Source organism: Dipteris shenzhenensis, chromosome 15, assembly GCF_047967505.1.
Source record: "Dipteris shenzhenensis isolate YYH24624 ecotype China chromosome 15, Dip_SZ_1.0, whole genome shotgun sequence".
Lineage (NCBI taxonomy): Eukaryota > Viridiplantae > Streptophyta > Polypodiopsida > Gleicheniales > Dipteridaceae > Dipteris > Dipteris shenzhenensis.
Genome location: NC_141610.1, coordinates 15,036,333 through 15,179,844, shown reverse-complemented (window position 1 = coordinate 15,179,844; position 143,512 = coordinate 15,036,333). Strand labels below are relative to the sequence as shown.

Here is a 143,512-nt window from a genome sequence, read left to right as displayed (position 1 = left end):
ACAAAAAAATGTGGGTAGAACTAGGACTGTTCATGCATCCCAGTTACTATGTTATGTTTATGTAATGGATCATGGAGTTAAAGAAAGCAATGGAAAAGGTGGTCAAAAGGTGTCTAAGGATCATGTTGCTCGGGTAGTTGAGAACATCAATTTCTTCACTTATCAAAGTGTCTCTTGATTCCATGATTATCAACACACCATTCCACATACGTGCTAAGCTATGTTAAATCTATTCCCTATTCTTACCATAAGAGAAGAAAATATAAAGCTCTTTAACTGTACAAGCTATGGGGGTGAGAAACTTCATACCTTTGGCTATGAATATTGTAGCGATCTTCAAGCATCTTGGTGGAGTTCTAAGGTTGGCAATGGTAATGCAAGTGGTAGAAAGTATGTCGATAATAGTTGCATGGCTTTAAGTGAGATGCCTCAATTAGCCACTCCATAGATTGGAGTTTGGTAGTGGAGATCGATGGGGGTATCTTCCACTCTCGATGTGATAGCTTCATTAGAAATTGAGATATAGACAAGTACTAAGGTTTCTTTGACATCTCAATAGCTTTCTTGTGGCAAAGAGTCAGTTAGTCTAGTTTAATGTTGAGCTTTGGTACAAAGGAATTGCAAAGAAGTGTCTCACTTTGAGTAGCATTTCGAGTTTCTTGTGAAAATAAGTTATTATAATTGCTTAGGAATGAGGTTTCACCCCTTATTGCATTTGATTTGATTGTCAATAAACTCAATTTGATGGAACCATGGTAGAATTGCATATTGAAGGTGCTGGGGTAGGAGCGTTTAGTGAAAAAAGTTTGATCATGCTACAAGAGAGGCAAAGAGACATAAAGAAGATTGGTGCCATGGGGTATGGTTTTATGATGAATGATAGAAGGGATCTATGTGCAGATCGAATGTAGACACATGAATCTTAAATTTCATGATGGACAAGGTTGTCAAGATAGAGTGTATTGACTATACAAACGGTGGCAAAGGAATCAAGAGGCATGACCTTGAAGGAAAATTTCGGCTGGTGCCACATGTTGGGAGAAAGAAGCTAGATTTTTTCCTTTTAGCTAGGGCAACAAGTTGAGATATTAGTGTTTAATGGGGATGTATAGGGGGTTAGTGGAGACTATGGTTGTGACTGGCACGTTGAACAAGGGGAGTTGATGAAACTAAGAGAAGCAAGTAGAAATTGAGCAGATGACCTATTGTGAACGGCACATGGATATGAAAGTGAGAGGAGTGGCTTGAAGTTGAGTAGATGACATATTAGAGTGCTCTAAGGTTAGAATAGTGAGAAACCATAAAGGTTTGATGTTGGAAACTTAACTACCCACAAAAATATATGGTTTTCCTTTGACCATGCACACCGATGTATTTGGGCCAACACTACATGCAAGTCATGAAGGCATGATAATTTGAATATTAGAGGTGTTAGTTGGGGGGAGGACATAAGTCGGGTAGGGGAATCAGCTCAAGGGTAAGGGGTTAAGCTTGCAAAATTAATAAGGTTGTCCTTTAACCAGTAGATGTAGGGTTAAGAGATAAAGGGGCTATGTTAGGGAGTGATACACATATCAAAGTGGGTGAAATAGGAAGTTTTAAAAGGATGACACCAAAAAGTAAACCTAGTTGAGGGTTAGCTTGGGATATGCTACATGGGGTCGCTTCTCATTAATGTAGGATGGCAAGTGGAGAGGCCATGAGGAGGATAGGCAAGGTAGATTATAGGAAAGCGATAGGTGACTCATTAAAGAAGAAAATTGGAGAGAGAGAAAGAATGAATGAGTTTATTACATGACCCTACAAACTCCTAAACATTACTTTATAGTTAACGGACTACCTATTAATCTTTTTGCATCTTTTATTTTGCCCAAGTCTAAAAATTATTGCATTGTGCAAATAAAAGCATTTATTTAAAATCTATTTGAACTACATAAGGAGGTTGAAGCCTCTTCTCCTTTTACTATCCAAAGTGGCTTGATTTTTCTATGATTTTCCATCTTAAATAAGAAATGGTGTGTGTGTAAAATGAACCATGAAAATCAAGGACATTGCATCCATTCCATCATTCATAGTAATCTACCATTCTACCTTGTCAAACCACATGCTGAAAGTACACAGATATTCTATAACTATAATTATAGTCATGAGGGCATAATTGGTGCTTTTGACTTCGAAACTTTTGCTTCTTTAAGCATATGTCAACCTCGATGGTGGTCTTTGCTCTCTTGTAGACCTTATAATCCATTGCTCTTCTTGGGAATCTACTTGAAATGTTGGTAATTCTTCATCAACCTTCTCTAGGTATGACTAAGTTGTTGGTTTGATTCTCTCTCATGTATTTGATGGCTTTCACTCTAAATCTTCATCTAACACTACATTTTTAGAGACAATTACCTTTCACTTGATGGGTCATACAATTTGTATGCTTTGCTCTCTTCATAATAGCCAACCATGATGTATTTGTCTGACTTTACATCGAACTATCTCCATTGATTATCATGTATGTGCTCATACATTAAGCATCCAAAAATGCATGCCCAATCTATGGCTTGTATCCATTGAATTCATCATAAGCCATTGTACCCCTAATGGTTTCGATTGAAAGATGATTAAATAATTGGCAGTGTTGATTGGTTCTTTCTATATATGAATACTAAATGCTTCTTGTTAAGCATTGCTCTAGCACTATCCAGTAAAGTGTGTGTGTGTGTGTGTGTGTGTGTGTGTGTGTGTGTGTGTGTGTGTGTGTGTGTGTGTGTGTGTGTGTAATGGACCAAGAAAATCAAGCTTTTCTAAATCTCCATTTCTAAATGATAGAACATAGTTTATATGCTAAACGAGACCGAGGAGATTAGTTAGAGAAAATTATTAATGGTTATTAGATTATCATGTTTGTCACTGCACAAGGCATCCATTCCATTATTCATAGAAATGTGTTGTTCTGACTTGTCAAACCACATCCTCAAGTATGCAAGCTCTATTGTAGCTATAATGGTAGTCATAAGGGTAGAATTGGTGCTTTCAACTTGGATAGTTTTGCCTTTTTAAGCATATGTCAATTTCGATAATGGTCTTCGCTATCTTGTAGACCATATGGTCTATTGCTCTTATGTTGGATTTGATGCCAATGCTAGCTATAGTTCATCAACATTCTCTAGATGTGACTGAGTTGTTAGTGTGATTATCTCTCATGTATTTGATGTCTTTCATTTTGATTCTTCATTAAACGCTATATCTTCGGAGATAATGACCTTTTAGTAATGGGATCATATAATTTTTATGCTTTGCTCTCTTCAAAATAGCCAACCATGATGCATTTTTGTGACTTTATATCCGACTTTCTTTGATGATGATCATGTATGTGAGCATATGCTATGCATCCAACTTAATTTTGGTAAGATTTATTTAGCAATGATTAAGACTGGTTAACCAACCCAGTGGGTTGCATTGTAAGCCACATTTCATAAATAAGCATCTTTATATACTACACATATAGTGACAAAGTGTCATATCTTTACTACACATATCTTAATAATATTAAAATCCTCTCATAGGAAGAAGTCACCACATAACAATAAAGGCTACAATTAAAAGAGATAAGGTGCTCATAATCTAAACTACTATCAAAACAGGTTGCACGTTAATCTCGCTTTATAGTTTCTATTCATCCCATATATAAGTGTTCTACATATAACTTTTTCCTATCGGTATCACTCATTCACGCGTAGAGGCACTCTATAGGTATAATTGAGACATTTGAAGGCTCTTATGATAACCTTGTATCTTGAAACTAGCATAAGCAGTAGCATAATGAACAATCAAAATAAGACTTGAATTTGGTGTCCTCCATCAGGCTCGGTGATTAGTCCATCCTCTGATGTACTCTCAAGAAGTGGTCAAAACTAGATCTTGGTAGGGAACGCCATCATATTAGATCCCCTAAAAAGTACTCTTGCTTCATAATATCCTATTGAAGATATATACAAAGTATGGTTGAGTCTGGAACTTGTTAGACATGTCAAAGAATGTGCAAAAGATCAAATTTTTGTCTACATTCACTAAAATTACATTTGAGGCCATAAATCATAATAAGTATAATAATTTAGCTCAAAGCAAGATAAAAATATGCTCTATAGTTATCCTTAGACTCTAGGACTTACAAACACCAAACAAACTCACTCTAATTGAGAAGTATGGCCTTTTTATTCAAAATTTGAGGTCAACCTTAAAATTTTAGGTAGAACTAAAGTAATAGGTATGAGTTCCAATCCATAATAATTCTACTATTTTTTTAGCACAAGCTATTATGGAAAATAATCGAAATCTCAAAATACCTTATCAATGCCTTTGAACAATTCTAGGAAGTGGCTAAGTTAATAGGACTTAAAAATGTCCTAGGACATTATCCTGTCCTTCTGCAAAACTAGTGTTTAGTGGTTGGTTTAGTTCGGGAACTTTTATCAAATTCCTATCCACTGGGTGTACTATTGATAAATAGTGAAATATTCATGTAGTATTCAGTAAAATAATTCGAATATATCTATTTAAGTGGTTTCAAATATAGAGAGGCACCAACTGTTAGGTGTACCAAAGTGGAGCATGTATTACTCTTAGGCATCCAACTTAATTTTGGCAAGATTTATTTAGCAATTAATAAGACTGGTTAACCAACCCAGTGGGTTGCATTGTAAGCTACATTTCATAAATAAGCATCTTTATATACTACACATATAGTGACAAAGTGTCATATCTTTACTACACATATCTTAACAATATTAAAATCCTCTCATAGGAAGAAGTCACCACATAACAATAAAGGCTACAATTAAAAGAGATAAGGTGCTCATAATCTAAAATACTATCAAAACAGGTTGCACGTTAATCTCGCTTTATAGTTTCTATTCATCCCATATATAAGTGTTCTACATATAACTTTTTCCTATCGGTATCACTCATTCACGCGTAGAGGCACTCTATAGGTATAATTGAGACATTTGAAGGCTCTTATGATAACCTTGTATCTTGAAACTAGCATAAGCAGTAGCATAATGAACAATCAACATAAGACTTGAATTTGGTGTCCTCCATCAGAAAAAGGCAAGCACACACCTAGTCGAGGAAATGGATCAAATGGGAGAGTGGTGCAAACCCTAAGTATGTCTACGGCCCTCTCTACATTGATCTTCAATTGGTGAGACGAGGCCCACACCTATCCTATGGTAATCCTCAATGCATGGGTAATCATCTGTCCTCCAGATACTCAGGCTCGGTGATTAGTCCATCCTCTGATGTACTCTCAAGAAGTGGTCAAAACTAGATCTTGGTAGGGAACGCCATCATATTAGATCCCCTAAAAAGTACTCTTGCTTCATAATATCCTATTGAAGATATATACAAAGTATGGTTGAGTCTGGAACTTGTTAGACATGTCAAAGAATGTGCAAAAGATCAAATTTTTGTCTGCATTCACTAAAATTACATTTGAGGCCATAAATCATAATAAGTATAATAATTTAGCTCAAAGCAATATAAAAATATGCTCTATAGTTATCCTTAGACTCTAGTACTTACAAACACCAAACAAACTCACTCTAATTGAGAAGTATGGCCTTTTTATTCAAAATTTGAGGTCAACCTTAAAATTTTAGGTAGAACTAAAGTAATAGGTATGAGTTCCAATCCATAATAATTCTACTATTTTTTTAGCACAAGCTATTATGGAAAATAATCGAAATCTCAAAATACCTTATCAATGCCTTTGAACAATTCTAGGAAGTGGCTAAGTTAATAGGACTTAAAAATGTCCTAGGACATTATCCTGTCCTTCTGCAAAACTAGTGTTTAGTGGTTGGTTTAGTTCGGGAACTTTTATCAAATTCCTATCCACTGGGTGTACTATTGATAAATAGTGAAATATTCATGTAGTATTCAGTAAAATAATTCAAATATATCTATTTAAGTGGTTTCAAATATAGAGAGGCACCAACTGTTAGGTGTACCAAAGTGGAGCATGTATTACTCTTAGGCAGGCATCAAGCTTAAGAAGGAACTAAGTGCTCTGATACCATGTCTGAATGTGAACTAGTATATGCAAATCTAAGCAAATGAAGTAGACAAAGTTGGAGAGAGAGAGAGAGAGAGAGAGAGAGAGAGAGAGAGAGATGTATTAAGATCTTTGGGAGTCCTCACAAGCCTATCAGACAAAGCACAATCAATAGAATAGCTCGTACAAGCTACCATGGACTGAAGCAAAGGGCTTGATAAGGCCCTTGCTAAGTGCCAAGCCAAGCTAACGATCTCAAAAACTCAAAAACACTCTTAGAAACTCTAAAGAGACTCTAGTAGTTAGTATGAAAGCTCTAAGGACACATTTACGAGTCATAGTTATTAGTATCCCTTTAATGAGATGCAAAGATGTCATGTATCTGTTGACTATTGCTGTGGCAGGGGGCTTGGTCTCCAAGATCTCTATATACAATCAGCCATGTCAAGGGTGACACCTTGGGCCGATAGGTTTCCTTAGAGTAGAGCAACGATGGGCTAGGCCTCTATCGTGCATGCTCTTGTCATCTTTTATGGTGCATGCTCCATTGCTATATGTCATCTCGGGGCTGATTCAATGGCATAAAAGTCAGTGATGTGGTGTCTCTGTGCCTGGTCAGTGTCTTGTGGTACTGTCACCTTTTGCAATCTAATCTTGTGTAGCAAGGTCTCTCTGTGTCGCTATATCTTCATAAAAAATGATCCTTATTAAGGAGTAGACACATAAATCATCCAACTAAATAGCAATGAATTCAGTGAGATAATCACAGAAAATTTCTACCATAAACTTCTGGAAGGTTCATGGAGCATTTCTTAACCCAAAGGGCATCACTCAGGGAGCACTCAGGACCCCATTCTATAATAAAGGCAATTCTAAACTGATTCTCTAGAGCTATAGTAATCTGATTATAACCAATGTAACCATCCATAAATGAGTACATCTGATGTCCTACAACTTGATCCAAGATTCCATTAGTGAAAGGTATTGGAAACAAGTAAGGGACAATCTATGCATTTAACTTTCAATAATCCACACATACTCAAAGTTTGCCATTCTTTTTAGCTACAAACACAATGGGAAACAACCAATCACTATGATCAATAGCATAGATAAAGCCAACACACAAAAGTTGATCCAACTTGGCTTTTACCTATTTAGCATAGTTTGGATTCATTCTATACCTTTGTTGTTGAATTGGTTTAGCATCTGGCACCAAGGGTATCCTATGCTGACACAACTCGGGAGAAACTCCTTGTAGATCATTGTAAATTCTAGGCAAAAACATTGTTGTACCTAATTAATAGATCTTTGATGACCGCTAGCTGCTCAAAAGAAAGGTTAGCACTTACCACCACCATTGCAGGTTTGTCTTCTATTCTGAGATTGAGTTCTTGTGTTGGATCTGGTACTAATTGTTCAGTACCAAGTCGCATAATGGTTACTGATATTTTAGCCAGCTCTCATTCCCCTTCAATGTCTTCAGTGAAATGACTTGGGTACAAATCCTTTTGCTTGGCAATCTGCTCGGCCTTTAATTTTTGCTTGATGTCTGCATCCACTTGGAAAATATCAATTTCACCCACAGGCAATATTTGTAATTCCATCAGTCGTGACTCGACATCCTAAGAAAATGGATATGTGACTTCCAAATCCTTAGGCCAACAACTACTCAAAATCTTTAAGGGTTTGTAGGAATGCACACATCTTCGCTGTCTATTTTAATAATCATCCCATTTGAACCCCAATCATGGTGTACTTTTGCACTTTTAAACCAAGGTTGTCTCAATAGTATTGGATAGGCATGTTGCTCCATGGTTATTACAATAAACTCACTATATAATAAATACCACCTATAGAGATAACAACATCATGTAGCATACCTTTTGGGTCAACTAGCCATTGATTTGCCATACATACTCTCGTAAAGGAGATGGTTTAAAGGACTTTAACTTCAACCTTTTAGCAATTTCTTCAGACATAATCTTTACTCCAGAACCACAATCTACTATCACACCTGGTATAGTTTGTTTCTTAACTTTGGTGGTGATCATCAGTACTTCTTCATTGACTACTGGAATGAATGATGTTAAATTACACAGCGTAGTGGAACAAAAACTGAAAAAAGAATAGAGAGTACACAGCAAACTGGAGAGGAACAAACTTTTCCTTCAATACTGATGTAGCACAGATGATGGCTCCATCCACCCGTGCGCTCTCACAGTGGAGCTTAGATGGCGATCTAGATAGATACTAGGTGAAGAGCTACTAGCTGGAAGATCTGATCTAATCTGAACTGATTTGATACAATGGACTGAGAGGTCGCCTCTTTATAGCTATGAGGGTGGTAGTCAGATCAACATAGTCAGTGGAGTCGACCAGTCAACCTAGTCAATGGAGCCGACCAGTCAACCTAGTCAGTGGGACCGACTAATCATCCATGGAATATTCAAAAAATATTCCCTATACTATCGCATCGGGGGCTCCTCCCCCTGAACCCCCACCAGGGGGGCGCTGGCCCCCAGGCCCTAGTAAGAATAAGGGGCTCCCACACAATCAATTTTCTACCATCAACAGTCTCATTGATAGACCTCATCTGACATGCAAGTCAGGATCCATCTAGTGTCCCGAGCTCACACATGGCTTCTCCTCATATGGGGCCCTTACAACTTGAGCATCTTGGACCACTAGTGGTTACCAGGAGGGTGGGGCATTGAGCATATCTAACACCCCCCCTCAATGTCCACCCATAGGTGAACTACCTTCTCAGCCCAATGCCGAGTCTTTGAAGATGACCCTGAAGTTGATCCTTCCCGAGTACCTTGGTGAAGATATCTGCTCCATTTTGCTCTGTTGGACAGTAGACCAATTTCACTATCCCATTCTCGATCAAATCATGCACATAGTGATACTGAATCTTTGTATGTTTTGTGCGCGCATGAAACACTAGATTTTTAGCAATGGCCATGCAACTTTGATTGTCGCACCTTAGCACAGTTGCCTCATCCTCTTGCACTCCCATGTGCCATAAGGTCCTCCTCAGCCACACTGCTTCACATGCAGCAAAACATGCTGCCTTGTACTCAGCCTCGGTAGAAGACAATGCCATTGTTGGTTGTTTCTTACTGATCTAAGAGAAGATACCTGAACCTAAAGAGAAACAATATCTAGAAACTGATTTCCTGGAATCAACATCTCCAGACCAATCTAAGTCACAATGACCAGCCAAGGAAGTGCCTATACCATAGGTGATGCCATAATCAAGAGTGCCCTTCACATACCTGAGCAGCCACATCCCTGCATTCCAATGATTCTCCCAGGGCTTATTGGAGAACTTGCTCAAAACGCCAACAGCAAAACTGATGTCCAGTCTGGTGTTGCATAGATAGATGAGACTGCCGACCAACTTCCTATACCTCCCGGTGGTAAGGCATCCTCCATAGACAACCTCGCATTTACCTCCATAGGTGTAGCTATCTCCTTGCACTCGGGCATACCAAATGCCTTCAAGATCTCCCTTGCATATTTTTGCTGAGAGATGAAGATCTTGCTTGGCTCTTGCCAGATTTCAATCCCCAAACAGTAGCGCATCAAGCCTAAGTCTGTCATCTCAAACTCCGTGCTCAACGCCTTTCTAGTCTGCTGGATCATGTCTTCATAGTCACCTGTAATAAGGAGATCATCCACATATAGAACAATAATAGCAGTTTTTTCGCCTTTCCTGTACACATACAAGAAGTTAGCATCTGAGGCACATCTTTTGAAGTTTAATTTATGAAAGAATTTGCCATGCTCTTGGGGCTTGTTTTAGCTCGTACAGAGCCTTCTTCAGCTTACATACCTTGTTCTCAAAATGGGGGACCTCAAACCCAGGTGGCTGAGCCACGTACACCTCCTCCTTGAGGTCACCATTCAAGAATGTTGATTTAACATCCATTTGATAAACTGGCCACTTTTTATGAGCAGCCATCGATAGTATTGTGCGAATAGTGGTTATTCTGGTAGTCGGAGTGAAAGATTCCTGAAAATCAAACCCTTCAACTTGCAAAAATCCTTGTGCAACCAATCTAGCTTTGTACTTTTCCAAAGTCCCATCGGCCTTGTACTTTACCTTCCAAACCCACTTGGTGCCAATAACCTTTTTGTTAGGTGGTCGATCTACCAGCTCCCAAGTTTCATTCTTCATGATGCTGTCATATTCTACTTGCATATATCATTTTTCCAACCTCAGTTTGCAAGTGCTTCCTCCAAACTCGTAGGCTCCTTTACTTCCACAATAATCTCAGCCATCAAGGCCATATTGACTATGTGAGCATAAGCCCTCCTTTACTCCTCGATTCTATGAGACTGCCTTGGTCCATCTGCATGCTGCTCAACAGACATAGGCATCTAGTTATCATGGTCGTAGAGCTGCCTTACCCATCACAGTAATGGCTTTTCCAGTGGTATAACAACAGGTTGGTGACTTATACCTTCATCATCTGATATTTCCTCCTCCTTTATAGCTCTTGGGACAAGTCCATAGTCAATTACCTCTTTGCCTGATGATAAAGTGGAAGAGCTCTTCTCTGCCTCCACTGCATGTGGTTGCTCCCTGAACACCACATCGCGGCTCGCTATGATCTTCTTTGCCTCTTGGTCATACAACTTATAGGCTTTCTTCTCATCACAATAGCCTAAGAAGATACATTTGGTGGTTTTTAGTTGTAGCTTGTTTCTCTCTTTGTCTGGTACATGCACATAGCATTCACACCCAAATGTTCTGAAGTGGGAGATAGATGGCTTCTTACCGCTGTAAGCCTCATGTGGTGTTTTACCTTTGAGTGCCTTTGTATAGCTGCAATTAAGGATGCAAACCACAGTATTGACAGCCTCAGCCCAAAAGTGGTTTGGCAGTCCAGCACCTTTCAACATACACCTCCCCATCTCCACCGTGGTCCGCATTCGGCATTCAACAACTGAATTTTGCTGAGGCGTATGTGGTGTCATCGTTTGTTGCTTGATCCCTTTTCTCTTGCAAAAATCTCCAAACTCTGTAGAAACAAACTCACCAACACCATCCGATCTAATTTTCTTCACTTTTCTCCCTGTTTCATTTTCAACAAGCTATAGCCATTCTTTAAATTTACCAAAAGCTTGAGCCTTTTCGCGAAGAAAGTACACCCACATCTTCCTACTATAGTCGTTGACAATCAATAAAAAATAGGAAGATCCCCCCAAGGCCTGTGTAGGCATCTTAGTGCACAAGTCAACATGCACCAACTCTAGAGGAGCATTTGCTCTATTCTTGCTTTCTTGTGGGAATGCCTTTCTCTGTTGCTTGCCCGTCATGCAAGCTTCACATGGTTCTTTGATTTCTGTGACTGCAGGTAAGTGAGCAACCATACCTTGCTTTTGCATCTCCTTCAACACTACAAATCCGATGTGGCCAAATCTTTCATGCCAAAGTCGCCTACACTATCCAAAATTTTTGCTCCTGTCTTGTTGAACCTCACCTCATAGTCAAGATCAGTTATGGAAGCAACTAATAGCAAATTTCTCTTGATTTGTGGAACATATAGCACATTAGATAGTTTCTTAACATCTCCATTTACAGAAACAAATGAAACCATACGTGTACCCTCAACAGGGCATTTTGTATTATTACCAACCGTCCCGGTGATGGGTTCCTGTAGAGGCTACATGGAACAATATAGACCCTTCTTGTAGGTCATGTGACGGGAGGCACCACTATCCAACACCCATGAATTAGTGGTTGAAGCTTCTTGAACTGAGGAACACTCTTCCTCAATGGCCAGAAATAGATCCAACCTGCTTCCACTGTGTTAGCTGTCTCTTCCCCCTTATCTGTCTTCTTCAGGATACCATTCTTTTCATCTGCTTTCTTGACCTGGCAATCTGCAATCATATGGCCCTTCTTTTTGCAGTAGAAGCATTCTCCCTGAAACTTCTTCTTGCTGCCCTTCTTCTTTTTGTCACCACTAGTAGAGGACTCACCTTTGGTGGAGGAACCACCTTTGCCTTTCGCAATGGCAGAGAAAGCAGCATCCCCATTGCCACCTCCATCTCGAGCTTTAAGCCTCAATTCCTCCTCCATAAGTAAAGCACAGAACTCCTCAAATGACAATGGTTGGGGTCTCACCTGAGTGTTAAGCGCTATTACCAGTCCATCAAACCTTGGTGGACATATCGGGAGACACCACCGAGCTAGCTCTTTGCTAGTCTTTTGTATCCTAGCACCAGCCATCTAGTCACGCAGATTTTTGATTCAGGTTATGAACACCTCTACTGTCTCTCCTTCATTAAACTTCTCAGCTACAAGCTGATTCTCCAGGTTCTGGATCCTTGTCTGATTCTACGTCTCATACTAAATCTTCAATATGTTCCAAGCCACAGTTGCCTTAGATGTATGCTGAATCAAGGTCAAAACACTATCAATAGTACTTGTAACCAGGGCACACAGAGCATCTGTTTTCCTACATTTCCAACTTGTAGAAGGTCGGCATTAGGAGGTATCATACTCCTCAGATTTGCTGGGTCGGGGGTTCCTTGTGGTTTTGGGTCAGTCCCCAGTACTGTCTCCAGAAGCTCATATGAATCCAGAATAGTAGTAATTTTAAACTTCCATAGAGTGTAGTTCGTACCATCCAGCTTGCCTTCAGTGAAGGCTAGTGGCCGAATCCTCAATGCCTGGATTGTTGGTGCAACAGTAGCTACTGAACTCGAGCTGCTTCCTATTGAGCCGCTTCTTGTTGAGCTGCTTCATGTTACCATCATTTTGTATACTGTTGAAGCCCTCGCCTCTCTTCTATTCTTCAATCCTTAGAGCCGCCTGGGCCCTTATACCATGTTAAATTACATGGCGCAGCAGAACAAAAACTGAACAAAGAATAGAGAGTACACAACAAATTGGAGAGGAACAAACTTTTCCTTCAATACTAATGTAGTACAAATGATGGCTCCATCCACCCGTGCACTCCCTTAGTGGAGCTTAGATGGCAATTTAGACAGATACTAGGTGAAGAGCTACTAGCTGGAAGATCTGATTTGATCTAAACTGATCTAATACAATGGACTGAGGAGGTCGCCTCTTTATAGCTATGAGGGCGGTAGTCGGATCAACATAGTCGGTGGAGTCAACCAATCGACCTAGTCGGTGGAGCCGACCAGCCAACCTAGTCGATAAAACCGACTAGTCGTCCATGGAATATTCAACAAATATTCCCTATACAGTCTCGCCTCGGGGGCTCCTGCCCGTGAACCCCCACCAGGGGGGCCACCGCTAGCCCCCTGGGACCCCCCAGCTGGCCCCCAAGCCCCAGCAAGAATAAGGGGCTCCCACACAATCACCTTTCTACCATCAATAGTCTCATTGATAAACCTCATCTGACATGCAAGTCAGGATCCAATCCAGTGTCCCAGGCTCACTCATGGCTTCCCGTCATATGGGGGCCTTACAACTTGAGCACCTTGGACCACTGGTGGTTACTAGGAGGGTGGGGCATTGAGCATATCTAATAAATGATAGTTATAGTGGCTAAAGAATCCACCTCTTTTGGTTGCTTGGATGATTCTTTAATCTGCTAAAGCGAAGAAGTCCGGACAATGTGGAACTATCCACATCAACTTAGCAAACGTTAGATTGATTTGTATATTCTGGAATATTTCCCATGCTTGCACTAGCTCTACACTAGGTTCTAATGAAGTGCTTGGTTTTGATGCACTTGCCTTAGATTTTGAGGATTCTCCTCGCTTAGTAATGGACGATTGAGAATGTTCTTTAGGCATCTCCACTGCATATGCTTTCCCCTTCAATCCCTTGCAATTTTAGTGGCAAACTCCTTTTGAGCTTTCCAATTAATATGTTTTCCATAGGGACCCATGTCTGTAGAAGTTGCAATTGAACCTTCTGAGTCGGTAACCACTTGGGCATCAACTGCATCTGGTAGCTCAGATGCAACTGCTCGGAATTTCACATCCACTTCTTTCCTTTGCATGTTAGTTTTGAGAATGTTCAACCCAAATTGGACAATCAGAATGTATATGATTTTCTCAACTAAAACATTTGATCTTGGATGGATTTGTTTTCACTTTACCATTCTTACCTTTGTCAATTCTACTCGAGACATGGTGGCTTACCATTCTGTGGCCAAGCATTAGTTTTCACCTATCACTAACACATGGCGATTTTTACCATTGAACCAACATTCCAATTCATCATGCCCAAACTTGGTATAGGTATTACAATACTTGGTTTTGCATTCTTCTTCCAAGTGTCAACCCCTAGAACACTTATTACACCATTTCTAATTATTACATGGCTTTCTTGGAATGCCCTTTAAGGCCTTCCTCAACTCAGTCTTGAGCTTATCCTTCTTTGTTGGTGTCTCCTTGGTGTCGCTAACAGCATATTCCTTCTTTGCTTTTCCCTTTAAGCCTTCACTCTTTTCTAGAGCAATAGCTTGGTCTAGCAACTCTTCATAAGTCTTAGTCAAATTGACTATCTCTGACTTTTGCAGATCTACCTGAGTGCACCTTGTGATCAGCCATGCTTACATAGACTTATCATAGTACTCAACTGGTTGATAAGAGCTCGCATCCTAAGCACAAAGTCTTGGAAGACTCTCCTTTATTCTACTTTAGCTCACTTAACTTTATGCGAATATCTTCTTCATTAATCTCCTATCTAAACCTTCGCAAGAATGCTTCAGACATCGTATACCAGTTAGGGAAATACCCAATTGGAAATTGGTTGGACCACCTTTGAGCATTTTTTATTAGAGTACAAGGAAATAATCCATGTATTCCTCATCTATCATAGCACCATTGATGTGGAAAACTCACATAAAACTCTGCAAATGACTATATGGGTCTTTGTTCATTAGTACCTTTAGAGTTCTAGAATTTTACCTTGATGTTGGTGCTAAACTTGGACTTGTCTGCTCTTTCAGAGGTGGTTCCAGCCTACTTGCTCCATACCTAGGGCAGACAGGTCTTTCGCTCAAAAGAACCGAGTCACTGGCTTGCCAGCTGTCATATCTACATTCATGCATATGAGGTCGCTGTCGACCAACCTGTAATTGGTTCATTACACTATCTTCATGCCTTAAGGGTGCAGATCGTTGTACGTCTGTAGCATAAGTGGATATTTTCTCCATAGTGATGGGGAACTTTGGCACATTGCCTAAGCTATTCCACGTTGACCTCTTTAGGTAATTGGTGTTGTCTTTCTCCATCAGAAGCATTCCACTCTTCCTATCGATTGATTCTTTGGCCATATGATGTTCTTCTTTCATATCTTTCTCTTGACATGATACCTCTAGAACAGTAGTTAGGTATTGTTGGAGCCATTCTTTTTGTTCCCTAGCGTGGTTCTCATGCTCATCTTAGTGTTCGATGGAGGAAATGGCCAACTGCTCAAAATCTAAGATTTTTATGGAAGAATGCTCTAACTCCACCTGCCATGATGGGCCTTCATCTACCAATCTTCTAGGATGCCTTAGCTTAATACCAATGTTTTGTTCTTCTGACTCTGCATAATGATCAACTTCCACCCCTAGGGTAGCGTGATCGAATCTCTCCCCTCCTACTCTCCGCTCATGTTGGACAATTGACACTTCTGCTAGTTTCCTTAGGGCATTGAGCTTCGGTTCAGAGACCGCACCAATTCTCATGGCAGGATGTAGCCAATTCCTTTGTCTCAAGAACTCTTGTGCTTGGCCGCATATCTTCATCTTCTTTTAGAACACATGTTAGCCATTGATTTAAATAGAAAGTATCTGAGTAGTTGTCTGAACACTTCATGAATCCCACATGCCGGTCTTCAAACACACCACCAGACTACGCCACTCATCTGGAGCTACTTGGAGAGATTTCTTGTAATAGACCACACTTCCGAGCAACTGTTTCATTTTGTCACTTGTCTACATGAGCCTTTCAATGATCTCTCAATCCTAGGCTTACTACCTTAGTACTCCAAATCTTCTGGACTAACAACTTGTCAACTCACAACTCAATTGACCCTTCCCAATAGGATCACTAAAATGTTGATGCCTTTGTTCACTCACCCACGACCAACTTTAAGGTGATCGGTGCTCAGTGCTTTCCCAACCCTATGCAGTGCTCGATGAAGATGCTCACTCTTGCAATCCCTAGTGCAGCATGCTCGAGTGATAGAACAAATGCCAACATTAAACACTCGGAGTTCGGGGATAGTTATTGAAGAGAAAACCATATGGTGATGGGAGAAGCGAGCTCACATTATTTAGGAATAATACTGAGAATACAAAACCATAGAATAATAGGCAGGGAAATCAAGTTGTATTGATATAAACTTTGAACAACCAAGCTGCCTCAACTTGCAATGAACACTTGGTAATAGCTTCCTAACCTAGCAAGCTCAGGTGAGAGGGAGAGTGCTCGTAACAATGCCGATCTCTTCTCTTCTCCCCCTGCTATAAAGCCTTTTCCTATAAGCAAACCGCCTTCTAAAAGGTATCATGCTTGGTGCGCCACACTATTGCTTGCCATTGGTTAGGACCGCTCGTAATCACCTGCACCTCAACTATGAGCGGTGCCCAATCAAGAAAGTTCCACCATTCCGAGCGAAGTAGTACTCATCTAGCAACACACTCCTTTGTTGTCCTTGACCTATGCTCCTGTTGGCCTTAACCTGAGGGCCAACATGCACACTTCCTAAATCCGCAGGGCTTAGGCTTTGCCAATAATCTTGTACAAGGTATTCAACATGGAGATAGGTCTCTAGTCTCCCACTTGGAGTCTTCTTTGGCATTTTGGAAACAATTTAATGAGACCTATATTAACATTTGAAGAGAGGGTTCCTCTTCCCACCGAAGCATTAGCCATTTGGACCAGATCACATCCCATGACATCCCAGAATGACAAATAGAACTTAGTTGTTAGCCCTCAGAGCTCGAGGCTTTGTATTTCTTCATTCTCTCTAAAGCCTCTCTATGCTCCACTAGGGAGAAAAGAAGAGCAAGCTGCCTTCTTTGAGAATTAGTAACCCAAGATTGAAGACCAGACAACATATTGGAAACAACATCAAACCATTCAGCATCCTGAATCATATGGGCACCCACAAGACCACTTAGATGGGACTTAAAGATGCTTGCAATGTGCCAAACTTTTGTTTCAAGTTTTCCCCTCTGAGCAAGGATTTTATTGATTGTCTCTCACTGATATTTTATTTTAACCGCTTGAAATAAAAATTTGGAGGGGAAATCCCCTAGCTCCAGCTAGGTATGATGACTAAACATTCTAGCCTAATTGGCATCCTTTAGTTATCTGGCTTGTAGCTCCTACTCAACTTTGGTCAAGAGTGTGGCAACCACCTAGTCATCCGAGAAGTGAGAGACAACCTATCTCAGAGAACCCCTGATAGAGAAAAGGTCCTCTCTCCTCCATTATCCTTATGACCCAATCCTTAGCAACCTGCACCATAGCTCTAATGGCCACATCCCACGAACACACAGGTCCGCATGAAGCGGACTGATGTGTGTCCAAACTTTCATAATATTCTTGTTGAAGGCTTTAGAAGCAATAAATTTGTTGTTAAACTTAAAGGGGACATCTAGTGACCTCCTAGAGAGATAGGAACGTTGAAACTCTACTTTAGAGGGATGTGATAAGAAAGTGAGGTATTAGTCAAATATTGCCCCCTCAAGGGGGCACACATCCACCATCATTCACCTAAAGCATAAAACCTATCTTGTCACCTAGCACATAGTTCTATACCCTTCCTCCTATTCATCTAAGAATACCCATTAAGCCCCTCCAGGTCCAACTCCAAACAATCAGTGAGGCCAAATGATAACCACAGTTCCTCCCATGCTTCATGCTCAGGACCATAATGCAATTTGGAGGGCTGTGAACGATCAGCATCCATCTTAGTGAAGTTCCAATCACCACACAATAGCCAGTTGTCACTAGATAGATGGGACTTAAGATCCAGCCAACATTGAAACCAATCCCCATAAGTATTAGAAGCATATAGGTTCAAAACATTGAAATGAAACCCTTCCACACACACTGCCATAGCTACAAACCCTTCAGTGGTCTAAGTAGTTCTTTAAAGGAATAGGACCTAAACAAAATGGCACAACCCCCTTGTCGTCTAGCAGGATAGTTGCATAAGACATCAAACCCTAGCTTCCTAATGGCCATCCAAAAAGAGCCACCTTCCCCACATTTGAACTCTTGCAAAATAAAGATATCCACCTTGACTTTCGTAAGAACCGCTAAACAACCAATTTGCTTCACCGGGTTGCTTTAAGAAATAATAACCACAGAATGCACACCTCCATAATACTCGACCCACGGCCTTTATTGATTTGCCAATGCTCTATATGCATCTTTGAGGAAATGAAACCTATTCTCCTTACCTTGGTCAACACTACGAGTTGCATCCTTAAGACATTTGGATATTGATTTGGTAGGAGGAGACCTGGAGTTTTGGAGAGCCTCGCCAAGGAGGATCCTTCTCTCAGCTAACTTCTCTTCAAACACCCTTTTCTTATGGTTTGCTTTAGAGAGCTCTTCATCAAATGCTCTAGAGACCCTGTTACCTTAAACACCATCATCCTCGAGCTGCATGCTAGTCTCCGATCCTTCCAAGCCTTTAGAACCACTCTTCTAAGGTCACTAGACAGGTTAGAGATGTGCTGAGCCCAATCTTTGAGCACCTTTGACGTCTCAGGTTTATCAGCCATCGCATCTGCACTAGAAGCTCGAGAGGGGGAGGATCGTCCCAACTTGTACCACCTTAGATTTCCCCTTCCAGCTAACCACTCTCCATGACCCTTCATCATCATTATTCGAGGGGGAGATGACCTTATGAGGACGGAAGAGCTTAGGAGGTTCTTGAGGGGGAGAGTCCTTTTGCATCTCACTTGAACACAACGGGGCTTGCATCGATCAATCGATCTTAACTTCAAGAGGCAACTTAGTCTTTTCACCCATAACCAGACGGGTACTAGCCGGCTTCTTAGGACATTCGCTTGCGAAGTGAGTTGTCTCGCGATAGATGAAGCATGAGTTCGTAAAAGGATCCAAATCTAACCTATTGGGCAATGACCACACCATCCGAGATAACAATCCCCACAAAGTCCGGTACATTGTGCGCTTTGTCCCAAACAATCCATGCTCTCTTGAGGTTAGACAAAGACTTGGTAGGAGGTGGAGCAAGGAGAACTAGATCCAGAGAGGACACAATAAGCTCCACAAAGTCTGTGAGGATGTAGGTAGATTTGACAAATCAATCCATATAGGGCATTCTAGAAACAAAAACTCATCAATGCTGAAAGAGGGACTCCACGGGATGACCAAGGCGGTGCATTTTTACATTTTCTCATCTAATTGATAAACCCCCTCTTGCATGCATACATTTTTCAATCTTAAGGTTTAGACATCCCTCCATAAATATATAATATAAATTACGTTAAGTTGCTATTTTCCCCTCATTTATGTAAATGACATGTAAGCACCCTTGTAAAAAATTTCCCTCCGTGCACTAACATGCTATGTTACATGTTTACGAGTGATCCACCCCAAGGTTGGTTTATTTCTCCAATAGATTTTTGCCATTATTTGGTCACATCATTCAATCTCTTTAGCTTGAGAAGCTACCATAGATCTTAATCCAAATACCAAATTTTGATAGGCACTATGGTAAAAAGCCGTAGTTGTATGGTAAAGTTTTTATGTTGTGATAATATAGGCCTACTCATTTGGCAGAACAAAATGGTATCAAAAACTCCGTTTTGTACAATAGTTTGATGTGACTCATATGTTTTTCCAAGATTATAATATGAAAATTATCCATTACCTATTGGCATCAATCTATGTTTCTTTGGATTGTTATGTATAATATTGATTTCACTTAGTATAGTTAAATTTTATATTATGCATTTTTCAATAGCCTTGGATAGCTTTGGAAGCCCTACATTGCATTTTCTTTGCTTTGAAAAAGCCTTTATGTTTGTTTTTACTCGTCCATAAGTCCATAGCATAAAAACGAATAATTTATTCTAATTACTTAAATTTATGTTATGAGAAACTAACTAATCCTCTCTTCTCGTGCATGTTGTTGATTGTAAGGGAAGGCCGATAACTTGAAAGACTACCATGACAAACATCATACGGCTAGCGTTTATATTTGTCCATATTATCCATGTCATAAAAAGAGAGTTTATGAGCTCATGTTGGCAATGCTTTATTTCATGCATTTATTGGGTTTAGTTCCCAAAAACTATCAATATGTGGCTAGCACGAACTTGATTATAAAAGGACCACCCCTAACAAGAATCAAATATCTTGATCTACCGCATGTGTAGTGTATGGAGTCCATGATTCTATTCGTTCCTTTTGTTCATGGGATAAAAACGCTAAAAGATGGTATATGGGATTGTGTCGGGGAAGCACTTTCCTAGGAGGTAGGTGCAACTTCGGTTCATCCCCCCACGTGGAAGGGGCAAAGAATTGCCACTTCGATGCTACCATGTCATCACCATGCTACCACAGTCACGTCCGGCAACCAATGCACGCCATTACTGCACTGCCACATCATCACTACATCTCGACAGACCACGTTTCTTCTATGGAAGTGGCTCTTATTCGACGGTGAAGATTCATCCTAGATGGACCTAGGACCCGTGCATTGGGGCTTTGAGCATCTAATCCGAGTTTCGAAATGGGAATGAAGCCCCCGGTTTCGTGTTAAATGACTCATCACCGAATCTAGCCCACGCGCCACCAATCTACTACCTCGGATGTCATGCTGAACCATGTGGCAAGTTTTGGACACGTCGATGAGTGTAATTGTGCCACATCATCAGCACACATCACGGCTCCAGCTCACCGGATTCCGGCCACTTTTCCCGCTCGAGCTTGTGCATATATAATGCTCTAACATCCTCATACCAAAACAAAAAAACCATGGCCGGCATGGTGATCGGAGCTTGCTTCTCCGTCCTTTTCCTCCAGGTCTTTGGTTCAGGTGCGTTTTTCTCCTCGTCTCCAAAGACTGAATTAGTTCCCGCAGGCGTTCATTCAATCTACCACGGCACCTGCAGTTGTCACAGGAGAAGTTGAACGAACGTTGGCGATCGTGAAGCCGGATGGAGTCAGAGCAAACCACACGGAAGCCATCAAAACAATCATTCGATCTTCCGGCTTTAAGATCATAGAAGAGAAAACAATAATGCTTGATACGGTAACAGCAGAAGCATTCTATTCTGAGCACTCCGGGAAGATTTATTTTCGAAGTCTCATTCAGTTCATGATCAGGTTTTGCAACAAGTCGTCTTCCTTGCTGCCCTTTGAATTGTAATGTGACAATGGACGTAGAAATAGCATATGCGATATATGGTTTCGAGTATAAGCTTGCTGTGGTTCCAGGGCTGATTGGTATATCATTTACCTCGCTATTCCGTCGATAGGAAGATAATTTGGGGTAAATAACTGCCGCTAGCATGAATGCCGTTTATGTATGGTCTTAACTGAGACAGGAATTTCCACTTTTTATGGAACAGTTTCAACCGTGGGAATTCTGAGGCTCTTCAAGGTGAAGAGACACGTGGTATGAGCACAAATTACTTGAGGTTATGAAAGCAAACGGAAACGACAACTTGGCACATTAGGGTGCATTCCCCCTGCTTTCAACTCAGAACATCGACACTGAGGGAGGCCATTTTCTAAGAAATGGCAATTTGCGAAAGAAAGGAGCCAGGTTTTTGGAGAATGCCTTTCCCTCACATCGAGGGCTTAGAGGAGCCTGCCCCCCTAACGATTGATGCACTTTTTGGTGTAGTTTTTGGTTATTGGTGACCTCTGAGACCTTTTTGTAGGTCACTACCACCTTTTAATCTGCAATTGCAGGGTGTGGTACCACTTTTCTGCGACCTTGGGACCATTATGTCACAAGGAAGATAAGGCGAAATGTGTTTCAGCCAAAAACCAATGACAACTTTCAAGTGGAGCTCATAACCAAGAATATTGTTACAGTTTAACATTACTTTACATTAATACAGACGTGAAAGCGACATTATTACTCTGCTATTTGCCAATGGGGATTGAATTTTCCCTTCATTGGGACAGCGTGAAGCAGTGGGAACTGGAACCGGCTTGTATTGATTCTCACAACCGGAGAGGGACATCATACAAAGCATAGGTGAGAAGTACTCACATGAAAAAGACGTACGGAATGACTCGGCAATGCCATGTAGCAAGCCAAACATTTTTACTGGTCCATTGTAAAGATAAGCTGCCCATGCTGTGGATTTTAAAAACTACCACTGGTTGGTCTAGAAATAACATCAATAAGTATGCTAATCGAGCATTAATTTCTAAGACTCTCCCTTAATGCTCAATTTGATCTCTTGCAGTCTAAGCATGTCCTTGTACTATTCAAACTATTTGCCACCAAATGGCTTTGTGAATTTCAGCTACTTGCTGATTTGTTATGCAAAATATGAGATCTATCTCCTATAATGCAAGTTTCTCTCATAAATTGAAATTGTATTTTGAAGTTAAATGTGCTTCTGGAAAACATGATTTTTGGCCAAACATATACAGCTTCTGTCTTCACGAGTTGTACTGTCATTTTGAGGCATTCCAATCTGTTTCATTAGAAGCCTTAACCGAGTGATTTCACTCCCTGCCTTTACATAGCCTCAATGGAAGGGACTGCACCCGAGCCAAGAGAAGTTGTTGATCCGCTCTCATCCATAAAACTTGTTGGGTGTGGGGAGCAATGGAAGGAAGCCGGAATGCAACAACAAGCTGAAGGAACTGAAGTGTGCTTGCAAATGGTTAATGAGAAAGTACAAGAGATGGCCAATATAATGCCTAAAGTCAACCAAAGTCAAATGTTCCAAGTGTACTAGGTGTCCTAGGACTAATTGTTGTAATTAGCCTACAAGGCCATACCAGGGCTAAGTGTCAACAAGTTCCCCTCCATGGTATGGCTGAAGTATCATGGATACATCTTAGGTATATTGTCACCAGCCTTCGGAATCCCCAAAGGGCGGTAGATACAATTAGTGAGCAATTAACAAAAACTACAGCCACTTAGAAAATTCAGATTTGCAAGAAAGAAAATTTGAACAACAATCCTAGCGCTAGATTGCCTTGGGGTCACACTTGACACCATATTAGTCCCAAAACGTGGCGCCCCCTGCTGTATTTCTTTAATATTATCAGAGAAATCAATTTTACAATAGAGCCATAGCTTGACCAATATCTGATAGATCAATCACTGATAACATAAACCTTGTGCAAAACCATAGCAATCCAGGGTAGGACCTCAGGGCAAGCTCAGACAGATGAACGGCATCAAGAACAACCACTAGCAACTGCCCAGATGAGCTGCGAACTGAAGGACAGTAAACCCTAACTGTCCCTGGGCATCTGGCAAGATCTCTGGTGTAACATGCAACGGTAATCTGATCGTGTAATTCACAGCAAGACCTTCTTTAAACCTTTAGCGAGAAATTAGCGTTATACACCATAGAGAGAGAAAGGAGATGAGGGTAGAGAGAGAGTAGAGTCGACAACTGATCGGGTCCCTGTACCCATTGAGGGCCCCCTCTCCCAATCAGGAGAGAATTTGCTTTATACTTGGAGAATTGAGAAGTACAAAGAACACTCTTCGAGAGAGCACGGAAACGCGCTTTTGAAGAGCTCATTGTGCACACGTATAGCAGACCCAGAGACCTGAGAGGCAACGCCGACCAATACCGAGACCTTGATGCTGTCCACATTGACGATGTAGGACGCTTCTGCAAGGCAAGTGTTAGAAATGACCCAGCAGAGGGTACACGCAGCGGAAATAATGCCCAGGAGCTCACACAGTGTGCAGTGTGGGTGCGGAATCACAAACTTCTTTACTTATGTGCATTCAATAGGTGTGCAAACTCATCAATAGACAATGAACCAAACTAGATAGAGAAACCACCATATAATATATTTCCGTCCACAACTATGGACACAATACAAAAGAGACAGATCCAGAGTCCCACCAATGGTGTGGTCCTCTGATCTTACCACAAAGTCCTTCTCCTATCTGCTGGCTATCTCTAGACTAGAGTCCGCGTGCTCCACCTCGAGCGTAAGTAGACTTTCCGTCTAGGATGATCCTCTCCACCTTGCTGTCTGGGAACCAGCCTAGGTGGGCAGCTTCCTGGCTAAGTCTGCAGCCCCGCTAGCACCTCTCTATCCTCCTGAAAGTAGGTCCAGAGGGTGGCTACCTGCTGCTCCTTTCTGCTCTGGATCTGCTGCTGCAAGTGATGCTGAAATGAGGCTAAATGGCCTCTTTATATAGGCCCCAAGGCCTGCACCAAAAAACCGACCAGTCTGTAAAAACCGACTCAGTCTGTAAAAACCGCCCTTAAAGGGCTCATAAGTCAGGCCTTTTATGGCCCAAACTTCCAGGGCTTTTGGCCCTCCATTCAAGGCAAATATGCAGCCTATAAAAGGCCTGCCACCTGCCCACTGACAGTCACATTCCTTGCTGCAGATCTGAGCCTGCACTCCCTGCCATGTCTGCGCCTCTGCAAACAGTGCGCCTCCATGTCCTAGATCCTCCGCAATCTGTCCCAGACTGTCTTGCTTCTGCTCCGAACTTTCCTGGCCCTCTGTCCTGCCCTTAACAGTTCTAGATGTGCTGCCCTCATGCCAGCCATGATGCTGTCTATGTGGCAGCCCCTTTCTCTCTTTTCCTGTTGGGTACTTCCCTAGGTCTCCCTCCCCCATGCTCTCCTCATATGGGGGCTTACAAATGGGGAGGTGACCTTTCCAACACCCCCTCTCACCGACACATCCCAGCGCAATGCCAACACGTCGATGAAGATGCTCCAGTAACTCCCTGGTCGTAGTCCTCTGGAACCTTTCGGTGTCGAAATCTTTTCCTGGCTTTTCATCCAGTGGCTCCTGCTCCACCAGGTCCGGTTCCGCTTCCGCACACCATCCTGGTACACAGGTCCATCTCTGGTAGCACCTCCTGGTACTACCTCCTTCAGTTGCATTCCCGCCTCTGAACTTGAGCAACCCAGCCGTCACGATCTTCCAGTCGTCCCCCTCATAATGAGTGAACAACCTGGAGTCTTCCAGGCACCATGCTCTGAGGGTCTGTTTCAACCCGTCCTTCCTTTGGCAAGGTCTGCAACCAATGAATATTTCCAGATAACCTGGACCATGAACTCTCGCTGAGTTCTCAAGCAGGTACTCTTCTGGCTTCAGTACTCTTTGTCCACCACCTTCTAGCAATCTGCGTCTGAGATTCGAAGAAGCACCAATACTTGCCCTTCTGCCTTCGAAGAAGGCCAATTCCTTCCAATCTCTTATCACCTGAGACAAATGAAGAGCAGAATCTCCCCACAGCATGCTATAAAGACTCAAATGCAGAATATCAAATACATACCAGACTATTGTACTGCCTGAATGTTCGCTCTGAAAGCAAACCCTGTACCTCAATGAGGCACCTGCCAAGATCCTGTGTAATCCTGTACTGTCCCCTTCTGAAGTCCAGCATCCATCTGACCATGAGACCCCAGGGCTTTCCATGGAATCCACCCTCGTGTCAGTGTCAACAGCTACACACCTGGAAGGTACCAAGCACTCCATACTGTCCTTCACCTTCACAAAGGCATCTGACTCCTCGTCGACCCAACTCTCTATGTCAGACATCCTTACTGTGATTTCGGGATCAACATACCTGACCTCGGTAACACTCGGTGATGTCACCAGGAACAATTCTTCGATTACCACATTAGCTTTGGCCTTTTCCTCTGAATCTGGGTCAGACTCCTGTTTGTTTTTCAGATCCGCCTTTTTCTTTCTGCAGTCCTTTGCAAAATGTCCGGGCGTATCACAATAGAAACACTTCTTCTTGTGCTTCCTCTTCGAAGTTCCCTCGTCATCAGAGTCATCTTTATTGGACTTGCCACTGTTAGGCTTGCCCTTTCCCTTACTTGCGGAATCCTTCACCATCATCGCCTTGTCATCTTTGTCCCCGTTGTAGAGCTTCTCCCGAGCTTCCTCCTGTAGCAGTAAGGGACACAACTCCTCAAATGTCAGAGGTTTGGTCCTCTGTCCTGCTGTCACAGTCGTAACAAAGCTCTTGAAACTCCGAGGCAATCTCCTCAGTACCATCAAGGCCAGATGGCATGAGTCTGTCTTCTGACCAATTGTTGCTAACTGATCCCGCACCACCTTGACCTTCGTCAAATGGCTATGTACTGTATCGCCTTCTTCCATATCAAGATTGTAGAGTTGATGCTGAAGAAACACAATCCGGGAGGTATTATCTGTCTCGTACAGATCCTTCAGGGTGGCCCACGCCTCTACTGACGTCTCGGCCAGCTGGATATGCGGAAGAACAGAGTCCGCCGTAGTCCCTATGATTATTGCTAGGGCATGGGCATCTCTTTCTTCCCAAGCTTCAAGCTCCTCTCTGTCTACTGCCATGAGTACCTTCCCTTTACTGTCCACCATGTCTGCCGGCTTCGACTCCTCTCCCGTGGTCAGCTTCCACAACTTCCGAGCCACTAAATGACTCCGGATCTTCACTTTCCAGATCGGGTAATTAGTCCCGTCCAGGTTCCCAGACTCTCCAAAGTTAGGGATAGTGAAAGAGAGAAAACTGGAGGAGGAGGAAGGGATAGCAGGGGCTGAAGAGGCTGTCGACATCTCTGCTGTATATAGCAAAGTCAACCAAACTCAAATGCAGTAAACCAAAACTCTGAACGCACCTGACTGAACCTGAGTCACCCTCCTTCTCGCAAGGGCACAATCCTCCAGTCGTGGAAGTCGATTCCCTAGAGCTTCTGAATCAGGGTCGTCCTTCAGCAAGGTCCCTGCCTTCAGGCTCCCACACCTGTGAGCCTCCTACTTGAGCTCTGATACCATGTTAGAAATGACCCAGCAGAGGGTACACGCAGTGGAAATAATGCCCAGGAGCTCACACAGTGTGCAGTGTGGGTGTGGAATCACAAACTTCTTTACTTATGTGCATTCAATAGGTGTGCAAACTCATCAATAGACAATGAACCAAACTAGATAGAGAAACCACCATATAATATATTTCCGTCCACAACTATGGACACAATACAAAAGAGACAGATCCAGAGTCCCACCAATGGTGTGGTCCTCTGATCTTACCACAAAGTCCTTCTCCTATCTGCTGGCTATCTCTAGACTAGAGTCCGCGTGCTCCACCTCGAGCGTAAGTAGACTTTCCGTCTAGGATGATCCTCTCCACCTTGCTGTCTGGGAACCAGCCTAGGTGGGCAGCTTCCTGGCTAAGTCTGCAGCCCCGCTAGCACCTCTCTATCCTCCTGAAAGTAGGTCCAGAGGGTGGCTACCTGCTGCTCCTTTCTGCTCTGGATCTGCTGCTGCAAGTGATGCTGAAATGAGGCTAAATGGCCTCTTTATATAGGCCCCAAGGCCTGCACCAAAAAACCGACCAGTCTGTAAAAACCGCCCTTAAAGGGCTCATAAGTCAGGCCTTTTATGGCCCTAACTTCCAGGGCTTTTGGCTCTCCATTCAAGGCAAATATGCAGCCTATAAAATGCCTGCCACCTGCCCACTGACAGTCACATTCCTTGCTGCAGATCTGAGCCTGCACTCCCTGCCATGTCTGCGCCTCTGCAAACAATGCGCCTCCATGTCCTAGATCCTCTGCAATCTGTCCCAGACTGTCTTGCTTCTGCTCCGTACTTTCCTGGCCCTGTGTCCTGCCCTTAACAGTTCTAGATGTGCTGCCCTCATGCCAGCCATGATGCTGTCTATGTGGCAGCCCCTTTCTCTCTTTTCCTGTTGGGTACTGCCCTAGGTCTCCCTCCCCCATGCTCTCCTCATATGGGGGCTTACAAATGGGGAGGTGACCTTTCCAACAGCAAGGGCATAGTTTTTTCCATACGTTACCACGCGCATACGTCATACGAGTACGGAAGTATGATTGGAGTATGGTTCAGCCCTTGGGGCTGAAACATACGTGACCCTAGTTTTACCCAAAAAATTTCAGAAAAATATAGATTGATCATTGATCATTGTACACATTAAATTGACATAGAGGTATTAAACTGAAATTAAAGTCATCACTCATGAGTCATGAGTCGTGAATCGTGATTCATCATTCATGAAAGACTCCAGCCTCCAGAGACCGTAGTCATCTGGATTCTAGATTTTGATACATCATGATTCATACATGATACATAGTGTCCACTGTCAAATGATGGAATCATAGATCATAGATCAATAATCAATACTACACCAAAACATCATGATCAAAGGAAGTAGGTACTAGTAACTACACCAAAACATGAAAGCCAAAACATCATAAAGAAAAGGCTGCCAGTGTGCCATAGCTCGGAAATAAAGCATGCATGACAATTCACAACCAATGAGGCTCAAGCCTCAAGCTGCATCTTCATTCTCATCCTCTTGCTCATCCTCATCCTCATCATCATCTGCATCAATGCTTGCACCCTCCTCATCATCCTCCTCCTCCTCCTCCTCCTCCTCCTCCTCATCACTATCATCCTCATTTGCCTCGCCATGGAACTCCAAAAGACTAGAGCTGCTTGAAGCTGCAGCAACATCCATCGTTCCTGTAAGTGTAACAATAGGGGCTGCAATGTCTTCTCCCTCTGTATCTGCTTTTCTCGCTAGCAGCCTATCATCATCCTTCTCCTTGTTGATCATTTCTAGGGTCACTTCTATCTTCTCAAATCCCCTTTCCTTGATTTTGGAAATGAGACGCAAATTAGTATGGATGTATACTAATTTCTCGGTATTCTTTGGAAGCAGCCTATTCCTTCTTTTAGTATGGATAAGAGAGAATGTGCTCCAATTCCTCTCACAAGGAGAAGCACATGTGCCTTGCGAGAGCACTCGAAGAGCTAACCGTTGCAAATTTGGTGTGTGAGCCCCAAATGTCTCCCACCATTTCACCCCTTGGTGCATCCTTTGCAATCGCACGAGCAAATGTGCCTGACATAGATTTGTAAATATCCAACTTATCACATAAGGTGCCTTGGCTGTCAACATCATACTTGGTGTACCGCTCTATGGCATCCATCCACCCATCGTGCACCTCTTTGTCACTATCTGGATTTTTCTCTCTCCAAATAGGATTGAGAACAAGCGCTGCCGCATGCAATGGAGAATGCATCATATTCCACCTGTCAACACACAAGGCTCTAACATCAGCCAGCTTTGAGGATTCAATCCCATCAATAGTTGCCATCTTCTCGACCATTCGATCAGTGAGTTCATATACAAGTCCCATGGTAGCCCCTTCCCTATCAGCCAGGCGAAGGATCTTCAAAATAGGTGCACAAAGCTTCACAATGAGTCTTGCATCTTGCCAAAATGAAGCACCCAATATAATAGAAGACACCTGTTGTGCTTTCACAGTGCGTGACACCTTCTTCTTGCAATACTCATCACTGACAACCATGCGGCGCAATCCATTGTATACCCTCTCATCCAACAAGTTTGCTAACATGATAAACATGTAAGCAAACCGTGTTTGTGCTGGCTTCACCAATTCCTTCTTGCTGAATTTTCTATACATTGCTAACACGGTGTGTTTCCGGGTAACAAATGTCACAATCATGTTAGCATGTACCAACACTGGCTTCACCGATGCAAGCTTTCCAATGTCCTCAAACAAGAGGGCAAGGCAATGGCATGTGCATCTAGTATAGAAAATGTGAGGCCACTCTTCCTCCACCAATTCTCCTGCCCGCACACAGTTAGATGCATTGTCCATACACACCTGCACCACATTTTCAGCCCCAACATCAAGAATGGCATCTTTCAGTATCCCAAAGATGTACTCCCCTGACTTATACTGCCCACTTGTGTCCACGGGCTTCAAGAAGGCTGAACCAAATATGCATGAGACCATAATATTGATTATAGGCCGGCGTCGAGTGTCAGACCAACCATCACAAGTTATGGTGCAGCCATATTTTTTTCACTTATCCTGAAAGTGTAGCATCTCTTGATCTATGCATACTGCTTCATTAGTTAGCTCCGTTGTGCGCAAAACATTGTAGGATGGAGGCTTGAAGGTAGGCCCAACTTGGCCAATGGCACGAACCATCTCCAAAAAATAAGGGCTCCTTACCTTCCAATGAGGAATATCCTCTGTAAAGAAAAAACGACGGAGAGCAATGTATGCATCCTTCCGTGCTTGTGACTCCCATGCCTTTTCCAAGGTTCCCTTTGACATCTTCAACTTCTTTTGCTTTGGCTCATATGCATTACCAGATGCATTTCCACTTGCAGTACCACTCACTGAGGCATCTCCCAAATCAGCCACATCTTCAACAAGCTGTTTTGCAGCAGTTTTTAGGGCCACCTTTGCCTGCAATCTTCAACAAGTATCTTTCACATTTTCAGGAGGAGCGGTACACTTGTCAACCCCCAAGCCTGTGAGCCCAAGAAAATGTGCCCTTATACGGGTCTGTCCTCCATCCCATGATGAGGGCAATATTTACATTTACAAGTGTATTGGCCCTTCCCCAAAGGCTTTAAGGCCTCTACAAATTCCCATTCTGGTCCTTTTTGTCTTCCCATTTGCAGATCTGCAAGCTGCAAATTTGCAAAAGAGGGCAAATAAGGCATTGGGCAAAGGAACAATTTCCAAAGAGGGCTTGAAGCCCTTGCAGGCTGCCCTGTTAGATGGCATCAACTAAAGAGGGAGCACTTGCTGCAAAACAGGAAAAAAGAGCAGCCATTGCAATTACCTTGATGCTTGGAGCAGGTAGAGTGTAGAGGCAAGCTGCGGGCTGCAGCTGTACGGTGACCACTCACCTCCACAGCAAGTAGAAGAGGGCAAAGGGCTGCCTAAATAGAGGGCAGTAAGGTGCTGAAGAAGAGGGCAAACTGAAGAAGAGTGAAGGGCTGAGGGGACTCGGGAGTCGGGACTAAAGAAGAGGGCAAAGGGCTGCCTAAATAGAGGGCAGCAAGGTGCTGAAGAAGAGGGCAAAGGGCTGCCTAAATAGAGGGCAAACGCCTGCCCAAATAGGCTCTTGAGGCAGCAAGGTCGGTGTGCAGGCAGAGAGTCGGTGAATCGTGATTGGAATTTGGGCGTAGATTGTACTATGTAGTACGTACGGCCTTTCTTGGGATTCGGGAGCCTTCACAAGGACGTCGTACAGATTCGAAAATAGGAGCCAAGCAATAATATAAGGTACGCATCCCGATTTCTCCCCCCCCCCTCCCCCTCCCCCCCCAAAAGACACGTACGGAAATCCGTACGGACAGCCGTACGGAAAAAGGACCGTACGCGTACGGATGCAACAGTGGGCAAGGGAGAGGCTTGTGCTGTCCACCGGAATGCAGGGTTACTGCGTGAGTGAGAGACTGAAAGCTAGGAGTGATAGATCCTACAAGAGAGCTGAGAGATGACTGAAATAAAGAGCTGAGAATGAGCTGTGTAAAACTGTAAAAGATAACTGAAAAGGGCTGCTGAAACAGACCCAAACCTTACTCCGTTTGCTGTCCCGACTCTCCGTCTGATGCGCTGCGTAACACCTTCCCAGAGAGCTGAATTGATGCCAAAGGTTGAGGCTGGTCAGAGACCATTGGGGGTGAGTGTCAGGCTGTTCAGAGGGGGCTGGAGAGGAGCTGTAGGAGGCTGAAGGTGTGAGGGAACTAAATAGGGAAAGAGGCAAGGGCCTCCCCCTTAAATAGGGGGCTGGGGCTAAGCCAACCTGCCCTAAACGGGCTGACTTTTAGTCGGCTGATTTAGGGCTGGCTTTGCAGCCCTTTGCCCCATAAAAGTCCACCTTAGGTGGGGTGCAGGGCAGCCTATATAAGCAGCCCTCCCCCAGCCCATTCCCTTTCATATGTTCCAGCCCTGAGGGGGCCCAAAAGGGTTCCTATCCTAGGCTGGACCTAGACCTATCTGAAACCGGCTCACTACTGGAAGACAGCCATTACCACTCATAAAAGACAGCAATTTTGCTTTCATAAGCTCTCCCTCACTCCCTCTCTCTGAAGATGCACCAGGGCCCAGGACAAAACGTCGGGCTGGACCCCCCCGAAGGTCTTTATTCATGAGAGAAAATCTGTTACAGAAGTTCATGGTAGAGCTGTCTGGAAACCTCCACATTTCAAAACGTGAAAAATCCACTTTATTACAAGAGCTTCAAGCTCAATTCAAATTGGCAACATGCCACTTGTCTAAAATCTAAACTAAGTCCTATTACATGCCACTAAGGGCCATTCTGGAGTCTTCAAAGCTCTCGGTCACACGAACCGCCTCCTAGATGCTTGTCAGGCTCCCGTTACGCTTAGGAAAAATAATCCTTCCTACCTGCAACAATTAATTAAAGCGCACCACCATGGCACCCATTAATTGTTAGTGCTTTGCATGCAAATAACACACTGTGGACTAATTCTAGTCACGTAATTCTAGTCACGGTGGGCGTCTTCACTGAACACATGTGCACATCTAACAAATATAAAAATTTATATTTATTCTCTGGTTGACCAGAGTCAACACTCTTGATTATAATTAAGGAGCTTTGACCAAGGGTCGAGGCGCCTTAATTATAGCCAAGTCTCTCCAACCGAAGTTGGCACAACTCTCCAACCGAAGTTGGCACATCTTGGTTAACCGGAGTTAACCCTCTTGGCGTATGCCAAGTCTTGTTGACCGAAGTCAACACTCTCTGACCGTAGTCAGCTCTGTGGTTCTCTGGTTAACCGTAGTTAACCCTCTTGGTAATAAAACCAAGTCTCCTTGACCGAAGTCAGGTTTACTTGACTAGAGTCAAGTATCTTTGACCGTAGTCAATCCTTTGACCATTAAAATAACTCTTTGACCATAATTAACACATATAAAACTCTTTAACTATGATCAAATAAATGGTCAACTGTACTTTGACTTAGGATATTTACATTGTGGTGACATCCCCTCGGCTTCTATTCAGTTGACCTCAACTGAAAAGCTTCCTTGTAAACATCCAAAAGCTGTGGATGATCGGATAACATGTCTTCGTCCATCCACTTGGCATCTAATGCCGTGTAATTCTTGAATTTTACAAGATACCTGTAAAACTCTTTACCCTGAGGGCCTTTACGTACAGTATGGCACACAATTTGGTTTGGCTGAAGGACTTCCTCCAGCTCATCCACTTCTGGTGGATCCTCTGATACTGGTTCTGTAGGCTCTGGTCCCTGGAATTTCTTTAGAAGACTCACATGGAATGCATTGTGAATCCTCCAATGCTCTGGCAATGCTAATCTGTATGCAACCTCATTTATTCTTTCTGTAACCCTGAAAGGGCCATAGTATCTGGGAGATAACTTTGCATACACTTTCTGTTTGCCTTTAAACTTGCGGAGCCTAGCTTTTTCAAACCTCAAAAGTACCCAATCCCTTTCCTTGAGATCCAACTGTCTCCTATGCTTATTTGCAGCTCTTTTATGTTTCTGTTGAGACCTTTCAATTGCTGTCCGGACTTGGCTGTAAGCTGTCTGGAGGTCTCTTACAAACTGATCAGCTGCAAATATTTCATCTTTGGTCCTCAATATAGGTGGCAAAATCACCTTCCCATATATGACCTCAAAAGGGGCTTTCCCTGTAGAGTTATGTACTGTATTATTGTAAGCAAACTCTACTAACGGTAGGTACTTTTCCCAGTCTGAACTTTGGTCACCCACGTAGCATTTCAGCATATCCAAAACTGTAGAATTTGCTACTTCACTTTGACCATCTGTCTGGGGATGGAAAGAAGAAGAAAAATTCAAATTCGTCCCCATGTTATCAAATAAAGCTCTCCAGAATAGATTGGTCATTCTGGGATCTTGATCACTAACAATGGACTTAGGCATACCATGATGTTTAAAAATTTGTGCCATGAAAAGCTTAGCCATATGATCTGCCTTTATGGTTTTGCGAACCGGGATGAAATGAGCTTGCTTGCTGAATCTATCAATGATAGTCCAAATCCCATCATTCCCTGACTTTGATCTCGGCAAATCAAAAATAAAGTCCATTGTAATACTTTCCCATGGTGCCTGAGGCACGGGAAGAGGCATAAGTAGGTTAGGTGCCTTCCGTCTATCATACTTCACTTTCTGACACGTAAGGCATTCAGTAACAAACTGATGTATATCTTTTCGCATGCCTGGCCAAAAGAAATACCTCTCTAGTGCTAGAGTTGTTGCTGTAATTCCTCTATGTCCAACATAGGGAGGTGCATGGCATTCCTCCAAAATCTTTTTCCTCATCTCCTGGGTGATGCATAGGCAATCATCTTTCATTAAATACCCATCTTTCAGGGAATAGTGATTGGTGGATTGCCCCTCTTGTATTTGCTGTAAAATTTCACCAAAATCTGAATCATGAGCATATTGCTCCCTCATGCCTTCCAGGTCCTGATGATAAGCAATAGTCACATTATTGACCTGGGGTCTTCGGGACAAGGCATCTGCCACTCTGTTCTGAATTCCTGGGGTATGGACAATCTGAAAATGATACATTGACAGCATGTTTGCCCATTTCATATGCTTCTCGGAAAGCTTGGTTTGAGTCAAAAAGTATCTCAGACTTTGGTGATCTGTCTTGACAGTAAAATCGGCACCCAAAAGATAGTGCTTCCATGTATGGATGGCATGAATTACAGCCAATAACTCTTTCTCATAGATTCCTAGATATCTTTCTGCATCCCGAAGTCGCCTGCTTTCATAGGCTACTACATGACCATTCTGATGCAATGCAGCCCCAACACATTCTCCACAAGCATCGCAATCAACATCAAAAGACTGATAAAGATCCGGGACTACAAGAATAGGCTCTGTAGTCAACTTCTCCTTGAGTGTATTGAATGCTTTCTTCTATGATAATCCCCATGTGAAGGCTGCATTTTTCTTAGTAAGGTCATGTAATGGAGCTGCAATATCAGCAAAATGTCTGATAAACCTTCTGTAGTAAGAACACAGGCCTAGGAAACTTCGAACTTCATGCACAGTTTTCAGCTCTGGCCATTCCTGAATGGCACGGATCTTCGCTGGATCCATTTGTATCCCATTTTTGGATATTATATGCCCCAGATAGTGGATTTCTTCCAAGAAGAATTCACTTTTCTTGCTGTTTGCGTAGAGCTGATGATTTCTCAGCTCCTGAAACACTATAGCAAGATGTTCTCTGTGCTCTTCTTCTGTCTTAGAAAAAACTAAGATATCATCAAAGAAAGTACTCGTAAAATGCCTGTACTTTCGGAAGATACGATCCATCATTCTATTGAATGTGGCTGGAGCATTTGTCAACCCAAAAGGCATCACTAAGTATTCATACAACCCGAATGTAGTGCGAAATGCTGTCTTGTGCACATCCTGAGGCTGTATCCTCACTTGGTGATAGCCACTCTTTAAGTCTATCCTGCTGAAAACTGAAGCTCCATTTAATTGATCCAGGACATCATCAATGTGCGGAATAGGGAATCTATTCTTGATGGTCATTTTGTTCAGTGTGCGATAATCGACGCACATACGGAATGAACCATCTTTCTTCTGTACTAATAGTACAGGAGAACAAAAAGGAGACGAGTTGGGCTGAATCAACCCTTTGGACAGTAAATCCTGTATCTGAGCCATAATCTCCTCTCTCTGAGTCGCACTGACTCTATAAGGTGGTCTGTTTGGTGGCTCACTACCAGGCATTAATTCTATCTGATGATCTTCTGGTCTCTCTGGGGGTAACTCCCTTGGCAAAGTATCAGAAAAGCAATCTTTAAAGTTTATAAGAAACTGAAACTTATCTTTGTCTGCATCATTCATTTCAGCATGCATATCATTCTCTTTTCCTTTTACAAAAACCATGTACGCAGAAATTGCAGACTTTATTGCTTTACCACATGAAATATTAGATACAATGGGGATAGTGTCCCCTTTATTCCTGGCAATTAAACGCTGATTTTTCCCCCTATGCACAAACTCCAGCACTCTTTCAGGAAGAGTCAACTTCACTGCCTTGCGGTGAAACCAAGGCATTCCCAAAACTACATCATAATGTTTCAGTGGAGAAATGAAGAAGTCTTCCTGATCCACATAACTCTGAACATGAAGACGGAGCTTCCCTATCAAGGGAGTAACTGGCACAGGATTCCCACAGAACATCTGATCGGCATCCAAAGCCCTGCCTAACTCCTCCATCTTTATTCCCAGCCTCAGGGCTAGATCCTCTGATATGAAATTATCAGTAGCCCGTGGATCAAATAAAATTAGCGCATGCTGGTCTCTAACTTTGTCCCATGATAGCAGTAATTCTCGTTCTTCTGGGTTCAAAGCATGACCCAGTATGTCAGGCATTCCCCCCGCCATTGGCTTTTGCGGTCCTCGTGGCTTCTCTGCATCTTTTCCCTTCGAAGTTGAAGGCTTTTCTGGGCACTAGGCAGCCACATGCCCCTCTTTACCGCACCTGAAGCATTTCCCATCTCTACGGAATTCCGCTATCTGTTTAGGGGTGAATAGAGATTTGCCCTTATAAGTTCTTGAAAACTGAGTACCCCTCGGCTTCCGAGGTTGAAACCCTTTCTTTTCAGCTTTGGGGTACTCTTTCTTTTCTGATTTTGGAAAATCAGTTTTCTTTTTATCAGCACGTCCTGCATGCAAGGATGGCACTGTAGATGGATCTTGTAGCGGCACAAGACTCGCTACTGAAGCTGAATGCATAAGGTCTTGAATATTCTTTGCCCCCAAAGCATTCACTACTGCCTGAATTCTTGGAGTGAGACCTGCTCTGTACTTTCTCATTTGGGTGCCTTTGGAGATCTTTTTGAAAGGTGCAACCTGCAAATAAGCATCCCAAAACTTTTGGTTGTACCCATCCACTGTATCTCCTGCATCCATATGCAAGCTGTCCCAATCTTGAAGAACATGGTCTCTAAACTGTTTAGGCATAAACTGCTGGTAGAAGGCTTTCTTGAAGTCCTTCCACTTCCTTGGGGCTGACCCATCTGTGGTCTGTGCACTCCACCATGCACTAGCTGTTGCTGTCAAGTGCAAACTGACCATTCTTAACTTGGAGGATTCTGAAAATTTTTCTGTACCGAATGCAGCATCAAACTTTCTGATGAACTGCAATGCTTTGTCTGTATGACCATACTGTCCATTGTAGGTCATAAACTTGACAGATTTTCCTCCCTCTTTAAATTCCTTGGTCTCTTTGGACGTCTTTCTCTTTCTAGACTTCTTGTGTTTTCTTCTTTTCCTGGATGGTTTATCTGATAAGGAAGAAGAAGACACAGAAGTCGAACTCGAGGTAGACGGTGATGGACTAGGAGATCGGTGATGATGCCTCGATCTCTTTTTACTATGGGACCGTCTCCTATGAGATCTCTCTTTCTCAGGCTGTACACGAGAGTGTGCCTCTGGCATTGGCACGTCATATACTGGATTAGGCATAGCTTCTGCTTGAAATAAATGTTGAGCCCTTGGATCCCTTTTGAGATTTTCCATCTCTTGTATACGAGTGCGTACCATCTGTTCAAATTCTTGTTGAGTTTGCGGCACACTTCTCTGTCTTGGATGTACATCCCTATCTTGTGAATCCCACTGGATAGGTGATTGATCCATATTCTGGGATCTGCAGATTTCACACACCGTGTAGGTAACTGATGCACAACTACCTTTGCTTTTCCAACAGAAAAATACCTCAACAAGAGGTGTTTTGCATTCACAATCTATGCCAGTATTGGCTGTCAATTCAAGGCATATACCCACACAGTTGCCAAAGCATCAACAACTATATTGCCCTTTTCTGGCTGCTGCAGATGGCTTCAAAAGGCATCTGTTTTTCCCTCTTTTTACTGCTCAAAGGCATGCATACTCTTTTTCTGCAAATCTCTGATTTCTCTGCTTTTCTGCTGTTTTCTGACAGTAGAAATCTGCTTTCTCTGTTTTCTCTATTTTTCTGCTGCTTTTCTGACAGTAAAAGTCTGACAGATAAGTGAAAATTGCTAGCAGAAACAGTCTCTGCAACTGTTCTCTTTTTTTTTTTTTTTTTTTGTGAAAAGAACAGTAACCAGATGGAGTAATTGGCTAGTTACTCTAACCAGACTGACTGGTTTTGGTCTGGTTAGTTTGCAACTGGACTAACTGGACTGGTCACAGTCTGGTTGCAGTGACCAGACTGGTCTGGTTGGGTCAAGTTAACTAGACCTCTGACCATAGTTAACTAACCAGAGTTAATGTAACCACTGGTTTGCCACATGTCAGTGCCACGTCAGCATCTGCCACATCAGCTTTCTGTCAGCCCTGCCACATCAGCACCTACCACGTGTCAAAGCCACGTCAGCTACTGCGCTGTCTGCCACGTGTCAGTGCCACGTCATCTGTTGAGCTGTCTGCCAGCATGGACTACCACGTCATCAAGCCCACTGCTCATCTGTCACGTCACCTGTCGGTTAGGCCTGCCACGTCAGCCTAAGGTTCAAACCTTGGCTGGCTGACTGGCGTCGCGCGTCGCGCCTGCGTCGTGGTTACATCTGCAGCACCTAGTGCCCGCGCAAGAAATCGGCGATGGATCAAATTGACGAAAAGAAAAACGTCTGCGATCTTCGTCGCCTTATCAACGATTTAATTCGTCACTCGAAGGGCGGTAAGCTGGTCTCTTCCGTGAGGCTTCACACTCCTGCCTATCACAGGCCGTAGCACACCACAGCCCACCTATTCTCCGCCAGTTCACTCCTCGACGAATTCCAGCCGTAGGAGCTTTCGCATCATATCGCGCTGTGTAGCAGAAGCTCTATGGAGCCTGCGTTGTCCGTCGATTGCATTTATCAAAGGTTATATTCGGAGCCCGTGCGCTCCCTCAAAGTCTATGCCTACGAGAACCTTCTCCATAGCTTCGACTATACACCCTGTCAGGCCAGCTATTACCCAGGCATACCCGTGCAAGAACCAAGAGCACTTCCACCACTGCCTTCGTCAACGTCCCGTCAGGACTCAGGGCTCCCGTTAGCTTTTGCTCATAGGCGGAATAACGCCCTGTCTGTTGCGCACAGCAAACTCTCCCCTGCCTTGCACATCCTTGCCTAGGCTACTGCTTGGATCGTCAAAGGCTTGAGAAAGCCTTTAATAGGCTCTGATACCAATGAAACCGGCTCACTACTGGAAGACAGCCATTACCACTCATAAAAGACAGTAATTTTGCTTTCATAAGCTCTCCCTCACTCCCTCTCTCTGAAGATGCACTAGGGCCCAGGACAAAACGTCGGGCTGGACCCCCCCGAAGGTCTTTATTCATGAGAGAAAATCTGTTACAGAAGTTCAGCGTAGAGCTGTCTGGAAACCTCCACATTTCAAAACGTGAAAAATCCACTTTATTACAAGAGCTTCAAGCTCAATTCAAATTGGCAACATGCCACTTGTCTAAAATCTAAACTAAGTCCTATTACATGCCACTAAGGGCCATTCTGGAGTCTTCAAAGCTCTCGGTCACACGAACCGCCTCCTAGATGCTTGTCAGGCTCCCGTTACGCTTAGGAAAAATAATCCTTCCTAGTACCTGCAACAATTAATTAAAGCGCACCACCATGGCACCCATTAATTGTTAGTGCTTTGCATGCAAATAACACACTGTGGACTAATTCTAGTCACGGTGGGCGTCCCCACTGAACACATGTGCACATCTAACAAATATAAAAATTTATATTTATTCTCTGGTTGACCAGAGTCAACACTCTTGATTATAATTAAGGAGCTTTGACCAAGGGTCGAGGCACCTTAATTATAGCCAAGTCTCTCCAACCGAAGTTGGCACAACTCTCCAACCGAAGTTGGCACATCTTGGTTAATTGGAGTGAACCCTCTTGGCGTATGCCAAGTCTTGTTGACCGAAGTCAACACTCTCTGACCGTAGTCAGCTCTGTGGTTCTCTGGTTAACCGCAGTTAACCCTCTTGGTAATAAAACCAAGTCTCCTTGACCGAAGTCAGGTTTACTTGACTAGAGTCAAGTATCTTTGACCGTAGTCAATCCTTTGACCATCAAAATAACTCTTTGACCATAATTAACACATATAAAACTCTTTAACTATGATCAAATAAATGGTCAACTGTACTTTGACTTAGGATATTTACATTGTGGTGACATATCACTAAACCAAAGATGGAAACACTAACCTAGTGTTCTCTAGTGGGTACCAATGAACAAGAACTGATCTTCTGACTTGACCAAAGGCGGAGAGACTGACTTACGTAGCTTGTGCCTGATTGTCCCTGGACAAGGGCTCACAAAGGGGTCACAGCATATGACAAAATCTCCTATTAGGGAACTATTACGCACTTGTTGATGTATCCAGTGTGTCCCTTTGCACCCAAGTGCAGGGGTGCATGTGACATTCCGTCTTTCTTAACTTGACATCAAGCGAATTGCCATGCATTTGTTTTTGACCACCTCTGGTGCGGGCAGCCAAGGGCTCAGCTTGCTTGCTGTCCCTGAAAGTCTCCAAGAGCCACCTTGGGATTTTTTTTTGCTGTCTAAGGGCAGCTCTTTCCTCCAGAACTGCCTGTTCTATAGCATGATCATCAAGTGGCTGCAAATGAGGCTGAACATTGGCATCATCAGGAGGCTATGAACTGCTAGAAGCATTGGGAGGTGTATCCTAAATCTTATCTGAATTTGTGGGGACTGAAAGAAGGACAGCAAGGAATTAAACACATTAGAGGGTTCTACTGTTTAAATTCAGCCAAGGTAAAGCTGCAACGCCTCTATTGACGATAACCTTGCGTGTGCTAGGCTGAGTTCACTTATGAAGAATAAGACTTGGGACTTGGTTTATTTGCCACATGGAAAGAAAGCATTGCCATGTAAATGGGTCTACAAGATGAAGGTCACAGGTGATGATGTGCCTAGGTACAAGGCCCGTTTGGTCGCTAAAGGGTTCAAGCAAGAGAAGGGTGTGGACTTTGATGAGATATTCTCTTCGGTTGTGAAGATGACCACACTTAGATGCATGCTTGGACTAGTGGCAGCAGAGGATATGGAGCTTATGTAGATGGATGTCAAGACAGCTTTCTTGCATGGGGATCTGCATGAGGAAATTTACATGGTGCAGCCGAAAGGCTTTGAAGAAAAGGGCAAAGAGCATTTAATTTGGAAGCTGAATAAGAGTCTCTATGGTCTTAAGCAAGTGCCTAGAGAATGGTTTCAGATATCCTTTGCTCTCTCACTTGTAGCCAATGAAAATGCATTTGAGAGGGAACATGTGCATATGCGAAGGACCCAAACACCCTCATGTGAAATCACAGGCTTCTGGCCTGTCCATGTTTCATAAGGAGTGATGGTCTTCAATGTCCGTGTGGGTGCTCGATTGAACACATAGTTGGCACGCATAATTGCATCCAACCTAAATTTATCGGGCAAAGACTTTCCCTTAAGTATGCATCTGACCATTTCCATCAATGTCATATTCTTTGGCTTTGCAACTTCATTGTGTTGTCGAGTATATGGCACTGTGCACTGGCGTATTATGCCCTGCCTGCTAAGAAATCTGAAAAATCATGGGGCATATACTCATCCGCCCTATCAGTGCGGAGGGTCAAGAGCTTGTTTCCACTCTCTTTTTCAGCCATTGCAAGAAAGTTCTTGAAACAAGAGAATGCATTAGGCTTGGACTTCAAAGGATAAATCCAAGTATGCTTGGTGAAGTCATTCGCAAAGGTGTTAGTATAAATAGCCTCCAAGTGATGCTACCCGCATTGGCGCACATGCATCACTATGCACGAGACACAACTTCCTAGATGCAGCAACAGTCTCATCTTTTGGACATGAGAACTGATGTATTTTCCCCAATAAGCAGCCCTCACAGACATGTTTTGTAAGTGCATGCATAGGTGGGAGGTCAACCACCATATCCTTGGAATGCATTTTCACCAACTGCCATAATTGAGATGTCCCAATCTCTCATGCCACAAGTGTGTATTTGAAATGATAGATTGAGCAATTACATGTGCTTCTCAAACAACCTGTTTGTCTTATGCATCAAGGTGGTACAGCCCTCTGGAAAGTGTGCCTGTAAGTATTATACAGTTGCCATGCCGGTTGTCATACACAGCACAATGATAACTGTACAAAATAACCTGAAAGCCATTTGTGGAGATGGCTGAGATAGAAATCAAGTTATTTTTTGTACTTGGAACATACAACACTTCCAATAGAGTCATTTCATCCCCTGATTCTGTCCAATCCCTTTCATGGGATAAGATGCATTATTTGACAAGTGGCAATGCCCCTGTGTGGAGCATCGCTCGAGGAGGGAAATAGAGATTTGTAGGAGGTAATGTGCTTAGAAGCACCGCTGTTAAAATACCAGGTTATCTGAAATTGACAATACTGAAGCATGCATCTCCGGATAATAGTAGCGGGTCACAATAAATGCCAACTCATCATGAGCCATATTTGCAGCCTCATGAGAGTGGTCATGGGCAGCAGGAGCATTTGTAACTGCAAGACCTTGTTGTTGTTTTTTCTTTTCCGAAGTAAGGCACTCCGACATGCGGACATGTTATGGCCGGGGTCTCCCTGCAATAATTATAGCACTTTGTTTTCTTCTTCCCATCAATAGAGAGAAGAAGATGAGGTGCCAGAAGGCTTGGGCTTGCTGAAATTCTTGCCCCCCTTACCTTTGCCTAAATGATCTGTGGCAAAGGCTTGGTCTGCGTTGATGGAGGCTGCCCTATTGGAGCGGCTCTACGCCTGCAGGGCAAGGAAACAAGCGGATCAAAGGACTAGTGGTTGGGGTTAAACCCATGGCCACTAACCTCAACGCTGTAGCAAAACCCTGGTAGGACTGAGGGCCATTAGAGTGGTAGGCACAACTTGTGAATTTGGTACAATCTCATCAACATTGATGAACTCCTCTCTAAAGTCCTTGATCTATGTGAGATAGGCAAAGTGTCCCGTGCAGCTTTGACTATCTTGGAAGACCAAATGTGAGGTATAACAACCCTCTTGCTATTCATACTAATCACAGCATATGCGTGTGCATCTCTCTAATGCCAAATGTATCTGTTCTGGGGCGGGAGGCACTGTGGGAGCAGTGGTAGATGAACCTAAAGTGGCAATAGCACGGCTTCTAGTGGCTGCAGTGGCACCAAGTGCCTGTGCCGGAGAGACAGGCCTAGTCTGTGATCCAAATACAATACCCCAGAAATTCTTAGATACCAACAGGTGGCGAACCAAGTATAGCCACATGGGATAGTTGGTACCATCAAGCTTATCTTCAGCAAAAATCATTCCAAACAAGTCATTATGAGCCATTGCAAATAAAAATCCCCAAAAGAGGAAATTGCCCTATACAAGTGTAATTGCACAAACCTCAAGGCTATCACTGCAAATGAGCTTGCTGCCCACACTCTCAAATATGAGCCAAATGCACTATTATGCCCACAAAGGCTGACTGCAAATGCTGACCTGCAGCAAAAGTCTGTCCCAGAAAACTCTGTCCTGCAAACGTGGTGTGCCCTGCAAAATTTTGTCCAACAAAAGCTGATCCAACAAATCTCTATTCAGCTACTAATTTAAAGGCATATGTTTGCAAAAGTGAAATTTGCACGGTGAGTGCCTGGAAAAGAACCCCAAAGGCATAGAGACTAAATCCAAGGACAAATGGAGCAAGAGTCCCAATTTTTTTTTTAAAATAAAGAAAAAGGAAACTTCTTTTAATGCTTTAAAAACACCATACAGATCAACTTCCAAAGGGAGCTAAGGATGGTAAGTATAAAGAGAAAAATTGGCTGTCATAAAAGAACCAACTTGTATTAGAGAACTAGCTCACTACCTAAGGAATCTCTGGAACAAGGGCTTACAACCTAGGTGGTTGTCCATACGTCCAGTCGATGTCTCCCGTGAAAAGGATGTAAAAGACTCCTATAGGCCAGCCTTGTAGAAATGCTCCCGCCTTTCGGCAGTTGCTCTCGATCTTGGAGTATTGCGCTTCCAGATGGTGTGCAGAGTAAAGATGATGTCCCGCCAAATGGCACCTAGGGTAGCCATCGGAGGGACCTGTTGGGCGTCCATCACCTGAATGCAACGCACGACCCTAGACGTTTTAGGCCGTAATGTTAGACACAGTCTCCCAAACACTATGTCCTCTATTGCCCTACTTGATAGATGGAGAGAATGTCATGAGCCAAGACATCCAAGATTTCTTCCAAATGACAACCAAAACTCTTCCTATACAAAACTATGTCTGGGATGGCTACCAACATCACCACCTAGAGTACTTGGGTCACGCAGTGCAGATTGCCAGTGCAGCTACCCTTGTCAATATCTGGCATGCATCATCTACACCTTGCAAGTCATTTGGGAGCAAGGCACAGGGCTCTTGAAAAGTTGCCAAAACGGGGAGTGTTTTTGCAAGGCATGGCTTACAGGATCTTTTTACATTTTTACTTATGGGTTGTGTAGTCCTCCACATTGGCTGTTGGCGCCAGCTTTCAGGGTACCTAGGCATTGAGCTGGGACCCCGAGAAGCAGGCTGCATGACAGCCAGCACACGTTTTCCGTCAGCGCTTTGTGGGTACTTGGATCTTTGCACTTTTTTCTAGAAGATTCTACAACGGTTGCTAGCTCCTTTGGATCTTTGCTACTAGTAGAGGACACGAAGCATGTGATGGCACTATAGCATTGTATAGTAAAGCGTTTGAATTAACTTTATGTACACAGAATTCATAACCAGCTGCTGCTGCTTAGGGTTGCTGCTACAGAACCGCCTTCAATAGAGCACTTTCGGGGCTGCTCCTAGCCTCTAATTCATTCAGAACAGCCGTTTTTCAGTAGAGTCTCCTGCTATATCATCCCAGACCTGTTCTAGGGAGCTGATTTGCATTTTGGAGCACTCTGCTCAGCCATTTTGAAGATTCGGAGGCTTTCAGATCTGCTACAGCACCTTGAGCAGTCCTCATGCCCACAAGCACTCTTCTATTGGCTCATTCTTGCTCTCACACCAATAAGTGCCAGTGCTTTGTCATTCTGCTCATCCCAAGCTGAGAATTGTGCTGATTGGTCTTCACCACGAGGACTAGGCTCCATAGTGACAAACTGAGGTATCAAATTTCGTAGCAGCAAATGAAGAGCCAGCAAACTTAAAATGAATAAACCAGCAAATAGAGGGGCGCTGCTCTAGGGCGTTGAAATGGATCAGCAGCCTTCTCAAATGCAAGGCAGTGTGCTGATTGGTCTTCACCACGAGGACTAGGCTCCATAGTGACAAACTGAGGTATCAAATTTCGCAGCAGCAAATGAAGAGCCAGCAAACTTAAAATGAATAAACCAGCAAATAGAGGGGCGCTGGTCTAGGGGGTTGAAATGGATCAGCAGCCTTCTCAAATGCAAGGCAGTTGAAGGAATGCTTGAATAATGTGCCCAGCAGCTAGTCGATGGCCTCGGAGGCTCCACGTATGCAAGAGGACAGAAATAGAGGCCTGGTGCTCCAAATGTGAACCCGAATCAGAAAGCAGCAGGCATGTGCCACGAAATGTAGAAACAAATTAAGAGGTGAGCAATTGTGGGTGTGATAATAATCAAAACGGCTCACCAGGGCACTCCGAAGTGAAAAAACAGGTTGCCTATGTGAAAGGCGGCTGATGTAGATATGCTGGAGGCCAATAGACTGCTTGACAATGCCTTCAGAGGCCTCGAAATACTGCAAAGAATGTTGCCAAGTGGTCAACTACACAGTAGTAGCAATGAAAGGCTGTTCTTGGCGTTAAACACGTGCAGGCGCGCGTTGCAGAAACTGTTGACCAGCAAGCAAAAAAGGCCGTGAATCAGTGCCTAAAGCTCTAGAAGCTTCCGAATGAAGGTGGGCTGTGGGCTGGTAGAGACGGATGGAAACGGCTGCAACGAGAGGCAGCTAGAGGCAGAAATGAGCTGAGAGAAAGAGGCGGCTGCACAAGGAGCTGAGTAGAGTTGGGGTTTCGGGTTAGGATTAGGTCTAGGATGACGTGGCAGCTATGGCAGGTGTGTGTGTGTGTGTGTGAGAGAGAGAGAGAGAGAGAGAGAGAGAGAGAGAGAGAGGGGCTAGGGAGGAAGGAAATAATACTCAAATGAAGACATAATAGAAAGGCTCATAATCATTCATCAAGTATCAAATGACAAGTGAAGTACAAGCCTTTATAGGCTACACACTCACACACTAGCACCAAGTGCATATGGGATAAGTCCCATGGTGACAGGTGGCACTCACAAATGAACTAGTGCTAGATCTCCTAGTACAACACACCACACACAACACAGCTCACACACTCTTTGGTTGTGATATCTCCAACACCCCCCTTTAGAGCAAAGAGTGTGAGACCCAACATGCAAGAAGTAGACCGATCCCCCCTCCACTACAATACTGCAAAGAGCAAGTCCAACTATCCAACACCTCCCGTGTGATAGTGACTTCTCAGTTAGCTTGCGATCGGCAAGGGCAAAACATCACTCATCACCTCCCCCTACTCTGAACTGGGTGGTCAATACCATCAAACCAAAGTAAAAGACTGCATTCATTTTTGAGGGACAATCTAGGGCAATGTATCTCTTATTGACGCCAAATACCACTAGACACCTATATCTGCCCGAGACCAGCCTGTTCCTTTGCTGGTCCTTCATTTCAGCTTGCTGTCCGCCTTCATCAAGGTCTTTCCATCATGACTTCATTGTCTTCCAGTCCTTTGCTCGTGGAGAAGTTCAAGGGGGAAGGTTTTCCCACATGGCAAACCAAGCTGTAGCTGCTCCTTATGCGCGAAGGTGTTTGGGATGTTGTTGAGGATGACAAGTTGAATTACTTGATTAGCAACACCAAAGCATTTGGAAGCAACAGAATGCCGAGGTTATTTCCCTCATTGGTCTTTGCTTGGCTGACTCTCTCATCCATCATGTGGACTTCAAGTCAAGAGCTAAGGAGATTTGGGATCTCCTTCAGGCATTGTTTGGTAATAAAATCACCAACTCTTGACTCTCTCATCCATCATGTGGACTTCAAGTCAAGAGCTAAGGAGATTTGGGATCTCCTTCAGGCATTGTTTGGTAATAAAATCACCAACTCTTGACTCTCTCATCCATCATGTGGACTTCAAGTCAAGAGCTAAGGAGATTTGGGATCTCCTTCAGGCATTGTTTGGTAATAAAATCACGAACTCTAAAGTCTTTCTGAAGCTCACGTTTTATGATTTGAAAATTCAAGATAAGATGGCTGTCCTTACGAAGAGTATGCATGGAATATCCCTCTTTGAGCAAACTCTTGAAGCCCTTTGCCTTGCCACTACCATGTTTGATGATATGGTGGCACTACTCATTGAGAAGGACCGTCCCACTAAGGAAGCCTCTCTTGTGGTTAATTATTTTCCACAAGCAAATGGAAGACCAACAAGTACATTATTTGCAAGTTTTGCAAGAGGAAAGGACACATTGAAGCTCATTTCTTCAAGAAGAAGGAACATGAACAAGAGAAGCACCATGCTCATCTCTTGTTAAAGAACAAGCTGAACGTGAAGAGCCCCTTGAGGAGATACATGCAGCTACAACAGAGGTTCATGGCCTCTCTCTCGAGGACCCATAGGACACAGATTGGGCTTTCTAGGCCCTCTATGCTATGTGTGTTTGTGTTGAGTCAATAACGGTTCTTAGCCTTGAGTTGTCCCTCTAAATTGGATGTATTTGGAGGCAATAAGAGGTACTTCGTCCTAGGTTGCCCCCAAAAATGAATGTATTGTCTTTTACTTTGGTTTCATGATATTGACCACCCAGTTCAGAGTAAGGGAGGGTGATGAGTTATGGTTTGCCCTCGCCGGTCGGAAGCTGATAGAGAAGTCACTATCAGACGGGAGGTGTTGGATAGTTGAACTTGCTCTTTGCAGTATTGCGGTGGAGGGGGGATCGGTCTACTCTTTGCGTGTTGGGTCTCACACTCTTTGCTCTGAAGGGGGGTGTTGGAGATACCATAGCCAAAGAGTGTGTTGATGTGATGATTGGTGTGTAATACTAGGAGATCTAGTACTAATGTGAGTCATGTGTGAGTGCCACGTGTCACTATGAGACTTATCCCATATGCACTTGGTACAAGGCTTGTACTTCACTTGTCTCATTTAGTGATGATGATGAATGAATGAAAGCCTTCATGGATTCTACATTTGTCTACGATTTCTTCACTCCCTAGCTCTTTTTCTCTATCTCTCACACCATTCTAACGCTAGGTTGTGCTCCCTTCTAATGATCTCTCTTGATGGTTGCGACTTGTTTTGGTAGGAGCTCTCTCGTTTGGCTTGCTGTGTATGTTGGCAGGCGTTACAATATGGATGATGTACTTCTTTTTGGTGTGTTGACACGCTTGACAATGGAGAAGTGGGTGTTTTCCTGATCTCGTATTTTACTCGCGGCATATTTATCTTCTCTCTTTGCTTGGTTATTTTCATCTTGAGGTCATGTGAACTGGTTCTCTGCTTGCATATTAGCCACCCTTGAAGAGATTGATATCCCCATTAAGGTAGCCTACTCTTTTATTGATGAGTATAGGGTTGATATCTTGTTTGTAATGGGTAAGAGAGTATTATTTTGCCCCAAACCAATTGTACAGGTCTTGTGAGAAGATGAACCAACTCTGAGTATGAAAATGCAGATCAGGTGGAGACACAACCACGGCTGATGTCTAGCAAAAGTGAACCGTAGTGCTGCCTCAACCATACTGTCAACTAAATGAATATGTCATGATCCCGCACTCTTTGAGGAAAGTCTTACAATCTGTCTTTGGCAGCCTGGGAGCATATGTCCTATGGCTTCCTCATGTCTCAGTAATCTTCGTGTCAAATGTCCCTACCTCTGTCAAATCTGCTCCAATGATGCTTCAGAACGTGAGCATTAGGTTCCTGAAAGAAATATGTAGAATTAATCTCCCATAACAAATCATACGGAAAAGCTGTAGTGATGGGGTGAAGAAAGTCAAATCAAATTCCCAGAGGCTTGCCGTTGTATGAGAGCGTGTACAGTGCTGTGAAGACATCCATAGGGTCATGTCGAACCAATGAAGGTGGTGTAGTATGTCAGTTTGGGTCAGGGAAGTGGATTGAGGTGCCATTGAAGGTACCAGAAAAAGGTACTCAGAAATGAGGGGCAAGAGAGGAGAATCTAGAAGAAGGCACGTCAAAGGAAGATGAGTGACTTGAGAAGAAGGGAAGTGGGAGTCCACATCCAACAAAAACCTGAAGAAAACGATGATGCTTTCATAGCTGCTGTAAAGAGATTTGGTCCTGGTTGAACAGTCGGTGGTGAATCAATTGCAAGGCAAAGTACATGCCACAAGTGAGGGGGGGAGTCCGATGGTTGTTTCAGTGATGACAGCATCGTTTTTGAGGAGAAGAAATGTGCTGAGCAAGAGTGTTTAAGCTTTGAGTATGATGGACCCAACTGAGGTGTACATATGATCACAATCATGAAGCTGTAGATGCTTACATCTACTGGAGCAAAGAGCGGGATCCTCTGTTGACTTTCATGATCGTAGAGACTCACTGAGGCTGTTTGTAACAGTGGGCTCTACTTGGAAGAGCTTCATTGTGGTACATTTGGCATGAGATATGGGACTATGGTGGGTCCCTTCCAACTTCCATAATGGTGGTTTCCTTCCTACCATCGGACTCTTTTTTGAAGCATTTACACAGCTTCATGGTGGTGGGAGGTATAATACCTTCAGAGATGGAGGCTGTGGTGGATCCATCGATGTACCTCACTGATATCCTCCGATGAATTTGGAAACACGGTAGGGTTTTAGGATACATTCTCATTGGATCCTTCAATTTGTAAGAATAACGTCTTTGTATCTTCTTTTTGCAGCATGCCTGAGCTAAGGCCTTTTAATTGATGGGTCTCATAGCTTTATTCTTAGTTGCAAGTTTTCCTGGATTGAATACTTACGTCTACTTAGTATTTACATACTAAGAAGGATTACTTTTGAGATGATGATTGCAAAGATTGGGACAAAGAATCTATCTTAATTGCTCAAGGGAACAATTGGTCAAGAAGCTAGCATAGTTTCTCAATGTAAAACCGGTGGGTTTTGAGTATGGAAAGCCTTTCTTTCATGATTGAAGTTTTTATATGGGTTACTAACAATTGAAGTTTTGGAATTCAAAAACCCTTTTCAAAGATAAAGTCGAACCCCCGAGACCGTGGTTGGTAGCCACATGCCGTAATTCCCTGAGCCACAGGCCCCATCTCCATTGGATCTATCCAGGAACCCCTTCTAGGATGGTCTGGCATAGAAGCAACCCCTCCTCTCCCATCCTTCCAATTTAGAAAGATGTGGAAGCTTAGGATCTTCCCTCAAAAAGATAGAGTATTTTCCTCACGAGGCTTGAGCACCATAGAGCCAGACTTTTTTATACTCGTTTAAAAATAAGATAGTCTGACCTGCTTTCATAGCTCCTATGGTTTGTTCATGCTGATGTGGATTCTCTTGTAGAATACATTTGAGAATCAATGTCTGTTAGTTCCAAAATTCTCGTTTGCATGGATCCTAGATGTGCGTGGCGATTCCCTGCTGTGCTTTTGGAGCCTATTGTCATGAGTAGCGCAGAAAAATTCTGATCACAATCTTAATGCATTATTTCTCCAAACGTCATGTTTTCAACAGCTTACATAGTTCCTTGCTCCCCATTTTCTAGAATAGCCATGCAGTTTTCCAACCTACCAGACTCCACACACATTTACTTGTTTTGTTTAAACATTATTGCTAGTTAATGACATGGCATTTATTTTCTCAATCAGCTGTCATCTGTGGATACCATCGATCTTTGGTGCAATAGCCTTGTTTAAATGCTAAAGATTTGAGTGATGGTATTTCTTAACGCAGGTTCATGCCCACAATTTTAAATTTCAGTTCTGGTAACATGCTGTAACTGGGCTTGCAGTGGACCCTCGATAGCATTGGTGTTACAGTGTGAGAATGCTGTGGCTAAATGGCGAGCCTTAATTGGACCAACAGATCCTGAGAGGGCACAAAGAGAGAAACCAAATAGGTGCGAAACAATTAGCTATCACCCCTTTTTCCCTCAATATTTTTTTTGCCTCCGCTTTGCTCATGCAATTGCATGTAAACAATGCAAGAAAGGATATCTTTTTGGTATCACCCAAACTCTAAATATTTTGATCTGAAGACCTGTCGAAGTGAATAATTTGACATCACTTTATATAAACGTCTAGATCAGGAGACAAAAACCAAAAAGAGTATTGTTTTTCTGCATTGCAGCATACGGGCAATGTTTGGGTCAGATACAACACAGAACTGTGTCCATGGTTCTGATTCACGGGAATCAGCTGCTCGAGAGATTGCTTTCTTATTCAAAGAAAAACAAGCAGGTAGGATGCAGTTTGAATTCAATGACGATTTCGACTCAATCATGTGCCATGGGACATGTTTTAGCAAGATCATCCGCCCCCCGCCCCCCTCCGCAAAAAAAAAAGACAAAAAAAAGGAAGAAAGAAAAGTGAACTTATATTAATTGTGACCAAAATACATAGAATTAGGATAAAATCCTATCAAAACCTCATACAAATCATGCGGAATAGAAATGAGGCTGTCACAACCAATCCGGAGAGTGGAAGTACATGAAGGCCCTGTGGATGTGTACATGAAGAATACACCATGATCCCACCCTCATGAAAGCAGCTCTCCTGGCCACTACGGCATGTGAGGGCTCTGTGCCTCTGTGCATTTGGATCTCCAACTGTGCCACACAGTAAGACTTGCAATGTCTCGATTTTGTTAGTGTAGAACGAGAACACCAGAACTCTTTTCACAGTTTAGTTCTCCTGGTAAGTTCTTTTTCTAAGTAGAAAGTAAGCATCACAAGATTTTGATCAGACTTTGAATTGGTAATTTTGCAGATGAGCATGCTATGGCAGGGTATGATGAACTGTGATCGTCGATGAGAGGTTTCTTCCTGAAAGATATAACCATCTGTTTACTTGTTGAAGAGTTATTTTTTGTCTGATATTTTGAGTTTTGTATATTGCTATCATTTACATTTCATAAAGACAAACGGGTTCATGAAAGATATATATATATATGTATGTGTGTGTGTGTCTCTCTCTCTCTTATATATATATATATATATAGAGAGAGAGAGAGAGAGATGTTAGAATTATTATTATAATTTAGCAGTGACCAATGTAATGTAATAAGTAGGTTAGGGGCACTTTTCCCTCATTTAGAGGTTTTTTCCCCTAACCACAGTTAGTTCACTAACTACGGTTAGTGAAGGATAAGGTTTTGTCACTTAGACAAAACCTATCCCACTTCTTGTATTACTCACTTCTTCTATTGCAAGCACTACGTTCAGCTCTCTTGCTCTCACACTCTCGTTTCTAACATTTGGTATCAGAGCAGCAAGACCCTGCTCCTAGTTCCCTACCCTGCTCCCTGCTCCTTGCTCGCAAGCTCTCCCTGCTGCAAGCTCCCTGCTCACAGATCCCGTCCGTATAGCCGTACTATCTTGCGCCGTACAACGTACGGACTTCCGTACAGTTCTTCATCTGTACGTTTGCTCTTGCGATGCTACCCGTACAGTCGTACGGACTGTTCCCGTACATTTGCCGTACAACCGCCATTCCGTACAAGTACATGGTGTTGCATTCGTCCGTACAACTCGAAGTCCGTACGCTATATGGATTGACAGTTCCACCGTATAACTTTGCAGTAGCATCCGTACAGCGCAGTCTGTACATCCATACGCTCTGCCAGCGCCGTACAACCGTACGTACCTGCATTTTCATAGAGGCCGCCGTACAACAGCTGGTAGCTCGTTAGTACTTCAACGCAGTACTGTTCCGTGAAGGTATAGGGAGTCCATCCGTACAGGCGGTACCGATCGTACAACTGTACTTAGTCGTACTGATAGTTTCGTACTGTTAGTCCGTACAGCTTGGAGGCGTTAGTACCTTGAGCAATTTTCCTTTGCAGGACATTTTGAAAGGCGCTTTTGTCACGCATTTGTGCATTTGAGCCATTGTTTGGCTATAAAATTTGGGGCATTTTGAATTTTTGGGCAGACATTGCAGTTGGATTGCAGGTTGTCCAAGAAATTGGGGCTTTTGCAATTACACTGCAATTTTGCAGTGCAATTTGGGGCTTTTGCAGGCAGAGTGCAATTTGTGCAACATTTGGGGCTTTCAGACCATTTGCCCTCTTTTGTATGCAATTTTCCACAAGAAATTAGGGCTTTTGCATTTGGGTTGCAATTTTGCAGGTAAAAGGGCATTTTGGAAGTTTGCAAACAGTTTTGGACTCAGTACGAGTCAAATTGCAGACTTTTGCCACTTTTTACAGATTCTATTTGCAGATTTTTGGGGCATTGAGCAGAGCAGTGTGGTGCATTTTGAGCCTTTGACAGGCTGTGACAGTATTTGTCACTGTGGGCATATTATTCTTTGCAGACTTTACTTGTGCATTTTATATCCCAAGAAGGGATTGAGGATCTTAGGGAACAATTGCTGCACATTGATGAAGTCATTCCGGATTCAGAGATGATCTCCACTACTCTGAACTCTCTTCTTGAGTCCTATCTTGGTTTCCACACCTCGCTGAATTTGTCATTGAGGGGGGGCAGCAATCCCTTCTCCTTTCACGAGTTGGTAGGACTTTTGTTGCAGGAGGAACAAACACGCACAAATATGGCAACCGGGGCTGGCGAGCATGCTATGCTCTCTAAGTTCAAGCCCAAGGGTAAAGGGCAGCAAAAGCCACATGCCCATCAGCCCACACATCAGCATAAAGTTGATTCTGGACAGCCTTCTTATAAGGCACAGGGTGATACAAAAAAGCAGAAAAAGAAGGGCATCTGTCATTATTGCAAGAAGCCAGGTCATTATATTGGAGAGTGCAAGAAGCGCATAGCCAAAGAAAAGAAAAGGGATTCCAGTATGGCTGTATCAGATGCATCAGGTACACATTGCCATGATGGAGGAGATGTTGCAGCCAACTTGGTTGAAGAGGACTATGCCTTTTTGTCTTGCACTTCAGATTTTTCAGTGGGTAGTTCATATACTACAGCCACTAATCATGATGACCCGTATGCTTTTTTAACTTGTAGTTACGATTCTTCAAAGGACGAATGCTCTTTCAGTGTTGATGAGACACTGCATACTTGATATTTTGATAGTGGTGCTTCAAAGCACATCACTTCCAAGAAAAATCTGTTTGTAACTCTGCATTCTTCACCCACCAAGAAGAAGGTAACTTGTGCAAATAATTCTTCTTATTCAGTGTGTGGAGTGGGAGACATTATTCTCACAGCCACTGATGGAACAGATTTCAGCATTTCAGATGTACTCTATGTGCTAGGTATAAAGAAGAATTTGCTTTCAGTGTCCTCACTCAATAGTGGAGGATTTTAGGTTGTTTTTGATGATGACAGTGTGCAGTCAGAGACAAAGAAAATGAATATGCTTTGAGATTGTCTGGCACTTTGTATCGGGGTCTTTTTCAGCTTGATCTATATGAAAAAAGATCCCATTTTGCATTATCAATTAGCACTCCCACTGCTGCGATGCAGAATGCGGAGTTATGGCATGCCAAGTATGGGCACATGAGCTATGGCAGCTTAATGACACTTCAGAGGCATGATATGGTTGATGCATTACCTCCTTTGGAGTCGCCTCCTCCTCATATGCTTGTGAATGTTGCATTCTTGGCAAAATGCATAGGCTTCCTTTCAAGAAGGATGGTGCAGTGAAAGCTATAAGAAAATTGCAGCTTATTCACAGTGATGTCTGCGGTCCCATGAGGACACCTGCTTTTGGGGGTTATCTCTATTTTGTTACATTCATAGATGACTTTACCAACTACACTTGGGTCTATGGTCTCAAGGCAAAATCAGAAGTGTTTATGCATTTCAAACACTTTGTGGCTATGGTTGAGAATGAGACAGACTCAAGGTGCAGACACTTCGCACAGATGGAGGGGGGAAATATATGTCTCATGAATTTGAGACATTTCTGAAAGAAAAATGCATTATGCATCAGCTTACAGTGAGGCTTATTCCTCAACAGAATGGCAAAGCAGAGCGGAAGAATCGCACCGCCATGGAAATGGATAGATGCATGCTCACAAGTAAGAAGTTGCCTCACAGGTTTTACTATATTCTAAATCGGGCTCCTACAAAGGCTTTGAAGACAATCACTCCCTATGAGGCATGGCATGGGAGAAAGCCTTTAGTGGACCATTTCAGAGTTTTTGGTTGTGTAGCATATGCCCACGTTGTGGAGTTCAGACACAAGTTGTCAGATAAGGCACTAAAATGCATTTTTGTGGGATATAGTTCACAAAGCAAAGGCTATCGTCTCTACAATCCTGCTACACACAAGATTTTTGTTAGTAGAGATGTCATATTCTCTAAAAATTCTGCACATGCAAATGCTGAATTTCAGATTCCAGCCTCTTTAGATGATGTATTTGAGGGGATGCTTCCTATAGCATTTGGTTCCTCTGCTGAAACTCAGAATTTACAGCAACCTCCGCCAGCTCCACAAGTACAACTTCAGCCCCCAGCTGAATTGGTATAACCTCAGGGTGTGGATGAAGTTGTCAGGCAAGAAATTCAAGAGATAAACGCAGCCAAAACAGTCCTGCATTGGTTGCTTCAGACTGTCAGGGAGAGTAGGCTTGAAGCTCCATTGCCTGGCAGAACTCGTAGTGCAGTAAGGCATGAGAGATGGTGATTCACGTAAACGAGGAAATCTCATGTTTCATTCCTCGTTTCTTGAAATGTATAAAGAATCAGGAGATAAGTAATGACATCATGGGCAAATGATTCTGGCCCTTATTAGTGCCTCTCTGACAAGTATCTTAGCCGTAAGATTGGGTCTCGCATTGTATCGGTAACTGGTTTGTCACCGCATAGATAGGCAGCCTGGCTGATCGCGGCTAGGTTGGGAGATTCCAATCCCGGCTGAATGAAAGTGATTTATTCAAGAATCTGATTCTCGGAGGAGAATCACGGGGGGGGGGGGGGGGGGAAGGAGAAAATGATGCTTCTTATATATATATATATATATACATATATATATGTGTGTGTGTGTGTGTGTGTGTGTGTGTGTATGTATATACATATATACATACATATATACATATATACATATATATATATGTATGTATATATGTATGTATATATATACATGTATATATATATATGTATGTATATATGTATATATATACATGTATATATATATGTGTGTATATATATATATATAGAGAGAGAGAGAGTATATATATATATATATATATAGAGAGAGAGAGAGAGAGAGAGAGAGAGAGAGAGAGAGATGCACGCACGCACACGTTCCCACAATTTCTCAATATCTTGCTAGACTACTTTAGGTTCTTGATTTCTCCCCGGAGTTAATGTCAACCTTTGCTTATTCAGGTCTATCGATGGATTGGTTGGTCATTGTGATATCTGATTGGTAAAATGGCTGGAGAGTTATTCCATTTGGGGATCAATGCAACATTATTATACTACTTCATACCTTCAAAGTCTTCGAGAGTGGACTGCTGTGAAGTTAAGATTGCATGTGCTAAGCTTAAAAAAGTTGAGTGTCTCACCAATATATGTACAGTCTGTCTGGACTCTGTATACTTCAAACTTCAGGTGAGGAGGTTGTAAGGTGAAGAAAGTTAAAGCGGGAATTGAGGTGCAAGTTAAACATTAAAGTGATAGCATCATCACATGAATAGTTAACTCGTGTTATATGGCATGCATGTGCATGCCCACTCATATGACATCATATGTACTGGAGCCCACGTATGCACCTTTTTTCATGCCATGCCTACACCTGTACCCGCACATGCACTTACCTACGTACCTACCTACTACACACACCTACCTACCTACCTACATGTATACAAATATGTTGAATGATTATGCGCACCTCAATAAAACAATAACATGCACACATGCACATGCGCATTGAATTATTAGTGACAATCGAGGAGTATGTTAATTGATTTACAAGGAACGAATGGTGTAATTGGTGATACATGCCATCCTAGTCGAAGTAAGGTTCCGAACTAAAAGTATGCAGTCCACATAGTTCAAATCTAATCACGAGAATGGTATCTGAATATGCTATCGGAAGTTGGATTCATTCTTGAGATAGAGCACATCAACTAGGTTACCCAGTTATCATAGTGTTGAAAAGGAATAATAAACTTTAATTTTTTAGGGAGACGTTAGAAAAGGTGGTAGGAGCAAGAAAATATTATTTTTTCAATGGATCAAGTGAGCAAAATCAAGGTCAAACAACATCCAAAGGTTAATCAAAAATTAGATTCATAAGTATTTATATAGTCTAATGCCCTTTGGGAGAGTACACACACTAGGAGATTTTAAAAGTTAAATGTTATTAGTAAAGAAAATGAAAAATGTCAAGAAGACAAAATCTCTATGAACTACTAAATGCCCTATGCCACGAGGACACACCTCGAGGGTGTCATGCTAAGAGTTTAGCCAAACAAGATAATATTGAGAAGTCCATGCACTACCATGCTTGATAGTTAAATAGTGAGGGTCAGCCTAGTTATATAGCCCTAGTCCTTGTCACTATATGTAGTTGGGGTTTGGTAACTACCCTAAACGTCTTTCCTTAGTCAACAGTTTAACCCATCCTTAGGTTGCAAGTCATTTGCCCTAATTGAAATGCAGTATGCTTGGGTGGGTGGTCACTTAGGTTGAGACAAATTGACTAGAGTTAACAAGTATCATTATTATTTTCTTAATAGAAGCATGTATGCCATCAATTATTGGGAATTGTTTTTTGAGACATTGACACTCTATCAAGACTCACCATCCCGAAACTTGTCTTTCTAACAAGTATTCGTAACACATGGTTAAAAAGATGTTAAATAAATTTGGGACATAATGAAAAATAGCATTTAAAACCTCTAGTTGAGCTAGCTCTTTAGAAACTAAGCTATCCCTCGCACTAAGGATTTCTTTTGATTTAACTTATGCAAAAAATATGTCAAAAATTGGTTGGGCTTTGAATGCATTGGGGAGTTGCTAGCATCATTTTCTTCTTTATGACAATATATGTACCACAAAATTGAGAAGATAACTTATAGTTGTTATTTTTCTATGTAGTCTACCTACCTTTAGAATGCAAGAGATCTCCTATGGTTGCTAGGTAAGTAACATGCTTGATCTCATGTGCTTTAGATGCAAGCCTTTTGTTTGCTTTATAATAACATGTTGGTCTTCCTCTTGAGATTATTTAGCTTAGGTGTGACATTTTTAGCACAAAATATTTTAGAGTGTTGGTCTTCCTCTTGAGATTATTTAGCCTAGGTGTGACATTTCCTTTAGTAAACTCCTTTTTTGTATCTTTTGAAGGAATGAATCCTTCATGTAAACCCCAAGTTTTGAAGTATCCCAGTGCTACAGTATGGAGAAAACATGGCAAACAATTATCTTGAACTACTAGAATCTATAGGGATCCTCTCAGTTAGTCTCCTGAGGGCTTCTTTCTCTTTTGCATGCTTATTGTAGATATCACCATATCATTCGTACAATTAGCAAGGATTTGCTCGGATGTCACAATGCCTTTTAGATTTTCCACCTTGAGCCTTCTTATGCCTTTTTGTTTGGTGCTTTGGATTGTGTCTTATTCCTTGACTCTTGTTGCTAAATCTATTGCTCTATGATCAAAACGTCCCCTTTTGGAATGTCCTAGGTTGCACTCTTGATCACCCACCATTTTTTCTTTCCCATGCTCTAATATTCCTACGTGTCAAACTGCATATCTCTACATTCTTTAACTTCTCACATCTATCATTGGCAAGATGAGCAACGAATCATTCCTCAATGCTAGCATAAATTTTTATCCAGCTTATTTCAATTAATAATGCAATGTATTTTATCACTCCCAATAAAATAGAATGCTACACTTAGCAACACATAGACTTCTTGGTCCACCATGGGAAAACCTCTTCTATTGACCCACTATGGTAATCATTGGCAAGATGAGTAGACAATCATTCCCCTATGCTAGTATTGTCTTTTATCCAGCTTGAATTAGATCTGAAGTAGTCAATCAATAACGTAATCGATTTGGCTAGTCCTAATAATAATCTCAAGAAATAGCATGCTAGAGCTTGCAACACATAAACTTCCTACTTCAAGAGCACCATGGGAAACCCTTCAACACTTTCTATTAACCCATTCTAGTAATCGCTATGGTTCTTCCCTTCTAGATATCTTATTACATACTGGTCTTCTAAAGTAAGCCAATGTGCCTAACTAGTTACCTTTTAGGGCTTTGAAGCAAGCCTTGAAAGGGAAAAGACTTGTTGGCAAGTAATGTTGAAGGAGTTGGACTTGTGATCTAGGGATTGGACTAGACTACCTAAGACCAAAGTGCTCACCCAATTGACAAAACCTTGTTTACCAAGTTCATATACTAGAGTCATGCTTGCATAGTTAAGTGACTTGTAGTCTTGCACTATTTTGTCTCGCACTGCTACTTGATTTATTAACGACTTCAATCTAGTGGCTTGTAATCTTCCCAATGTGTCATATTATATGCTAAGACTGTCTCAATCACTTTTATATCTATTGCTTTTGGTGCCCATCAATAAGTTTTCCTAATACCTTACTAGTAGGTTATTCCATCAGTGACATTGTAACTATATCTATCCTTCAAATCTTTTGATCATCAAGGTGCAGCCTATTGGAAAGGTGTATGAAGTCAAGAACAAGAACATCCCAATATATCATGGGCTATATGAGATTGAATTTTAGGAATTTCTCAAGATCAACTTTTAAATGCTTATACTTAATAAGATTTAGGCACATTTTTCTCCTCCATCATACAACTACCATACTCTATGTTATCTTATATTTATGTTTTGCAATAGCATTTGGTTGTGGTATCTATTGGCATGTGAATTTCATCGTTATTCTATTTGTAAAAATCATAAAATGGATGTGAAGTGTATTCACCACCAATATGGCCTCTCACAATCTTGATGTATTTGCTAGTTTCTTTCTCCACTAAAGCTTTGACTTTTTGAAAGTATTGAAATGCTTTAGACTTTTCTTTCATGAAGTATATTCACATCGTCCTAGGATAATCTTCAATAAAAGTGGTATTTTTGCATTGATTGTTGAATTTTATCCAATAATTATATGTACTTAAAGAATTAAGAAGACATATGAGCGAGTGGCTAGAAGTCTTTGATCATGGAATGACTAGCATGAACAATTCACCTTATTTAATTCCTCTTGAGACAAGTGGGTGTGCACTATTGTATTCTTTATGAAGATACCTCTTTTGTTGAACAAAACCTCAGTCATTGACAACTGTCACCCAATTTTCCACCTAATAGTGCTTTTTAAGTAAATTCTAGAACATCCAATGCATCATTAATTGCTCTTGGTGAAAATTCGGTGAAGGATTCTCCAAGTTATAGATCTGTGTCAACGTTTTTTTTCTCTGTTACAGATTTCTTCACATTTCCACATAGGTGCCATGTGGCATTATTTGCTAAGATTAATTTCCTAAGGTCTTATGTGCAAGCAAACTACCCGCAAACTATAAGGGTTGACTCCCCGTTTCGCATCCATCGGTGGGGATTTTGAAGTTCCAACAGAAGAGAGATATTTGCAGATTGTCTTGTTGAGGTCGATTTTGTAGTGACGCCCATGTTTTGAGGCATCTCAAGTCTTATTTTTAGGAGTGGCCATTGCTCTAGGGCCGTGATTTTTGGAACATACCTTATCCAGATCACTCTGGTTGCACTTTGAGTCATGTTCGCTCATTCGTGGTTTGCATTCGGTAGTAGTGGATGCTTTACATGCCATTTGGATGCATTACGATCCTTGTTGGATGCGTTGATAAGCCCAAATTGCCTTGTGGGATGCTTTATTGATGGAAATTTAGCACACAAATGCTACTTTATGCTGAGGGATAGCTTCGACACATTGCAGTTGATGCACTGATAGTGTTATGATTTCATGGATGAGACATTGATGATGCTTATGCCCATGGATGATCGATTGATGGAGTTACAAATCTTACTTATGGGTGAGGTTGACATTTTCAAGTGGTTGTTGAGATCAAACAGAAGTTGAAAGCTGAGCAGATTGCTAAGCAAAAAGATCTATTTTCGAGTAACTTCACTGAAGACATTGAAGGGGAGCAAGAGATATCTGAGGTGTCGGTGAATATTACCAGACTCGGTATTGAGCAATTAGTACAAAAGCCAACACAAGAACTAAATCTCAGAATAGAAGAGGACCCTACTATGGTAGTGGTAAGTGCTAATCTTTCTTCCGAGCAACTGGGGGTTATAAGAGATTATTTGTTAGGTATAAGAATGTGTTTACCTAGAGTTACAATGACCTAAGAGGATTTTCTCTTGAGTTGTGTCAACACAAGATACCTTTCGTGTTAGATGCAAAGCCAATTTTATAGTGGAGATACAAGATGAATCCTAATTATGTCAATTCCAATTATGCCAAAGAGGTAAAAGCCAAGTTAGATCAAATCTTGCATGTTGTTTTTATCTATGTCATTGATCGCAATGATTGGCTATTTTCTATAGTGGTCGTACTTAAGAAAAATGGGAAACTTCGAGTCTGTGTGGACTATCAGAAGTTGAATGCTAATCCATTTCCACTTTAGTGATGGAATCTTGGACTAAATTGCAGGACATGAGATGTACTCCTTTATGAATGGTTACAGTGGCTATAATCAAATCATTATGGCTCCAGAAGATTAGTCTAAGATTCCCTTTAGTACAAAATAGGGTGCTTATGCAGCCAAAGTTATGCCTTTTGGATCTCTTTTGGATTGAGAAATGCCCCATCAACCTTTCAAAATTATGGTAGAAACTCTCCAAGAAAGTCTCACAGAGCTCATTGCCATTTAGTTAGATGATTTTGGTATTTATTCTATAGACAAGAATCATATTAGGTACTTAGAAAAGGTTTTTGCAAGATGCAGACAAGCTGGTATATCACTCAACCTAGCTAAGAGTGTATTCAGTGTCCAAGTGGGGATACTGCTCGGTCATGTTATTTTTCATGGTATACAAACTGAGCCATGTAAGATTCAAGCTATATAGCAAATTCCTGAGCCTCAAAATCTAACTCAATTGCATTCTTTTGTGGGGTTTATTGGCTTCTATAGATGCTTTATCAAAGACTTTGCCAAGATTGCAGCTCAATTGTATGAGTTGATAAAGAAAGATGCCAAGTTTTGAGTGGATTATTGAGCTTATTGTGGTCTTCCATGAATTGAAGAACTGAGCAATGGCTACTCCACAACCGATGACAAAATATGAAGAGGGGAGAGGAGAAGAGTGGAGATGAGGAGAGAGGGCATAGCTAGAGAGCACACCACAAATGACTAACTGTATACTAGATTTAGTTGAAAATGTAGAATATATACAAACCCATTTAGGGTTAGGGCTAGGGCATCTAACCCTTTCCTTTATAGCACTCTGTTAGGTTAGTGCTATGCACATATGATCACATGATGTTGAGCGTGGTCTCTCAATACCTTCCCTCAAGATCAACATCATGAAGTAGGCCTTCCCTCAAGATGATGATTCTCGGGAATCGAAGGATTGAGCATTACATTTCATCACACCCCTTTAATGGGAATGTCCTCTTTCTGCATCACAAACCAAGAGCTTGTCGGTGTTTCTCAAAAAGCTCTTTACCGAGTGGTTTGGTAAAGATGTCTGCAACATTCTCTTTGCTATCACAATGTTGCAGTGTGATGTCACTAAGCAATACTCTTTCTCTGATGAAGTGCTCTTTGACATCAATGTGGTTTGTCCAGGAGTGGTATACTGGATTCTTGGGCCAATGCTTGAGCTGATTGTTGTAGTATATTGTTGTTGGCTTTGACTCATCAAAGTAATGTGTTTCTGACAATAGTCTTCTGAGCCATATAGCCTCACATGCACCTGTAGTGAGTGCTCTATATTTTGCTTTAGTCGAAGACAAAGAAATAGTTGGATGTTTGTTTGACAACCATGATATAGAACCTTAACCAAGGAAAAATGCACATCCTTGTGTGGATCTCCTGGTCTCATGATCTTCGGCATAGTCACTGTCGCAGTATCCATGCAACCTTGGATGACTTCCTTTGTATTCTATCCCAAACCGTCTTGTACCTCTGATGTATCTCAAGACTCTTTTGGATGCATTCCAGTGAGACTGTTTTGGATTTGCCATAAACTGTGCAAGTGAACTGACTGCATAACAAATATCTGGCCATGTGATAGTCAAATATATAAGAGATCCTATGAGCTGCTTGTAGTACCTATCATTGATTGTAGGCTTTTTTGAATATTTAGTAAGTTTCAAACTCTGTTCCATGGGAGTGGTTGCAATTTTGCAATCTGCCATATGAAACTTCTTCAGGAGACTGTCAACATATTTTAGCTGACTCATGAAGGTGCTGTTTTGAATCTCTCTAGAACTCAATACCAAGAAAATAGTGCATAAGTCCAAGATCTTTCATGTCGAACTATGGAGATAATCTTGTTTTAATTTCTTGATGAAGCTATCCTTACTTCCAGTCATAATCAGATCATCTGTGTACAAAAGTGCAATAGTAATGTCTTCCCCTTGAACTTTGTAGTAGAGAGTATGATCTGCATTGGACTTCATGTATCCCAGATCAGTAAAATACTTGCCGATTCCGCTGTACCAACTTTTGGGTGCTTGCTTTAAGCCATAGAGACTTTTATGAAGATGGCAAACTCGATTCTCCTTTTCTGGTTCAACGTAACCTGTTGGTTGTTGCATGTAGACTTCCTCGTCTAGGTAACCATTGAGAAATGCATTCTTGACATCAAGCTGGTACACATCCATCTAATAACCATATGGAGTCCATCTTTGCTACTGGAGCATAAGTCTCATCATAGTCCTGACCATATTGCTGTGCAAATCCTTTTGTAATTAGTCTAGCTTTGTATCTTTGAATACTTCCATCTGGATTTCACTTCACTTTGTATACCCATTTGTTTGCTATGGCCTTCTTTCCTGGTGGAAGGTTGCATAAATCCCAAGTATTATTCTTGTACAAAGCATCCATTTCTTCACTCATAGCAGTTTGCCATTTTGGCTTGTCTACTGGATCTTCGAAGTACACTGGCTCTTCTGTAGCCACCATGATGGTAGTCATAAGAGCATAGTTGGTGGTTTCAACCTGAATTGCTTTGCCTTTCTGAGCATATGTTAATCTGGCTGGAGGTTTGCTTTCCCTAGTAGACCGTCTAAGCTGCTGTGGCTCTACTTGGGGTATATATGGCAATTCTTGCTCTTCTTCATCAACCTTTTCTATAGACGATTGAGTAATTGGTGAGTCTATCTCCTGTATGTTTGAGGTTTTCCATTCCGATTCCTCATCAAAGATTACATCTGTAGAGATAATGACCTTACGATTGATGGGATCATACAACTTGTATGCTTTGCTTTCTTCACAGTAGCCAACCATGATGCATTTGCGTGACTTCGCATCCAATTTTCTGTGATGGTCATCATATATGTGGGTATATGCTATGCATCCAAATATGCGGAGATGCCCAATGCGTGGCTTGTGTCTAGTGAATGCTTCATAAGGTGTCATACCCTGTATCGGTTCGGTAGGAAGCAATTAAGCAAGTAGTTTGCAGTGGCTATTGCTTCTGCCCAATACTGATTCGAAAGATGCTTCTCACTAAGCATTGCTCTAGCATTGTCTACTAAAGTACCATTCTTCCTTTCAGCTCTTGCATTCTGTGGAGGAGTATTTGCATAAGTGAATTGTCTTCGAATGCCGTGATTTCTGCAAAAGTTCATGAATGCTGAAAACATGTATTCACCTCCTGTGTCTGATCTCATGACTTTGATCTTTTTGCCTATCTGGTTTTCTACCATGGCTTTGAATTCTTGAAATATGGAAAAGACTTCTTTCTCTTTCAGAAAATAGATCCAACAATATCTGCTATAGAGTCATCGATGAAAGTCAAGTAGTAAAGTGAACCATTGATGTTGCGGGTCTGGGCATAACCCCATACATCTGTATGTATCAAATCAAGATATCTCTTGCTCGAGAGGTGCTTCTGCCAAAGTTGGTTCGATCAAAGCAACACGCTTCACAAAATTTTCCAAGAAATTGTAGCTTTGGAATCCCAATTGCCATATTCTAATTCTTAAGATCTAGCAAGCTCTTGAAATTGACATGACCATATCTCTTATGCCATTTTGCAGATAGTGGCATCTGTTGCAGTTGAGCTAACATGGCATGCGAATCTGGTACTGTAGCTAGCATTCTATACAAGCGTCCTTTCTTGATTCAATTTTCCTACTAGTAGCTGAAATATTCTGGATTTGTCTCTGATTGTGCATTCATCTCTGTTGAAGATGACTCGGGTTTTGTTGTTCCATCATTTGACCTACTGAAGACAAGAGGTTCTTGCTGAGCTTTAGAACATAGAATACATCTTTCACCAATTCTTTCGTAACCGTGGTAAGTCTACTTCTTCTCATTTGATGTATTGTTCTATTTTGTTTTACTACATATTACATGCACTTTATCTAACTGTCGTAAATTGGGTCCACAGCAAGCTGCGATGGGTCGCCTTCCTACAGATGCAGAGACGAGACGCGCGTTTTGCGTAGGAATACAGCCGTGGTTTATTGAGTAGGAGGCAATGGGAGCGACGGTTGATTGGGCTAAGGTGGTTGCTTGCACAGTATAAGTCTACTCCTACTTGTAATCTCACTTTTTAAATTGTTTTATTCTTTAAGTTCCAATCTAATTTCTAATTAATATGGTTTCACTCTTGAGCATCCCATCACCGGAGGTGAGCAGTGACGAGGGCCATGGATCAGGCGTAGCTCACGAGGGCTATGGATCAGGCGTAGCTCACGAGGGCGAAGGATCAGGCTAGCAAGATGAGGGCGAGGAGGACAACGATGATTCGAATGAGCAGTAGTAGTAGTAGTAGTAGTTTGCATATACTTCGCCATGTATATCCTTTTGTATATCGATTCATTTGAGCGATTTTGTATCACCATTTTCAAAAGGGTAATTTTGTAACAAACAATGTTGTATATCTTCGACATGTATATGCTTATGTTGCTCGATCGGTTCATTTGAGCGATTTTGTATAACCCTTTCCACAAGAAAAATTTTGTAATAAAAAACTTTTTGTAATTACAAAAAAAAACATTATTGGGGCGAAACAGGGCTTGCTCTGGCCCTGTTTAGCCCCACTAATGTTTTTTTTTAAGTTCTGTTAATTGTCGCTATACAATGACGTTTACCAGTGTCGCTATATAGCGATGTTTATTAGTGTCACTATATAGCGACGTTTATTAGCGTCGCTATATAGCAACGCTTATATAGCGACCGTTCTTTTCCGACGCTTATAGCAACATAAATAACAACCTTTTCGCTCATCAATGGATTGCGAATCAGTAATAAATAAGAGTCCCAAGTGGACTGAAAGGACAAGTAACCTTCTTAATAGCCTAGATGGCAGTAATTTGAGGGTTTACTCCAATGACTAAAAATCAATAGGAATCTCTCCATGATTATCATTCCAGATTTGTGGCTTCAATCATAGATTGACACAACCATTATAGGATGGCAGTGAGTGATAAAGGGAGCTCAAGTCTATACAAGACCATCATTTGGTACACTAGTGATTTTGGTCACTAAGGCTACTATTGAAGCCATTGGTAGATGTTGTTGCTTGGAGCAACATAATCCTTGTTGTTTGTTGAGAAATCTCTCCATGATTATCGTTTAACCATCAATTACACTAGTGATATTGGTCACTAAGGCTATTCTTGAAGCCATGGGTAGATGTTGTTGCTTGGAGCAACATAGTCCTTGTTGTTTGCTGAGAGCTCCTAGTGGGAGATAAAGATTCATGTCAAAATATAGCCATAATCAATCATTAGCAAGGAACAAAGCTTAATAGCGTAACCTAGTTGAAAGTCAACCCAAGACCTCTCATCAACTAGGTTGTGGTAGGTAGCCTTTCCATCATGGCTTTAACTCCAAATTGGACCGGACTCCTCACTATTATCCAATTGGAGTTTCACTCTAGTAAGATTGTGAGCTTTGTTCAACAATTACTCAATCAATTGATGGCAAGAAAGAAAACATGCCAATTATCTTCCTGCTTATATAATAGATTTGCGGGAAGAATGAATAAAAAAGTATGATTTTGGGTCGAATTTGAAAGGAGTGTTGTAGTCCTTTAGATCAATCTAAAATCAAGGGCCTAAAATTATACACGTGGCTTAAGGAGAGCTCACAAAACTAGAAAGCACGTTTCAAACCTTGGATCTTCATAAAATCACGACACATGGCTTAACGACGGTTTAGAAAAGAAAAACTTCCTTCTAGGTTGCCTACCTTAACAAGCAAAGGTCCACAACAAAGGTGCTAAGTCAAGCTTAGTGCATACACAGCCAAATCATTGCAAAGTTGAGAAGCACACAAGGTCCCATTGAAGGCCTCTGAATAGGCATGCAAGATCTACACCACCCTTTCATAAGTGCAATGGAAGTGCTATGTAAGGAAGCTCCGGATAGCTATATGTAGTTAAAAGGCTCCTTGCTAGATGTGTGTAATCAAGGGATGAAGTGGTGTATATCTTTGGTTAATAAACTCAGTATTTATATCTTGTTGTGCATCGTTCTCTCATATTTAGTTACTGGTGGAGTGTGGGACCAAAGAGAGGTTGTCATCTTGGAAGCCACCCCACGAAATAAAAGAGTTTTTATTGTGTTTTTGTCGAGTCAGTGTTCATTTCTAGGATAGGGTCTAAAAACAAGATGCGCGACAATGGTCAAAACTTGGCTATGTTTGAAAGTTTTTTGAGCCTAGTGTCAGAGCTGCACTTCAGTAGACGTGTAAATTTCCAGCATGGTATCAGAGCATGCCATGTTCTATAACATGTCCTTCATGTTCACCCCATTTATTTTTATGTTCTTACTTCTAATGGGTTTCTTGTTGCACTAAAGTGTTCGCTCGAGTAGCTATGGTTTTAATAAGAGCTCTTAGTTCAGTAATTTCTTCTTGTTTACTATTTCTCAGGCTCTAAGTTTTGTAGAGGGCTATTGGACAACTGCTTTGGTAGTAGAGGTGCTGTTGCATCCTAGTTCTTCTACCGCTTCACTTGTTTAGGGGATATCACTAGCCAAATTTATTAATCTGTGGACATATTATTGCAATGCGTGCTTATATTATTATGCAAATCATTAGCACGAGTTTCTTAATTTCAACGTAGTTGGATTTAGTGTTCATGAGTCTTTTGTCACTTCTTGTTTAACATGAAATGTTTTTCTTGTGCAGTTGAGCATTTCCCAAGTTTTCCTTTGAGTGTTTTTCTTGCTCTTTTGTGAGGAGAAATTTCCCATGGTTTTTCAAATTAGGGTTCTTCTATTCTATTTTGTGACTCCTTATGGATTTGCTTGCGCCAATCGTTTCTTGTCTGCTCAAATTTATAGTTTAGTGCCTTTGGGTTACCTTTTCTTTGCTTTGGTGGTTAGTCACGTTGAGTGCTTTAACAAGAGTGTTTCATGTCGATTTCTTCCTTGAGTGTTGTAGTGTACTATCAATTTTTCGAAGCCTGAGTTTTTGTCTTACGGTGTGAGGTACTAACTTCAATATGTGTTTGTCCATTACAGGCGCTACAGCTTACTTGATCATTGCTTGTGTTTGCCTTGCTAAAGCTTGCTTTGCTCTAACATCCGTTTGTTGATCTTTGCTTTGTCTAATCTGTATGGTCCTCATGCTATGTACACATTGCTCGCTTCTCATTAGTGCTTGTTGAGCTCATGTGTTACTAGCCTTAAAGGCTTTGGTTTTTGTACTCTCTTTTGTGTTTGCATGTTTTACTCATTTTTATTGCTGGTATAGTCGTTCGCTTGCTTTTGTGCTTATAGTTGTAGGTATTGTTTAAAGAGCAAGTGCTCACTCTTGAGCAATTAATTAATCTATATGTACTATCATGTTGACTTTCATTGCGTGTGGCCTCAAGTATTGTTGTAGTCCCATGTATTGCTAGATTTTGTAATGCTAGTTCTATGTGGTCTTCTATTTTATAACAATGTTTTCACCATTTGTTTTAGTTAAGGTTACCAAATTGCACTTTTGACGACTCCTTTAGATCTAAGTCTCTTTGTGCTTTAGTTCTTCTTTCATTAGCCTAATGGCAAGTCTTTGGTAAGGTTGAGAGAGGATGTCCTCAAAGTGACACTACGAATGTGTCGTAATGCCCATAAAATCAAGAAAGTGCTCTCAATCTATCAATCCTTACTATGTCTAGACCCGGGCAATAATCACATGCCCAACTATGAGTCTCTTTGGTGTTTCATTGCTTTAATTTCAATGGGTTTGGTTTTTTCAGACCATGTTTTGTTTTGGTTAGTTTTGTTTCTTCCTATCTTCTTTAGTTCATGTTATTTTTTCCAACTTCACGTTTAAAAGGCCATACTCTTATGCCATAAGTTAGAAAGCTAAGCATTAGGACTAAGTATAACTTTAAAATTCACAAACTATCTTCATTTGTGGCTTTTTTTAAAGTGTCATTTTTAATAGACAGCTTTAATACTTCTCTCATGATATTAGCTAAAAGGAGAGAGAAACCATACACAAATAAAATGATACAAGGTCCATGGAAATAAATGGGTGTAAGTTGCAATTACATCCTTAGATTATTTTGAGTGCTTGAGCTTGTCTCTAAGTTCATTGTCTTTGAAATCCCTTTCCATAACTCAACACACACACACACACACACACACACACATTTATTTAAAAGTTAGTGCGTAATTCCAACAAAATGACTTTTAAAAGGGTAATTTTTAGTAGGCATAGCTTTAATACTCCTCTCATGACATTAGCTAAGAGCAAAGAGAAACCATACATCAATAAAATGATATAAGATCCACAAAAGTGATGGGTGTCTACTACAATTACATCCTCAAATTGTTTTGAGTACTTGGGCTTGCCTCTAAATTCATTGTCTTTGAAAACCCTTTCCATAGCTCATTAAATATATAATTTGAAAAAAGATGTGCATGATTTAAAGATGGAGAATATTTATTTTGCTAGAATTCAAGGAAGATATGGGTTCTAAACATAGACCACTGGTCTGTCAATATGTTCCAAATGTCTAATATTAGAAAAATAGTGAATTGAATTTGCTAGAATTATCATAAATTGTAACTTGCATCAGCTATAATCTCCTCTCTTAGTATCATGCACCTGATACTATAAGTTTCTTTTAATTTATCAAATTAACGCCCATATTTATTGTACATGTGATGTATTTCTAATGTGAATTTCAAAAGTAAAAAATTCAATAGCATATGATATTGCTTAAAATTGTGCAGTATCGTAATGTATCGTGCAGTAAAGAACCTCCCCCCCAAAAAAGCATGAAACCGTTCATAAGTTTTCAAAACTTTTGACCAGGGGAGAGAGAGAGCAGACACAACACCAACTGAGATCAATGCATGAGCTCTAAATTATAAATCATTTTTGTGATAGGAGAGTAAATTTACAACAATACAGCAGGCTTCAACATAAGCTTGCTGCACAACTGTGGTGACTCTTTGAATGCTCGTATACACGGAGACTTTTCCATCTCCAAAACAAAACAAAGGGTTCCTCCCCCCCGCCCCCCCTCTCCCAAAGGAAAAAACAATCCTTCAGAAAAGAAGAGGAAGGGGGGGCAGAGGTTTCTGTACAGTCTGTTCCGGCATACCTAAAGACATCCTCTTTTAACCTAGAGTCTGACAGGATGGAGGAAAATCTTATAGAACTGAATTAAGACTCCAGGATCAATAATGTAGTGGACAGAAGAGGAAAGCAGTATCCTGGGACTTTAGGATAACTAATCATCCAGTATTACCACAGCAGGCGATTGTCTTGGTAAATGATTGCTTTCAGGGGTAGCAAGAGCAGAAACACGTGGGGGACCCTTGTTTATCACTAGTGAAGAATTGGTGGTGCTTTTTAGGCCTGTTTCAGGAGACAATTTCGAGCTAATGTTTCCAAAAACATTCTGCTGCTGCTCCGAGGACTGAAAACTCTCAGGATTACGGAAACCCAGGAATGTACTTGGTGCCTCACCATCTGAATCCAGCTCAGCATCCATATCCTCATCATTTTCATCTGATGGAATATCTGCATCCTCACCCAAAATAGTCATGCTACTTCTGCCAAAACTACTCTGGTCCATAGCACCCTTCTCTGCCAGGGCTGTGCCTGAAGGATGCATAGCTACAAATGCTTTCCGCATGTCTATACAAAGCCCATCAATCAGACGAGAGCTCTTCCTCAATCGTACACCTGCTGCTTTGTTCCCAGTATAAGTTTCCGCAGCATCTGCCTCACTCTCATTCACCAATTTGCACATCTGAAAATTAATTCAAATTGAGTGATTATATGCTCTCATGCAGGAGTTGATCATAGTCCAAACACGACAGATTAAGGAGCAATTATCTCTACTTCATTCCTTTAAATTTCACAATTCCAATAGGTTGCTTTGTCACACCAACACAAGGTGACTAAGGGTTTCTTCAATGCTGCATAGGCAGAAACCTCAAAGACCATATTTGAAGGCTTCAAAAGAAAGACTAAAATTGCGGCAATTAGTGAAAATGTCCAGGATTATTTCAATCGGTCAAGACAACACACCTCGTTATAAATCCGTGCAACCTCCATACGCCTAGGCTCATTGTCATATACATGAGCCAAAATCTCTTCTGGAGCTGCAATACAAGCATATATAATCATACATCAGAAAGCCCAACATCTGATTCTTTTTAAACATAAGTCAGGTTTTGTTTAAATTCCAATAAAAACATAAAGAAGTGGTGAACTTAATTATTTTTGTACTCTTGAAGTTGCGTCTTTTTATTCAAATATAAAAAGCCCTGGTAAGCCAGATGCATGTGGATGTGGATACAACTGGGCACACAACCCTGCGAACGACATCACAACCACCTGGCAGCACATGACAACCAACACCCCTTTACCTCTTAATGTCTCACCTTTAGTAGCTGATTCCTTTGTGAAGCTGAAGGCATTCTCTTGACTTTATAGTGACCCTCAGTAAGTCTTACAACTTTATTGTGCTTGTGATCAACCTACATATTTGCATCGTCCAGCCTTAATTCCAAACTTGGTACACTTGCTTTCTATAACAAATCCATCTATTCTCATGGGCATCTATTCTTTCTGAGAGTAATAGCTTATTTTGCTATGTCCTTGCAAGCTAGGCTAACAAAAGCATAAGCTTGGACAGGAGGAATTCGAAAGGGCTAGAATATAAACTCTTTTCCAAGAGTAAAATAGAAAAATCGTTAGGACGTTAGCATCTACCTTCAAGCTGGCAAATAACTTAATTAAGCATATGATACCAAATGAAGAGCTGGCTGGAAATAGAGACTCGACTCTATGCAAATGATAGGAGTATCTATACTTTGAATATCTTATCAAGTGGGGACTCAGCATACTCAATAAGGAAATGGAGATAACCCTCTTAATTATGGTCTAGAGGACTAAGCATCTTGGCTGGAAATAGGACTAAGCCCTGTGTAATTAAGGCCAAGATTGGGGGATGTTTACGCCTAGAGAGGGGGAGGAAATATAGTGGAGGGGGACTATATAAGTCCCCCTCTCCACCCTTTGTACTCGCTTTTTGATGTGACATCTAATCCATCCTACTCTCCTCCCTCCTCCTTAGCGAGCCCCTTGCTTCAACCCACAACAGCTTGTATGAGTCATTCTGTGATTGTATTGTCTCATAGGCCCGCGAGCCCTCCTGAAGACGTTAATACATCTTTCTTTATTTCTCTCTCTCAAGATCCAGTTCTATTGCGACCATTGCTTGAGAGTATCACAGGACGGGGTGATTATTAGACCTCAGTATTTGAAGGATAGATGGGTCTCACACGCCTTGAGGATTTCCATTGGACAAATACAACTCTCGTCCCACCAATTGAGAATCGAGGTAGGGATAGCCACACGCAACCCTAGGGAGCATAGGATATGCAAGCTATGCATATTGGCAGAGGTAGAGCTGGAGGAGGACTTCCTATGCACTTGCCTAGCATACTATGAGATCCAAGCATGGTACCATTGTCTCTTTTCAAGAGGGACATGGTCATAGTTAGGTCCGTACGTGTACCGACGTTTTTTCCGTACTCCATCTTTTTTTTTCTTTTCTTTTTTCGTTCATTCCGTACTCTTTGTCAATGTAATGTGTACAATGTATATTTTTCTAAATGTTTTTGGGTAAAATTAGGGTCACGTATGTTTCAGCCCTAGGGGCTGAGCCATACTCCAATCATACTTCCATACTTGTCTGATGTATGCGTATGGTAACGTATGGAAAAAACTATGGACATGGTTTTGGCCACTCTCGCCTGATCCACTTTCATGACCAAGTTTGTGCTGGCCTCTGCTTGATGAAGATGTGGTGACACAAAGTGCCATTATTGCAGCAGATCATGCAGCAAGAGGTGACAGAGCCACAAGAGGCTGACCGTGCGCAGCAACATGTCAAATATTTTTATGCTTTCGAGTCAGCTGAAGGACAACGGAGCCAAGGACATAGAGACCACACCTGATGCAGAGGTTGACCAGAGCACGCACCCTGGAGATCCCATATCACTCTCAGTCCCTTGCAGCCCCTCCCCCTCCCATCGCGCCTCCTCCCACATCACTCTTAACCCCTCCCAACCCCTACCATCTTCCCCCTCCCCATCCCAGCCCTCCTCTCCAGCCTCCTCAGCCCTTGTCATCCCCCCCTTCTCCTCTCATCGAGGTCTCCTGTTGGACCTGCTAGTAGCTGCTTCTGCTGTTGAGGCTGCTGAGCCTGGGTTAGTTGAGGCTCATGTAGGCAATCTGTAAGCGCAGGAAATCTAAAAGAGCATGAAGAAGCAGGAAAGTACAGGGTTGTGTGACCACTCCATGATGACATGGAGCTGCATAGAAGATACGTTGGGGAAACAGGCACTTGAACAGGCATTGACCACTTTCTTGGCTGGAACAACCCACAAGGCCACCTATATTAAAAATCGGTCTTGTTTTGATCAGGAAGATTGATTGCCTGGAAGCCAGTGATGGGTGAGAAGGCACACGTGGACAAAGTCCTAGCTGAGGTGAAGAAGCAAAACAAAAGGGAAAAAAGGGAGAAAGGGGGATTTGCAAGCGTAATAGAGGAAGGGGAATAAAAGAGAAGATTGGGAGAAGAAAGGCTGCATGGGAGCCGGAAAGGACCAACACAGAGGCGGAGATGCAGTCCATGGAAGCGAAGTTGAAACACTCAAAGGAGGTGAAGGGATCACCGGAGGTCGCATGCAAAGCGAGGAGTAGTTAGAATCAGAAAATGAGCAGCTCAGAAAGGAAATGACAGCCATGAGGACTATGCAGGGGAAACACGAGCAAATTGTGAAGGGACAAACATGCTGAACTTTCATAGCAAACTGACATTTAAAAGTTTGAAGAATCTTTCCCCTCACAAGATGATAAGGATACTTCTTTAGCAAAACATGATCACTCTTAAATTTTACTTCACTGAGAACAGTGTTACAGATCCCTCTCTTGATATTCGATCAACTGTGTAGGAGTGTGGTATTCAATGTCTGAGTCTCTGGAAAATGGCAATCAAAACAATAATCACTCCATTGACAACAATGCTTAACCACTCCAACAATTCATTGAGGGATAATAATAGAGACACTGAACCTTTTCAAGTATGGAAGCTGCAGATACGAGCTTGCAGAAGTAGTGATTCACAGAAGTTCAAGCTAAAGCTCTCAACAACAACCTGAAAATCTTTTACCCGCATGAAGTGTTTTCTTTAAGGATCCCCCCTCCATCACAAGCATAAACTTTTCTATTCACATTTGACAGATGCAGAAGCATAACACATTTGACCGACATGCAGAGCCATCTCAGTATTGTTGTCAACATGAGTCTGAAGAATTCCAGATCCAATGGGAAAACGAAAAAACTTCAAAAATACCAGTAGTGTTCAATTAAAAAAACAACATATCAAAAACACATGCTCCCAGTCTCTTCAAAGAGTAGTTTCTTTAAATGGTCTATAGCTTCATTTTGCTGTGAAATGAACTGGGGTCCATGACAGATCAATTGTAAAATAAACGTCCACCAGACCCACACCCTCACCCTTCCCTACAGATTATAATACATAGAAAAGTCTAATGCATCAATGGCTTTTCGTGCGGATAATCATACTTCTTTTTGTAGTTTCTTAGCAGCAAGGTGTAGGAGCCTCACATACTGGTTTAGAAAGAAGTTGTGCCTTTGGATATGAACATGTATTTAGATCTTTACCTAGAAGAATGAGGACTGAGGAATGATATTGAGGAAGCTCTGCTTGACCATCCGTTCCCACACCTTGTTTTTCCATCACATTTGTGCCATCAGCATTGTCTTCCTCTCCCTTTTGGTCTTCCTGAGATTTTGAAGAACGAGAATGAGAAAATGCCCTTACATTGGAAAATATTTGATATTGGACAATGTCACATCTCATGACAGGCCAAGGTCTCAGGAGTTGAAGTTTTAAAATACCATTGATTCCTGATGATACTCAGCGTTTAGGGCCTTTTCTAAAAGCGCTACTCTTTTTTTCAAAAACTCGACCATCCTCTTATGCATACGCTGGTCCTCTTGTTTATCTGCACTTAAAAGTGCTGTTCCTGCATCATCCTGCCCAGCTATCTGAAGAGCACCCGCATTGTCCCCTTTTGATGCACAACTATTTTCTGGTGACATTAGCTTGGGAGGTGACCTGGAACTCTCAGTCCCCAAAATACCTCCAACAGCAGATGGCAATTGCAACTCCTTGCAAATCACCCCTTTTAATTCTAGCTCATTGTCATCTATTATTTCTTGCCAACGCCCATACCCATGCCTGGAACAATTACATTAAAAAATTCATTGGCCAAATTAGGAGGACTCCTTTGCAAAAACTGCATAAAAGCAACACCACAAAAAAGGTGCACAGACATTGTTTACTACAGACAAGTTTACTTAGGATAGATTATAAGCTCAAAGATGAAGCAGAATGTTATATCAGTTACTTGAGAATTGATTGCAGGAGTTTACGGTCTTGTGTCTCCTTCCAAAATCTTGTATTCAGCAAACTGGGAAGCCTGGTGTACACATCGTCCAAGAAAAGAGGAGTTGCTGATCCCTCCACAAAATCTTTCACCTATTCAAAAGCCCGCAGTCAGTTGAAAGCCATGACTGGTCATTGCAACACAATTTTTCTTAAAAGAGAACATTCTACTTTTGCTGAATGCTGTGATTAGCCTTTCATTTTTTGTATGTAAGAAATGTAATAGTTAGATATAGCAGACAAGAAAGAACAAACTGGATAAAAACTTGAAAAAGAAATGACCTTGTCTTGTATAAGATGCAATATAGCAAGGCGTACAAGGACATCCTGAATACGAAGACCCTCCTTCGGAACCCCATCTGGTCATCCATCAAGGCTCATCAAAGCAGAAACAGCTGGGAAGGATTTTATTTTATTTTATTTATGTTTACATATATATTTTTATTTATTTATATGGCAGGCAGCCTAGGGGGAAGTTTCATTTTTGTGAACCCTTATAAAGCCACTTGTCACAATCTTTATTTTTTGGGAGTGATTGCTTTTTAGATTGATTACTTGCTTTTGTAATTCAAGAACACAGAACCCAAAAGCGTACTCGGCTACAGGCGCGTCAAATCTCGCTCGGTACAAGCTTCAGAAAATCCACATGCAGTGTGTCTAGCTCCTCCTTGGAGGTAACACGCAGATGGGGAGCCTACTGAGATGATGTCTGAAGTACCATGGAAAGCCATTGAGAGAGTGGAGGAGCTATGCTATGGTCTTCCCATATATCATCAGAATTTTGGAGAAGGAAGCGGATCATGGTTGTAAGACACGTTAAGACACGACACGTTAGACACGCTTTAGACACGAGTGTCTAAAGTGTCTTAAAGATAAGACACATAAGACACGCCATTGTGATTATAATAATAAATATTTAATTAATATATGTATAAGTATACAAATGTACAACTTGCTAGCATAGCTCGCTGCTAGATTCTAGAAGTACAGTAAGCTACACTTAAACAATGCAAGAAGGCACTTGTACAATGTAGTTAAGAGTCAAGACTCGTCACTCAAGACTTAAAACTTATAGTTAAGACTCGTGACTCAAGAGCTCGCAAGTATTGAGTACTTAAAGGTTTAAATGGACAATTGAATCTTGTCACATGTGATATGAATGAAATCTGCATCTCGATACATATAATTGAAAGGAAACTTTCGACTCTCAAGACTCAAATCTCTGAAGATTCATCCTAATCCGAATCTACAAGGTCACTGCCACTGCTAGATCCAAAGTTACCATCGATGATAGCATGGCTAAGTCAAACTCAATGTTGTTGTTACCCCGCACCCACCCAAAAAAAAAAAAAAGAGTGTCTTAAGGTAAGACACGTGTCTTAAGTGTCTTACGATAAGACACGAGTGTCTTAACAACCATGAAGCGGATGGTGTGTGGGAGTTTCGGGAGTTTAAAGACGTGTAAAAACTTGCAGCATAGGTGATTCTTGGGAGCGAAGCGTTGATGGTGGATGGATGCAAGCCACAACAGCTATAACGAAGCCCTTGACCACGAGTTCATATGTCGCATCGATTGAATACACGACGGCAAGATGTGGCAGGAATAAGAGCTTCACCAATAAGTGCAAAGTTTGGAAACTCTTGCTTTTCTAGAATCGCCCTGCACCTTCGGCTTCCTACACTTGAACTAACCTGAGAGAATTGCTAGTTGTAGAAGCTTCACACTTTGTCCCAGCTCAGCCTCCAGCGATTAACGAAATTGGAGACGAGACACACTGCCAACAGGTTACAAGTTTGCAGCCCGTTGAACTGGCTAGTTACACACAAATCGACGACCTACATGGAATTGCTTAGAGAATCTCTGTCCCAAAATGCACAAACAATATGGGCAAGTCAATTATAAATCACTACCCCTAACATTTGCATGGAGGATCGGGTCCTGCCCTGTGTCATGTCTCATGTCCACATTTTTACTCATTCGCTTTTTTCCGTTAAAAATTTGATAAAATGTTAGGATTCAAGTTCTATTTCGAGTTAGTAGCTATCTGCTCGACGACGGAAAGGCTGCCTGCTGGAACCTAGTTATTATTATTATTATTATTATTTATTTATTTTATTTATTTATTTTTTTTGGGGGGGAGGGGGGAGAGTGGTTTGATTTGACATGCTCCAAATCCGTAATATCAGAAAAACCAGGTCAATAATCACCTGAAAATGTAGCTGAGTCCGATATATCCTCAGCAATATGAGTCAAGAAGAGGGTGCCATACCTGCGAAGTCACAGTGGCATATACCAAAATGAGCCAAATAAACCCTATCAACACTATCAACAAGTTGCAGTGAAGGAAGGCATTAAAACTTTGCTTATACTCTTTAATTTCTTCAGTTGTTTTGGGTTTCATCCGTGGTGTGAACTCACTCCAGCTGAAATCGCCAAGCCCAAACCTGGACATTCCAGTAAGAGATAAACAACAGTACCACAAATCAACAACAAACAAACAAACAACCCCCCCCCCCCCCCCCCCCCCAAAGAAAAAAGTTTTTTAATTTTTTTTTTAAGAGAGGGGGAGGGGGGGGAGAAAAAAAAGAGGAGTCCTGAACAAAGAGCTGAGACACACTAGTATCAACACTTTCCCCCTATTAAACACCTCATTATGATGAGTTCTATATTTAAAGTAGCAAGAAAAATCAAGCACAAACAAACATTTTGCACTGAAAAAGGAAATTGACAATATGCCTATTCTTTGCAACTTTGAACGAGTTGAAGAGCTATAATACTATATTGCCCTTTCATTAATAAACACTACAAGTGATCTGTCATCACCATGAATATAGCCCCAAAAAATGGAGGCAATAAAGGGGTAGACAGATTGCTTTGATAGACTACTGAAATTCCACAAAAGAGTATGTACCATTGAGTGAGCTACAGCTCCCTCACCATCACCCCCTCCTCGCTGCTGTCCCCCGCCCCTCCCTCCTCCCTCTGCTGCCTCCCGCCCCCTTCCTCCCACTGCTGTCTTTCCTCTGTCTCCCCTCCCCTTCCTCCGCTGCTGCTCCTCCTACCCGTCCCCGCCTGCTCCTCTCCACCTGCCCCCCCCCCAAAAAAAACAAACTAACGTTCCCGGGGGGCTATGAGATTGGGTTGAGAGTACCATAGGGGTGAAGCAAGGTTGCGCCCTCTCACTGACTCTCTTCGGGCTATACATTGATGAGATCACATCCTTTGTTGATCGCCTAGGAGGAGAGGGCTCCCTATTGGCTGATTTGATGGTGCAGATACTACTATATGCAGATGACATAGTCCTCATTTCGTCCTCAGCCAAGGGTTTGCAAAAACACTTGGAGGCCTTGGAGATATTATGTAGAGAGAGATACCTGACAGTCAACCTTGGGAAAACCAAGGTTATGATCTTCAACACATCCCAAGCAGTGCTTCATCAACATCGATACCAACATAGTTTCACTTATTGAGGGGAGCCAGTGGAGATAGTGCAATATTACACGTACCTAGGGGTGGTATTCACGGGACCAGGCTTCACGATGACCCATGCTGCCAAAGCGCGACTCATACAAGGGAAGGGGGCCCTGGCCCGTTTAGAGAGACGATGCTTCCAAGCGCATTTCCAAGATCCACTGATGAAGGGATGGCTCTTTGACACTCTCGTGAGACCAACGGCCATGTTGGCAACACCTTTTTAGGGGAGTGACCTTTCAACTACATACTGGAAGGGATTTGAGAGGCTACAGGTGACCATGGGATCCAAGATGATTCGGAGTAAGCCTTCAGTTCCCAATAAGATCATACATGCAGAGTTCACCATGACACCGCTCCAAGTGGACGCCCTCTTCTAGACCATGACGTTTCTCCACAGAGTCTAGGCCCTATCTCAATGGAGATTACTGAGATTGAAACTCGAGTCATCCAGACACCTGGCAGAGAGAGGCTTTGATACATCATGGCATGCACGAGTGTCCACATGGTTTGATAGCCACGGTATCCAAATGGATAGGCTCCCCCCCTTTCAGTACAGCATGGATGCACCACTGGAGTTCCTTCCACATGGTGAGATTAACCGTATCATACGGTTAGACCTTCTCTAGCTTCACACATCTCGGGCTTGGGGGAGGGATCAGGAGTTTCCCACCAAGACCCAATTCTATCATGACTACTTTCTGAGGATATCGGAGCATGGTCTCATATCAGGCCCCAGTACCTCGAGGATACGAGAGTTTCACACGCCTTGCGGATTGCTATTGGACAGATACGAGTCTCATCCCATCAGCTGCGGATTGAGGCTAGGCTAGCGGCCGGCATACCTAGAGAGCAATGGGTCCGTAGACCATGCACAATGGAGGAGGTCGAGACAGAAGAGCATTTTCTATGTGTTTATCCAGCCTACTATGAGATCCGAGGGCGATACCACTACCTCTTTCAAGAGGGGCTCGGCTTTGGACCACTCACACGGCTGATACATTTTCCCGACCAGATCTGCATTGGGCTCTACTTGATTGCGATGCAGAGACACAGAGATTCCCTTGTGCGGCAGGCCAAAGATCAGCCATAGTCGATGCCTCAGGACACCGAGCTAGACCAAGCACAAACACGTGTCACTGATTTTTACGCATCCAAGGCAACGCCAGATGAGATCGAGGGGGAGGAGCTCGAGAAGACGAGAGCACTATGGATAAAGAGTGAGACCCGTCATCACCACGATATGGTTGGACGAGAGACACGGAGACTACACAAGACATGTGGGGTGGCCAAATTGAGGTTCTTGACCTATCTCAACCCTCCTCAGAGGGGACTGCTAGAGACGAGGCATTACTCTCGATGTAGCCCATCGGATACAGAGATCCAGGAGAGCGCGCCCCCCGCCACTACGGGAGACAACTTGACAGACACAGATACGTGAGCTCTTCACATCACATCAGAGGGCCATCAAGGAGCCGAGATATATAGAGCCTCCACATGTACTTGGAGCTCTGGTTCTGAGTAGTTGATGTGAGAAAACGGAAGCACGAGCAAGAGTGTGCAAAGAGAGAGTGAGCTGAACGTAGTTCACTCCCCAAAGTGTACTGAACTGAAGTGTAGTATAATGAAAGAGATGAGGGTGTGACAAAACCCTGTCTAATCACTAACCGTAGTTAGAGATTAGACCGTGGTTAGGGGGAAAAACCTCTAAGAGGAAAAAGTGCCCCTAACCCACCTATTACATTACATTGGCCACTGCCTAGAATATAATAATAATTCTAACACCCCCCTGCAGTGCCAATGTGGTGTACAAGGAGTGATCAATCACCAAAAGGAGATAAGTTTAGGGCACTGCGAAATGCCTCAAACTTCTCACGTGGAAGTGCTTTGGTGAAGATCTTTGCAACATTGTCATGTGTTGACACATAGATCATACTGATCTCCCTTGCATACAACTTCTCTTTGACATAATGATAATGAACCTCAATGTGTTTCGTGCGAGCATGAAACACTGGATTCTTTGCCACTGCTATAACACTTTGACTATCACTGAGAATTGGAGAAGGACCCCCCAATATGAGACGAAGATCAGCGAACAAACGTCACAGCCAAACACCCTCAACTATCGCTGTGAAAGCTACCCTATACTCAGCTTCACATGAGGAAGTAGCCACTGTAGATTGCTTCTTGCTCAGCCAATATAATAATAATTCTAACACCCCCCTGCAGTGCCAATGTGGTGTACAAGGTAGTGATCAATCACCAAAAGAAGATAAGTTTAGGACACTGTGAAATGCCTCAAACTTCTCACGTGGAAGTGCTTTGGTGAAGATGTTTGCAACATTGTCATGTGTTGGCACATAGATCATACTGATCTCCCTTGAATACAACTTCTCTTTGACATAATGATAATGAACCTCAACGTATTTCGTGCGAGCATGAAACACTGGATTCTTTGCCACTGCTATAACACTCAGACTATCACTGAGAATTGGAGAAGGACCCTCCAATATGAGACGAAGATCAGCGACCAAACGTCACAGCCAAACACCCTCAACTATCGCTATGAAAGCTACCCTATACTCAGCTTCACATGAGGAAGTAGCCACTATAGATTGCTTCTTGCTCAGCCAAGAAATGCAAGCTTTGCCCAAAAAGAAACAATTACCTCTAGTGGACTGCCTGGTATCATAATCTTCAGCCCAATCTGAATCACTGTAAGCATGCCTCTGCAAGTCACACCCCCTAGGAAACATCAAGCCAAAAGACTTTGTGCCTTGCAAATAACGAAAGATGCGTTTGAGTATGAGGCTGAAGGAGTGGAAGGAGACCAAAATCGAAAGCAAACGGGGCTGGCAATGGATTTCGCAAGATTTTGGAGACCTAGCAGCTTGTGTTGTCTGAAACAGCACGTTTCAAGGCTCTGAAACGCGTTTCAGACTGGCTCCTAAACCCTAAACCCTAAACGCGTTTCAGGAAACGGGGCTTCTCTGAAACAGCGTTTCAGGCCTGGCTGGGCTCTGAAAAGCATTTCAGCGTAACTGTGCTTGCCTTGTACCTGTCAACAGACCCATCTGCCTTCCTTTTTACCTTGAAAACCCACTTGGTACCAATGGCATGCTTACGTACTGGCAAATCCACAACATCCCAAGTCTGATTTTTCTCTATGGACTACTACTCATTGTGCATGGCATGCATCCAATGCACATTATCCTTTGCTTCTTCAAAAGAGTCAAGCTCCTCTTCATCAAGAAGAGTCCCTGCATAAGCTGTCTCAACTGAAAGAGCCCCCCCTGCGTGCCTTACTGCACTACAAGTCCTGCCAGGCAATGGGGCCTCAAGTCTACTCTCCCTGAGAGTCTGTAGCAACCAATTCGTGACTGTTTTGGCTACGTGTATCTCTTGAATCTCTTGCCTGACAACTTCATCCACACCCTGTGGAGGTACAAAATCAGCCGGTGGCTGAATCGGGGCATGTGGATCAGGAGGAGGTTGCTGTAAATTCTGATTCTCAGCGAGGGAACCAAATGCTTTAGGAAGCATCCCCTCAAACACATCATCTGAAGAAGCTGGAATCTGAAATTCAGCATGTGTATGTGCTGAATTTTCAGACAATATAACACCTCTACTCACAAAAATCTTATGTGTAGCAAGATCGTAGAGACGATAGCCTTTACTTTGTGAGCTATACCCAACAAAAATGCATTTAAGTGCCTTATCTGACAACTTGTGTCGAAATTCCACAAGCACGTGGGCATATGCAACACAACCAAAAACTCTGAAATGGTCCACTGAAGGCTTTCTCCCATGCCATGCCTCATAGGGAGTGATTGTCTTCAAAGCCTTTGTGGGAGCCCGATTCAAAATATAGTTGGCACACATGAGGCCTTCAAGCCAAAACCTGTGAGGCAAGTTCTTACTTGTAAGAATGCATCTATCCATCTCCATGGCAGTGCGATTCTTCCGCTCAGCTTTGCCATTCTATTGAGGTGTAAGCCTCACTGTAAGCTAATCTCCTTCAAAAATGCCTCGAAATCATGAGACATATACTCTCCTCAATCTGTGCAAGGTGTCTGCACCTTGAGTCCTGTCTCATTCTCAACCATAGCCACAAAGTGTTTGAAATGCATAAACACTGCTGATTTTGCCTTGAGACCATAGACCCAAGTGTAGTTGGTGGAGTCATCTATGAATGTAACAAAATAAAGATAAACCCAAAAAGCAAGTGTCCTCACGGGACCCCTCCCTAACACGTGGCTGCCATTCCCTTCTTCTCTGGCTAACGTTTTCGCGGAAACTCGCAGACATCACTGTGAATAAGCTGTAATTTCCGTGTAGCTTTCACTGCACCATCCTTCTTGAAAGGAAGTCTATGCATCTTGCCAAGGATGCAACCCTCACATGCATCAACCATATCATGCCTCTGAAGTATCATTAAGTTGTCATAGCTCATGTGCCCATACCTAGCATGCCATAACTCCGCATTCTACATATCGCAACCCAGCAAATCGACCAAGTAAAATCCCTTTCTAGGATGTCAAATGCACAAGTAAAATCTGCAAAGAAAACCTGCCCACAATGACAAATACTGTCACAACCTATCCAAGGCTCAAAATGCACCAAAATGCTTTGCTGAATGCCCAAAAATCTGCAAATAGAATCTGCAATAAGTGGCAAAAGTCTGCAAATTCACTCGTATCAAGTCCAAAAGTGCTTGCAAACTTCCAAAATGCTCTTTTATCTGCAAAATTGCAAGCCAAATGCAAAAGCCCCAATTTGTTGTAGGAAATTGCATACAAAAGAGAGCAAATGCTCTAAAATCCCCAAATGTTGCATAAATTGCACTCTGCCTGCAAAAGCCCCAAATTTCACTGCAAAATTGCATTGTAATTGCAAAAGCCCCAAATTTCACTGCAAAACTTACAGATCAACTGCAATGTCTTCTAAAGCTTCAAATGTGCTCCCAAAAGCTAAGCCAAACAATGGCTGAATGCACAACTGAACCTGCAAATGAACTCTACCGAGAAAATGAAGAACACCTTCAACTTGTAACGAGCTGCATGTACGAGACTGTACGGAATCCGTACAGTGTACGGACGCCTGTACGCCGAAATGTACGAAAATGCAGCTGGTACTGAATGCGGGACTGTACGGACCGTCAGTCCGTACAGTTGTACAACAAAATCGTATGGTTGTACGACGAAACTTGTACAGGCTGTACGATAGTGTACGGATGGGAGCATGCAGCTGGTACGAAATCCGTACAATTGTACAAACTATATGGAATGGAGGCTACAAGTCGTGATGAAGCTGTACGGACGTGAGGCAAGAAGCTTGGCGATGGAGCTGAAATGCGGGAGCTGGAAGAGGAGAGCAAGGAGCAAGGAGCAGGAAGCAGGTCCGGGAAGGAATTGCTCTGATACCAAATGTGAGAAAACGGAAGCAAGAGCAAGAGCAAGAGTAAGAGTGTGCAAAGAGAGAGTGAGCTGAACGTAGTTCACTCCCCAAAGTGTACTGAACTGAAGTGTGGTACAATGAAAGAGATGAGGGTTTTGTCTAAGTGACAAAACCCTATCTAATTACTAACCGTAGTTAGAGATTAAACTGTGGTTAGGGGGGAAAACCTCTAAGAGGGAAAAGTACCCCTAACCCAATTATTACATTACATTGGCCACTGCCTAGAATAAAATAATAATTCTAACAGTTGATTGCCCTCTTTTCCCTACTACCAGTTTTGTTCGAGTTGCATATCATTTAGCACTTAGCATGGGCCTTAGTGTGCCCTTTGCTTCAGCCCACAGTGGCCTTTATGGGTTGTTACATATATCTTGTATCTTGTCTCATAGACCCACGAGGTCTCCTGAAGACGTTAATACAACTTTCTTTCTTTCTTTCTTTGCTTCTCCCTGTCTCTCATCCAACCCTCCTGTCTAGCCTGTCAACTCCCGTAGCCCTCTCATCCATCTCCCATCAGCCTCGTCCCTCGTATCTCCTACGCCAGCAAAGGGGAGTTAAGAACGCCGCCAACAAAAGGGGGGACGCCGCCAACAAAGGGGGGGCGCTGCCAGCCTTAGCTTGTCAACCGCTAGCCGGCAACAGGTCAAATCACTGGCATGCCTCCTAGGTCGAGAGAGGAGGGGCGCTGTCAGCCTAAGCCTACGCAGACCAAGTCCTTGGGAGGGGCAGGGGACGCAACAAAAACAATCCCTAACCCCAGACTGAGCTGAGTCCCTGGCTCAATCTGGGGTGTTGGATACAGCAAAAGGGCACCCAACTTATTCATAGGCCGCCATGGAGCTTCCAAGGTGAAGACTTTTGCTACAACCCCTATCAGTAAACCTTCCTACTCTGATGTCGCAGCAACACCCAGCCTGTTGGGTACATCTCCTTCAATTTCTACTGCATATCACGGGAGTAGCACCATTTATATTCCACCCAGCCAATTCCTGTTGAAGCGTGAGAGTTCACAAAGAGTCGAAATCCAAAATCATACATGAAGGTACATTCTCCTTCTCTCACTAACTCCAACAAGCCCCATCTCCCTAGATGGATCTAGATGCCACATGTCATCATCATAGGGCCTTCCTAATGCATCTTTTCACCCCTCTCTTGAGGTACTTTAATTTCAAATTGCCCCTAGGCATATTTCTTACATTAGGCCCTTAGTCTTAGATCCACCTAGTCTGGTGCTATCAACCCTCACCTAGGACCTTGACATTAATTCCCTCCCGATCATTTTCATAAAGCGCAAACAAATATATTACAAACATAGATCCTTTAAGGGAAATGTCGACTGACTCTTTCGAGGTCATGCTACCTCGGCTAGAGCGTAACATTCCTTCCCTCTTCAGACATCAGCGTCCTCGATGATAAAGTCTGGGAACACTCTCTGCAACTGGTATACGGATTCCCAGGTAGCTTCTGATAGAGGCAGACCATGCCATGCAACCAACACCGTGGGTATCTTCCAATTTCGTATTTGCATTGTTCCTCAGTCCAAGATTCTTGTTGGTTTAAACCTTGCATTATCCTCTATCTCCTGAAACAAAACCACACCTTCGATTAGTGAGTCACCTGTATGCAAAAATTTCTTTAAACGGAAACATGAAAAACCGGATGCATCTTGCAACCCTGTGGCAATTCTAATTTATAGGCTACCTTGCCTATTCTTTTTAGAATTAACCACGGCCCACAGTATCGAGGTGATAACTTAGCACACTCTCCTGAAGTTAACAACTTCGAGTGCAAAGGAACTCTGAGAAAAACTTTTTCTCCTTTCTTAAATTGTCTTATAGACCGGTTTTCATCTGCATACGCCTTGGCTCTATCCATAGCCTGGCGGATATTAGCTCTCGCAAGTGCTAGCATCTCCCGCATCTGAACCACAAAGTTCGCGGCACTAGGCACTCTCTGAGGTACTCCAACTATAGTTGGATTTGCTAGTCTATAACCATAGTTCAGCTCAAACGGACTGAACCCTGTAGAGGAATGTTTTCTATCATTGTAGGCAAACTCTAACAATGGCAACCACTTGTCCCATGTATGTTGCCTCAATGACACATATGCCCTCAGCATATCCTCTAAAGTCTGGTTGACTCTCTCTGTCTGACCATCCGTTTCAGGATGATCCCCACTACTCATTCCCAACTCAGTCCTTAGTGTCTCAAATACCGCTGTCCCAAAATAACCGGTAAATCTCACATCTCTGTCTGACACTATGGATCTAGGCAATCCATGCAGACGAAATATATATCTAATACATAAATCCGCCACTTGCGGGGCACTAATAGACTCTCTAGTCGGAATGAAGTGAGCCATCTTGGTTAGACGATCAACCACCACAAGGATAGAATCATACCTTCCTTGTGTCGTAGGCAGCCCTACAATAAAGTCCATGGAAATGCTCTCCCACTTACTTAGTGGTATCTCCAAGGGCTGTAAAAGTCCAGGTGGCTTCACCCGCTCGGCCTTGCTTACCTGACACGAAAAACACCGTGTCACACATGGGCTATCATGGCACTGTCGAATGACTCTCTGCCTGAGATCATTCTGACTAGGTACTACAACCTTGCCATTTCTTTTCAGCATACCATCCCTTATGGTATATCTTGCATATGTTTGGCCTTTTCTGGATGCCAGGTCATCCTTTTCGTTTTCCCCGGGTTTTAACACATGAGCCTTAGGCCATAGACTCTGGACAAACTCGTCCACCTTTTGAGTTTCTCTAATCTCGGTCATTAGAGCACTCTCTAATACCGTGAAACTCATGTTATGCATAATGCGTGACAGCGCATCAGCGACTTTATTATCTTTTCCTCTTCAGTACCGAATCGTCAAATTAAACTCCTGCATGAGCTCTGCCCACCTAGCTTAGCGGCACCTCAAGTCAAGCTGTTTACAGAAATGTTTCAGAGTATCATGATCCACATCCACATAAAACTCTGAACCATACAAATAATGCCTCCATGTTTTCAAAGCATGGATAACAGCATACAACTCCAATTCATGAGTTGGCCAATTCCTTTGAGAGGGAGAAAGCTTCTTGCTTTCAAAGGCTACTGGCCTTCCCTCTTGAAGGAGAATTGCTCCTACCGCAATGCCACTTGCATCGGTTTCTAGGAACAACGGTTTCTGGGGATCAACTATCTTTAACACCGGTCCTGTGACCACTGCTTGTTTTATGGTGTTAAAACTTTCTTGTTGATTCTGTCCCCATATAAAGGGTACTTTATCTGAGGTCAGATCAGTCAATGGCGATACTAGTTCGGAATATCCTTTGATATCCCTTCTATAAAATTGGACAAATCCCAAGAATGATCGCAAAGCGGTCAGACTCTGAGGGATTGGCCAAGTCAGTATCGCAGACACTTTCTTTGGATCCATTCCTACCCCCTCTAGAGTAATTATGAATCCTAAATATTCAAGCCTAACCATACACAGTATAGTTTTCTTTTTATTTACATAAAGACTGGCTTTCCTCAAAGTACTGAACACTATTTTTAAGTGTTCACGATGCTCAGTAATGCTTTTACTGAACACTAGAATATCGTTAATAAAATGTACTACAAACTTTTCAATATACGGACGTAGTAAATCGTTCATAAGCATGATGAATGTAGCTAGAGCATTGGTAAGTCCAAAGGGCATTACCAAAAACTCATAATGACCAAACCTACTTCTGAAAGCGGTTTTATGCATATCCTCGGCTCTAATCCGGATCTGATGGTAGCCACACTTAAGATCTATCTTGCTGAAAATCACGGCTCCATGTAATGCATCTAGCAAATCATCAATCCGAGCCATCGGATACCTGTGCTTAACAGTGATATTATTCAATGCTCTGTAATCTATACAGAGGCGAAACGTATCATCCTTTTTCTTCTTTAATATCACTAGCGAAGCAAAAGATGAGAAACTTGGTTGAATCTGCCCCAACTTGAGGTATTCTTCCAGTTGTCTACGCACCTCCGCCTCTTCAGTAAAACTCATTCTATAGGGAGATCTATTTACAGGTTCTGCCCCCGGGATCAATTCAATCTTATGCTGAACATTCCGCTCTTGAGGTAATCCATAAGGTAGTTCATCCCTAAAACATTCAGAGAACTCCTCTGTTAGAAGATTAGCCAGCTTGGCCATCTCACCACTTTGCGCAACATCAGTGCTAGCCGAAGAATCATCTACCGGCTCTACCGATGCTGTACAAAGAAATAAAAACTCTTCTTGAGCTTTTCGGATTTCCATCACGGAAACCAACGGTCCCTGAGGTACATCTTTTTCACCTCGTAAGACATAAAGCACATCATTCATTACGTGCTTTTTCCAATCAATGGCTGGATTCTTCCTAGAATGCCACGCCATACCCAGGGCTATATCTGCATGAGCAAGCTTAGTCATTTCAAAATCAAGCTTCTCAGCATAGTCCTCAATACGAAGCTCCAACTGGGTAACCCTTTGGTCTCATACTTCAGTTGAACTTCCATCTGCCATCCTGACTGTATACGCATAGTCAGATGGGCTAGTCTTTAACTTCAGCCTCTTCATGAGCTTAGAGTTAATTACATTGTGAGTTGACGCCGAGTCAAACAACACAATGACATCATGATTGGCCACTTGTCCTTTCATTTTAATTAACTCCGTATCATTAAAGACTGTATACCCCGTTGCTGCGGGCTTAGATAGGATGTTATCAGATGCACTCGTTACTAGCTTAGCAACAGACACACATAACAAACAAGGTACTGACCTCTGAGAAGATCCCGCTAGCTGAATCTGCATCTGTTCCGCTCTGGGACTTCCCTCCATCTCCACGTCGCATTCTGAGACTACCATCTCAACCATCCAACGATCCTTATTTCGTGGACAATCCTTCCACTGATGAGGCTGAAGGCATCCAAAACACAAGCCTTCTCTCCTCGCTTTTTCTCTTTGCTCTGGGTTTAAGGGAGACTTAGACCAAGCCCGGGCTGCCATTGGTGTTACTTTTCTCTTCACTTCAATGGTGATACTTGATTTAGGAGTTTCAGCTGGTTTCGCCTGCTTGGCTTGACCACTCGGCTAAGAACCACTCCCTTTACTAATCCACTTCTTCTTAAACCCAGATTTCTTCTGGTACCCATACTGGGTTCCGACCTGTGCAAACCCACTTGGCCTGCTACCCTTGGCATCTTCATAGTTCAGGGCTATAGCTATTGCATCATCTAACGTGTTCGCGTACTTAGCCCGAACTTCCATTTTTATTCGATCATTCAATCCAAATATGAAATCTTTCACTTGGATTGATTGAGGCAAGGGTTCACCAACCTTCATTACACTCTCTCGAAACTTATCAGTATATTCTGCCACTGATAAATTTCTCTGACGAAGGTTCCTATATTGATCCCAAGCTCGGGATGCTTCGTCAGGAGGTAAGAAGTGTTTCTTGAACTCTCTTTTAAATCCCTCCCAGGTAGTGGATGCTATACCATCTTTTTGTTGCTTAATCCACCACCAATCCGCTGCCTCACTAAACATGTGGGTGGCCTCGCGGATCTTCTTGATGTCATTTCTGATCTCACAAATGGCGAACACCTCGTCCGATTTGTGTAACTAGGTCTCAATGACATCGGAACTACGGTCATTCATCCGACCAGAATACTTTTCCGGTCTATAATTGGCAATATTAGGTACTTTAGCCTTTCTAGGCTCGACCGTACGGACACTAGACTCCGGTTCCATTGGAGCCTTTCCATTCTCATCTCGAGAAGGTCTGGCAGATATACTTTGTATCACTCTTCTTAGTTCAGACTGCCCTGCATTGGCCTGTAACTGTTGCGCTAATAACTGATGCAAGGCATCCTCAAGTAATGCAATCCTGCCAGATAAGGTGTGAGCTACTGGGCGCGACACCTGCTGGGTCGGCCGGACTTCTGTTTCACCAGGGTCCCTCCTGGAAGCTCCTTCCTCTGCTTCCATTCAGGTCAATGGGTGTTTTTTTTTTTTTTTTAAACACCGCTAGAACACTGTACTTACAGACTAACAAAATTCAGTGTACTGGCACTCTAACACAATTCCCTATTCTAGGGAATTCCTGCAATCCCACATGCACATTGACTAGGCATTTGACACAGGCATAACCCAAATACCACTTTTCCCTATACTAGGGAAATTCCTGCAAATCATCTCTGACTGAAGCACACAGGCATATACACAAGCATAAACTCTGCTGTACAGAACAAATCGACTGCAAACTAAGATGTTGTATAGAAAGGGAGCAAATGGGAAAGAATGATGCTCCCTGGAAGTTCCACGAATCGCGGATGTCTCGAAGCTTGCTCCCTGTCTCGAAACGATACGCTATCTACTGCTTTGAATAGCTGCTAGATGACCTGAAGGCCTCATCGTGAATTTTGAAAGCGGGGGACCTATCAACCACGCACTGTCGTCGAGTCACCCACATGACCATACCGCTGCCCATGCGTCGCCCATCGCTACGTGTGAGCTCTCACGAAGTAATTCTGCGCTCTTACTTTCGTTAATGTTCCGTCAAATTCCTTCGTCACAATTCACGAACTAATTCCTTATCTGTTTCACAGATCTTTCGCTCAACTCCACGTTTCGCCTCTGCACCACAGCTCGCACTAAGCAAATAAGACGCTCTCTTTTCTGCCCCTCGTCGAGCGCCGATCAGACCTCTCCGTCCGTGCCACCCTGCGCTTCTCAACTGACTTTTTCGTCAACCTGCCTTACAAGAACCCTCCGCTCCAGCAACAGCTTAGAAGCCTGGAGCTGTTTTGTCGTCACACATCCCGCGCCTGCACCTCCTCCATACGTGAAAGTACAGGAGATAATTTCGACTTCACTTTCCATTGGATCACACCGATCCCCTCTCTTACCTAGCCTGGGCTCTCATACCAACTATTGGGTACATCTCCTTCAATTTCTACTGCATATCACGGGAGTAGCACCATTTATATTCCACCCAACCAATTCCTGTTGAAGCGTGAGAGCTCACAGAGAGTCGAAACCCAATATCATACATGAAGGTACATTCTCCTTCTCTCACTAACTCCAACAAGCCCCATCTCCCTAGATGGATCTAGATGCCACATGTCATCATCATAGGGCCTTCCTAATGCATCTTTTCACCCCTCTCTTGGGGTACTTTAATTTCAAATTGCCCCTAGGCATATTTCTTGCATTAGGCCCTTAGCCTTAGATCCACCTAGTCTGGTGCTATCAACCCTCACCTAGGACCTTGACATTAATTCCCTCACAATCATTTTCATAAAGCGCAAACAAATATATTACAAACATAGATTCTTCCGAGGTCATGCTACCTCGGCTAGAGCGTAACACAGCCCATACACATTGCATTACAAGCAGAGGATTAGCTCAAACCCACAAGAGCATATATACTTTCTAAAGCAGGAAGTAAGGGAGCTCAGACTCATGGTTGTAGCTCTCAGAAAAAAAATAAAGGAGATGGAGACTAATGACAAGCAAGAAATCATACAGGAAATACTACAAATACACAATGAAGCAACACCCGCACCACAAGGCAACCAAAATCCAAAACATGGTTACCAATCAAGTCAAGTTGATAAAAGAGGAAATCACGGAAACAATGGACAATAAAAATCAACAAACGTGAAGTATATGGAGATGTACAAGAGCAAGAAAAAAGGGCTGCTAATGCTCAATGTCTACACATTGGAGGACTACCTGAAGGTTGGCATGAAGGGAGCCTGGCAGAAAAAATTGACAATATCATAGCAACAACCCTTAAGATTGAGTCGGACTTAAAGGACATAACCATTGTGGCTCCTATTGGGATACAAGCTAAAGTGGTTCTCTATGATAGGAAGGCAAGAACCAAGATTCTTATGCAAACATGTACTATCAAGACATGGATCTTAGAGGAGCTCACCCCAATTCAGCTCAAGATGAACGCCACAGAATTGAACAAAGTGAAGGACGCTCCAAAGAAGGAAAACCGGCTATCTACAGAGATAGAAAAGCACTTATCAAAGACTTTAAATCTAAACCCAAGGACTCTCAGTCTTAAACTGATGTAATACAAGCTGATTATCTTATCTTGATTAGTACAATGCAGCTAATCTATAATAACTTTGGGAGTGGTATATACTTCCAAGAGACTCTCAATCTATAGCTGATGTTGGGGTTTATCCTTTTTGGTTTGTGTGTTTTATCTCATAACAAATTGTAGATGGTAATTGAAAGGATTCCATTGGGATGAAATTATGTTGGGCGTGGAGCATCTACCATAAAACCATTGCATGGGGCGGGGAATGCATCCTGGCTGTCTGACTGGTCCCCATACTAGGGTATAGGCTGCTTGCCTTTGTCCAGTAATGCATGTGCGGCAAGCAGGCCAACCTGCTAAGAGATTTGCTGACCAATCTGATCTCCCAACTGTAGAAATGTACCTTGGAGTTTGGAGGTTAATGACTCAAGAAACTGTGCCTGCGCATTCCGCGATGCAGGAGCTCTGATACCAAAGTAGAAAAGGGATAGGGAGAGATTAAAGAAAGGGGGATTGAGGAGAAGAAGGGAGAGAGAGGAAGGGAGAGAAGGAAGAAGAAGGTAGGAAAGAGAGGAACAGGCGGGAAAAGGAGAGAGAGAGAGAGAGAGAGAAAGAAAGTTTATCAAAGTCTTCGGAAGACCGATGGGTCTATGAGACTGTGAAAAACTTGATACAATGACCTGTGGTAGTGGAGCTGCTATACGAGCATCCACACCAATGCAGAATGCAAAAAAATGCAAAATGGCAGTACTAAGTCCTAAGTACAACATAGTCATATCTCGACTGTATATATCAATCTCAGCATCATCGTCGGCATCATCATAACCATCATCATCAGCAGCAAGACATCAGGATGGATGAGGCTGTGGAAGTGGAGGCATGAGGTCAGCAATAGAACGTTGTCACCCCCTCAAGGGTGCAGTCCTGGTACGTCTCCTGGTCGTAGCTGTGCGTCTAAGAGAGAGAGAGAGAGAGAGAGAGAGAGAGAGAGAGAGGCACAGGCACAAGCATAGGCACACAGAGAGAGAGAGAGGGGGGGGGGGGGGGAGGGGGGGAGGGGGCGCTGCAAGAAGGAGGAAGGACGAGGGAGAGTAGATAGGATTAGATGTCACATCAAAAGTATATTGCAATGAGGGGAGGGTATTTATATAGTACCTCCTTATCCCTATCTTCCAAATACCCTCAAGTGCTAATAATCCTAACCCCCACTAACTTGAGTAGCTTTTGGCTTTCATTACAAAGAAAGCCTTCTTGCATCCAATCATAGCTCTCGGAGCTTGTAATTTATGGCTTTGTTTCATGTGCAAATTGTTGCGTATAATACCACAACCCTAAATTTTTACTATCAATTTAATTGCTACTGTCTTCTATATGATTCAGACATGTTTCAAGCACTCCCTATTGATGCCAGTACAAGAACAGTATGCCAATGAATTTTTTGGTCTCACATACCCTATAAATCTTCAGCCCATACTGATGCAATATTTTCTTCTTTCTTTCTTTCATCATGCATATGCTTGTGTTAGCTTCAACATGTCCACACAAACACTATCCATTGCAATAAAGGGGTATATATAAATTACCTCATTAAAATTTGTACAAAAGTTGCCCTCTGCTTCCGATTAAAGCCAAGAATTTTTAAGGATTTACCCTCACCCTGTATCAACGGCGGAGGTCCTGGTGGTTCTACCAATTCCGCTGAGACAAAACATGAATGATTAAACTCATACTTTGCACATCCCAAAGAATTTTCAATACAGATGTTAAAACAAGGGCCTTACATTTAGACTTTTTCTTTGGAATTTGAAGCTTTTTCTCTGTTCCTTCAGCTGCTTCCTTAACAACAACACTTACTTCTGCCCCAACAGCCTCCGATAATGGTTCATCATCTTCATCATCTGAGCTAACACTTGCCATGCCAGCAAGGTCATCTTCTTGCAGGGGAAGAACCTGTGATTGAAAGCTACTACCATAAGAGTGATTTCTCACAGAACACTACATTGTACATCTAGATATATATATATACACTTCATAATTAAAATATAGGCCAAAGTGAGGGATGTACCAAAAAGACATGAGCATAAACACTAGCTACTGATCCACTATGCAAGCAGCATAGCATATATCATAGTCCTTAACTACGAAAAAGCACAGGATTTTTCACTTAGATCCCAAACAGCACACATCAGCTTGCAATAGTTGATGACAACCAATCTGATCACCTGAAGGCATGCAAGAAGAGAGGGGGGGGGGGGGGGGGGTGTACACACACACAGCCCTTTATAAGACTTAAATATATCCAATTCAATATAGCAACTGGTGAACCTCAGGGTCTGTGCCTGGAATGTAGCTTGATAAACATTTGCACATATACTTGCAGATTGTGGACTTCCTGCGGGAAATAGGTCTGTTCTTGAATTGAAGTCGTTGGGGCATGACAGGGATGAGATACTAGTCCAAGACTTTGAATAAAAGTGGACATGGATCAAGAAAGACTATATGGGTGGCAGAGAATTAGATTGGAGATAGCATCAATGGGGCCTTCTAGTGTGATAAATGAAAATCTGAATAGCAAAACATGGTGCTGGGGATGAGTCAGTTTTGCTACTTGCTACTTTGGCCCTCCTCGGTCCCCTCTGTTCAAAAATTCTAAAACGTATCCTCTTGTCCACATAGACTATCAACATGATAAAACCATAGAATCCTAGGGTGAATTAAAAACTGACACAACAACTAACGCAACCACCAACTGCACAGGGGGGGAGGGCAACCTTAGAAGGAAAAAGTGTCCCTGACCCTCCTACTTAACTAATACATTGGCCACTGCCTTAAATGTTACAATAATTCAACCCAAACCCCCCCGCCCCCCTGAATTTCAACCCCGAATGACAATATTTCAACCCCACCCCCCACACACATTTACAATGTCCTCGTACTACAAGGAGAAGTGATCTCAATCACCAAATGGAAGTGAACCCAAGGCTTTGTGGAAAACTTCTCTGGATAGGCCTTGGTGAAAAGATCTGCAATGTTCTCTTCACTTGTTCCTATGAGCAGCATATCATCCACATACAGGATGACTATCAACAAATCCTCCTCGCCCTTTTTTCACATAAAGGCCACTCTCACTTGGACTATTTTGTAGACCCTGATTGAATTTACAGACTTTATAATCTTGACTAGGCATCTGAAACCAACTTACATAGATGTCTTCCTGCAAATCCCATTTGAGAAAGGTTGTTTTTATATCTCACTGGTGTACTTTCCACCCAAAATGAGCGGCCAATTAAACAACTCACCTGAAGGCAGTCATCCTGAAAGTGAGGGCAAAGATTTCATAACAATCTATCCCCTTTTGCTGCAAATAGCCCTTGGCAACCAACCTTGCCTTGTACCTGCCAATGGTACCATCAGATTTGATTGTACACCCACTTTGTCTTAATGATAGAATCCAATTCTAACTGCATGGCCCTCATCCATTGCTCACTGTCTTGGGCATCCTCAAAACTCCTTGGTTCATATGTATCATATGCTGAAGGAGTTCATATGTATCATATGCTGAGCTCATCCAACCTGAATCAACAAAGTTTGCTCCACCTATCCCTCTTGAACCAGCCATTGTCCTACTAGAGAGAGGGACTGAAATCATGTAGTACTGCACAGTTTGTAGCAGCCATCTAGCGACTGTTCTAGCTTCTTGTGAAGCAGCCCTCTCCTCTTGACAAACTCTTGCACATTCTCATGTGTGATAGGCTCACATTTGACCTGATCTCAAAGACCTAAAAGCTTATGTGCATCAACATGTACAGGCTGAATATTCTGACCTTCTATTGACTGCTTTGAAGTGCCTCCAACTACTAGTGGAAGTAACCCTTCAAACACATTTTGAGTACTACCTATCAAAGTCAGTCATGGACTGATCTGAATTTTCTGCAAAAATTACAAGTCGTCCTTGTCTGCAGATTGTAAAAACATAAGCCGTGCTTTGACTACTCTAGCCAACAAAAATGCATTTACTTGCCTTATAATCCTAGGCACATGTGCATAGACTACACAGCCAAACATCCTGAGATAGTCCACCTTGGGTTTTCTTTTATACCATTCCTCAAAAGGAGTCACAAAGTTTCAAGGCCATGGTGGGAGCATGTATTCAAAATGTGTCATGTATACATTATTTCCTCCATCCAAAATCTGCATGGCAACCTCTTTCCTTTGATCATGCATCTGGCTATCTCCATCAAAGACCTATTTTTTCTCTTAACACCATTTTGACGAGGTGTATATGGGGCTGCACATTTGCATAATCCCCCTTTCCTTCAAGAATTCTTTGAAGCCTGCTGACATATAATTCCCCCCTCCCCCCCCCTCTCTTTTGTTTCTTCTACACCCTTGAGAATCTGAAAAAATCTAGGAAGGTAACAAAATACAGATATTGGTCACAGATGGTGTCCTCATAGGACCACACACATCACCTATGTATGAGCTGCAATTTCCTCCAATCTATAATAGATCCATTTCTAGGAAAGGTATTCCTGATACATTTTTCCCAATATGCACCCTTCACAGACATGTCTAGAAAATGTCTCCAAAGAAGGCACATCATGTCCCATCCCATGTCTTTACAACAACTGCAAACTACCATAGCTCACATGGTGAAGTCTTGGATGTCATAATTCTGTGTTTTTCATTTTTGCACTCATTATTGCTACACATGCATTAGACAGATCGCTCTCATGTTCGTCCAGCCAGCACAAACCCTAATTCAAGATGCCTATAGTGACTATTTGATTGTCTTTTTCTCTATCCCTGGCCATGCTCTTATCATCTTAAAAAATGACAGCCAAGACTTTTTTCCCAAACGAGGACACAGAAAGTAAATCCTTCTTTATCCATGGCACAAACGTCCTAGGACATCTGGAAGGCATAAATCAGTCCCATCAACTGATGACAGCAAAATCCTCACAAGTCCTTTCATGGGATATGAAGAATTGTTGGCACAAGACACTCTTTTGCCAACGAGAGCAGGCTGCAAATCTGCAAATAAGTTCCTCTTGGAAGTTATGTGTCTGGAAGCACCACCATCAAAGTACCATACTGCATCTCAAGCTCACACCGATTGATGCAACCTCATCGTTGGCATCACACCTCGCATAATAACTACAAACCAAAAAAGACCACTCTCCACTATCCTTGTCTACATTTGATGCATTTGAATTTGAGACTATCATTCCAACTTCCTTCTTTTTCCTTTCTTTCTCCAATCTTTTTCTGAATTCATCAATGTGGTGTCCAGCCTTCTTGCAATAATGCATTTACCCTTATTCTTGGGCTAACGGGCATTTTCTGAGTTTTTTCTTTGATGGCTAAGCTGAATCAATCCTGGACTGAGAGCCACCAAAATGAGACTTATTTCTGTCTTTAGCCAACATGGCTTGATCACCATCATGCATATTTTCCCTTTTCGGTTCTTCCTACAATAACAGCCCCACAAGTTCCCGACAAGTAAGTGGAACTGTACTACCCCTTGTGGACAAATTCAGAGAAATATGAAAAGACAAATAAGTCTCTAGCTTTGTAGACACAAGCTGATTACCAAGTATGACTTAGTCAATGTTCAGCAGCTGTTCCACAACTATCAGGGCCTCAACAAGAGTACTACTTGCTCCAAAATGAACCACAGCTGACATGTACGGCTCAAATAATAGAACATCTCTCAAAAACAGTAGAAATTCTGCTGGAAATGCTTCCAAATGCTGCACCTGCCACAAACCCCGAAATCTGCACAAAAGTTCCCGCGACATGCCTGATACCCTAAAAACGGGTATTACACACTGTGAAAATGACACATTAAATACTAATATAATGACACATTAAATACTAATCTCTGTCTTCTTTTCGTCGAATCACGGGCAGCATATACATGAATTGAAAATGCAAAAACGAAGGACAAAGGGGCTGTCAACGTGACAAAAGCCCTAGGGTGAACTAAACTGACTCAACCACTATTTGTGTGTTAGGGGGGGGCGGAACCTTAGAAAAGCGCCCCTAACACTCCTAACTAGTTAATCCATCAGCCACTACCTTAAATACTACAAGATTTCCAACAATTGCAATGGCTGAGAATGACTCTGGGTGCAAAGTGCAAACTTTAGAGCTGACAAAGAGGAGAAATATATGGCAAATGCCTTCAAAGAATTCTTGAAACAAAAAGGGATGCATAAAGCTGTTACTGAGAGGAAGAATAGGTCTCTGATGGAAATGGCCAGATGCATGATCAAAGGAAAGAGATTGCCACGCAATTTTTGGAAGGAGGCAATAATGTGTGCAGCACACATATTGATAGATGCCCCACCAAGGCCTTGAAAACAAAGACACCCTTTGAGGCTTGGTATAACAGAAAACGCAAAATAGAATACCTCACGGTGCCTGGCTGCATAGCCTATGCACATACGCCTAGTCAATTGAAAAGCAAGCTGGATGATAAGGCTATTTACGTAAATTTTTGTTGGCTATAGCAATGAAAGCAAGGATTATGGTCTCCACAATTCTCAGACATGTCAATCAAGATGTGCTTTTTTAGGAAAACTCAAATCAGTTCATGACTGAGTTTTGATAGACAACTAAAACAGGTACTCAGGATGTCACTATGTTTGAACGGTTACTTCCACTGACACTTTAGAGAAGCCAATAGTAGAAGATCAGAATATCCAGCCTGCATATGCTGACGCACAGAAGCTTTTGGATCATCCAGATCTTGTCTAAGATCAGCCTATCACACACGTCTGTGAGCAGGATGTTATCAGAGAGGGCTGCTTCACAGAAACCTAGAACAGTCCCTAGATGCACTTGGTAGGACAGTAGATTTTCAGCCCCTCTTTCTAGTAGGATGAGAGCTGGTTCAAGAGGGACAGGTGGAGCAAACTTTACTGATTCAAATTTGATAATACAGATGAACCAAGCAGTTTTGAGGGTGTTCAAGACAATGAGCATTGGATGAGGGCCATGCAGTTAGAATCGGATTCCATTATGAAGAACAATACATGGGACCTGGTGGATTTGCCCATACGGAAGACAGTTATTGGGACAAATTAGGTGTACAAGATCAAGAGAAAAGCTGATAGTCCCATTGATAGGTACAAAGCAAGGTTGGTTACCAAGGCATATTCTCGGCAAAAGGGGATAGAGTATGATGAAACCTTAGTCCTCACTTCCAAGATGACCACCATCAGATGTGTTGATTCATTAGCTTCTCATTTTGGGTGGAAAGTACATCAATTGGATATAAAAAAGCCTTTCTCTACGGGGACAACATTAACTTTGAGGTTTGAAAATATAATAACGGACTCTAAACCCAAAGACTCTCAGTCACTTTATTATAAGACTTGAACATAAGTGTGTACTCAAATAATCTCAAGCTGAGATACCACATGCACTCCTCGACTCTTTGATACTCAAGATGTAGTAGCTACTCTAATTGGCGTGTACTTTGTCTCATAGGCCCATGAGGCCTTCTGAAGACCAACAGCCATGTATGCAACACCCTTCTAGGGGGCTGACCTCTCAACGGCATACTAGAAGAGGTTTGAGAGACTGCAGGTAATTATGGGTTCCTGGATTATTAGAAGTAAGCCCTTGGTCCCTCATCAGATTAAACAAGCAGAGTTCGCCGTGACACCTCTCCAGACTGATGCTTTCTTTCGGATAATGACATATATCCATAGGGTTTGGGCTCTACCTAGCTCAAGATTGCCGAGACTGTCTCTAGAGTCATCGTGACACCTTGCTGATAGTGGGGTTAGCACATCTTGGTATACATGTGTCTCCACATAGTTTGATAAAAAGAGGATCCAAATGAGTCAACTCCCGCCCTTTTAGTATAGCATGGATCCCCGTCCTCCTTGATCCCACGAGATATGATCAACCGTATCATACAGTTGGATCTATTACAGCTCTACACGACACGGTCTTGGGGAGGGGACCAAGAGTTCCCCACCAAGATCCGATTCTATCGCAACCACTTCGTTAGGATATGAGTGGTCATCAGACCATCATACCTAGAGGACACACGCGTCTCACATTCGTTGAGGATTGCCATCTGATAGATGAGAGTCTCATCCCATCAGTTGGAGATAGAAGCAAGCAGAGCTGCTAGCATACCGAGGGAGCAACGGATATGCAAACTTTGCATACTAGGGGAGGTCAAGACGAAGGAGCATTCTCTATTAATGTGTCCGGCATACTATGAGATTCGAGGGTGGTACAACTGCTTCTACCACAAGGGACTCGGCTTTGGACCACTCTCTTGCTTGATCTACTCCAAGACCGATTCTGTGTCAGTTTTTATCTGATGGAGATGTGACAACATAGAGAGACCCTTTTCAAACACATCAGACAGCCTGCACCAACAGTCCTACCCGAGCCAGAGATAGATGCAGCCCAACAACATGTCACAAATTTTATGCCTTTGAGTTTGAGTCAGCCCCACGACACAACGGGGTGGAGGAGGAGGAGGAGATTGATGATACGAGGGCAGGGTGGGCTGGTGGAAGGAGACGACATGGAGCGGGAGAATAAAGAGTGGCTAAACCACGCACCATCAAGGTCCGGCCTGTCACAGCCTTACTCCGAGGTGACCACTAGAGTCGAGGGGTCACTCATGACATGGCTCACCAGATACTGAAATCTCAAAAACCACACCCTCCTCTACCACTACGCGAGACGACACCATAGACGCAGCTCCGAGATATCCTCACATCTCACAAGAGAGCCACCATGACGCCAAGATATGCTTTTTGAATATTTTGAGTATTGTTTTGGAGTTATGATTTTCATAGTTTTCTCCTCATTTTTTCTATTCTCCCCTATTTTTCCCTAATTCTTACTATATTTTTTCCTAATTCTGCTAATTGTTTCCTAATTCTCCCTATTATTTCCATTCTCTCTCTCTTTCTCTCTCTCTCAACACACAACATACACATGCACACAAGTGAAAAGGTGGGAGGGAGGAAGTAAAAAGAGTGTCATATGAGGAAGTCCAAGAGAATAGTGTGTGTGGACCTGCTTTCGAGCTCGTTTCCCTTTACCAAGCTCTGCAACTGAATCACGTTGCTTCTGCTCCTCAAACCTTTGCTTCAATAGGTCATCCCAATACTTGGCTTTGCTTTCAGGGTCTGACACTTCTTGAACGCCTTCCATCTCCTTAGCTGCCTCCTCTTCATCTACATATTCAAAATTTGCTACCTGGAAAAATAAAAAGAAAGCATGGCTTCAGTGCACCATGATTGCATTACACATATATGGGCATGTGGACGTTTCTATATGTCTATCTCACTGTAGAAAAAGTCAACACCCAAACTTCTGCAATCTGCAGACTGACGTAAAAACACCACACAATCCTTACACTACACAAAAATTGTGTATCTAAAGCCTTTACCAGAATTAATTTCCAAGGTTCTGTTGAGAACCCACCCTGAAACTCATAAAAAAATAAGACATTAATTTGATCCTCAAACATGCAATTCTTTATTTTAAGAGAAATAAAGCAGATTCCACTAATAAACTTTGCTAAATTTACACAAAACAACAGAGAGAATGTTTACTGAATAAGTATAAACATTTTAGGTCTTAAATATATTTTGGATGGACACGTAAGGGAAATCTTATATAATTCTAATGCAAACAGTCGTCATATATTGCAGAAGTTAGCATTAAAATATTTTGGATGGACACGTAAGAGAAATCTTTCAAAGTAATATTTTGAATGGACACTAAGGAAAATATTATCATAATTTTCATGTGAACAGTCTTCATATTACGGAAGTTAGCATGTGGAGGCCTTACGTGTTACCTCTAAAATAGTAAACAGATGTTAGATAGTGTCATCACCTATATTTTCCCCTTGCATTTGTGACATGTGGTAGATAGCACAAAGATTGTGCATTTGATATACGTTTCAAGACGTAGGAAGATCTCACAAGAGTAGTCAATTTTAACAGTAATTTCTTGTGAAGGATTTAATTATAATACAAATCACTAACTTGATCAATGGGAATTGTTTCAATTATTTGGAGGTCCAAGGACCAAGCCCATGGCATAAAACTAGACTCCAAAAACGATACAGAGAACAAGGGACAAGGCAAAGATATAACAAAAATATCTGAAAGCAAATGTCGAAGAAAGCACCATTCCAAGGCCCGAGCATGATCAAAATCATGCTTAAGTGTGTCGTCTGAAATAGTGATTTCAAAGGCCCGCTTGTTGCTTCCAGATTCCCTACATAAGCTTCTTCCAGGTTTCCATGCACAAAATAATGAAATTTGAGCCTTAACGGCTTGCTGTCCAGCTCAATTACAGCAAGTGATTGCTGTAACTGTCTCGAAGCTGAAATTTTTACAAGCCTAAACCTACACGGCATCTTCATGTGAGAAGATTCTGCGATACTCTGCTGCCTAAGACTTTGGACAAGGCTGTCAGGGGGCCCATTGATTATCATGAATATACAAAACTGGGCAGGCTGGTAGGCTAGTGAGGAAGTCTAAATCATTAACTTGATCAATGGGAGTGTTTCAATTATTTGGAGGACCAAGGCCATGGCATAAAACTAGACTCCAAAAACGATAAAGAGAACAAGGGACAAGGCAAAGATATAACAAAAATATTTGAAAACAAATGTCGAAGAAAGCACCATTCCAAGGCCCGAGCATGATAAAAAACATGCTTAAGTGTGTCCTCTGAAATAGTGATTTCAAAGGCCCGCTTGTTTCTTCCAGATTCCCTACATAAGCTTCTTCCAGGTTTCCATGCACAAAATAATGAAATTTGAGCCTTAATGGCTTGCTGTAGCTCAATTACAGCAAGTGATCTCTCTCTCTCTCTCTCTCTCTCTCTCTCTCTCTCTCTCTCTCTCTCTCTCTCTCGTTTGATTTGAAGAAAAGCACTCATCTTCCATCTACGCGCCATTAATGCTTAAATCAACACTCCAAAGACCTAAACTTAGGCCCTCCCAATCTTCCCTTGAAAGGGTTAAGCTTTAAATCTTCTCAAGGTCCTATAGTAGTTTGTTTTTTGAAGTGGCAAGGCTTACTGCTAGCTTACACATATCATTAGCTGAAATAGATTGCCTATGCCAGAATCTATGACATCTTTTTCTATACCACTACAATGGCCAGAAACAACGACATTTCATAACCAAAAGAAAATTATATAGGGATTCCATTCTTACAATAATAGTTGCACAGCGTGCTCAATTGAGTCTTTCTGAACCTGGCTGAGACCCCAAGCAAAGTTCAAAACTTCTGAAATTTGCATGCCGATAGTAAATGTGTTAAGTCACCTTTGCTATGGTGCATAACATTTAAGACATGCAGGTAGCCAACACATGTCTCTGTGCAGGATTTCTTGTCAATAAGGCAAGCAGAAGGTAATTTACTGCCTGAGTTATGCACAAACATGGCCCACGTTGTCAAATGTCTGAAATGATGAAAATTACTACACAAATGATCTGACTACATGATTTTCAGGTATGAAATGCGCATTACAACTGCTAATCATAAATTGGATTCAACGGAATGACTGCTTCTAACCAGCTTCTCCTTTTTGTTATCACAGTTCCAGAACCTGAAATAAGTACTCTGCACCTGTGATGTCCCATCCTCTGTCCATTTTCATGTCTAGATCCCCTGCATAGAAGGTGGGGAGTCCATAAGATTATTTCAAGGGATCTTCTTCAACGAGTTTTCCATTCCTAGTATGCTCCACCTACAACAACATCCCGACCCCAAAAGGTACTGGGTGTCGATATGGAGGCTGCAAAGTCAGAGTAGTGGGCTTTCTAATCAGTGTAGAGGCGAAAGTCTTCGTCTTTGTGAGTTCCATAATGGCCTGTGCAAACTTTGACGTGCCCTTTTGTTGAAGCTAAGCCAAGGGCTCAGTTCAGCCTGGGGTGAAGGAAAGAATTGTACTACGGGGTACGAGGAGAGGGAGTACAACGGATGTGCGGCCGCGACTGTACGGAGCGGCTAACGACAGACTGTACGGGATTGTATGAGAGGTACGGCGGGAACTGTACGGGAGGTATGGAGGGGGATGGGGGAGAGGGCAGGGGGGAGAGAAGAGAGAGAGAGAGAGAGAGAGAGAGAGACGTATATTAATGTCTACGAAAGACCAAAAAGGCCAATGATACCAACGGCTAAGACACATCAAGATCAGAACATTGTACCACTCCCTCCCTCCTTGCTCTGTCCTCCCCTTTAAGCACTCCCCCCCCCGCCGTGTCATTTTGCCCCCCCGGCATGCTTCGTTCTACCCCACCCGGCCGCATCATTCCGTCCCCCCGTTGCACCTCATTCTGCCCCCCCGCCGAGCCATTCCGCCCCCTGTTGTGCCCCCGCGCCTTTCTCCTCCACCCCCGTTTCTCCTCTGCCTCCATCGCTCCAACTCCGCCTCCCTTGCACATTCTTCACCCCCACCTGATCTTCTCCCCCAAAGCTGCTGCCACCCCCGCCTCTTCCTCCTCCTTCCTCCTGCGCGCTTTCTTTCCCGCCCTCCTTTCAGCTTCTACTCCATCTCCTTTTCCTTCTTCCCGCAAGGCCCGTCTCCAACCCCCCTTGTGGGAGTTTTTCTTCTTTCCTTTCCCACCCTTTTTGCTTCTACTTGGAGGAGCTGCAGTTAGGCGCACTAGCCGCCTGTGGTGGGAATGGGCTGAGTCTTGTGGGCTCCTTCTGAGACCCCTCGGAGCAAGACCTGAGCAAACTACGCTTCTTGAGAAGCCTAGAGGTGTCATGGAGCTTTAGGCTGCTTGCATGTGGCTCCAATTCAGCTCAATTCTCAACTTGAGCGTCAAACCATCTGCAGCTCGAGCGAGGCCTTTTCCTTCCTTTCTTGTTTGGAGCTTTAAGTTAATTGTTGACACTTGGAAGAAAGAGAACCTGGTGGCGACTTCTGTCGGCTAGAAGGGCTCAAATGGCAGCACCTTGGAATCCCCCAGCCAACAAGGTTCTTCTCTCTCTGCAGGACAAACAAGTAGTCAAGGAAGCAATTCAATCCCTCATGGGCAGAGCAGTAGTGGGCCAAATAGTAGGGCTCACCCCTTCCACGAGCCAGATCCGCGACTGGTTATAGGTGAGTTTAGCATTAAAGGGGGACCACATCCAAGAGGTCACCATCCATGGACAAGGAGTCTTCCTTCTCCAGCTGCGCTCCCCCAACACCACACAAGCACTAGTTCAATAGAGCCCCATCTATCTTGGCCCACACCTGGTTTTTCCTTTCCCTTGGTACCATGGCTTTACAGTAGAGGACATGGAGTCGCCCCACCATGTGCCTTGCTTTCCGGTTGACGCTTCGTTTTCCAGAACATCCCAGAGAGTACAAGCCCAATCTCCCTTCCATTGGCAGAGCTTTTCGCATGGTGTTGGAGTCCCCCTAGAGTCAGCCGCATTAGTGGTGGCAGACGAGGGGGGTCCCAAGACTCCGACTGATGATAGAGGCCCCAAAGTCCATCCCAGAGTGGATCCTTCTCGAGACTCTCGAGGGGGTTGAGCTAAGTTAGAGGATTGAGATCTCACGTTTACCACACCAGTGCCCCCGCTGCAGAGAGCATGGATACCAAGCCAAGGATTGTTCTTGAGGCACGAGATGTTCCCATCAGTCTCACAGGATCGTCAGCCAGAGCCACAGGTGGACAGGCAGAGTCACCTGCGCAAGCAATAGCAGCAGTCTCAGACCCCCTGGATGGAGCCCTCTAGTGGGAAGTGGACAAAAGTGGAGCATGAGAAGAAACCTTCCAAAAAGACTCCGAAGAACCGACAAAGGAGAGCCCGTCTTAAGACGAAGGTGAAAGCTGAGGGCGAGGCAGCCTCTCAATCTCACAGAGATCAGACCATGGAGGAGTCGTCCGACCCCTAGGAGGATCCCGTTGGGGAAGAGACTCAAGGCACTCAAACATCCACTCAGTAGCAGTAGGGCCCAAGAGACACGCGATGCCGCACTCGACAGGCTGATAGACTTGCTACGGTGGTAGAGGAGAAGACTCCAGACCCATAGGCCAAATCTCTGAGACCGGCTTTGACCGCATCCTTGGCCTCTTCCACCGCATCAGGGGAGGCTGCCCTCCCCCCCCCGGGCCCTCCTCCCTTTCCGCCATCACCAGCCGCCTCTCCATCTGTCCCAACCCCCCCGCCCTCTCACCCAGCTGTCATCACCCCACCCCCTCCCTTCCCTCTGACTCGACAGTCCCCCTCCCCACCCCCGCAACATCCCGAGTTCCTTCTCAATCAGTGCTCGACTCGCAACCCACTAGCAAGGGTGAGACCTCGCAGAGAGAGGCTTCTTTGTCCTCTCAGAAGCCGAGGCCAACGGTTCCCAGACTACGGCTCCACCTCATCGCACTACTCCCCCTCCTGTCACCCCTCAGCTTCCAGCAAGACCTCTGAGAAAAGTGGCTCGTCCCCCCAATCCTTGAAGCCATTGCTTCAACCTGAGTGACCTCTTCCGAGGGAGTCTTGGAGGTCGGGGCCTTGGAACTACCTTGAGATTCTGGACTCCTATCCTATGCCGTTGGAGGTGACACTTCTGGTTTTGTAGCCTCGGAAAGGGGGTTCGATCCATGCAGTGGGTGGGCTCCCACACACATCCAACTGGGAGGTTCAAGTTCGCTTCCACAGGGGTAGAGAAGTGGACTCTAGCTATGATTGATGCCATGCTTGGTGATAAGTTATCACGCATGATGAAAGATTGGGTCCGTAGGGTTTGGATCTATGGCTAGCCCATGGTGCCAAAGTTAATTTCTAGTTGGGCTTCGTGCAAGAGAAGCCGATCTGTGGCCTAGCAGTAGGAGTGATCAGATTGCCACCCAAGGTTAAGCTAGATCAGTCGCACTACTGGCCACTCCAAAAGTGTGCTGAGTTGTTTGGGGTGGACATTTCCTTTATGTTGCAGTGGGCACGAAAGGTAGGTGTGGAGGCGGTAGCCACTTTGGTATGCCGAAGGACAGATATGGACTACTCGCCTTCCAAACCCCCATCAAAGTCACAGAAGGCAGTATTCTTAGAACAAGCTCCGACTCACAGGCGAGCCTTGTTTTCTGCTTCCCCCTCCCCATGAGTTGGACCATCGTGAGTTGGAACATGCACACGCTCCATGACCATGCTCATAGTCAACCACAGTACTTGATATTTCACCAGGTGTTTCAGAGGGCAGTGGTTGGTTGGGCAATGGACTTCCTTTGATTTAGGAGCATATGTTCTTGGCGGCGGACATCGGATGCCATCACTACCTCCTACTAGGCAAAGACCCAAAGGTTTAGTCCCCAACAATAGGCAGGAGCAGAGGAGTTTTCATCTCGGTCTCGCAGGCAGTTGCCCCAGAAGTTTTCGACCACGGAGAGCTCATTGCAGGGCGAGCAGTTTGGATGGGAGTCCGAGCAAGTGAGTCCAGGATTGGGATCTTGAACGTATATACACCCGCTTGTCGTCCGCACCGCCTAGCTTTCTAGAGGTGACTTTTTGAGTGCCTCTCAGATGTGTACTCTTGGATTGTTAGGCAGCGACTTCAACAATCTAGAGCACGGGGAGGACAAGCACGATGACGCTTCCTTCTCCGAGATGCCCGCAGCGGAGAGGAGCACATGGGAGCAGTTCATCTTTGCGATTAGAGGTAGGGATCCTTAAAGAGAGGCGGAGTTCACGAGGGTCCCAGGCAGCTTGCAGTTTTCCTTTGGCCAATGGAGACAGGATGGGCTTCTAGGCGACTAGACAGATTTTACGTAGGAGACTGGGCATTACATAGGAGCAACTCTACCGACATCTTAGTAGGTACCCCATGTCAAACCACTCCCCAGCGGTACTCTTCCTTGAGCAGCCCTACACCGGTCTTTCCAGAAGCGGATTCGCATCCCGAAGAGCCTCCTACATGAGGAGGTACAAAGGGCAGTAGGCTTGATATGGCATCTGCTTGAGGATGGGCCAGTTGAGAAATGGGCAGCTTGGGTTGCAGATGTGATCCAGAGGAGCAATGAGGAGCTTCGGCCACAAGCCTTGCAACAGAGACATGCACTTTAGGAGCGCAAGAGACCACTGAGGCGGGATCTAGCCTCCATAGAGAGACTTAGGGAGCACGGCCCAGACTCTCAGTGGCTTTGGGACCAACAAGAGGCTGCAAGACTCCTTTTGTAGGCTGCGGAGGTCTGCAAAGCTGAGTTTTTGTATCACTCGTCCCGTGCCAGATGGGTCCAACAAGGGGGTAGGATGACCATGCAGTTTTTTCAGACTACCAAGCTACGCTGAGGAGGGACATAGCTGCAGAGGTTGTGGGATGCCCAAGGACAAATGCATTCAGACCCTCAGGAGATCCTTGAGTTGACCACAGCTTTCCATCGACAGTTGTTTCAGGTAGTGGTGGAGTCCCCTAAGGCACTTATAGCACGCGAGGTAGTCTGGGACCAAATTCCTTAAGTGGTCACACCGGTTTTGAGCACGTCCTTGGAGGCTCCGTTCACGGACAGGAGCTCTGGAAGGCCCTCAAGGCCCTCCCTCCTCAAAAGTGCCAAAGGGAGGATGGCATGACTCCGACTTTCTTCCTGAGCTTCTGGAGCTCATTAGCAAGCCCTTTCGTCTTACCTGTTAGGAGGTCTTTGACTCTAGTTCACTCCTAGACTTTTGAGTGGAGGCTGGATATGCCTGATCCCGAAAGGGGGAGATAAATCAGACATTTGGCAATGGAGACCGATCACGCTCTTGGATATCGCATACAAGATCCTGGCCAAGGTCTTGAGCTTGCGGTTGCGGCCCCAACTTCCAGACATCATTCATGACACATACACAAGTTTTGTTCAGTAGAGAGTATCTTGGACAACATTTTCACTTTTTGGAAGGAGGTGGATTGGGCTAGGGAGAAGTCACAGCCTCTTGTGATTCTTCTCTTGGATTTCGAGAATGCTTATGACAAGGTGGAGTGGTCCTTTCTGGAAGGCAAGGCACGATGCGGAGGCTGACAGATGGATTAAAGGGGTGTCAGCTCTTTACGCGGGGAGCTCCACAATCAGGTGATCATTGGAGGACACATGGGGGAGACACTCTCTTTCACACTCGGTTCGCCAGGGCTGTCCCCTCCTCCCCTTTCTCTTCCTCTTTATAGCAGAGGCTTTGGGCTACTTTCTTCGCTCCCGGACAACTGGGCTTACGGGGATGCGGCTTTCCATCATACTAGAGGAGCAACTGCTAGACTCGAAGTTCGCCAATGACACAGTCTTGTATGTTGAGAGCACCATAGCGAGCTTAGAGGTGGTTAGGGGAGGTCTAGCCATCTACTGTGAGGCTTCCAGGGCTCGAATCAACTGGAACAAATTGATTGGTTTCTTCACAAGTACAGAGGAGGTCCAAGAGGTTCGGGATTGGGGCCCGATGGATCCCACATGGGTAGACTGCGAGATACCTTGGCTGCCAGGTTGGGATCGACACTTCAGCAAAGCAACAGATCGCCGGAGTGTTGGAGAGTGTGCGGCGAAAGCTCTTGTACTGGAGCTCAGCCCAACTCTCTTACAGACAGAGTGCTGGTGGTCAACCAAGTCCTCCTTCCCTCAATCCATTAAGGGAGAGTGGTGAAAGGGACAAACGAAAGATGAGGATCTAGAATAGAACCTGAAGGCATATCATCAATATTCTCATCCAAGGCCAAGCCTAAGGCATCTTTGGTCATGACCTAAGTAGATTCAAGCGCATCACTAGCCACAACTAAAACTGGAATATCGTTCGCCCCAACCCAAGTCAAGTCTAAGGCAGGAGAAAGGCTCTCTTGATCTCAAGATGGTCGAGAAGCTACAGCTCTAACCGCAACCTACCCTTGGGGACAGCAAGTGTTGGGCGCATTGCTGGTGCTGGACGAGTGGGACGTGCAGTTGGTGCTCAACGTGAAAGAGGTGCCAAAGAAGTCCTACGAGAAGGCGTCACATCAGAGACCCCTTGGGAAATCTCTAGCAAAATGCCGAAACGGTCCTACAAATCATATATTGGTCCTGTCTGGCCACAATCTTGACTCTACCAAAAAAGAGAGCAATTTGAACGTTGAAGCATAATATGATCATTTGCCATGTTAGGGTAAAACACGATGACCCTAACTCCACAAACCCCAGACCTGATCGCCTCCGCTCAACAGAAGAAGGCAAACCAGGGGGTGTCTCTGTGACCAAACCAAAAGTAGCTCAAATTGTGGTAAGAAGGCGATGATAAACCTATGGAAGGCTAAGAAATCTGATGAAGAGAGAAGTGATCCGTCTGTCCTCCTCTTCAAGAGCGAAACCCAATGTGAAGGGTCTTGGAGCCAAGCGCCAAGGGGTTAGCCTTGGTGCTCGCCGCCTCAGGAGAATCAAAAGCCACCAGAAGAAGCCTCCTCCCAATACTCGAACAAAGGAAATGCAGGAGTGAGGTCCACAAGCATCCAATCCTTGACCTATGATTCTGGAAGGGTGGGACCCATTGATGCAGGCGAAGAGGGTAGTGGAGCTTTCAAACTCTACATCCTTTTCAACTGTTGCAACTCATCTTTTGAAAATATGCAGGTTCTTGCGACTGATAAAGTGGTCAAGAATTGGCTGAATGCAAATCCATCTGTCAATCAAGGCTGAAAGCAAAGGGGCTGACAGGGAAGCGGCCGAAGGAGAGGCTGAACGGGGCTGGACTGAGACGGGAGACGTTGAAGAAGGGGCCGAGAGGGGTTAGGCTGAGAGGGGAGGGGCTAAAGAACAGGATGAGAGGGCCAGAAGGGCAGGCAGGGGGGCAAAGAGGTGCGGCAGGGAGCAGAAAGGAGGCAGTGGGGAGCAGGCAGGAGGCAATGGGGAGCAGGGAGAGGGAGGCAGGGCAGGGAGGAGAGGGAGAGGGCAGCAGGGAGGGGGGGAGGGGCACCAGGAGGGAGGGGGTGACGGGGAGGAGCAGCAAGCTCAGGAGGAAAGTTACCCTGCTTCAGCCACTTACGATTACTAGCCACTTGGAAATGCTTAATCTATTGTTCTACATGATACTTTCTCATCCAGGAAACAACCATTTCCCTGAAATTAACTTGTCATTTGTCGATCTTGGACACATAAACACATCAATGCAAGTTATTGCTAGACAGGCAAACAAGTACCTTGAAAGCCTTCAATGGATCGTTGTCTTCCTCATCAGGGGTCGTTTCCTCATTTTGAACTTGAGACCTGTCAAGAAGCCTGGATGGCAGAGGATGATAGGTAAACAACGCATGCTAACATCTTTCACAAGTAAAAGCATGAACTAGAATCGAGCAGCTCATATGAATGTGAGGTATCGCCAAATACAGGAGTCCAGATTTGTAATACAAATCGTATTTCTACATCTAAAATTGGAGCACCTGTCTATGGCTGCATCGTCATAATGAATCTGCTGCGACTTTTTGGTTTCATCGTTCTCATCTGCAAAAAGCTCCTTTGCTCCATACCTCAAAATGTCATCTAGTTCTTCCTGTTGAAACAACCAAATATACTCTTTTAGATGTGAAAGAGATGATCAGGTTTGTAAAATGCATGTTCTTCTAAAGATGATCAGGAGCAACATCCATGTGTTGTTCTCTCTGTGAAGAATCTTCAAGCACCTGATTCAAAACTTGCTGTGTCTTTAAACGGCCGACCACCAAGTGCTCAAGCACCATCTTCTTCTTTGTCATTTGCATCATCCTCTCCTCAATGCTTCCCCTTGTGACAAGCCTGTAAATCATTACCTGCACAGAATGATCATAAATACTATGAAAAAACTTTTCCATAACATAGAGGCATCTGGCAAGTGCAAAAGTATTATCAGAAGAATGTCTCAACTTCAAAGGCAAACCTTGTTTGTCTGTCCAAGGCGATGTGCACGAGCCATTGCTTGCAGATCTGCATGTGGGTTCCAGTCACTGCCACAATTCGACTGTTTCACATTGAGCAACTGTTGGGGTAGAAAAAGACACTATGAAACATCCTAGTAGCCCAACCCAGTGGGACAAGAAAGACTGATAACAAACCCCACAAATTTTTAACACCTGTCATAGATTATCACTGTGTCTGCGGTTGCCAAATTTATCCCCAGGCCTCCAGCTCTAGTTGATAGTAGGAAACAGAACCGTTTTGAATTTGGTGCATTAAACCGATCAATTCGAATCTGCCTTTCAGCCCCACTGATACTGCCATCTATGCGCTCATAGCTCCATTCCTAGTTGAGACCAAAAATTCAAAATCCATAATATAAATTCAGAACATAAAGACTTTGCGAGTACACAACACTCTGAAGTATGACCACAAATAGAGCCGTCAGGGATAAAGGAAAGAAAAGAGATCACCAAAAAAAATTACAAGAAAGAGGTCACCAAATTTATCTGCATCCAACAGCTTAAAAGTTTTATACAGCTCAAAAGAGGAACCTTAAAAGTTAGCCAGTCTTCTAGGATATCGAGCATGTTCGTAAACTGAGAATATATCAAAACTCGGTGCCCTTCAGCTTTCAACTTCACCATCATCTTGTCCATAAGTAAAAGCTTGCCTGACGCTTCTAATAACTGCCTGTCTCAAAGCATTGCGGATGGTTATGTTACTTTAGCCTAGCAACATTTCATCACCTTATCCCACAGCTAACTTGACTTCAACCTTAGATGAATTTAATTGGGTGTGACTCATAAAAAAGAACCCATCAGACCTGAATGTATCGTGAGCCTTCTTCGTCTCCTGTTCTACTCCTTCAAGCAGATAAGGATGTCCACAAAGCTTGCGAAGTTCCATTACCACATTGTTGAGAGAGATCTATGAAATAAAGTTCAAAGATCACTAATTCCGAACCCATAGCTAGAAAATGTGTTTAGTTGCAAATTTATACCCTCAAAGTGCACCTGTGGACCACCCCGTCGAGATAAGATTTGATAATTCCGTGTTAATATAGCCTTGTAATATTCCTTCTGTAAGGGGCTTAGTTCCACTCGCAACAGCAGCTCTTTCTTCGGTGGTAGCTCCTTCATTACATCCTTTTTAATTCCTGCATTCAGATAGGCAGATTTTAACAAACAGTCTTTGAACAGCTGTTACATATTGGAAATTTTGCCAGCTTACACAAAATAATGGCCAGCCTTCTGATCAAAACAATACACATAGGTATTTCTGGATTGCAGAAGCCTCCCTCCACACAACACACTTCATGTGTTACATAACAGGAGCCAGCAGCAAAACTTCGGTTGCAATTTCAAGAGATGACTTCTTTTGTGTACGAGGATGGAACCTTGAAATGGAGAGGAGGGATAGCTATATAAGGAGAAATCTATCATAATAGGAGTTCAATTTGCTAGAAGTTAAGCTGAAATTGTCGGGATGCCCTAAGACATTAGAAGATGTAAAAGAAGATGGAGAATGCTACCCTGGGCTCTGATACGTAAACCTTCACGCCGTGGTTAAACAGCTCCGTAAAAGACTGCATCAATTTATCTTACCCTTATCATAACATTAGCAAAAGAAAACAACACATCTGTCGGCTTGACCTCTCCTCTTGCACTCCTAATGTCATCCAATTTTCCCTTCCTTTGGTGAACCATGTTTATTTTTCAAAAAAATCCTATCAGTAACACCCTGATGGCACTTAGATGCCTAAATAACTGAAAGAAGACATATTTCCTTAAGTTTCATCAGATTAAAAAAGCTTCATGGCACTTAGATGCCTAAATAACTGAAAGAAGACATATTTCCTGAAGTTTCATCAGATTAAAAAAGCTTCACGGCAAAGGAAGCATCACTTCACCACCATGAACACCATGCATAACTTTACTACTCAAAGAGGAGTCAAACAGGTTTCACTCCAAATAAATTCGCCCCCAAATTAAAAAGCCCAAAATATAGAAACCAAGGGCATAGAGCAAACTTAGAATACCCTAATTGACCAAGCATGCGCTTTGAGTTAATGTTTAACTCACTTCTAAGAAGATGGGGTGCCAACATTTTATGCAATCGTCCAACTTGCTCCTCTTGGTTGAGATCTCGGAATTCTTGCTGAAAGTCTTCTAAACTGGCAAACTGAGACATTTATCTAGTTAGTTATGTAACTTGCAACCACTGCAGAATTTGTAAACCCATAAAACTATTGCTTCCTGCTGCTAACAAATCGCTTCACCAACCTTGCCAGCATCAAGGAAGTGCATCAGCATGAAAAGCTCATCCAGATTATTCTGCAGGAATGATTAGATAAGTTGATTTGCCTTTGTAAAAGGTTGGCTCAAAGACCTACTTGCCTTTTAGAACCCAACACAAAACTCAATGCACTGCATACAGTTTTCTAAATCCAAGATTGTTCTCCCCAAGGTTGAACCTCATGTCTATGAAATAATTACACATCTTCTCAGAAAAGAGTTCTGCCCCAATAAATCAGCTTCTTCATCCCTAAGGTTACTTATTATCCTTGTGTCTTGAAACTCACGAAACACACACACACATCCCTATACTAAGGTACAAACCTGCAACGGAGTACCGGTGAGTAACACTCGGTGCCTTGTGACATACTGATGCAAAGTTTGGAAAAGCTTTGAATCTTTGTTTTTTAGACGATGACCTTCATCAACAATCTTTTACAAAGAAAGGCAACAATTCAATAAATCTGTCCGAAAAAGTGTACAATGGAAAAGAAACAGTTTACATTCCAGCCTGAATGAACACAATTTATGCAAATGGGAATGCATGGGCAATATCTGGCAGCAAACCATAGGCAGGTCCTGAAAACCCTTTAAAATTGCTTATGAGAACAACGCCATAAAGAATAGCGTATGTGCTCAAATAAACATTAGGGAACAGCAGCAAAAGACTTCACAGGAACACTAACACATGAACCCACTTTAAGATGAAGGAATTACCAGACACTCCCACTTGAATGATTTCAATATTGACGTGTCTGAGTTTATCATCTCATAGGAAGTTAGAAGAACATCAAACTTTATCCTATCCTGCTTGCTTTGCTTCACTGGAAGAGGCTTCTTTTTCTGTTTCTTCTTTTTTTTAGGAGGTTTATCCTTTGGAACATAGAATTCAAGTTCCCTTATGATGGCACGTGCTGGGGCTGTTCCAACATACATGACCTACAAAGGTATAACAGTCAGTCATGACTCATAAAACAGAGGCAAAAAGCACAATCTCCATCATTTAAAATTGGCAAAAAATCATGATTTCAAGCATCAACTTATGAGACGTAAATCATACAGTGTTCATCTGAGGTGCCCAGGTAGAAAATTCACGTTCCCAGTTGCGCAAAGTAGAGAGAGGTGCCACCACTAGATGAGGAGGAGAAACACCTTCATCCATGAGAGAAGCCAAAAAGGATATGCTCTGTATGGTCTTTCCTGTTTCCCATCCTGCTGTTAGTTCTAGAACAACAAAGGCCTTTGCTAAAACAATAAAACTAAAATAATATAATATTGAAAGAAGACGTTATAGCACTAAGCAGACACAGAAACATTCATTTCTTCACGACAAACTGCTTCTTTTACAATAGATTTTCTGAATACTGTTGACCTTGATCCAACAAACTTGCATATATACAGCTACTAACAGATACATTAGTGTCAAGCAGAAGGTTAAAAGACAGACAAGGACGGCAGGGGGAAGAACTCTGCAGTGAACTCTTACCAAGACCCATTTCATCCGCAAGAATGACGTGCTTTCCTTGTTGCCAAGCAAACCGCAAAAAGTTCAAGCCATCCAGCTGATAAGGATGCAAGACACCTGGGAACAGTCCCCCAAATGAGAAATTTTGCCATTCTGCATGACATAGCTAGGAGACCATGGCATAAACAACCTCAAAGATGTCTCCATGATCCATAATCAGGGTGCGAAAAAAGGAAAACAGCAAGTAGCAGCTAACCAATAGCTTGCGATGGAAGATCTACAAGCACTTAAGAAAAAGGTGCAGCATAGCGGAAAGCCATAGAAAAAAAGGCACCTATGAACCCACTTGAGGCTGCAGGCATATAATGAGAAGATAAGTAATAAAATGAGTACAAACAGTGAATTTGTGCCTCATACCTCCACTCAAAAACTTTGGAGTTTCCTCAGATGCTTTAAAATCTCTGCGCTTTTTTTTTGCCTCCCTGTTTTCATGCATTGACCCCTTTCTCTTTTTGGATGTGTTTAGGGCACCTCTGGCCTTGATTGCATTGAACCTGTCAATCTGAGGTTGGAATGTTTTGATATCTTCCTCCACTTCCCAGGATATATCCTCATAGCCAAGCTCTTTCCACTTAACAAGGTATTCCTTTATGTTCCCAGTCTGCCTATTCAAATGATGCAGAAGATTGTCAAAGAAACAATTGTAGATATCCTAACCATTTGAGGTAGAACAATCAAAGGAAAAGAGTAACAAGAATCAACAATTCTTAAGCTCTGCTTTACATTCTTTTCAGAAAAACTCTTAGCCTTTCAAAATAGAAAACGTGCATTAGATTGAAGATCCATTATAAGCAAGTCCCTATGCTGAGACAATACAAAATCAAGAATATATTTCAAGTGGGAGCTCCAACATAGGAAAGTCTATATCCAGAAAGAAAGTTTACTAGAAAGACAGAAGGTCTATAAGACTGAAAAAAACCAGTAACAATGAGGCAAGTAAGGGGTGGAGCCACTAAGGCAGGCATCCACACCCAAGACTGATAACTAAATCTTTTTTTTTCAAATGAGAGAGAACAGGATAACGAGATACACCAGTGTATAAGAGGCCATCAAAGATCACTACTAAGAAGACCGTAGGTCCTTCTGTCCGCCTATGTATTGAGTCCTCTATACATTCTCTAGGGGACTAGGGCCCCTGGATGATGGTGGATATCCAAAATAATCTCGATAGACATGGATCCGGTGAAGACTGGTGTCATAAATGGATGAAATCAGCGATAGGACGTTGCTAATGGTCAACCTGGGTAGCTTGCCCGTGCCTTGCTCTCTTCCTCTATGGGCTATTCTCGCTCCCCTCACCTATCTCCCCAAGTCAGAGTGTCTCCAGTCCTCATCTGTGTCAACACACCTGCAGGTCTGTCATGCCATACTCCCTAGGTCTCTGTTGCATCGTCTCCCTGAACGAATGGTCCATGTCATCTAGGTGGAAGAAAATATTGGTCATCCTTCTTGACCTCCATCAAGACCTTCTAACCTTGTCTAGGCAGTCTGATCAGTTGATCGTTGTGTCGTTGGACTTCGTGGAAGAAAGTCACCCCAAGTCTCTGATCGGGGTTGACAAAGAAAGCTGAAAGTGCTCCTAATCTATCCTTGAATATGCAGAGGTGTTGTCCTCCGATCTCCTAGTATACGAGAATTAAAGAAGAAGTGCTCTCCAAGCTCAACCTTCTACATGTCACATAAGGTGCAAAGCCATCCCTCACGAGGAATGCCCTATGTGCATCCTGACTCAATACGTGATCAGAATGAAGACACTCAAAACTGCACAATATGAATCCTCAAAGCATGAGGGAGATGCCAAGAGAACCAATGAAACTTGCAAGCCATGATCTCTACAGAAGTTGAGCTTGCCGAAAGCTCATGGGAACTCCTCTCAAGGTGAAGACATGGTCTAGAGTCACGTGATCAGCTCGAAAACATGCCTATCTAGTGGCGATGAATCCCTCACACTCTACAAACTAGCTAACCTAAGTGTCAAGCACCGAAGCATAAACGTGGCATGTCCAACCATGTAGTTTTCCGCTCTCATGGAATCCCTTGTCTTATGGATCCAAAACGATGGTTTAAGGGTCCCTATGTGAGGGAAACTGGTGCAAATTGCTTCATTAAATAGCTTTCTCAAGATCAAGACCAAGATACTTAATCCATATGTAATGTATTTGGTACATAATCCCTCATGATCTTTGGCTCGGCCATGGTGTCGCTTCAGAGTGTGTCTTTAATGTTATTGGTGATTGACAGAAAGTAGGATGGGGAGGCTATAAGAGATCTAGAGGCAGCTCATGGAATGTTGTAGAGTGCACGTGCATAGGACCGCCACTCCAGAAACTATCCTTGCAATTGCTAGTAATTCCCCCTCATTCTCACATATGAACTCCCTCCTCTTTCGACAGAGCATATGGCGGTATGTTATGTAGTCTTCATCTGTAGTCTCGAATCTGAATTCGTGATGTAATGCCTTAAACACATCATGATACCAGCTATTGAATAGGACTGATCCAGTGGGTAGGAGGTGAGTGGGCTTAATGCTATAGAATAGATTTTGGCATCGTGGAAAGAACAAGTAATTGTAGTGACTCTATCTTCTAGCAAGAGTGTGTGATCAAGATCAACAAGCAAAGTAGAAAGGCAAGCGGCATATATTAGCTCACAATCAAAGTAAATATCCCGGTAGGTAGAGTGTATATGAGGTGTTAGTGTCTAATGTATGGTGTCGGATGGACAAGCTAAAAAACAAATAAGTATGGTCAACTCCAAGTGGTGGCGACAAGACAAAATATAAGTGATCTAGGTGTTGGAATGTAGCAAGGCCTCGGATCATTAAATGAAAGAAAATTCTGAAAGAGATCGTTGGTAAAATGTGTATAGATGTAAATCGTTTATTGTTATGTTATGTTGAAATAGTTTCGCCAACGATTTGTTTGCAACGATGATAGGGACTTTCATGCACATTTAAGGTGGGTTAATTTGTTAGTCATGTGCCTAAGGGCAAGTGCCCAAGGGCAAGAATATGGCTTATAAGTTAAATGAGGATCCAAAGGCACTAAGGTTACTATGCATGGGGGAATTGGTACCTAGTAAAGCAACTAGGGATCAAAAGGAGTCTTCCAAGGAATTGGCGATGTCTTGATACACACTACGAAGCAAAAAAGATAAATAGTCACGAATTGACATATGAGACCCAAGCTAGGTGGACAGGGCCTATTGGTGGGGTGGAAAAGCTGTGTCAATACATGTGATTGTTTTGGAGTGCTAGAGAATTGGAGTACAACAATCTCGTATCAAAGCTAAAAGTTGGCCGTTGGAAAGGTCCTTGCAACCCTGAGACCATTGCAATCCTCGCTAGATCGTGCATATAAGTGTTAGGAGCGCTTGAGCACGTTGTGCGTGGTACAAATAGTGGTGGAGCTCATGCCTGGCATCTGACATAACTAACAACCACTACTTTGGCAGATAGAGATTCAAATGAAAGTGGAGTTCGGATGGATTGTGCTGCTCGTCAGTCAAGTGTGGTTAGAGTTTGAGGTCTAAGCTTGACGAGGGTATCAAGCAAAACGTTGAAGGTACTTCACTTTAGGCCTCTGTTTATGATTCGACGACTAATCCGTGTCTGACTAATTGAAAAAGAGATTTCCCTTGGGATGCATAATGCTTGCTCCATCAATGGTACATTAAGAGTTGGCACTGGAGCGGTAGATTGGCACGACCCAAACTGTTTTGTAGTTCGTACACTTCAATTGTTTTTTGTTCGACAAAAGTTTGATTGGGGTTTTGGGTGCATAATACTTTGAAGTGACAGCTACGATACATGGGTGGTTGCACATAAGAATCTGAAGCAAGTGTGAAGATTGTAAGACAGCAGACTAAGTGGAGTTATCGAAAAGAGCAAATCGGCATCTCAATACAAACAGCAAATATTTTGCACCCACAATCAATCAACGATCGGTGCCTTTGCTAGTGGTGGATTGTATGTTCCTAGGAACGGCCTATGCCTAAAGTTGAAACTAGCTCTCAGACTTGTGAATCAAGAGGATCATAGAATTATGTGGGATTTCAATCACATCAAAGCAAGGTTGTGGTCGATCACGTTTTTTGCTAGTATAGGAAACAACATACTAGTCTTTAGTTTAGATGGAATTGTTGCATTTATTTTTTTCAGAAAAGAAAATTCCAAACGAACACTAGAAAAATCAAAACCCTACCACTTAGAAATAGAAATTGAAGATGACACTTCACTTTTGGACCCCATAGTAGCATCAGGAGTTAGGCCAAAACAACAAGTACTGCATCTAATGGCACACAAATCACATGTATTGAATGTCAGAATTGGGAATTCAGAGGATGCCCTACAACACTGGTTGCCTTAACATCTGCAAGCGAACTAAGGACAAAAATAAATCCTTAGAGCTATCCATACTTTGACAAATAGATCCTCTAGAGAATATAAACGGAAAGGCATAATAGAATCCGAATACAGTGTTCATATGATGGAAAAGGGTGAAGCAAAGCAGCCAAGTATAGCAAATTATAGGCCAGGGCGATATGCAAATAGGTTGGCTGATAGAAAATCAGATGTCATCGAGGGATGGCTTCACAAATGGGATGAGGTGTTTGCCATATGTCAAGTCCACAATGCTTAATGATGATTCAAGAAGCCAAGTTCATGGAAGTTGCAGATAGGTGGTGGATAAAATAACGAAAGGATAATGTGGCTCCAATTACTTGGGAGAATTTTAACTGGAGTTCTGAAAACATTTTCTGCCTCTAGATGAAGCTTCTAGAGCATGGGATGAGCATAGATATCTCAGGCAGAGGAACTTATAGTAGCTAAGAGCATAGGTATGAAGATCCCTGAACCTTTAACTCTGTTTGTTAAGTCAAAGATCACATATTTGGCTTAAAATGAAAGTCAGGCGAACATATGCCAACACATTGGATGATCCAAAAGCGCTTGCGTTGAATTATGGGGCAAGACGAGTGGTTTTACACGCCCTGTAACTTACTATAAGTTTTCAAAGAAGCCGACTTTTCAACAAAAAGTTTGCCAGAAAAGAGACGGTGCAACAAAATAGGAATCAAGCGACCGTTTGATGGATGCAAAGTGGGACTGCCTTCTTGATTGCAGACATGGTTGTCAGACATCAGCAAGCACGAGATGACTTGGAGAGGATGGAGGTGTTAGAAATTAACCCAACAAAGGGTACACACAGCGGAAGACTTATAGTAATGCCCAGGAGCTCACACAGTGTGGTATGGGTGTGGAATCACAAACTTCTTTACTTAATGTGCATCACATAGATGTGCAGACTCATCAATAGACAATGAACCAGCCAGATAGAGAAACCACCAAAATATATATTTCCGTCCAAAACTATGGGCACAATACAAGAGAGAGAGATCCAGAGTCCCACCAATGGTGTGGTCCTCTAATCTTACCACAAGGTCCTTCTCCTATCTGCTGGCTATCTCTAGACTTGAGCCCGCGTGCTCCACCTCGAGCGTTTGTAGACTTTCCATCCAGATCACAACACCTTGCTGCCCTGAGAGACAGCCAAGGTTCAGCCCTTGAGAGCTCAGTCTGCAGCACACCTCCTACTCTCCTTCACCTCCAAGATGAGGCCAAAGGAAATGTCTTCTGGCTGCTCCTGTCTGCTGCCTGTTCTGCTGAACTGTTGGATAATTTGTGAGGCATCAAGCCTCTCCTTTTATAGGCCTAGGGGCCTGTCAAAAAACCGACCAGCCTGCCCTAATCTGGCCGACCAGACTGTGGCTGGTCCAGCCCTTTAAGGGCTCACAACCCGGGGCTTTTCGCCCCACACTTCTAGAAGGCCCTCCAATCTAGGCAAGGGCCCAGCCCTATATAAGCCTGCCTGGCCAACCTGTGTGGGCTATAAATATGCCCCCCCCCCCAGGGTCAGTCCCTTGCAGCCCTCCTATATATTCAGGGTCCAGCCCCACCAAACCTGCTGCAAACAGTGCGCCTTCATGTCCTAGATCCATCGCAATCTGTCCCTGACTATCTTGCCTCTGCTCCAGGCTTGCTCCAGCTCTAGGGCTCTTGCCCGAGCTCCGTACATGTCCCTGAAACCAGCCGTACAGCAGGCGTTTGTAATCCGTACAGATCTGCCATGCTTCTGCACTATTCTGACCCTCTGATCTGCTCATAACAGCTCTAGATGTGCTGCCCACATGACAGCCAAGATGCTGTCCGGGTGGCAGCCCCATCTTATCACTCAATCCCTTCTGGCTCTTGTCCACATGGCATCCAATCAGATGCCCATGTGACAGACACTCAAACCCTAGGTTCACCCCCCCCCCCATGCTCTCCTCATATGGGGGCTTACAGATGGGGAGGTGACCTTTCCAACAGGAGGCTCTTCTACAATTGGCTAAAAACCATATGCAATCTAACGAAGATGAAACTCTCCTTCGAAAATTCCATAGGAATTTTGTCATTTCTTATATGGACAAATGTTCCAATAACTTTGTTTTTATTTGCAAAAAGTTTTACTTAGAATGTCTTTTGAGAGAAGTGAACTCGCTTGCCAAAACTTACGCCCTTGCCTTAGTTTCTCAAAAGGATTTGATCTCATGCCCGAACATACAAACATGCCTTCCAATCTCAATAAAATAGGGGAGGAAAGATCCAATTACTGTTTCCAGACTTCCATATAAAACCACATCAATAAAATTCAAACCAGTTTTGAAAAATTATAGCCTTATGACTGGAACAAACACTTAAACCAACTCTTAAGAGTTGATCTTGACAAGGGGAAAGAGACATCCCCCCTTTGCCAGTTTTATTATGCCAAATAAGTATTCAAGGTCAGCCTGGAGAGCATCTCAAGTGGAAGACCAAACACCAACATTCGAATCAATGCATCGTTTTTTAGGCTTTTTCATCACATAAATAAAACACAAGGCACTTTGATAAAGTCTATACACCGATAGCACTCTATTAAACTCCAATGCTTTCATTATTTCCTCACACAGGAATAGCAATTTCATTACCTAGAATCAAGCACTTTCTCCACAGTCGTCCATTCTGACCTAATGGGTGCCCAGTCATCCTCCAATGCATTGAGATTTTTTATTGAATCTATCTGGCGGCGAAAATTGTTCAGCTTCATCTTTAACCCAGAATATACTTTTGCGGCCCGATCAAGATCTGCCTCAGGAACCCTGTGTCAAAGGCATCACACTACATAAGTACTGTCCACTTGGCTACTCATGGCAGGCTTTTGTAAGAAGAATGTATGTCTCGCAGAAGCTAAGAAAAAAGAATGGATTCCTCACGATGTGTTCTCAATACTTTCCAGTGCTACCTCTGTGAACTCCAATGTTACAAATAAGGTGTTTCAAAAAGACAACAAGAGGCCTAAACCACAGATCATACAGAGATATATTAAGGAGGTGTCCCTGCTCTTCTTTCAGCACTAAACAGTTGACATGGATAAGATGCACAGTGAAGCCAATGTCCCAGCATCAACGACTTAACAGAAAAAATGTACATTCTATGCATTAGTACAAGGAACCATACTACATACACTTAATCAGAAGCCGAGATTCAGTATCAGATGCTTGAGAAAGAAAAAACCAAATATAGCAACAACTATCCACGACTTCCGAGGATTTCGTACGAGACAATTTCATAGACAACTCTTAGGTGTCATTCTCGATTGTCAAAAGGTAAAAGGCTCATCCCTCAAAACCATCCCTATCTCAAAGCTAAGGAAGAATGTCATAGCTGAAACCACGGATGACCCTATTTGTATAGGCACCACAATTCCACTTGTTAAATTAAGAAGCAACCAAACAATTGGCTTTGAAAAACAATGTTAAAAACTCCTGAAGTTGCTAGAACCTGGACTTTTGTCTTTCATTTCTCACTTTATAACATCAGAACATATTCACAAAGAAGACCCCCAAAAATAAATCCCACAACAGCTGAGAATTTATTCACCCATTCCCATCATTTATTAAAAGCCTAAGAGACTTTCAACCTTGTCAGGCCCGCAGCTTTTTCTAAATCTGTAGCAGAGCATAGTACAGACTGATCTAACTCTGAATACACTTTTACAAAGATAAAGTTTAGAGAACTTTATCTGCGATACAGACCATCAACCTCTGTGCTAGGATACACTATCTAACAAGTTGGGTGTTTGTCTTCCAAATCATAATTGGAAAATGATAAATAAAAGAGTAAGTCCTGATACCATGAACAATGCAAATATGATCTTGACTTCCATTTCACCAGATATTGCTTTGTTAACAACTCTGATGATGGACCAACTGTGGCTTCACCTTCTTGACAAACACTGGAGCTCTTTGAAGCTCGCATTTGACAGTCCATTATCTTTTCAATGTCTGCAAAAGGGTCAGCCTGCATGCAACAAGTTTAAACAGATTAAATATTGATAGAAAACCATCCTATGCACAACAATTGCAGACATGACACAGTGGTTGTTCACAAGAAAGCAGCATCCTTACACATTGAGGACAGCTCCATCTGCCCCTAGGGGCAACCTTGAGAGGTGGATTCAGACACCCAAGATGGTACGCTGCTGGGCACGCACTACAAAAAATGAGTTTGTCCTTTTGACCGCAGGATGAACAGGAATCTGCCCTCTGATGACAGACACAGAATCGTATCAAAACCATTTTAGTTATTCTTTCTAGGCATTTACTGTAGCTGCATGAATCAAAATAGTACAGCAGCAACTAAGAGGAATAAGCGTGAAGAAACAAGGACTCCCAAAAAATCCACATGATAACACATTGGTATTAAAAGGTAGAAGTTGGAGTGAATGCGCTACACGTAGAAAGCCCAATAATCTGCCCAGCAAATAAATAAAGCAAAGAAACAAAAAGAACTGTGACATAGCATATCATTATGGTGTTGTAGAGACACAGCAGCAGTCAAGCAAATCCTATATAGCAAGATAATCTTCGATATTGATGAAATTAAAGCAGCACTCAGTTTACTTTGCATACATATTAAAGCAAATCCTATATAGCAAGATAATCTTCGATATTGATGAAATTACAACAGCAGTCATCGAGCAGTTTGCTTTGCAGGAACTAGAAAGAATCAACAAGTAAAGGAAAACCACACTACCAGAATTTGCAGAAAAAAGAACAAATATGCTTGCAAAAAAAGAAAATTTGCAACTGGCTTGCACCTGCTTCTTCTTCTTTTTGACTGGAGTCTGTTCCTTGTCTGTATCTTTCTCCTCATCTGATTCCCAGTCCATCTCATCATCACCAGCATCTTCAGCATAGGATGGTTTTTTCCCCGACCTTAACCTGAGTCTGTCAGGCATGCCAGTAGGATCCTGACAAAGAAGCACCACAATTTAAAATCTATACGCCCCAATCCTGGAGGAATACATACATTCTATGTGCCCAAATCCTACATAACCAACTGCATTTGAATACATATTCACAAATGCAGATGTTACATTCCCAAAAAATACATCTATCAGATAACTTCTGAGGGGGTCAGTAACGAAAAACGATACCCCAAACATTAGTTTTCGTTGCTTTCATATCACCATACAGAATTAGATTCCTGTTGCTTTAACATTAGCATCCAAAATTGGACCATGAGCAGTATGCCAGCTAATTCTTGCACAAAGCCACACCGAGATCCAATATATTTTGGATGTACTCAAGGTCCAAAATGCTACCTTAGTATTGGACCTGGGCACAACATCTGTGTACGTTTTAAGTGTTCTTCAATGTTAGAACTGAAGCACCATCTCCAACATACAGTCCAAGAGGCATCACAAAAGTTCAACACTTAAAAACAACATTAAGCAAGTTGGGGAATAAGGTCTACTGCAGGGTCTTCGCATTCTAGGAAACATACTTGCTGGGTGCAAATCTTTGACTTTGCTGAAAAGCACAACTCAAGGATGAGGGTACAAGGCAAAAGTAACTCTTAACAAACCACCACCAGCAACTTCTGTTTGTGCACCCTCCCATCACTGCTCTGCTCTTGCCCCTCCCGTACAGCCTCTTCTCTGTCTGTTTCTCCCGTACAGCATCCCATTCCTGCCTCTACTCCTTCCTCAGTCACCCATTACTGCCTGTACTCCTTTTTGTCTGCCTCTACCTGTCTTCTGCTCCCCCACTGCCTAACTAGTACACTCACTCACACGCACACACTGACAACCCGCACTAACAACACTTCCTCTCACAACCTCACTCGTATACTCACACACCACACACACTCAAGCACACACTGCCTCTCAGCCTTTCTGCTCACGCACTCACTCGATCTACACTCTCATCCACTCCCCTACTGCCCACGCTCTTTTTTTTTAATTAGTGAAAGCCATGATTGTTTATATTACAAGAAAAGCCACCTCAAAGCGAGGAGCTAGAAATTACATCAGCTGAAAATCTCTGTATATGCTAAATATACATCATGATTGATGTAGCAAGTCTGCAAGCAATCAAAAAAAGATTGCTGTAGAGAACGCTTGAAGAGAGCAAATAAAGAAAATGTTGGATCACCAAAGACTTTACATTTCCTGTTTATCCACAAAGTCCAAAGTGCCCAATAACGAACCCAAACTCCCTCACACACACTTTTTTTAGTAATATCCAGTGCTGTATTTATATGGTCATAAATTTACAAGATTGGAAGTCTCCAAAAAATGGAGAGTATACCAAAGATCAGAAACATAAAAAGAAAAGCTCTATGCAAGAAGCATCTATATCACCCTCATGGCAGGCATCATATAAGGATTGCCGCAATGAGGCTCGGAAAGATTCATATGACTTGTGAATCTGCCGACCCAAGTATGCCAAATTATGCTCACTCCAGATTGTCCAAAGAGCCCAATATCTCACCCAAGAGAGAAACAGTGAGTATTGAGACAAAGACCTCATAAATCTGCCAAAAAGCCAAAAATGTTTCCCAAATCTGTGACTCGGGAAACGGAGTCGAAGATGCTCTGAAATTCTTCCAAGGAGGTTCCTAGAACACGGGCAGTGCCAAAGCAAATGAGGGACAGTCTCTGAAGGAGCCTGACATCGTGAACATGTGGATGGTGCAATGCGACGTTTGGCAAGTGTGACTCCCACTCACAATGTGCCTGTCATGCATCTCCAAAGAAAAAGTCTTTGTTTCAAAGGCATTTTACACTTCCATAATATCCAGAGATTCTTCCGCCACCATGAGAGAGGCTTCCTGATATGCCACAGAGTATTAGCATATTGCTGAATCCATGGAGCAGGCTGAAGAAGCCTGTAGGCTTTGATGGAGGTCAAGGCAGGCAGAGGAATAGGATGAGAGCATGTAGCAGAGGGTTGCAATTGCCAATCCATAAGCCTGTCTGTGTCAACCACAGGGGGAATAGGTAGAAAAGGATGTAACAAATCAGCAATTTGCTTCCATATCGACCTATGGTGCATTCCCAATGCATAAGAAGCAGTGGCCTGAGGGAAAGAGAAGACATAGCCCTGATTATCTACCACATCATGTATGTATCGAATTCCCAATTTCATGAGATTGTATGCCCGAACAGGTTCCTGTAAAGCAAGTGGAATGTCAAAGATGGCACTCCAATGAATACTTTCTTTCCTCATTGAGTTTGTCCCCGAGCAATTATGAGGAGCCCATTTGACCTTAGAAAGGACTTGTTTCCAGTCAGGTATCAGAGCAGTAGAGAAAGGACAGCTAGGCATCTTCCCTACAAATCTCCCAATGACAACCTCCCAATGATCAGTAGTCCAATGACCGTAGGCAGAAGTCCTCATGTTGACACACATGGATGCTATCATACAAGTCCATGGCTGTTGTTGGCGGAAAAAAGTATGGAGCATAGTCGCCTTCCTTGCAAGTACATGATATCTTATATTGAGGATATTAAGTCCACCATGCATCCTAGGAGAGCACACCATTTCCATCTTCATCAGTCTCAATGCTTTCACGAAAGTTTTTGTCCTCCATAACATCTCCATAGCTTGAGACATAAAGGCTGAAATATCTCTGGAGGACCAATGTAGCAAAGGCAAAAAGAACTGGACATAGGACATTACAATGGACTGTACTATTCTGAGCCTGACATGAAGTGGCCAAGTAGAAATTTTCCAGTATTCCAGTTTATGTTGAAGTCTTTGGAAGATCCATTTTGACTGCTGCTTCCTGGTGATATGCCATCCTATAGGATATCCCAAATGCCTGACTACATTTTTGGAATGCACCACCTGACCTGGCCAGAGAATGGAATGCCAATCACATTGTTTCAGGGGAATCAATTTAGATTTGTCAAAATTGACATGCAATCCCGCTGCCAATCCATACAATGATAGAGTGGTCATAAGCATGTGAACTTCCCAGGGAGAATTATGTGGCATAAAGAAGGAATCATCAGCATATGCTTGTGCCAAAAAGGATGCAGCCCCAAGGATTTTGAGACCAATCATATGTCCTGTGTTTGTAAGATGATCAAGATACATTAAGAGGGGATGGGTCGCAATGGCATAGAAAAGAGCACTAAGAGGGCAGCCCTGTCTAACTGATCTACCCAATGTCCATGACCGAGATAGATGACCCCCAAGAATGCATTGAGAAGTAGAGCCAGAATAAAGCCAGTAAACAGCATTTGCTATCTTTGGACCAAAGCCCAACTTTGTCATGATTTGAGAGATAAAATCCCATTGAACAGTGTCAAATGCCTTAGCAATATCTACCTGCAATATGAGCACATCTTGATGCGAGTACTTAGCATATTCAATTGCAGTCAATGCATTGGAGATATTGTCATGGATTTGTCTTCGCAGCACAAACCCATACTGATGAGGATGAAGGCCCGCATTCAGTATCCCGTGAAGCCTATACACAATCATTTTGGCAATGAGTTTGTAAACTACAGGCATCAAAGTAATAGGCCTCCAATCTGACATATGGTCACACGGATGTTTTTTGGGCACAAGTTTGACTATGCCACTCACATTCACGCACACACAAACACACTCGTGCACACACACCCTAGTATGTCATTAAGAGAAAATGTACATTTGAAGCTGCTCCAAGAAGGAGAAACTTCTACTCTAGATATAAAAACATTGAAAGAACGCTTCTAACTGGGCCAAAGGAAGATCTCCTTGGGCAAGTGCATCCTGAAATCATAGTCCGGTGTATTGGCATATCTCCCAAACAACCAAATCACCTACCAAAACAGACACCAGGAAAACAAGCATGAAGATAAGTCCCCAATCTAGGAAGAAAATCTATGGCAGCCAAGCAGGTCCAAAGCAGACGCAGAACTATCTCCCTAAGATGGAAACAAGAAGGGCAAGCCGATGAAGCTATATGCCTGGCAGCCAAGAAAGAGCCCACCGGTAGTGCACCTACCAAACAATGCCATAAGAAAAGCCGTTGTTTGAGAGGGAGTTCGCTGTTCCAAATGCGATGAAGACAAACCTTCCACTAGGCTAAAGTTTGTCCAGATGCCAAATATGAATCCCATGCTCCTAAATCCATGGCTCTGGGAATAAAGAAAATAAGCTTTCTTGGTAGTAAGATCTACAAATAAAAAAGGTGAATAATCAGGGGCACTCCGATCAAACTTCCAATCCATCAAAGAAAGAGTAGTAAACAAGCGGGGGACATGCTGAAAGGATTGTAACATGGTGGTGAGAGTATGCCAATAGGCCTATGATGGAAACCCAAGCAATTAAATTGTCTCCTAGCCTCAGAGAGACTTCGATCATCCACCACATCAGCCACCATAGAGATACCTATCGATGCAAAAAATAAGCCTTTCTAGGCTGAAGATGAGCCAATGGAGGAACAAAGACACAGCTCCATGAATGCTCTATAGGCAGAGGGCATTGCTAGGGTCCGGAGGACGGCCCAATCAATGTAAATGAGCCAGAAGGAGCTGCCAATCATGGAGCAACCTAGTGGAAAAGAGACAGCCAGGAACGGGACCATGGTCCAAAAACCACATCTGATATGGCAGGAATCCAATGTCCACAGCATTAGTAGAAGTGAGGTAATCAAACAAGAAAGCATAAGTGTCGATGGCTGATGCAGCTCCTAAAAAGTAAGCAAAAGTGTGGCCTTGCGAGCTATCACATGAATGTGAATGTTTAAGATATTCAAGCCCATGCCTTTTGGGCAAACAAATATAATTGTAACTGAGAAGCTGAAGCACCTTACAATCAGTTTTAATGCGCCAAAAGCATTCCATAGCCTTGGAGATAAATTTCTCTTATATGAAAAAGAACAAGGGATAGTGGCAAATGAAACTGCACATGGGCCATGATAATAGACTGCACGTTTCCAAGACACACATGTAATGGCCATGTAGACTTTTACACACTCTTTTTTTAAAGGGGGGTGAAATCCATGTGTCTTTATATTACAAAGAGAGGGTCTCCAAAGTGGAGATCAGCAAATACAAGATCAAAAAATTTAATTGTAGGACAAGTAGATAGTATAATCTAACTGATGAACAGATAAGCAATCATAAAAGGATTGCATGAGTGACATCCGGAAAAAGGAGAACATAGTAGAAGTAGGCTCTCGAAAGACTACATGGTTCCTATCTTTCCACAGAGTCCAGAGTGCCCAATAATGAACCCACATGAAACATAGATCACACTCCGCGCGCCGTTAAGTGAATGCCAAAGATCCAAAAAAGCCTGCCAAAGGAAGCAATTGAAAAGCAAGCCTAGAGGCGCTGAAGAAATAAAAGGAAGTCACGAGTGACAGGACAAAGCCAAAAAAGATGGAGCAAGGATTCCCTACAAGCCAAACATATGTGGCATAAAGCAAGAGCAAAATGTCTACAGGCCAAGAGAAGGCCAAAGGGAATAACACCAAGCATCAATCGCCATAGAAAAACCTATCGACGAAGTGGTAATTTGCAGGGCCAAAGCTCCTGCAATCTATTGCGCCACCATTTGGCATTGCGATTCAAAGACCAAATCAGATTCGCATGATGCAATATCCAAGGAGAAGGCATCAAAACCCTGTACAGACCAAGCATCAAAACCCTATACAGACCAGGCATCAAAACCTATACAGGCCACTGAAATATCAGCCAGGTGTAACGGGCGGGAAGAAGAACCTTGGCGATGTAAGGACCAATCCGCCAGGCGACACGTAAGCTCCAACCTAAAGCATCTGAGAAAGAGAGTGCCAAAGGGGTCGATAATGCATGCCCAAGCCATACTGTCTGGCTGCCAAAGGAAAAGGCAATTATGTACCATCATCATGAAGTACATCACTAACAATAGTGAGTGATGCCTTTAGATAAAACCAAATACAAGCCCTAGGTTCCCGCAACAACTTACAAGGGGTTCATCAAACACCTTTGACCAGTGCAAGTTCTCCGCATGCAAGGAATTGCCATCCCCACAACCATTCCATTTGAGATGAGAAAGGATCTCCTTTAGAAACAAAAGAACAACCTTTAACCGTGCCATCAATATATATATCTATCTAGGCGAATCCAAGAACGTGCCCAAACTCATCCTCTAAAAACAACATAGTGCAATTTCAATCTCATCTCATTAGGTTGAAAACCATAAACTCCATCACGCATGGTAGGGACTAGCTACTATGGCATCCCTACTGACGTCATCAGCGCCCAACAGTGGGTATACACCATAGTATAAACATATGCTCTCACATATACAAATCCATACACCCTTACATACTAGAGAATCATTTATACAAAATCTTCGTACCGAGTTTCTGTCATCACTCCAAAGGTAAAGGGCAGACTCAGCCATGACGAAGGCTAGGACTAAAGGAGAAGGGTAATCAAAAAGTGGTCCAAAATCTCTTCATTCAAGCTACAATTGCTTGTGAAGACTAATAATTTCATTTTAGTCTCTCCCAAACGAGCATCTAAATCTAGCTGATAGGGCAACGCACCACTTAAGATAGGCTGCAACATGGACAAAGACTTTACAAGGTGAAATTTGCATGTCCACTAATACGGCAAAAGCATCAGTATAACCCAAAATGAGAGTGGGATGCCAGTGCCCAAAAGCAATAGTCAACTGCAAAAGTAAATGAGACATCATAGCAGCCCAAGGCTGATCACTTTGTAAAAATTGCAGCATCATTTTTCCCTTGTGAGCCAAAATATGAATATGAATTTTCAATATGTTCAAGCCACCATGCCTCTTTGGGAAATATAGATGCGGCATCCAAAAAGTCTCCATAATAGAGGACATGAAAGAAGAAATGTCTTTTTTATCAAACATTAACAAAGGCAAGAAAAACTAAATATAAGCCACCAAAATTGATTGCACAATTCGAAGCCAAACATGAAGAGGCCAAGTGGCTAAATTCCAATATTTTAGTTTCTTCCTGATCTTTGCAAGCACCCAATTTGTTTGCTGACAGCGAGTGATGTTCCATCCCAAAGGATAGCCAAGATGTCGAACAAGCTGATTGGGCAAGACAATTTCTCCCGGCCACAATAATCTATGCCAATCCTTAGTATGCAAGGGAAAAAGCTTAGACTTTTGAAAGTTCACCTGCAAACCAGCAGCTATTCCATACAAGGATAAAGCCTTCAAGAGTTACGAAAGATCAGATTTTGTGTTCATGGGAGTGAAGAACGAATCATCAGCATAAGCTTGCGCAATCATGGGCTTTCTTCCATGTATCTGCAGACCATGCAAGACATCTGTAGCCACAAGATGATCAATATAGCAGAGCATCGGATGAGTAGTTATGGCATAAAGCAAAGCACTAAGAGGGCATCCTTGGCTCACTGATTTATATAAAGTCCATTATTCACAAACATCACCCAATAAGATGCACGCGGCTTTGCGATCACTGTACAACCGGTAGATAACATGCTGCATTCGATGCCCAAAACCCAAGGACTGCATAGTCTGCGATATGAAATCCTACGGCACTGTATCAAATCGTTTAGCAATGTCCACTTGCAGCAAGAGTACATCTTGCTGGGTGTACTTTGCATATTCTATCCCAACATAAGCTTTTGCAATATTGTCAGTGATGTGTCTACGAACGTAGCCATATTGGGTAGGATGTAGACCATCATGCAGGAAATCTTTTAATCTATCAACCACCATTTTGGCAATCATTTTATAAATGACTGGAATGAGTGTAATAGGCCTCCCGTCAGCAAATGATTCACAAAGATGCTTCTTGGGAAATAGTTTGACTAGTCCTTCCTTCCAAGCATGTGGCATTTGCTGATTCTGCCAGGCAGTATTAATCATATGCAACAAAACATGCTTAAGGGCATCCCAGTAGGCCAAAAATAACTCTATTGTAAGACCATCCCAGCCCGAGGATTCCATCTACCACATGACTTCAAAGCATCAAGAAGCTCTCTTTCTGTAAAAGGTATCTCAAGTTAAAGAGCCTGATCAGGAGCAATTATGGGAGAAAATGCTGGAGTAACTGCCATCTTGCCAACAAAACCTCTTGCAAAGAGGACGCTAGACTCCCAAACTATTGGGAAAAATGATCGACACATGCTTGAGCAAGTTGTGCCTGAGATGAAGTCCAAAAACCATTAGATGTCAAAACCCGAGAGATATTCTGAGTCTGCTTTTTATAATATAAACTTTTAAAGAACTCTTTCGAAGAAGAACCATTATCCAAAAGAGCTTTCTGCCTGGCCCTGATTTCCCATTGGTAATTTTCCTATGATCATTCCTCTGTAATACATGCTTAGCATGACATAAGCAATCAAGCTCAGTCTGCGTTAAATCCTTGACATGGCTGAGTTCTGTCAAGTTTTGACAGTGGACTTTAGCATCTACAATCCCTTTTCTCAAGTCATGGAGATAATGCTTCCCATAATCACGGATAACAGATTGCATGCGAGAAGCAAAGGCATTCCAAGCATAATCAAGATCAAACTGGCACTGTTCCAGAAGGGGTGCAGTGGCATAACTAACCATTTGCTTATACTCATCATGCTCCAAATAACTATTGTTGACTATAAGAAGTCTTTTATCTGGCAGCTTGTCATGTGACATCTCATGAAAAGATATCCATCATACTACTGCGCATTTAGCTTGTACCAACAGTCCAACCTGGCCCGATATGCAGCATGAGCATTATGCTGAAAAGTATATCCTGAAAGCATGGGTTTCACATGTTGAAGTTCTAATGTAAATGCATGCTGCCTCCAATGATACTGTTGCATATCCTCCCAAATTGAGTATTACCCTGAGTATTATCCCCTTGAAGCAGTGCATTATTAAAATCCCCACAAAGAAATTCATGCTGCCTCCAAGGATATTGTTGCATATCCTCCCAAATTAAGGCTCTTTGACAAAAAGATTGGGGAGTATAAACAGATGCAAACTCAAGTCTTTCACCCTGGACGAGTGATTGAACAATGATCCATCTGCCTTCTTTATCGTTTAAAGCCACAATTGGGCAAAGAGCATTGCTTGACAAGAAAGACAACCCCTGAAAAAGAGTGTTCTCCTGCATAGAAGATATCATAGCCAGCATAATGGCATGTCCTGCCAGCATATATATACTGATTGTGCTCGTAGAGCCACTATATCAGGCTGCAATTCATTAACACAAGCCCATACAAGCTTTTCATTTCCAAGTGTCACACAAACCCTGTACATTGAAAGTCAAGCACTTGACTCGGTCAAGCATATTTACAGATGTTTTGTTCAGCTATATACAGTTGAGAAAAATATAACCTTAAGTCTGCATGTCCACCTCAGGGTTGAGGCCCTGAGGTGACAGAAGAGCCTGATCAGAGGATTGCAAACCCGCCACTTCTTCTTCAGGGAACAAAGTACGGCTGGCTGTCACAACAGCCCAGGTAATCCCAATTTCTGAGTTTTCTGCAGGAGTATGACCATTAGAAGAACCACTGTTCCATGTTCGAGGAGGTAAAGGTCTCCTAGCCGAGACAATTTTTCTTGGAGTTTGCCAATTTCAGAGGCATTCTTTTCCCTAGCTTTAGGTCAGTCATAGAAGGCACTGAGCCAGAGGCATTCCCATTGTTCAAAACTTGAGCCTTCCCTTATCTAGTGCTGCATTTACAAGTTTACTGCCTTTATTTTTTACTATTTTTTACTCTAGAAGACCCAGGGGCATCCTTATTTTGCAATGGAGAAGGCATGGCAGCCCAGGGCATTTTATGCAGAACCAACGGACACTGCGAAGCCATATGCCCAAACTTTTTGTACTCAAAGCATGCTCCTGCAAAAAGACCCCATTTCAGCCTATAGAAGGCACTTTCCATAGCCACATTATTAACTGTGACAGAGTAAGATTCTAGATTGGGTGTATCCGTGTCCCAAATAATACAAACCCTGTTAGAATTTCCATTTGGCGAGGTGGACATACCACATTTCCCAACGATGCTGCAATTTTTGGCACTAATGAAGCCAAGCACTAGGGGAAATCCACTACCTCTACCCAAACGGGGCAACGATGGTGAATCAATTTGCTCGGTAATCCCGAGTAGGTGACCGGGGCAAGACATGCACCATTTGCTACCCATAAAAAAGTGGAGAATGCTCCAAGAGCATTTGTTTATGCTGCTCATCCGCCATAACTTCAAAAAATCATGGCCTGAGCAGATCGTCCAACGGTCACTCACTCCCTTCTCTCTACAACTCACGCACACACACACCACACCACTTACACACACACACACACACTCCCTTTCCCAATGACCTGCAAGTGACGGACGGACTCCGAACAGGTTGCAAGTCGTCCTACCATCAAATGCTACTCATTCAACCAATGCTTGTACCATTTCACCAGACAATGCTGACGTGCCATCGTGTGCGGCATGTTATACTATATGAAAGCTCTTGAAAAATGCTGTCAAATGAAGCATATCACTGTATCATTTGACAGCATTTTTCAAGGGCTTTATCATTTGACTTCGACAGTCTACAAAGTAAATACACTTCTCAAGTTACACAACAGATAGTCCTTCCAACACCCCTCCTTCAGGGCATTTCTGCACATCTGGGATTTCCCCTTGGAGAGTGCTTTGGTGAAGATGTCTCTTGGTGTTGCACCACATGAGATCTGTCACTCCACTTTGAATCTTCTATACTGATCTGTGCTACCTGTATACCTCAAAGTGAAATAGTGGGCTGTCTCTTACTGGACCATGAGAAAGCTTCACCTCCAAAGCGGAAATCATACCCAGACCTCCTATTCTCCATGCTTCCTGTCCAAATCAGCATCTGAGAAACCTAACTACCTTCACAACACTGGAATATATCCAATCTTACAACTTAAAATTATGAGTAAATAAGAACAGTAAGAGATAATAATAACTTAGTAAGCAAGGCTACGCTTATGTTCTCATCAGTACCCAAGCATATACTGCCATTGGGTTTCGAAAAATTCCGGAATCTGAGAGACCTGTTAATTTTAGTGTCTTGCATTCCATACCATACTGCATTCTATACCATACTGCCACGTACATATTCTACCAATTGAAGGCCGAAATGATACAGTATAGTGAGGCTGTTATTGGAATATTGGTGCAACCACTACATGTAGATGATAAAGTTCTCATCCAATCTTAAAATGGTCTAAAGAGACACCTAGATGCTTACATGCATTGTAGGTGGATCTCCTCCATTTGCATGCAAACCAAAGACGAATCTCTCCTAGTATGTCAAAAAAATTCAGGTTCTAAAAATCAATTCCACTTGCACTCTCCTAAAGAGCATGCTAGGCCTCCTAACTACTTCAAGGTCCATCTCTCATATACCTTATGTATAGTTTTCACAATACAATGCAGACACCACCTCTGCAAAAAGGCCAAGTATTCTTCACCATGATCTTTTCAAGACCTGATTAGAATGGACTTCAGTGTTAACCTTGATGGCCATAGACAAGGCCCCAAAAATATTCAAAGATACAAATCGTCAAATAGTTGATCACTTTCAAGAACAAATCAGGCACGTATATCCACACCTCTAATTAATGCTTTCTTTACCTCATCATTGGAGCCAATGGTGAGAAAATCACTACCAATAGAACATACTTCTGTCTTACCACTCCAACCGGTCATCAGCAAGTCTTAGTAAACCACATTCACTTTAAGGCCCATGTCACCACAGGATTAGGAGTCAGTTGTATTACGCAAACGCCTTCAGTATAGAGAAAATCATGTAAGGGCACGCTTCGTATCATTTTGTCAGCTCAACTTTGACAAGCTTGCTGTACGAGAATTTAGAAAATCCATCTTTCTGGATACACATGCTTTGTACTGTATAATATAGGCTTCTATTTTTGTCCAGGCTAGTTTTGGAGAAGCATTGAAAAAGATTAATGAAAAAAACAAACTTAGTATACTATGCAGTTCCTAGGAAATAAAAGACCAGGAAAAATGGCCCTTACAGCATGGGATATACAAACATTTCAGGGAACCACAATGTAGCTTAAGCAAGGAAATTGTTCACACCTAAAAGCAAAGAACTTTGGAACTAACCAAGTTAATAGTTATCATACATTCTTTGTAATGAAAAAACAAAAGGGCCACATGCAATTATGCATCTGAGAGAGATTATGCATAGCTTGTAGAGCCTCTTTGAGCTTTGTACTCTTGATTTGACTCACTTACAGATTCAGTCAAATGTGCCATGGACATTTAAAGTATTTCATTCCATTTCATTTCTATACAAACATACACGAACACCAAACTCGTTACCGTAGAAGAAAAACAAGAATTGCAGTTTTTAACCTCGTGATAATTCCCAACAAGATTACAACCCGTCAACGCCTAGGAGGCAAAAAACTTGGTGAGGGAAGAAAATTTGCATCAGAAAAAGATAGTTCCTTATAGAACTCACTTCTGTGGGAGTGCCGTTCTCAATCCCATGTTCCACAGAATCACCTTTGGCCATGTTTTCTTTGCTCGAACTTCCACCAGCCAAAGTTTTCAGTCCCTCTGTGAGACTTGAAGTAGCAGCATTTATGTCATGGGCCATATCCTGAAACATGCAGTTTCCACGAAACGTTACGTTTGCATCCACATCAATTCCAAATCGATGTGTTGTTCAAATCCACTCGCAACAAGTTAGTAACGTCAGCTATATGCAATATTTAGAGCAACAACGTAGTTGGAACAAAACTCAGTTTTCATCAACCTCAAGTAGCTTCCATGCATTTAAGACACAATATTAAGCTTCAAAAAGTAAACTCGTCTCAATCTCAGCACCCAAACTCGTGTACAACCTTAGATTGACTGCAAAGGGGACAAGCACCCAGACGGTCATTGAAGCCATTATCCATGAGCTGCTTGAAGAACCCAACCACTTAGCAAATTCTCCATGTCATCAAAGAAAAGGTAAAGCCCTGCAGCTAGCCTAGCAAAATGCAGAGATCCAGCATATGCTACAGGGAGAAGGCAAACACTCTGCCTTCGTTGAGTTCACATATCTTGAAGGAGAGTTGCAGGGGATCAAGTACTTTTATAATACTAAACACCACAAAGATGCCATGAATTGATTCGAATATTACAAAAACACTTAAATTTCCGCACAGCATCTAGAGCAACTGCATTTTCTAGTATTGGAGTGAGAAGTGATGCTCCACATCCGTGCCCAAAACACATTCAAACGAAGCAACATCCGGTGACTGCGTGTCAAGATTTTTTGATCGATAGAGTCGTTCTATAGACGATGAAATGCAGAACGGGGGGCGGGTGGTAATACTAACTGCACGCACGAACAAATTTTGCTCTTAACAAAGCACACACGCGTCGCCTTGAGGAGGGGTGGACGAGGAGAAACGGGAAAACCTATATAAGAACGGAGAAGCGATCATAACCGTTATAATAGACAAAGATGAAAATGATAAATGACTGCTGAAAGTGACACGAGGGAGGGAAGGATTGATGGATTCTTTTCATGGGTAGAGGGGACGAGGCTGCAGGGGAGGGGAATAGTGGCATCCAAAGTTGACGATGCTTGATGCAAAGAGTCTTACTACTACACCATGTATATAAAAGATTAAAAGCTCGCTGGTTTACCTTGGGAACGGGAAACACCGTGGAGGAGTTCAAAATTCAGAAGCGTTAGAGGGAAGGGAGAATGGCGCAAGTATGAGGGACAATGGAGAGCAATTTGTGAGCTGGTGTACCTTGATCTCATCCAGGAGCTTGCCGGTTCCGGTCATCGTCAACAGCTCGAAGATTCAACTACAGCAATGGCCGCCACCATTTGCCCCGGGACGATTTCTCTGCGCTAGGAGCAGCGATTGTGCGGCAATTCGAGGCGTTTCTATCTCTCCTGCGAGGCTAAAAGCAATCAATTGCGTGTGGAGCTGGGGGGGGGGGCTTGATCTGGAAGTAGGAAAGGCGGATGGATCGCCATAGCCGGGGTGCTGAGAGAAAATTCTCAGTCCCAAGGAGGAAGCGAAAGGAAAAATTTTACAAAAATTTGAAGTAGTTGCCGCGGATGCCAAGTACTTAGAAGAAAAGGGTTGAAAGGAAAGGGCCCTGATGAATGAAAGAAATATATGAAGAAAGAAAGAAGAAGAGACGGTCGCATAAAAAGGTTCCCCCCCCCCACTTCCTCTAGTTTATCTTTTCTCCCCCTAATCCCCTCTTAACTCCACCTCTTGCTTGCTTAACCTTGTTCATTTTTCCCCTTCTTAACTCTTGTTTTTGTGCCCTACTTTTTTTTATTTGCTTTTTCTCACACCCACACAACCCATTCCACATTAGTATTCCTCTTAAATCCTCCAATTACCATTCCTAGGTGGCATGACATGAAGTCACATCCACTTTGTGGCCTTGAGGGATGTGAGGGTTTGCTCCTTTTGAGGAGCCTCCTTGCCATTTGCACAGAAGCCTGGAGTTTTTTATCGACGTTATGGTTTTACTCATTTCCTCTCTCTCTCTCTCTCTCTCTCTCTCTCTCTCTCTCTCTCTCTCTCTCTCTTTCTCCTCTCTCTCTCTCTCTCTCTCTCTCTCTCTCTCTCTCTCTCTCTCTCTTTGTGTAGTTTAGATCTCTTGTTGAAAAAGATGGACCTTGAAGTTACAAAACAACTAGTAATTCTAAGACAATACTTGGTTGATCATTTACACCATGGGAGACTAAGAAAGCAAATTCAATGCCATCATGAGCACATCTACCTACCATTCTTGGGATGAATATTGCATGAAAGCCACGTAGGTACACATATGGCATCTAGCATAAGATGCCATATATCATTGAATCACACCAACTCAAATAGATTATGAGGGGCCAATACTCCCTTTTTGCATGACTATGGACTCAACAACATGGGTGTGATTAAATTCAAAGAAGATATGCTCATGCTTTGCCCATACAAAGGTATCCATATGATGGATGTCTTCTAAAACCTTGAGCCATATCTTAGTTAATTTTTACATCCCGTGATGTTTAAAGACTCCAAAATAACTCCACTAGTAACGACTACGCTTGAGCTAGATTTAATCCTACGTCCAGCAAATTGCAAGGGTTTCTTAAGGTAGTGTGTATTGTCAGTACTATGGCGGCACTATAGCCACCCTTGTAGTGGTGAAATAATCACACTCTTCAGATCCCCTGTACTAGGTTGCTCGTAATCAAGTGACATCCTCTAGGTAATGGTGCTGGCCACGCCACTACGTGAAATCCGTTGTGTAACTGAAGGTTTGTAGGGGTCTTAGACCCGCTCTCATCCTTAGGCCCAATCACTGGTAAGGGCTTGCTGCTTTGTCCGGCATGCCATGCAATGACCCATCCAATACCATATAGAGTAGCCACCTGCTCTAATCCAAATCCTTATTGCTCTGGGTCTTAAAAAATCGACTCAAGGTAAAGCAAAGAGATCAAGTAGGAGTCAAATAAGGCCAATATAATACAAGGGGACGTTAACCACTTAGGCACATTATTAGTATATTGTAGCCTAAGGAAACTAGTGGCTCATTCCTTTTCTCAAAATTAGTGGGTAACTTTTCCTACCCCAGGGAGTATAAAGCCATATTTTTCTTACTAGGCTAATTTATTAGGTGCAGGTCCATGACTCCCTAGCATTACAAGAAGTGAAATGAATACTTGGCAAATATTGCTCAACCATTTTGTGAATTATCAAGGGAAACAAGGCCCTAGTGCCCTCAAAAAATAATTAACTTATGGAACAAAGATGGTCTATGGAAAAAAGTTGGCATTAATGTATTACTTCTCGAACACATAAACCCATAAAACCATTCCATTTCTACGATAGGGACTATATATCATTCCCTTCCTGCCTGGACTAAGCAAGGGAAGGGAGGGGTGTGTGTGCACCACGTGTGAATGCGTGCAAGGCACGATGCTAAACCATCATTCCAAAATGGCATTCAAGGATAATTCATCATTGAAGGAGAATAGAATGTCATCATGCTCTCCAATAAACACTCTACCATAGTAGCTACATGCTACCCAAACTCAAAAAAGCTCCACCAAGCATCATCCCATCCTTGCTACTCATCATTGGAGGTGTTGTTATCTCGCCCTTCTTAGGAGTCCAGCCTGTCACATGCATCTATACACATGAAACATCAGACAGTAAGACACACAACATAGATCTACAAATTAAAGACATATAGATAAAAGAAGAACCTAGCTTTGCCACCCAATCCAATGGGAATTTTGCCCCACGTTTACTGTGCAAGCTTCTGTAGCTTCACATCTTTGTCGAGGCTTACCAAGGGTTTTCATCACCCCATCCTTTGCCTTCTTCCATTCATTCTCATGGGAAAAAGTAGGGTTGACTAAATCTTATTATCTTGTAGCCGCAATACTTTGAGACTTATTGAGTGGTGTTGATAAAGCATAAGCTTTGCCTGTCAAGGTCATGTAGCTTAGTTCCTCATGCTTTGCTAATGCACTTGCAATTGAAGGACTTTCTTATTATTGTACATGGAATGGTTCTAAGTAGTGAGTTTTCCTTTTTGCTCCTTATTGGGTTACACCTCATCACACTCACAATACCACTCTACAGTGCTAATTTACACGGCCACTTAGCAGACACCACACTATTATCTAACATTCCCCCCCATAGTGATAATGTGGCTAGAAAGTCCAACCATTTTGGACTAGGCTTCTTTCGGCTACTGCTTCTTATGGTCAGTGGTAGTAAAGTTCATAGAATTTTCATCAACTTAGCAAGTCTACTCTGAGACTCTTTGATGTAGTGTTGTGACTTGTGATAGTAATGGCAATTATGTTTCTTTCTCTTGGTAATGACGATTACCTTTTTTTTTCTTTGGTTCACCCTGTGACTTGCTTTTATTTTTAGAGAATAAAGCTTGAGTTACATCACCTCTAAATTTATTCTATAGAGAAAAGCGTAGCACATCAATAATGATAGCACTCAAGCTCTCTTGCAATTGAGAAATTATATGGCAATAGTCTAAAATAATCTACTGATATCAATATAAGCCTTGTATAGGCTTTACAAAGTTGTCCCCACCTCATTGCTTAGATCAACATGTCTAAATCCTTGCCTACATGACTCCTATCCCTATCCAAATCTATCATAGCTTCACACATATCCAAACATTGTTTTGCTCCTCATCACACTCATAACACCACTCTAGACAAAGGAACATGTTTAGCAACAATTAGCACAAAAGCCATCATCAATT

The 143,512-nt window shown here is 42.8% G+C and overlaps 2 protein-coding genes and 1 pseudogene across 4 annotated transcripts; 1 reads left to right on the top strand and 2 right to left on the bottom strand.

The window, feature by feature from the left end:
- The first annotated feature begins 20,948 nt into the window (after positions 1–20,948).
- On the top strand, positions 20,949–56,739 carry LOC147893423 (putative nucleoside diphosphate kinase 5). Of its 3 annotated transcripts, none has more exons than XR_015542263.1 (6): positions 20,949–21,059; positions 21,136–21,349; positions 50,977–51,084; positions 51,315–51,424; positions 51,635–51,804; positions 51,953–52,104. XR_015542263.1 is itself a non-coding variant. In XM_087386538.1 (6 exons), exons 1-5 carry the CDS (start codon positions 20,999–21,001, stop codon positions 51,985–51,987), a joined length of 528 nt encoding a protein of 175 aa, XP_087242664.1. In that variant the 5' UTR covers positions 20,949–20,998; the 3' UTR covers positions 51,988–52,000; positions 56,488–56,739. The 3 variants fall into 3 exon arrangements, 2 of the variants coding, with proteins under 2 accessions (XP_087242664.1, XP_087242665.1); XM_087386538.1 differs by lacking the exon at positions 51,635–51,804 and adding an exon at positions 56,488–56,739 and having other exon boundaries at positions 51,953–52,000; XM_087386539.1 differs by lacking the exon at positions 51,635–51,804 and adding an exon at positions 53,028–53,078 and having other exon boundaries at positions 51,953–52,000.
- Positions 28,479–42,584, bottom strand: LOC147893424 (uncharacterized; annotated as a pseudogene).
- Positions 56,740–70,609: 13,870 nt separating the features above from the next.
- LOC147893422 (CHD3-type chromatin-remodeling factor PICKLE-like) lies at positions 70,610–140,399 on the bottom strand. The gene is made up of 32 exons (XM_087386493.1): positions 140,014–140,399; positions 138,723–138,863; positions 126,086–126,238; positions 125,394–125,531; positions 125,120–125,286; positions 123,915–124,085; positions 117,261–117,508; positions 116,865–116,960; positions 116,439–116,578; positions 116,096–116,317; positions 115,703–115,810; positions 115,367–115,417; positions 115,166–115,265; positions 114,098–114,240; positions 113,908–114,011; positions 113,636–113,774; positions 113,258–113,427; positions 113,065–113,131; positions 112,832–112,957; positions 112,592–112,701; positions 112,352–112,430; positions 102,290–102,472; positions 95,014–95,182; positions 94,816–94,930; positions 78,609–78,683; positions 78,447–78,508; positions 76,521–76,597; positions 76,201–76,331; positions 75,689–76,031; positions 75,452–75,572; positions 71,783–71,856; positions 70,610–71,501 (listed from the first exon to the last, which is right to left on the bottom strand). Exons 1-32 carry the CDS (start codon positions 140,047–140,049, stop codon positions 70,977–70,979), a joined length of 4,584 nt encoding a protein of 1,527 aa, XP_087242619.1. The 5' UTR covers positions 140,050–140,399; the 3' UTR covers positions 70,610–70,976.
- Between the last annotated feature and the right edge of the window lie 3,113 nt (positions 140,400–143,512).

Excerpts from the sequence above, each read along its gene's own strand:
- LOC147893423 (XM_087386538.1), top strand. The coding sequence starts at position 20,999 with ATGGCCGGCATGGTGATCGGAGCTTGCTTCTCCGTCCTTTTCCTCCAG. Across the intron at positions 21,060-21,135 it reads CCTCCAGGTCTTTGGTTCAG|TTGTCACAGGAGAAGTTGAA; the intron begins GTGCGTTTTTCT and ends CGGCACCTGCAG. Across the intron at positions 51,085-51,314 it reads CAAAGAGAGAAACCAAATAG|CATACGGGCAATGTTTGGGT; the intron begins GTGCGAAACAAT and ends TCTGCATTGCAG.
- LOC147893422 (XM_087386493.1), bottom strand. The coding sequence starts at position 140,049 with ATGACCGGAACCGGCAAGCTCCTGGATGAGATCAAG. Across the intron at positions 124,086-125,119 it reads TCATATTTGCATTGTTCATG|GGTTCCTGAGGCAGATCTTG; the intron begins GTATCAGGACTT and ends CCTTTGACACAG. Across the intron at positions 76,032-76,200 it reads CTCCTGCAATCAATTCTCAA|GCATGGGTATGGGCGTTGGC; the intron begins GTAACTGATATA and ends TAATTGTTCCAG.